General features: G+C 43.2%; 9 protein-coding genes across 14 annotated transcripts; 5 read left to right on the plus strand and 4 right to left on the minus strand.

The window, feature by feature from the left end:
* The first annotated feature begins 2,632 nt into the window (after positions 1-2,632).
* On the plus strand, positions 2,633-19,172 carry LOC143326710 (uncharacterized). 3 transcript variants are annotated; one of them, XM_076740521.1, is made up of 3 exons: positions 2,633-3,107; positions 15,417-17,170; positions 17,434-19,172. In XM_076740521.1, the coding sequence occupies exons 2-3, from the start codon at positions 15,575-15,577 to the stop codon at positions 17,899-17,901; spliced, it is 2,064 nt and encodes a 687-aa protein (XP_076596636.1). In that variant the 5' UTR covers positions 2,633-3,107; positions 15,417-15,574; the 3' UTR covers positions 17,902-19,172. The 3 variants fall into 3 exon arrangements, with proteins under 3 accessions (XP_076596636.1, XP_076596637.1, XP_076596638.1); XM_076740522.1 differs by lacking the exon at positions 2,633-3,107 and adding an exon at positions 12,077-12,508; XM_076740523.1 differs by lacking the exon at positions 2,633-3,107 and adding an exon at positions 12,527-14,698.
* A 135-nt stretch (positions 19,173-19,307) lies between these two features.
* irf10 (interferon regulatory factor 10) lies at positions 19,308-25,366 on the minus strand. The gene is made up of 8 exons (XM_076740524.1): positions 24,967-25,366; positions 23,328-23,523; positions 23,004-23,080; positions 22,293-22,350; positions 21,566-21,670; positions 21,075-21,461; positions 20,703-20,821; positions 19,308-19,703 (listed from the first exon to the last, which is right to left on the minus strand). The coding sequence occupies exons 1-8, from the start codon at positions 25,135-25,137 to the stop codon at positions 19,599-19,601; spliced, it is 1,218 nt and encodes a 405-aa protein (XP_076596639.1). The 5' UTR covers positions 25,138-25,366; the 3' UTR covers positions 19,308-19,598.
* Positions 25,367-27,476: 2,110 nt separating this feature from the next.
* On the minus strand, positions 27,477-51,028 carry bmp7b (bone morphogenetic protein 7b). The gene is made up of 7 exons (XM_076741473.1): positions 50,356-51,028; positions 35,068-35,260; positions 32,669-32,817; positions 30,910-31,113; positions 29,686-29,762; positions 28,788-28,898; positions 27,477-28,484 (listed from the first exon to the last, which is right to left on the minus strand). Exons 1-7 carry the CDS (start codon positions 50,753-50,755, stop codon positions 28,335-28,337), a joined length of 1,284 nt encoding a protein of 427 aa, XP_076597588.1. The 5' UTR covers positions 50,756-51,028; the 3' UTR covers positions 27,477-28,334.
* A 6,058-nt stretch (positions 51,029-57,086) lies between these two features.
* spo11 (SPO11 initiator of meiotic double stranded breaks) lies at positions 57,087-64,427 on the plus strand. The gene is made up of 13 exons (XM_076741474.1): positions 57,087-57,202; positions 59,016-59,129; positions 59,933-60,021; positions 60,405-60,471; positions 60,598-60,706; positions 61,052-61,138; positions 61,679-61,715; positions 61,813-61,922; positions 62,280-62,379; positions 62,766-62,803; positions 63,174-63,250; positions 63,640-63,751; positions 64,308-64,427. Exons 1-13 carry the CDS (start codon positions 57,087-57,089, stop codon positions 64,425-64,427), a joined length of 1,176 nt encoding a protein of 391 aa, XP_076597589.1.
* A 1,007-nt stretch (positions 64,428-65,434) lies between these two features.
* On the plus strand, positions 65,435-70,237 carry LOC143327228 (5-aminolevulinate synthase, non-specific, mitochondrial-like). 2 transcript variants are annotated; one of them, XM_076741471.1, is made up of 11 exons: positions 65,435-65,488; positions 66,446-66,636; positions 66,761-66,937; positions 67,092-67,199; positions 67,285-67,504; positions 67,641-67,825; positions 67,945-68,124; positions 68,392-68,556; positions 68,649-68,917; positions 69,137-69,299; positions 69,668-70,237. In XM_076741471.1, exons 2-11 carry the CDS (start codon positions 66,462-66,464, stop codon positions 69,823-69,825), a joined length of 1,800 nt encoding a protein of 599 aa, XP_076597586.1. In that variant the 5' UTR covers positions 65,435-65,488; positions 66,446-66,461; the 3' UTR covers positions 69,826-70,237. The 2 variants fall into 2 exon arrangements, with proteins under 2 accessions (XP_076597586.1, XP_076597585.1); XM_076741470.1 differs by having other exon boundaries at positions 65,466-65,525.
* Positions 70,238-73,651: 3,414 nt separating this feature from the next.
* Positions 73,652-78,119, plus strand: LOC143327654 (dual specificity protein phosphatase 7-like). The gene is made up of 3 exons (XM_076742115.1): positions 73,652-74,376; positions 75,087-75,515; positions 76,434-78,119. Exons 1-3 carry the CDS (start codon positions 74,007-74,009, stop codon positions 76,742-76,744), a joined length of 1,110 nt encoding a protein of 369 aa, XP_076598230.1. The 5' UTR covers positions 73,652-74,006; the 3' UTR covers positions 76,745-78,119.
* A 9,610-nt stretch (positions 78,120-87,729) lies between these two features.
* On the minus strand, positions 87,730-109,759 carry tnnc1a (troponin C type 1a (slow)). 2 transcript variants are annotated; one of them, XM_076740081.1, is made up of 7 exons: positions 109,309-109,759; positions 91,702-92,279; positions 90,388-90,418; positions 90,059-90,205; positions 89,279-89,393; positions 88,615-88,751; positions 87,730-88,415 (listed from the first exon to the last, which is right to left on the minus strand). In XM_076740081.1, exons 2-7 carry the CDS (start codon positions 91,723-91,725, stop codon positions 88,384-88,386), a joined length of 486 nt encoding a protein of 161 aa, XP_076596196.1. In that variant the 5' UTR covers positions 91,726-92,279; positions 109,309-109,759; the 3' UTR covers positions 87,730-88,383. The 2 variants fall into 2 exon arrangements, with proteins under 2 accessions (XP_076596196.1, XP_076596195.1); XM_076740080.1 differs by lacking the exons at positions 90,388-90,418; positions 91,702-92,279; positions 109,309-109,759 and having other exon boundaries at positions 90,059-90,366.
* Positions 109,760-110,200: 441 nt separating this feature from the next.
* On the plus strand, positions 110,201-119,587 carry slc6a1a (solute carrier family 6 member 1a). The gene is made up of 15 exons (XM_076740078.1): positions 110,201-110,523; positions 111,589-111,972; positions 112,220-112,351; positions 112,542-112,642; positions 112,833-112,942; positions 113,089-113,221; positions 113,912-114,046; positions 114,145-114,248; positions 114,893-115,017; positions 115,183-115,295; positions 115,988-116,119; positions 116,339-116,441; positions 116,758-116,858; positions 117,022-117,189; positions 117,291-119,587. Exons 2-15 carry the CDS (start codon positions 111,741-111,743, stop codon positions 117,738-117,740), a joined length of 2,139 nt encoding a protein of 712 aa, XP_076596193.1. The 5' UTR covers positions 110,201-110,523; positions 111,589-111,740; the 3' UTR covers positions 117,741-119,587.
* A 12,653-nt stretch (positions 119,588-132,240) lies between these two features.
* On the minus strand, positions 132,241-139,545 carry vgll4a (vestigial-like family member 4a). 2 transcript variants are annotated; one of them, XM_076740451.1, is made up of 6 exons: positions 139,451-139,545; positions 138,709-138,863; positions 137,668-137,830; positions 136,368-136,593; positions 135,740-135,854; positions 132,241-134,587 (listed from the first exon to the last, which is right to left on the minus strand). In XM_076740451.1, the coding sequence occupies exons 2-6, from the start codon at positions 138,788-138,790 to the stop codon at positions 134,388-134,390; spliced, it is 786 nt and encodes a 261-aa protein (XP_076596566.1). In that variant the 5' UTR covers positions 138,791-138,863; positions 139,451-139,545; the 3' UTR covers positions 132,241-134,387. The 2 variants fall into 2 exon arrangements, with proteins under 2 accessions (XP_076596566.1, XP_076596564.1); XM_076740449.1 differs by having other exon boundaries at positions 139,380-139,531.
* Positions 139,546-141,828: the final 2,283 nt, after the last annotated feature.

A 141,828-nucleotide genomic window follows, 5' to 3' on the forward strand; every position in this document is an offset into this window, starting at 1 on the left:
TATCATGTCTGCCACTTAGATGCTTCGGGCTCATTTCACTCAGTTAGAAACCTTCCTAAGCAAGGAAGACTATTCGACCGTAGCTTGTGACTTTTACACCCAACGCCCAGGCTCTCCACACTTGACTTGACCCGATTGACTGTACATCACTGGTACTGACACACCTCAGCACATAATAGCTTTTGTTGATTTTGTTAACATGTAATGACCAGTAAATGTTCTGCTGTCATTCTGGGTCAGTTTCTCCTGCTGACAGGGGCGTGACCTGCGCTGATCTTATCGTCTGAGTTTGAGAGTATCGCCTGAGTTTGTCGTAATGTGATTTGTCATTACGTCCTCGCTGAGTCAGCAGTATCGTCAATGAGCGGAGGGAACGCAAACTTCTAAAACGCACAATCCCAATTTCATTTCACTCTCGTTTTTGATAATTACCATGTACGGAGTGATGTTTTCTCCCAGTTCTATTTACATCAGAGTTTATAGGATGTTGTAGTGTGAATGCAGAAGTGAGAATGGGAGAGAGAGAAGGAGAGAGGAAATGATACTAAGACGTTTGGCCTGTGCAGTGCCTAATGATCACAAGAGCAAAAGATACATACACGCATATGAACACACACACACACACACACACACCATGTGATCTCTCGATAAGTGCTGTAGTCACCCCCTCCCACTCTCCTTGGTTGTTTGATCACAATCTCCCTCCTACTCCTGGGCTCCAGTCAAACAGAAACTTTCAGAAGATAAGACTTGCTTGACATGAAATCACTGATGACCTTTGACGAAGTAACTTAGATTTTTATTTTTTTGTGACCTAGCAATAAGGAGTCAAACACATCCATCTTTACATCTGTTAAAAAAAAAAAAAGGTTTTGAAGCATCTATAGATAATCTAGATGATTTAAGGCTTGTGTGTGTAGATGACTCAAAATCTAAAGGTGGATGTACAATAATAGCTTTCAATAGCTCCGACTCTTACTAGGCTCAGAGAGAATGTGATCTATGAAGGTTACAAGACAGTGATGCAGCTGTAATCACGGCTTCAGCACTTTTGTTTGGGTTTAATGGCTCATCTTTACTTTTACAGCGACCACACTGAGCTTGTTGATGCCTGAAAGAACGAAAGTAATGAAGTACAAATTTGAGAAAAATATAAGGGATTTTAAACCGTGTTACTGCGAGCTGGGTGTAACTTTTTAGAGGTCCTTGGTGGAATTTTCTTTAAAGGCCCACAATGAGCTAAAACCTTTGGTCCATTAAGTATTTACCCTCTGTGTGTTGTACTCAAAGCGCTGCAATTTCCTTACTGTTTGTGCTTGTGACAGGTTGTGTGGAAGCCTTCAGTATCCACATTTGAATGGGGCTTGGTCTCCCATAAATTGGTGATATTGATCTATGGTCAACAGCATAACATACCCAATGGACTCATCACTTAATTCATTATTTTCACTCTAAAAATCGTTACATGTATGAGTTTGTATGAGTGTACTTATCTTGCACTGATCAATTATTTATTTATCCCATGCCCAGGATTCCAAGGTTATGATTAACACGACTAAAAGGACGATAAAACAAATGGAAATTATTATTTTGATAGTAAAAAAGTGATTATGGCTCGATCCAGCAGGGTGATTATGGGAAAAAGTCTCCCTTCACTTTCAAGTCAGCAGGTGCAGCTTGTAGATTCCACCTCCCATAGACGTTGTCCTGTAGAGAGATCCTTGCCATGTAAGCTGCTCACGTGACCTGGCCTGGTCTGACACTTCCAGCTCCTGACCTGAGTCACATGATTTGCCCATGATGACAAAACCGAAAAGATAGTGGAAGCGCTCGCTCAGTAGCAGTTTAAGGCAACAAAGTAAATGTTTGTGAGTGAGTTATAAAATTGAGATTATAAGAGTGCAGAGTCAGTTCAGGCAAGACAGATTTGCCTCTAATAAATCCTTTTATACAGCACAACACTAATAATTTAATCAAATAGAAAGCTGAAATTGTTCAAAATGTAATGACAGTTTGTTTTTCTGCAACTTTCATTTCTCCAAATCGGCCGGTGTTTATCCTACGCAGTCTTCTGAGTGAGATAAAGGAAGCTTCCCTCGAGGGTGTATGCCAGGTCATATGTGATGGGAACTGGGGCACGCAGTACAGTGAAGAGAGCATATGACTTATTGCTACATTACACAGGACATTCCCATACCTCGCAGTGGTTTCACAATAAGATGTGTGAGTGGTCCTTTGTGGTTTCATGCTTGAAAGAAAAGCACATGATGCCACTGCACGCAGATCATGACCAAGTGATTAAGCTAAAAGAGAACTGGGTCCTTATGACTGATGAAACCACTATGTCAGATTCAGCCAGCTGGTATTACACTTCACCTGGCGTAACATGTCACTGCTTAGTGATTAAATGTTTAGCTCTCTCACCTACAGCACCGTGTGCCCGGCAAGCACACCTTTACCATCATCGCCGCGGGCTGCGATTGGCTGAGGGGCTAAGAGGCTGAGGTGTTGCAGCAAATAGCACGAGCCGTGGGCTGGTCCATTCTGCGGCTCGAGGGAGGTTAATGAGTGAAGCCGCTGGGCTATCAGCCAAACATGAGCAGCAATGCTAAGGCTCCCACAATGAGCCTGACTGTATTACCACTGAGCTCTGTCTAATTATACACTCCCAGAGAGGGAGCAAGAGAGAGGGAGAGGCAGAGCATATTAGGCAGGGGAAAGAAAAAGTTATCAAGTGGCACTGTGTGTCAGAGAGACTTACTAAGAGGGATGAGTGTAGACTGAAGTTGTAAGGGTGAGATAGAAGGTGTGTGTCATTTAGAGCGAAGGGGGAGAGAGACAGAGGGAGGGGGTTGGAGAGATCAAGCAAGCCGGAGAGAGAGAAAGAGAGCGCACTCACAGGGAGATAGAGAGCGAGAGAGAGCAAAGAGGCGTTTAGAGAGTGAGAAGGAGGAGAGGCAGGAATAGGATGAAGGGAGGGGAGGCTGAGCAGTAGAGAGGAGGAAGAGACTCGCAGTCTCAAAACTGGATATTCCTACGTGCCTGCTCTGCCGCCTGATCCAATGAGTAAACTCTCTGCTACCTGCTACGCAAAGGCACCCGGCGAGGTATGTGACCACACCGCTTCCTCCTCTGAGTGTGTGTGTGTCTGTGTGTGTGTGCGTGTAGGAGAGAGGGAGCGCAGGTGTGTTAGCAACTTTGAATGAAGGGATAAACAGACTGTGCCGTGTGTTATGAATGCTCTGAGGAAACAGGTTTAGGAGTTACTGTAGGTACATGTCATCCTGAGTACGAGCTGGGTTAATTATAGAGAGAAAATATGTCTGAAATGTGTGTGTGTGTGTGTGTGTGTGTGTGTGTGTGTGTGTGTGTGTGTGTGTGTGTGTGTGTGTGAATGAGCATGTGGTATACACTCATGTAAGTCGGCACCTGTGTGTGGGGGTGTTTGTGCGCGTGGAGGATAAGAGAGAGAGTGTGAACAAGAAGGAGAGTGTGACTGATCCAGAGACAAGGAGCATGTGAGGAAGACAGAGACAGACAGACAGACAGACAGAGACCAGACAGACAGACAGAGAAGTGGAGGTCCATCACTCAGCCTGACGGCAGATCAGGGTTTTCAGAATTAGAGCAGTGGGCTTAAATAGCCCTGGTCCAGAGATAGCCAGGGGCCCTGGAGGAACCCGCTTAAACTGGGAGGGACGGATATGAGATTGGTGAGGGTGGGGTTAGTCAAGTCTGGGAAATTTTGGAAAGTGACAGAATGAGGGAGGAGGAGGAAGAGAGAGAAAATAGGAGGTGCAGATGTTGGGGGCAAGTCTGGGAAAGATCTCAAGCAATCAAAGGGAGGACGCGCAGGTGTGCAGGTGCGTCAGGCATCTGTAATCTAACTTCTTATTCAACCAGAGTGCAGGACACATGAGGCAACATGCACTGGAAGAATTTTCAATGTCATGTTAAATTTTTAATTTTCCAACTTCACAGCACTACTTGGTCAAGGACTTTGAATGTGTCTGTTTCTGCATCCCTCTGTTGGATACACAGGGCTACGTTTGGGGTTCAGTTACTGACTCCACGCAGATCCCTCCTCATTTCTCGCCTTTCTCCGTGGAGAAATACTACGCCAGTGTGCACGATTATGATTTCTGTATGTCTATTTCTGCTACAGCAGGCGCTGTCCTTCTGCTGCAGTGATATCCCATATGCTGCATATAGGAACATTTCACGGGTTCACACAGTTCTCAAGCTATAGATGTCTTTCAAGCGAGACGTACAACATTTGTCCCTGCTGACTTAATTCACTTATTTCAATTATAAGGACGGTCTGCTGGCGTGCACAGGAAGTCTTATGTCACTGCGAGATTGCTCCTAGAAATGATCGCACAATTACAAAGTGCCTCATATGCTAGGAGCAGTTCTTGGTCGTTTCTAGTGTTGGATCTGTCACTGTCATGTTGAAGCAAGGGTTTGTGCCAAGGTGGGGCTCGAGCTGTTGTCAGGTGGCTTCAAAACCCAGATCTGCTGTGTTTAATATGTGTTTTTTATAGTAACTTACAAACATAAAACCTGGAGCTTTATTTTATGACTCTGGCTGTGTACCAGAGAAGTGCCTTCATGAATGATGTAAAGATGGCAAACAGAAGCTGAATGTAGGTATGTTTCTATACCTTTAGGGACACAGAACTACAACTTGTCTCTGTGGGCTGAATGAGAAATACAGCATGTTCACCCATCCCATGTTTCTTAGAGTGCTGTCACCCTGAAGAGCAGAGCGGGCCTCTTGTGGGAGAAGGTTGAGTAGCTGCTGGCCCTTTAAGAGGTCTATTTTTACAGGGGCACACTCATGCATGGAGCGAGGCTCGCAGAGGAGGCAGTGGCACACGGAGACTCTATCTGCTCTGCCTCACTTCTGTGACTCCACACAACACATCCTGTAGGACCACAACCTCATGACTGAGCGGCCGACAGAGAGGCTTAAAACTTGGGTTCTTTCAACGCAAGCTCAAACACGAAAACCATCAAAAACTGGAAGTTGCGAGGTTTGCACCCGACAAGGAGAATCAGCCCTTTTCAAGTGGATCTCTCTGAAGTGTAGAAGTGATAATGAGTGGGAGCTTGCAATAAAGACACCCTTGTGCACACTGTACAGAAATGTGCCAACATTCCCACATACTTGTTTTGATATGCAGATAGCTATGAAAGAAATCTGAAAACATTCATGCCCCCTTCTTACAAACACATAATACACTTTAGTTTACTTACACCCCCACACTCCTCGAAAGAAACCACAAAAATGAGCACATTTCAGAGCATTTTTACACAAACACTTAGGGGTGCGCATAGTGCTGAACACCTACGTAAAAAAAAATTCCTATACATCCTCAATATCTGGACCTAAAATAATCTACTCCTTATGCAAGCTGCATGTTATATAATGCATGGCCTGTCATTATCACAGCGCTCCTTCACGCCCTGCTGTGCCTCTCCACCTACAGCACCACACAGACAGGCAGACACACACACACACACACCCTGCACCTTGTGTTGACAGTCATATACTCTACTCTAGCACTCTCACCCACGTTGAATGTGTGCTCTCAAACAGATGAGTGAGAGGGAAAGACAGAGAGGAAGACCAAGAGTAGGTGGGGTGGGGGGACTGAAAGTGAAAGAGACAGAGAGGGAAAACTTAGACAGTGAAGTGTATATTCATGCAGACTATGCATTTGCATGATTATATGTATACATGTGCTTTTTTTTCGGGCTCTATGTTACATGTTCGCTCTGAGAAAATTACCGTCTTCCACCCACTGAAACAGTTTGTGGGCGCAGCAGTTTAGAGGGCATCTGAGGCTACATAACCCCACGTAACCTTATTTATGTGTTCCCTTTTTTTTTTTCACCAACGCTCATCAGTTCATTGCAGGATGTGTGATGGATAATCGCTCTCACCGTCACTCGCAGTCACAGCGATGACACAGACTTGCATGTCTTTGCATGTCTCGCATGTCGTCGGCCTGCCATACAGAAAGGGTTGCTAACCCCTGTCCTTCTTGCTGTTCGCCAATGCCCTAACATTAGCTCGAACTGCACCTCGTTTAATTCAAAATGTGTGTGAGAAGTGTGACTCACGTAGTTTTTATTTAATTATCCTAAAGTGAACAGACAGACAATATGGCCTCCACATTCACTATTAACTCTTGTCACTGCAATTTATTTAGGAAACAGTAAGCACAAAATGGTGTCGCACAGATTTCTTCTAAGGTATCTTCTGATAGTGAATTTGTTCTGCGTTTATGCCATTTTTGAATCAGTCGTGGAGCCCTCCATTGCCACTGTTCGCCGATGAGCACTCTCACAGTTGGAAGGGTATGGAATTGGCTTGGGAACTCAGCCGGGGAACCAGGAGTGTGATAAATAATCCCAAACAGAGGCAGGTGTTTGAATACAGTTGACAGCGTGCCAGACTACTTTAAGGTGACAGACACACCTGTCGGTCGGGGTGTACCATGAGAGGAAGGTGCAGGAAGTGATATTTCATCTAGATTCACGTCCACTGACATGTGAAGGGGAGTGTGTATGTACCGAAATGTGCGTGCGCGCGTATGCAAAGATGCATATATAAGCTGTCAGTTATCTGAGTCTTTTCTTTGCTCTTTGTGTTCGTGCACATCGTTTTCTTTGGCCCTGACTTGCTAACCCTTGTGTATGATCAAGCAGTAAGTTCTCCTCCTCCTCCACACTTCATCTACAATAGGGGTCAATGACCTTTCAACCCTGCCACCCACCACTTACACCCACAGCCAGGCCTGCCTCTTTGCCTGCTGGAGCCCATGCAAGTAAATCTGCTCCCTCGTACAGACAGACCCAGTGTGCACAAACACAGCATATTGCACTGTATCGGTTTTGGTATCACTGGACAGATAGTGTAACATCTGAGACATCCTGTAGCCTATAGCGTCAGACGTGTCCTGAAACCCTGTCCTGAAGCTGAATTAGTCTTGCACTGCTTCCCTAGTCATTGTACTTCTTTTTTTATCCCGCGCAACATTAAAATCACTCAGCTAAACATCTGTCTCTAATTTAATTTGACATCTCTTTTGTAATTATTAGCAGAGATTATCAAGCAGCTGAGTGATAAAAGGTTCTCTCTCAAGTGGGACTCTCCCTATTTTCATTTTGAAAACCAGCATTAAACCCACTCAAATCTATTTCAATATAATTTGCAGCACCCTTTTCTAACAAACAGCATAAGCCGTGTGTTGAGTAAATGGCTGTGACCGTGTGTGGCTGGGCAGCAGATTTGATGTGGGAGGGGTTGTAGAGCTATAGCAATAATGGCAGTGTATAGCAACGTTGCCTTGAATACCAGCAGCGATAAAGGTATTCCAGACAGTATCTATGAAGCCAGTCTAGACAGTCTCTCTGAAAATGAATGGCACTTGAGCTACCAACGGAGCCCTGGCCATGCTCTCTCCATGGAGATGTCATCACTATGCTTACAGCTTGCTGACATTTTGCTGCTTAACTAGAGAACCAAAAGAAACCCAGTTTGACTGGCAGTCGCCAGGGGACAGTGCCAAAAACAACAAATCTTTGGAATGAAAAGTAATCCCCCTATTCTTTCACACACGCACTCTTGTCCTCTCTCTTTCAAGCTGTTTCTACCCCATCAGACTTTGTTTCGGTCGCTGAGTCTCTCTCTCTCTCTCTTTCCCCTCTCCTCCACCCTCAACCCCCCCGTAAGCTACTGATCTCATAGCGTGAGAGTACTACTCGCATCAAGGGCTCTGAGTTGGGATAATCATGTCACAAACTAGTGAGAGGGGCTGCTACCTGTGAGCCAGTGAAGCTGAGTATGTAAAAAGTTGGAAAACTAATTTGGGGGGGGAAAAAAGTGAACTGCCACGATGGAAATACAACAGCATGACTGTGCATCAGCAGCATGTGACATCACTGCAGTTGCATAAGAGTTGCTGTCACCTAACTAATGGTGTCGCATTTGTTTGTTTCATGTTTTTGAACGTGTTTGTGATGCATACGATGCCTACGAATTGAAACCAAAGTCATCTCTTTGTGGTTGAAGAAACTTGGTGCAGATGCCGCACAAGAGGTGTATTATCAGATTAAGGCAGTGGAAAAGTACAAAAATGAAACTGCCATCAGTCGAAACTTAAATGTCAATGAATGACAACAACATAACACCCGCCTTAGAAAATGTCAGCCACGAGGTTTGCGGAATGCTTGTTAAGTGTTCCACTTGTTCCCTGCTGACCTCTGTGTGCACACTCGTATGTGCACTATATGTCAGTGTGTGCATATCATGTGTGTATTTACAGGGACACTGCGGCAGTCTGCCATGGTCAGAGCAGGAGCAGAATGTGGTGGAGGAGTTTTTGCTTCTGCTGACTGGCTGACCTGCATGTAATTAGTCAAGTCATATTTTTAACTGATATTGCGTAAAAGCCAGCTTAAGGAGCCATAGCTGCCCTATTTATACCCTAGGGGCTAATGGCCTGTACCACTACACAGGGGGATTTCCTCCCAGAACTATACTAAGCCTGCCTTAGGCTGTACCAGTTAGGATTCACAGGGATTAACCCAGCAATACGTTACAGGCGTCACCCTCTAGTCTGCATCACTCATCCACTCTCTTCCTATCAACTCTTTTCTTGCATTGTTTAGCATACTCACATAACAGCTCTGCTTTTTAGAGGGTGGTACGTTCTCTTTATTTTGCCACACTTGGGGCACACACTGTTGATCTTATTCCTCCGCAAAAACAGCAGACACCGTCAGCAATTTGTGCCACAGGAAGGTGTGCAGGTCTGTCACGAGGGAGCACAATCAATCTTGGAAAGGCTCTTTGTATGCATGTGTATGCTTCTGTGTACATGCAGCATGCCCTGTGTGTGTGTGTGTGTGTGTGTGTGTATGTGTGAGTGCGTGGGTGTTAATAGTAACTCCTGAGCCATAAGCCCATCCTCATTGTGGTTGAGCCTGCTGCGGGCAGGGCTGCTGGCTCATCCTGTTGAAGAATGGGTCAGGGCCCTGAAGGCTGACCTGGCCCTTTGCCCAATAAGCTATCGCTCGTATCACCCTGTCCTTTTATCGGCTTAGCCCGGCTCCCTGTGGAGTAAGCCGCCACACAAGGCTAGTAGTACTGCCCTCCTCCCCTCACCCACCCCCCCCCCCCACCTATCTGTCTATCCATCCATCCATCTATCTATCTGCTGTGTCCTCTACCCCCCCTCCCCTCCACTCTCCTCTACTCCCCCCCCCCCCCCCCCCCGTTCAGATCTGTTACATTCAGCAACAAATTTCTGCTGCATCAGACATCCATCATAGATCCCCCACTCAGCCTGAAACGTGATCAGACACCCCATACGAGGCTACGCATGAGGAAGGGGGGGGGGCAAAATGGCGTTCTGATTAAAAAAATTGACCAGAGGCAAAGACAGTAAAGTCTCCTGAGGAGTGGAGTGAAACCGCTCTCTAAAGTCTCACCTGTGGAAGTCTCCTTTTGCTGCTTTACACTTGCACCACTATATTTTATTGGGTGTCGTCTGACTCATCTGACCTTTCTTGTCTCGGCCTGACCCTGTGTGTGTTCACCCGTGTGTGTGTGCGGGTTTGTGATGGACAGATTGAATAGTGCAAAGCCAGAGAGAGAGAGAGACAGACGGAAACAGCGAGCGGGAGACGGGGAAAGAGTGCGCCAAATGTCTCGAAGGTGCCATTAATGATTGACAGCACAGTGTGACTCCGCTGTGTGTTTGCTCGTGTTGATGTTTGTTCAAGTATGTAAATATCAAAGTGTGGATGCATAAGTAGAGACCAACAGTCATTTCTATATCTCTCTATTGTCGTAAATACCCTTTGATGAGCCCAGTTTGAGCTCTGTTTCTTTCTCTTTCACTCTGACTGGACTATTACATCTGAGTTTTTATCAGACGAATGCGATATGATTTATGATTACAATTACAAAGGTGTCAGTGATATTTAGAAGAAGGCAATTTGAATATTTACTTCCCTACATTTTATTTATTTCCTGCTTGTTTACTTTCTAAGTCTTAATATACAAAGTATGATTTCTCACTAACTTCTAACCTTTAGTTTTAGTTATATTAGTGAAAAACATGTTATTTATGTGCAAAGTTATCTTATGTAATTATGTTTATAATTTAAATTGCTGTGTCAACTCTGACACCTCATGGGCACTGGGTTGCTATGTGTAATATAATCATAGAAACATGGTTATAAAAACAACTTTATTTTTACATTGTGCATTCAAATTATATTTAAGGATTTTTAAAACTAATTATAGTAGAATAAACAATTTCCTGTTTGTAGCCTCGCTTTCATGAAGTAATAAACCTACAATTCTTGGCCTATTGATCTCCTTTATTGAATATGATGCATTTATGAACATCTGAATTCTCCTTTATTTCATATCATCTTTAAGGTGGCTTTCTAATTTATTTATAGCCTAACAATTAGGTATTATTGTTAACTTTTGTTTGCTGAGCCTGAATATTGATTACATTTCTGTGTCACGTGCTACAGTGTGGCCTTACAATCCAAAAACTCTCCCAGTATTGTGTTGTCTTAATCCAGAATGCTCCAAAATGTAAAAAAAAAATGTGTCTTTACTCTCTGTTAATTGTGATACAGAGCAGACAGCCCTGGTGCCCACACAATCTGAGTGCACATCATCTTCAAACAGCAGTCACTTTTGAAAAATAAAAGCAATCTTCTCCTAAATTGCAGAGCAGACTTTCTTGGCGATTGTCGCCTCACTGTGAGAATATTTTAATGTGGCCTTCAAGCTGATGTGTCTGCACACACCAACAAGTCTGATTAACTTTCCATTCCATTGAGGTTGAGAAGTTAGACAAGGTTAACCTCCGCTGTGATGCCGGTGGATGCGAGTCTGTTTGAAAGGTTGCTTTAATTGCTCTTAGAAATATGGCAGAACATATGGATTGCTTTTTACAATTAACCACCAATAATGATTTGATTGCTTCATTAAATCCCATTTCCTTCTGATCTACGTTCGCGTTCCTGTACTGCGTTTCTGCTTCTGGTAATTTACATAAGCTTGTTTGAACTGAGGTTTGGCCCTATTTCTTTGACGAGGAGCAGAGTGGGTTATTTGCATAGCCTTGTATTTTCAACCTTGGGCCTATTTATTATTTTGTAAAAGGTTTCTATACTGACGGGTTTCTAATTTCTTGCCGTGAATGAACCACACTGCTCCCACGAATTCAGTCCTAATAAGCCATACCAGCCATACCAACACACTTCACTTGCACTGACTGAATCACTGAAGCAAATCATTCAGAGCTCTCCTGCAGTGCTCCTGTTAGCGTATGAGCCTGCGTGAGCGTGTGTTTTTATGTGTGTGTGTGTTTTGGTGTACACCCATATGTATTCAAATTAAATTTAGTCATAGAAGCGCTTTTAACAACAGGTTTGTCACAAAGTGCTTTGATGAGAACAAAGGACACAAATTCAGATGAAAACTACATATAAACAAAAAAGAACAAGTGCACTGTGTGTGTGTCTGTGTGCGTGCACGAGTGTGTGCTTGATGGATGTGAGGTTTAGTTTTGAGTCAGAGGCAGCAGCAAATGCCTAAGTCTGAGAGTGTGTGTAGGATGAGCCTCCTACCACGTCCCTCCCTGTCTCTCATCAACTGTCTCTCTGCCTCCCCTCCATCCTTCCCTCTCTTTTATGTGCCAACATGTCATCTGAAAAGTGTTCCTCGCAAATATAGTAGAATGATGTGATTACTGATTAATTGACTGATAAGTGACGTTTCATGTTGAAAGACACATTCAACTGGTGAGGCGTGTGTGGAAAGCATACATCAGAAAGCACAAAGGCAGCATATAGTCAGCATATACCACCCAATATATAATCTGTATGCGCTGCATCCTTGACTGTTTGAGTGTGCATATATATATATAAATATATATAGATATATATGTGTGTGTGTTTGTGTGTGAGTGTGTGTGTGTGTATGCATGTTTGTATCACTCACAGTGATTAAAGCAAGTGGGCGGCAGCAGCAACTGGTCTGCCTGTGTGGCTCTGCATAGCAGACATGTTTCTCACTGCTAGATATTACTCATTTCCTCAGCCCTTTGCACACACAAGCACACACACACACACACACACACACACACACACACACACACACACACACACACACAAACTCACACTCTTGACATACGCACACTCACATACACAACAGACACAGAGACGGATAGCAGGCTCTCGGTTCTTTCCCTCAGTTTGGTGGGCTCGCTGGTGTTATTTCATGCGTACAGAGATCAGAGGCAGTGTGTAGCTGGAGGCTGCTGATATCTGCGGGTGTTGTAACTGCCGGTGGTGCTGTGGAGGAGCAGTGTAGCACAGTGAGGAGCTGAGGAGTGGGTTGACCCTCTTGGAGGACTGGAATATGAATGACTGCCAACACTGGGACGTCTGCTCAGCCCGCACTAAGGTCAGTCTCACATCACATCACAACAACTACTAACTCCATCAACCTGTCTGCCTGCTCCCACATTCTCTAACTGCTCTTTTGGATTAAAAGAGCTGCTGTTGACTCCTTTTGTGTTGCAATTAGAACTGCCGGACTATCGATTGATTTTTCTTTTGGTAGAAAAATAGGCCAAACTGGAGACGGGTATTCTGTAGTTCTGTTTTTCTGAGGTTTGCAGTCATGAGTAGAGAGGTATCTCCTAAGAAATGTGCGTGAAGAAAAGGCGGGATGAGGTGGAGCGGTGCAAATAGATGTGTCAAATTTGACAGTTAGTTCAGAGCACGATGAAGCATTTTGCATTTTAATGCACAAACAGTTTTTATTTTAATTTTTTTTTTTTTTAGCAGTTTTAAGCAAAAAGAGAAAAGCATATAACTTTTTCAATGAATTGCTTTTATGCCTGCAGGTCAGGTCAAAAGTCTTGGGGAGTTTCTGTTGGAAGGAATGTGTGATATCGTTATGCCTGCGATCTGTCATTTTTCATAAATTTGAATGCTACGACCACAGTAGCTCCGGCTGAACTCCAGCTCTGTGTGCATGTCTGCACAGTGTAGGAGTATTCTGTTAGAAGACATTTCTCTGCAAACTCCTCCACATGCACAATTGTGTTCTTTGTTTTGCTGTACTTTTTTGGCAAGTTTATATTAGGTCTATTTTGACAACCTTTTTTCATGAGGGATGTCAAAATGATGAGGGTGTCAGAGTCATTTGAGGACAAAAACTGAAACCAGATTTTTTTTTTCTTTTTTTTTTTTTTCAATTTACGAAACCAGGACTCTAGTTCAATGTCTTGTGCAGCCCAAGTAGATTTCTTAAGTAAAAAACTATGTAATGCGTTTGGCAGATTCAGACCTTTTGAACACTGTGTTTGACTTGCAAATGTATTTCCGTGTTGGATTTTTTATTTTTTATTTATCGTATTGCTTTTTGTTGGCCAAATTAAGTTGTATTTTTTTCTTTGTTAAGTCAATCAATTGCGTAGTTCTGCGGGCAGCGATGCTGCATTACTCTAATGATAATAACTGGTTGTCACATTTAATAGATTGATAACGCAATTATATAATTAATTAGATAAACAGAGGTTATTCTCGGAAAAATATGGACAGAAAACTGTAAATGAATATATTACATAATGAATGATTTGTAGTTGTAGCTGCCATCTGAAGTCTTTGTATCTCAGATACATCAGTTTTCATGAATCCCAGAGGTCAGTGGGTTTTTTCAGCCCACAGAAGGCCGTGTTATCTTTCAGCTGAACTGAAAATATATCACTGCAGATGCACTCGCAAGGTTTTACATCATAACAGCAGCATGTTCTTTGACCTGACAGTTGACCAGCATAAACATTTCCCACGTTCTACTCCGTCACACCCGCCCTGTCAGTGTCTGGGACAATGAATCCCCCTCCTCTCACCGCCCCGTTTTCAGTTTTCCACTCAGATGCACAAACAGCTTGCTCCACTCTAACACTTCTTCTGTTTTTGGACCGAGTCACTTGATGAGCAACAGTTTACCCGCCTCTCCGTGGAGTATCCCCATCTAACCTCTGAAACCGACTGGATGTGTGTGTGGACACAGTTGCCATGGTGACAGTGGGGTGGATGGTGAGACGGCAGGGAGTTGGGAGGCTGTTGAGACAGACATGCGGGTGAGTGCGGGGCTGAGTGGCAGCTTGGTGCTGTGGAGTTGTGGTGGTGGCGGGAGCGGCGATGGCGGTGGCGGCGGCGGCGGCGGAGGGAACAGCTGGCGCGGCAACCATCACTTCAAAAGAGCACATTTAATACGTTTGGAGAAGAATTAGTAGAGCTCCCCCGCACTTCTCACTGAATGAAACAAGGCTGCAAAATCTCTGACACATTCGAGGAGTCAAACACAAACACACACGCACACAAAGACCTAAACAAATAAACACGCATTCACACATTTCTCCCAGGAAAAAATAAAAAATAAAAAAAACTTGCTCATGCACACAGACATGGCGTACATGCATGCCCACACACAAACAGTCACACATTCCCCACACCCCTGCTGCGACACATAATTAATATGCAAAGACACATATCCTGCATCCACAACAACTGGTGGTAATATCAACAGTGTTTCTGTCAGCTTTCGGGTGGGTGGTGACCAGCTTTGCCTATCACTGGGGGAGTAAGTACAGCCGCCTGAGGGAGTATTTGTGTGTCTGTTGCTGTCCATGTGTGTCTGAAAGAGAAGGGGTGGGGGGTGGGGGGGTGGGGGGGGTGCTCGTAGTAAGCTGATATAGAATACAGAGAACACCCGGGGGTGTCGTGGGGGTGGTTCATGAAAGTGGTACAAAAACATATCTACATATTCCAATCATCCCCTGGGAGTCAGAGATGAAAACTCTCCTGCTGTGAGTGTTCTGTGTGTGTGTGTGTGTGTGTGTGTGTGTGTGTGTGTGTTTTTACACACACACGCACCGCTCTGCCTCTGAACTTCATTGGCTGCAAATTGTATTTTTAGCCCACATGTGGGAGTAATGTGTTTGAATGAAACGAGTAAGTTGGGTAGTTTCAGTCCCACCGCAGTGCACATAGGTAATGACTAATTAGTGACAGCTATCAGAAAGCGAAGAGTTTCTAACCTTTTTAAAGTCGTTTATCCGAGGGAGTCGCTGGCTGCTTTCTCTCCATCTGTCTGATGCAGCTGAATGTTTGTTTGCATGTCTGGCCAGACTGACAGCTAAGTCTTAGCAACAACTGATGGCAGGGCCTGACAGACTGTCCTTTTTCTATGTTCACACTTAATCTCTCTTACTTCTCTTTCTCTCTCTCTCTCTCTCTGTCGTCTCCCTCCTTTTCACTCACCTTATCTCTGTTTCCGTCCTTGTTCATCTTCTCTCTAGGTGAGTGGTGCTTCAGTACGAAAGAATCAGCAGTGATCTGACAGTGATGCTGTGTAGCAGCCTTCCCCTCTGTCTGCGCCCCCCGTTCTCCCGTGAGGCCCATGTGACCTAGCCTACACCCACACACAGGGGGCCCCCACTGCCGCAGGAGCCCACCCATGAATCCCAGCCCCGACCGCGGCAAAGAGTGCCTCCCTCCCAAGAAGAGGGAGTCTCGGCAAGGATCGACAGAACAACACGTCCCTCTGGATGAGTTTAAACCCCCCGTGCCGCTCCGGATTCGGCCCAGCGCAGGGGGAGGGGAGGGAGGCAGGGAGGCCAGTGACAGGGACCGAGCTCTGATTAACCCAAACCCCCATCTCCTACATACTCCTCCTGCCCTTCCTGCCCCAGCACCAGGCCTCCCCCTGCCCTTGCCATGGCACCTGAGCTACTCTCCCTCTGTCTCTCTGCCCCTTTTCCCAGGGCAGGTCGGCGAGAGGAGGGGCTCGGGCTCTCCTGCCTGGAGAGATGATCCTCTCTCCTCACCCCTGACCCACCACTCCAGGTGGCTTAGAGGGGAAGGCCCCCTCTCATTGCCACCTTCCCCATCTTCCTCCTCTGCTTCCTCCTTCAAGACTCCCTTCCCAGCCGATTCGAGAGAGATGTGGTCTTACATTAACAGCAGCCGGCGGGACAACAGCTCCTCTCTCTTCTCCCCGTCATATTTGTTCAGCCACCACTCTCTCTACCCTCAAGATCCAAGCTTAGTTGAAGCCAGACACAGGTACCTGAGCAAGAGGCCAAACGGCCTGGATGGGCCAGGCAGCAGGACTGCCTCATCCTCCAGGCCTCTGCTCACAGCAGAATATGGGAATGATAGCAGCAGAACCAGGCTGGACATCAGTCCACACAGCTCCCATACCAACGGTGGACGGAGACAGCAGGAAGATCTAACATCCCGTGTCCACTCTGGAGGGCCATTTTTGTCAGACTCTCAAGCTCAGGAGGGCCCTGAGCCACATTCCTCGCTGCAGGACAGACATCCGCATGGGATAGTTAAGACCAGCTCCAATTTACTCTCCACCAGTCCCCATCCCCTGGGACTAGTCCCCAGGGCAGGTAGAGGGGGACTATTGGACCCTCTAGGGGCCACACCAGCTGAAGCCCAGATATACTACTCCTTGGGATCAGTGTGCCACCCCAGCCCCCAGGCCCAGGCCTACCCCCCCTACAGCCCCTCAGGAACACCTCTGTACAACCTGCACAGGGAGCCAGGCCCCAGGCAGCACAATCTAAGGAACTCACCGCACTCACCCCTGGGTCTGCCTAACAGCCATGACAGGTCGCAAAGAGACAGGGACAGAGACCAAGAAAGAGACAAAGTCCTACAAAGGGACAGGGAGCGAGGTAAAGACAAAGAGAAGCACCTACAACATGACAAAGACCAAGACAGAGACGGCGAGCGCGAGAGACGACGGGACAGAGAAAGAGACAGAGGGAGAGAGTCCTCTCCTTCCCATCTTCACACCTCACCCCCGGCCCTTCACCCATCTCCCCCGGCGCTCCTACCTCACTTCACCAAGGGTTCTCTGATCGAGCTGGCCAGCGGGCGGTTGAAGCGGGTGGAGGAGCTGCGCACCGAGGACTTCCTGAGGAGTGCAGACACCTCTCCAGAGTTCCACCTCAGCACCTGCACTGTGCTGCTGATTTCTCCCAGCAGTGCGCAGGGCTTCAGCCACCTGCAGGTCCACCTCACAGACCTCAACACTCAGGTCAGCTTTCTCTTTAGATACACGCCTCAGCGCACACAGATGTCCACATTACAGCATCACCAATTTGAATGAATAACTGCATGACAGGATGAGTGTTGATGCAAATCATTCACAGTTTAGGCTGTAGTCGCCTTGATGTTTCAGATGAAAACAGTTCAGATCAGTGTAATTCCTGACACGTGTTGTTACACATCAAAGTCAGATTGTGACAGACATGTGAGACCTCTTGGTTGAGTGTATAACAATGTTGTGGTTTTGTGTAGGAGTTACTGAAGGTCTTGGTGGAGTATCCGTTCTTTGTGCAGGACCGAGGCTGGTCTTCTTGCTGTCCCCAGAGAACCTCACAGCTGTACGGCCTGCCCTGCCGCCAGCTCACGGAGGGGGATGTCTGCCTGGCTCTTACCCCCACACCCACCCAATCCCACCGGACACACACGCGTACCGGCTCCAGGGCCCATCGCGCCCACCTCCCCTCAAGGCCTGCAGGAGAGTCCAGCAGCTCGCACAGGGAGGAGATGCCACCTCCACCTCCTCCTCCGCCTCTTCCTCACCACCCGCCCCCCACAGCGCCGGCCCCTCCACGTGCTCTGGCTGCAGAGCCTCCCGTTCAGGAGCAGCCGCGTCCACGCAAACGACGCTGGTCTGCCCCAGACGCCCTTCCTTCAACTGGAACCGATGCTCCTGGCCTCCTGGATTTACCTCATGGCTCCAAGCTAATGAAATGGCAGTAGAAACTTGGAAATGCATACATACACATGCATACTTACACACACAAGCACATACACACCCTCCTTGTCTCTGTTGCACCCACCAAGACAAACAATGGAGAGACCTCAAGGCAGGGTTGCAGGGAAGGAATAAAAAACAATAGAAAAACGCAATTTACGGGTGTCCAAACTGCTGCCCAAAATATTAACCCTGTCCACCCTAGTCTTGCCCTTGTTGCACCCTTTCCTTTCCTTTCCTTTCCTTTCCTTTCCTTTCCTTTCCTTTCCTCAACCTTACCTACTCACAGTCGAGCAGGAGCAGCAGCTGAAGGATCTCTGGATGGCTCCTTACAGACACACTGAAGACATTTAGTGAGACAATCAAGCACTTGTCTGTGTTCACTCTGTTTTTGTAATGGTTGTCCCACACACCTACTTACTGACAGTGTTTTCTGCAGGGTATCGACTTTCAATCAGTGTTATGAAAGTAACGGCTATTGAGGAAGTGCAGATATACAGTATACGAACAAAGGTTGACTATATATATTACATTACAGATGTTATATACAGTAAATATGCTAAACAGATTTAATGCAATCTCTCTGTCAATTTTGCAATGCATTTTCGTTTTGTTTGTTTTTTGTTTTTTTCTTGCTTCTGAGCCGATGTCTACGTGTCGGCCTGGGCAGGCAAGGTGAATGTATGAGCAACTCTTCGCCTTTTTTATTCTCATCACCGGGAGTCATTTGAAACAATTGTTCATCAAGGCATTACCCTCCAATATGTTCTTAACATTATCTCTGAGAAAGGGAGAACACTAATGAAAACTGCGTAAGAGACAATCCCACCCACACAGACAGGTCTGTGCCACATCGCCTCGACACTCATGGTGTTTTTCCATTAAAAACTGAATGATGGAAAGAGTAAAAAGTGCAGTACAGCTGAAGAGTAATGGTGCTAATAACACGTTGGAACATGATGCTTTGTGAATACTCTTGACCCCTGTGTACTGTACGCTTCTGTTCCCATCTCATTTTTTACGTACTGTATATGTTTGAAAGCAGGGAAAATGATGAAAGTATTTTAAACTCAGATACGGGTATATCTTCTCTGATTCAGCACACTCTCTCACTTTAGTTTTTGTGTTTTCTTTTTTTTTTATTTTCAAAAAGAAAACCTTACTTGTTGATTTTTCTTTTTAAATGTTATAGCTACAAAAATGTATATTTTTAAAAATTGTGAATCTGTTCAATGATGTTCGCTAGAAATAAAGGAAAAAAGCTTTATAGATTTAATTTAAGGTGTCAATTTATTATCTTTCATCTGCATGTGTTGTAAAATACTATATACTTAAATTATCATTTAATGCATATGCAGAATATGGCTTAACAAAGATTGTTTTTTACATTCAAAATATGTTATCAGCATGTTTTATTCGGTTAAGCAAAATATTTGCTTTAATAGCAACTGATAACTCTGACCAGTCCGGCTGCATGGTGGACGGGAAAAAAATCAATATAAGGCAAAATAAAGGAAATGATTTGCTTTATAAATTGCAACTAGACATACACTCCGTTGTTTCTTCATCATATATACATCTCCACTGTTTTTGCTCTGCTCTTAGGATGTTCATGATAATGGCAGGCAAGGAACAAAGCTTCAGTAATCCACTTGTAAATTGTTCATGGCTACCGTGACGCAGGATAGCTTCCTCAGTCTTCCTACATCGTCTCTTCTTCTGTGTTGGAGGTGGGAGTCGGCCGCTTCTCCTCCGTCTCTCCCAAGTTGAACCTCTGCAGCAGTTCCACTGCAAACAAGGGCACCACCTGGCCAGCAGAAGACAGTGTAGTACACAAATCAGTATGCTTCTGAGGACCTCTACTGGTGATCGAAAATGTTGCCTCTACGCTCAGACTGACAGGGAGCAGTCACACAGGAATTAGTGTATCAGGGTCTGCCTGGATTGTAAAACATCAAAGAATTGATATACTGTTCAACATGTTTTAAAAAGCGCAGAAGTTTGTAAGTCCAAGCTTGTTTGGCACTTGAGGAATTTAAATGTCTGATCAGTCCTTTGACAGCACTGTTTACATCACTCCAGGGCTGTGCAAAGTGGGGCCCGCAGGCCAGAAATGGTCCACCTTAAGGTTCAGTTTGGACCACCATGTGTTTCTAGCAAAAAAAAAAAAAAAAACCTGAAAATTATTTTGAAAAAATTCTAATGTAGATCACTGTTTATGCTGTTTTATGTTTTCTGAGGTAAAAATGTATTTTTAAATATGTTGGATCCCTAATTATTTATTTTTCATAGTCTAAGCACAGCAGGCGTGTGAGTGACACTGCACAGGAAGTCAGTCTGCTCAGAGAACTTGGGATCCTTGTACCATTTTGCATCTTAACAAAACAAAACAATACAATAGGTCTTTGCTTTTGGCCTGAGGCCCACCATTAAATTTCAATTTTGGGCCGCCAAGGGAAAGAGATTGGGCACCACATCTCAAGTCTGAGTGTAACTCTGGTTTCTCTCACTTCATAGAAAAAAAAGACAATTTAAATTGAGAAAAGTCCAAAAAACTCTAATTGTGATTTCATCCTCCCGAGACAGACGGGACTCAGTAACTGATAAAAAAGCCAATTTGTAAATTCTCTAATAATAATAAAACAGTAGAAAATCTAAAGGGAGCGTTTAACAGTGTTGAGAGTCCTTGTGAGGTAAAAATTTTAATGTGAAAAAGCATTTCTGAACTGCATCCCTGACTTACAGGGCAGATATAAAATCAAATCACGTGCATCCAGGGTACAATCTTAGCCCGTTTTCCACCCACCTGCGCCATGATCAGCTTCCTGGTTTTAAGTATGCTGGGGTCTGGAAACTCCTCTCCGAAGCAGAGCTCAATCTCATAAGAAGGTGCCGGCCCCTTCCCCTGTAAACAGCTCTGGAGCTCTGTACACAAACATTTCATATTGGAAAATTCAAATGTGAGAATATAAACATATTGCCTCTTTCCATCGAGCAATAATGTGACATTTTTTATCCTTTTTACTCCCAAACAACCTGCCTCTCTTTGAATAAATCATATTCTGTTCCAGATAGAGTTATATGACTTACTGGTTGCTAATGAGTTCAAACTACTTTCTGGTAGCTGTTGTTGCATATTTATTTTTTGTTCTGTTCAGATATGCACGCACTGCCTCACCGTTGAGAAATGCAGGTATATCGAGCAGTTTGCAGGTCTTCTCTCGCTCCAGCTTGTTGGGCCGGTCAGTGTGCTGGGCCATGGGACCGCTCCAGTACACCCTGCCCTGGCAGAACCGTTTGATGAACACCCCATCTGGGGCCACCCATAATAGCACACCCTTCTCCAGATGACAAAGAAGGCGGTTCATTGCTTCAGCCATGCATGACGGCAGGGATACGGAGCCCGGGGAAGGGAAGGAGAGCTGCTGGGCGGTGCAGGGCCCGTAGATACGTTCGTTTCCCAAGGGGACGCAACCCTGAATGATGAAGCACCCGTCTGGACTCCTGGTGGTTGCTTTCATCACCCTCTGGCCGTGGTACAACAACGTCACCTCCATACGAAAGTCTGCGCACACAAAATGCAATTTGTGTGCCAGGTCATGCAGTGCAAAGGCCAGTGCCACGTTCAGTCGGCTCTGTTTCTGTGCATATTCCCACAAGCTTTCTTACCTGATATAGAGAGTGCAGGGCTGATGAAGGTCATCGGAGAAGGGCTCTGATTTTGAGGTTTTTGTCCTGTGGGCTCACAGTACATGTGCTCCCTCATCAGATTCTCTAAAGGACAGAGACATTACAAAGTCACTACTTTCTCAATCCTATATGTATACAAGCAGATTAGATTAGAAGATTGTTGAATTCCACCACCATGGGCCTGTGGGCCCGACATGGGGTCGTGATGAGGCTGCGTTTGGGTCCTATTTGAGCAAACCGAATGGTTTCAATTAGATCCATATAGGCCCCAAATACGTCTGCCCATGTGGGCCAAAGATGGGGCAAAGGTGGGGCCCTTGAAGGCAAACATTCAAGTCCCATCCCACATGGTACACTTACTTAAACCCATGATTGGGACAAGGCCAACTACAAGAAGTGATCCATATTGGACAAAAGAGAGTCTTCTTAGCCTATAGCCACACTTTTACTAGCTTTTTTTTATCAGTCGCCCCTGCAATGATATCATGCCATAGGAGTTTCAGTTGTGGTGACAAGACATTTGTTTTCTTGTTTGTGACAATCCCAATGCCAGGCTAAAGCAGTACTATGCCAACATGAATATTTTGACCAGGATAAAAAGTTCAATGTTAAATCCATGAGGGAGGTTTGCCTTTCTGGCATTTATGTGCATGTTCCTCAACAACCAGTCAATAAAACTGGACCAGTTTGCATGTGTAAGCCTTACCAGTCAGTGGTTTTCCTTCCTCTTTGCTTGCTTGAAATGATGCGTTTTGATTCTGAATCTGCAAGAACAGAAACTCAAATTAGGTGCACATAGCATGAGGTTTATAGCTAAGACTTTTTTTGAAGGAAAAGATGAATTTTTATGAAATCTGACTTTCCCCCAAACCCCAAAAGCTGAGTTTCCTGCTCCTGCTGAAGGCACTGTTGTTCACCACAGTGTAAAGTCCTCAGTTGTGGACAGCTCAGAAAAATGTTTCCACGAACGCAAGTCCCCCAAAGCAATTACATAAACAATACATGGTTAAACCCCCCCTGTGCGTGGGATTTTAACAGTTTGGACTTTAATGATTCATGGCAGTAAAAAAAAAAAAAAAAAGACAAAAGAAAGACCTGCAGAGAATGGTTTCACCTAAACTTTTTACTGGAATCATCTCATTTTTCTAGAAACAAAATTTAGGCCATTCAAGTCTGATTTTCATCTCTGACTTGTTTAAAGACTGGACAGATGTACATATTTTGTTTATTTTCTTGCATGAGAAGGCAGATTCCCTGGTAATAATAATAATAATAATAATAATAATACAAGGGGAATAAAAAGCCCTATTTTTCTATTTATTAAGAAACTGACTGCACTCACACAATGTTCTTAGCATGAAGTTCGGAGTTACATTTTGCCAGTTTGCAGCTCATTGGCTGGATGCTTTTAGTTTACCTGTCTGTCTGGAAAGGCAGGGCTCCGTGCGGACCTCTTAGCCTGGATGATGGCTTGATCCTTTGTCTGGGGCGGCTCTGAGGAGCAACGAGCAGGAACAAAAATGAGACTCAAAAATGACTTTTTATATTGGTGCAAAAGCAGACGCAAGGATTGCAAAAAGGTCAGAAACCGTAAAAAGCCTTTCATTCCTTGTTTTGTTTGCTTTGATTTACCTTTTTTCTCTCATTTTTTGCAGTTTCTGTATTACCAGGACACAGCTGCTCAACAGCTCAGATATGATCAATAAGATGAAAGGAAAGGAGCAGTTTTCTTTGTTTTCACCTGCTGGCCTGGCTGGCCCATTGTCCTGCTGAATAAGGTAGACTTTATAGGGTTCAGTGATGTCCAGCTGGTTGCGTTCAGGGACCTCCTGGAAGTCTGTGCTCTTGTTGAGTGCACAGCGGAGACGGGTCTTCCACATGGTGGGGTCAGCTTTATCTCTCCCCTCCTTGAACTTGCCCTTGTACACAGCCCAGGCCTGGAATGAGAGGACTGAGGCATTAGATGCTTATGCATAAACAAATATTTGAAGAAGAAAAAAAAAAAAGATTTGATGAAAAAGAAACTGTTTGGAGAAGTTGTGAACACCTGGTTGAACGCACTGTATTTCAACAAATACACAAATGCAGTGTTATTCTGTTTATAGGGAATCCCTGAAATCTATGTTGTTCTGTTAATTATCTTTAACTAAATCCATAGAAAGCATTGTGGAAGCAGCTAAATGAATGTGCACTGTAAGAAAATCCTTATTTCATTTTTCAGAGTTTATCAAACTGTTGCTGAATAATGTGTGCTGGTTGTTCATTACGTAAAGGAGAAGAAGTCTCCCTGATTGAACTTGAGTGAACTTGAAAAAATGAGTTCAGTAGATATCAAGATATGGAGTTCAGCCAGTAATTGTTAAGTTAATTTGTTGGAGTGGCTTTCTGTTTAGTTCCGCACATACCGCACAGTCTACGCTTTCAGATCAGTGATGTTAGTGAGGAGCCTTGGTTTTTCATCTGTTGCCATGGTGCCTTACAAATTAAAAGTGGTGGAATTGGATGTCTGTCTTCAGCTTGGCATTGCTCTACATCTTCTCCTTAAGTAGTGAAATGGTTCTGATTGTATCAAAAGTAACAAACCTGTTACTTAAATTCATGATAAGATGCAAAATTCGATCAATAAGATTTCTCTTGGTAGGACCACAGGTAAAAAATCTGTTATTCTTGGACCAGTGTCCAACCTTTACACAACACAGTCTTGCAACAAAACACTGCAAGACAGCAGAAGAGGCAACTTCTTACGAAAGTTTACTCAGTCTATCTACGACGGCACCTGAACGCATCATTCCGGCACACTTCCGAAACTAACCCACAGCTCAACCCTACAGTATAATCAGATATTTTTAAAAATAGGATAAAAATAATAATAATAAAAAATAAATAGATAAATAAAATAAAATAATAATAAATGTATTGATATTTTTGAATGCAGGCGAATCCATTTTGTGTGAGAACTTTTGGCTCTTGTCTATTTGAAACTGCTGACACTTTGGCAACGTGATAACTGACCAGGATTAAAAGGACATTTTAGAACACGAGCCATTCCTAGTAAATATTTTAAAATAGTTTGGCAATTAACAACAAACTAGCTAGACTGTACTATCCTTAACTTAGTCTACAACTAATTATAAACCTGTCTCCTAAGTTAGTAGCTCAACATGGCCCAATGTGAGAGGAAAACTGTTTTATTTTGCATCATAAAGTCTTTAAACATAAATGAATACATTGGGCCAAAAGTGATCATTTGATCTTATCAGAGAGTCGACGTGGATCAGTTTCATTCTCATAAGAAATTCCAAACCGACTAAAACTGACCATAACTCCCAGCTGAGGTCACAAAAATCCACACATGATGTTTTAGATTAGAAAGTGTCGACCTTGAAGAGAGCTGCATCCGCCGTCTGTCTGTAGTCCTTCTTGGCTGCGTGCTTCCACGGGATCCTGAACATGGTTTTGTCCTCATCTTCCCAGCACAGTCCTTCATATTCCCCGCTCTCTATCTGGGCTATCAGCCACTCTTTCATGTGCATCTTGGCCCCTGTCCCCATCTTCGGCTCAGACTGTCTCACAGGAACCGAACTTCACCCTCAGATGTCAGATACATGTGCAGTGTCGCCCGAGCCGTTTAATCACGTCCCCACCTTGCAGACGGAAAAAAAATCACTATTTGTGCTGAAGCTTCACAGATGACTTTAATCACAGGAGTATCATGATATAACACAACAATTAAATGAAGTTTATAAAAGTTTAAGACAAGCAGTCGTCGCGTAAACTTTAACGCAGAAGTCCTACCTAACATTAAGTGCGCTCTTCGGAGCGAAAGCGAAAGTTTGAAGCTGCTTTCATACTTTCGGTTTCCCCCGCTTTGTAACTTGCAGAGAAAGTTTAATCATTTCCAACTAAGGTGTAAGAGGGAGGGTGATAAACGAGAAGGCCACTGGATCACAGATCGGTTAGGGACTGTCTGCATGTGAACAGAGTTCATACACAAGCGCATACACATGTCAATTTTCTGTTGCCAGAAGGCAAAATAAAGCGTGACTTTCCGCTTTGTTATGTGACCACAAAACTCACCTCCTAAATACCGAAGACTCCTTACAGTGTTAGAGAAGATTAAAGCAATTAAAGCAGATAAAGAGAACAACAATGTAAAGGCAAATAACCTTTGTACTCCACGACAGTGCTTGAAAGAATTAAGTTGTTTTCTTAATTGGGAGATTCATTTTCCATTTACCCCCGCAGGAATCAGCACGTGGGCAACAGCACCAGTGTGCATTAATCACATAGAGCAGTGTGAAGCATCCAGAACCGCACTCACACGCTCACACACACACACACAGTCACACACTCACACACACACTCACAGGCAGATATGCTGCTAAGACTCAGAACGAAACATCCATGTGAAAATGAAAGTATGTGGGCGTAAAGGATTTTTTTTTTCTCTCATGGACTCCGACGCCTCCATGCAGCGTTTATGATGCTGAAGAAGTGGCAATTTCTCCACATCAGGTAATGATACTGAGCTGGCGGACAATAAAAATCCAAAGTTCAGACTGATAAGAAAGAGTGACATAACCATGTGCAGGCAAACCGGCTGCGTGCTTGTTTTTTCCCCAGCAGGGGGCAGTGTACATCTGTGAGTGACCCGTTCGCTTTTTAATGAAACAGCAACTGTGAATATGACATGCATTTAAAATTACAATGTCAAATTAAAGTTTTATTTGTGCCATTGTCAGAGGAACAGTTCAATTAGCTGGCTTGTCAGTCACTGGTACTCTTTACTGGTCAGGCTGGTCTGGGATATGAGGCTACTGGAACATAGGATGCCGAAAGTCTGCCTCATGATGTCTCATAACAGCTTGCAGGTGGTGATGGGTGCTGTTAACTGAACCAGGCAAGCAGACATCCCAGATCAAACCCAGTGCAGCAGACTTGTAATAAACACTTGGAGAAATGAATTACTTTTAGTTGTTGACACGCAGTCAGAGAGGTGTTGATTTCCTTTCATTTTAAAGGTTTTATGTAATTTCCTTCAGTATGCTGCATTCTTGCTCCTCTGTATATCAGGTGAGAAAAATATTAGAAATGTATTTCGGTGTATCAACTCCAATACAACACCACAAGCAGCCTAAAATAATGACTGTAGAATTTAATTAGCAGCTCTCTTATGCAGTGCCGCCGATTAAAAATGCAAAGATGAATGGATAACTGGCACAGGACTGTTGTACTGAGCTCCTCCACAGCTCCAGTCTGTGTGCAGTGTGCTGTTCTTACCACATAATGTCAAATACATATAGCAAATCTCACGTAAGCTCAATGTGCTTTACATTAAAATGCATGTGCAAACACCCACCCACACAAAGGCAGAAAAAACCCACATCCACCACACACACAAAAACCACAGGCACACACTCACACACACATTCACACACACTCACACACACACGTGAACTCATCACAAGCCTGAGAAAACAGAAAAGTTTTTTCAGTTTGCTTTTGAACGGGGAAACGCTTCTCAGACAGATCTCAGGTCAGCAGGTAAAGGATGTAGCTGCAATCCGAGCAAATATTAGTGTGGGAAGGCGTAACAACACCGGCATGTGGCCTCCATCAACTTGGCAATTTAATCCTGCTTTTCATCCAGATTAAACAGCACACGTCAAGGTGATTCTGTTGCTTTTCTCCCAGTTTATTGTTGTACCAGTTCAGCAGTAAAACATGGTTGAGACACCGGAGCACACTGTAGAACATCTTAGGCAGCTCTCAATAAATAGACCTTTTAAATATGACAGATTGTATTACAGCAGAGGAATGTAAAAAACCTGAAAATGTCTAGCACACAGAACAAGATGCAAAACAAAGCCCCCCCCCCCCCCACTCCCACCCCGACAGTTCAGCTGATTGTTGCGATAAAAATGTGCGTCAGGTGTGTGTAACAGCTTCGACTGATGAAACGTGTGTATTCCTGCAGATCCGGGCTGTCATGAATTGCCTCCCACCATCAACGTGTAGCGTCCGTGTACACGTGAGGCTCAGAGAGAGTCGAGTTTGAACTCAACGCTCACGTCAGAGTAGTTTTCTGTCAGATCGGTTTTCATTCCCTCAGAGTTTGCGTGTGAAAGGAAACTGGCAGCACATTACACACAGGAGAAAACACAAACCCAAGTGACATTCCAGGAAATAAATACACTTCTTGTTCTGTTTGAAAAAATTATTTACACAGTATTGTACATGGAAGAAATTCAGAACATCCATCCAGGTCTCTCAGTCATAAAAATATATATATATATATATATATATAATAAAATCTACAGTAAGAGAATGAACTACAATAACAATTATTGAAATAAACAAAAGATTGTTGACTGTGAATGAATATACAGTACAATCACTGCTTTAATGTCTTGTATACACAGTAGAATGCACAAACGTGTGTGTGTGTGTGTGTTTGTGTGTGTGTGTGTGTGTGTGCGCACCAAGGGTCTAACCTTGGCCACTTGGCATCGTGTCTACTTGAGGACATCCTTGAAAACATATCGGCGCTCCACAGTTGGAACTCTCAGATGTGTGTGTATCCTAGATTTCCTCATTTTTTTCCAGCTTTTTCAACGGCAAGACGAAGCCCTCTATACTCGTGTGTGTGTATGTGTGTGTGTGTGTGTGTGTGTGTGTGTGTGTGTGTGTGTGTGTGTGTGTGTGTGCATACTGCATGTGTGTGTCTCTGTGTGAAGATGCTGACAGTCTAGTGGCAGCCACAAGCTCTGACCACCATGTTGCGGTATTTCTTGAGGATGACGTTGGAGCTGTCATCAAAGTAGAGCACTGAGATGGCGTGGAGCTGTGTGGGGGCACAACAGGGCTTGGGAACCGTCTCCGGGTTAATAAAATGAACCTGGGAAGAGCCGGGGGTGGAGGCGGGGGTTAAATGTTAAATTCACCATTACGGCGTGAATGGATATTGACAAACGGTTGTATCGTACAGGATCATACACTGGAAAAAGTACTGTGGTGGGAGAAGAAGTCTTAAAAGTGTTGGCTTTGTCTGACACTTTACTCTAAAATACAATCTGCAAGCATTTTGGATCATTAAATACACTACTTCCAACAGCGGCTGCATTGTCTTGACAGCTGATGAGATAATTAGACTCTTAACATGACTTCTGGGTTTTTGTTCCCTGCTTTCATGGTTACTCACAAGGGTTTGCACAATGGCGTGGTTTGTGGCGTTCATGTAGGAGTTCAGCGGGAAGGCACACTCTCCCTCGCAATAGTACGCTGCATATCCCTCTGGAGCGATGATCCAGTCCTGAGAGGGAGCGGGGAGGGAGAAGATTTAGGTTAGAGAGCTGGGAAAAATGGTACAGTGTGCTGAAAATACAGGTTTGAGAGAATAGAGAGTGTGTACAAGTATATAAGTGTGAGAGTACATGCAGCAGTATGAGGTGTGTTTGTGCAGAATTTGAGATGGATCTGGCCTACATACGGCTGCGCATGTGTAGATGTGAATACGATTTGCCGGCGCAAACTTTGGCTAAATATTAGCTCCTGTTAGCAGCACATGAGCCAGATTAGGGCCAGTGGTGGGCCACGGAAACATGGGACATCTGCACCCCCACCACCCCCCATCATCACCTCGAAAAATGTGCCGAACCAGCAGTCGAAAACCCAAATATATTCAACCTACATACTAAGAAGCGGGACTTGATTTTTTTTTAGCCCTGAGTAGTGTCTGCAGGTCTCCCTCTTAGATCCACACAGTCTGATCCAGCTAATCAAAGGGTCGGGGCAGCCTGCATGTAGCTTGAAAGGCAAAGAATCTTAAACTTATTGCTTCAGTGTGCATCTTGTGTGGCAGCTGGACAGTAAGAGGACACAGTTCAGAGAGATTTCAGTGATGAAACTGTGCGGTGGACTTGCCCCCCCCCCCCCCCCCCTCGTGGAAATTACACCCTTGGGCTTAAGTATTACGTGGGCTGATTCTAGCATGTCATTTATCAGGATTCTGGGATAAGACCAGCAACCGGGAGTGTCTGAGTTGGGCCTCTGTTGGGCCAAGCAGTTCTGGCTACCTGGGAGAGGAATGCTTTCCGTACCTGCCACCCCAAGTCTCTGAAGCTGACGTAGAGCTCATGCTTCTTACACGCCTGCTTCTGATCAGTGCTGCTGTTTTCTGAGGAAGAGGACAGACAGACAGAGAAAGACAAAGAGAGATTATACTCCAATACACGCGCTATTATCCCATTCAGCTACAAGAGTAACTATTTACTGCAGGCAGGCCCCAATTAGGCCGAGATGATAAAGAACAGACCTAAACACAGCCAGTATCCTCATACAAAACATTAACATTTAAACAATGGCAGAAGGAAATCACCTCCAGATACAGCAGCAGTTTGGTAATTGTTTCAAATGAATGGGCCACCCTGCTCAGAGGTCACTCTGCTGGGCTTTGAGTTTCCACTGGATGAAACAGATGTGCACACAGTGTAGGCTCGCCTCTCTTTATTTATTCTCTCCTTTCTCTTCACTCATTTCAACATTTCTTTTCCTCTTCACCCCTTCTGTGTGTGAAAAAAAAAGAATTGTCTGTTTTCTATCTAATGGCATCTCTCTCTCTCTCTCTCTCTCTCTCTCTCTCTCTCTCTCTCTCTCTCTCTCTTCTTCTGGTGATTTCTGGGGCTCTGTGGTACATTAGTTCCTGAGAGTGGTTAACATTGGAAATGATCATGAGCAACTGGTTCTCATCATCCAGTTAAAGACCACTGCTATCCAAAGTTCCAAACAGGCCCATTTGGCCCATGTGTTGTGGCCCCGGTTGCCCCACAGCACACCGCAGATGTGTTCTGCCATAAAAGCCTGCGCTGCCTTACCTCCATGCAGGGAACTTGGCCCCAACTGCTCTGTAATGCTTATGTAAATAAACAAAGACAGCAGAGGGATATTTGAAGCTCAGGCATTACAGTCTAATGTTTCAGCGCTTCACATAAACACAGTCCTCTCACACCTCTAAAACAAAGGCCCTGAGTATGCATCGCATGTTTTGTCGTGCAAGAATCACAGCGGTTCTAATGGCATGCTTTTGTTGGTTCTGGATATATTTTAGATCCGTCGATGCTTGCGAGAGTTTGCATGTCACAGAGTGTTCATGAGTCCGTTGGCCCTCGCTGTAAAAATGTAGAGAATTCTCTCATGGGTCGAGCAGCTATCCCATGGATCCCTCACATGGCGAATAAAAGCCAGATTAAAACAGATGTCGGCTCAGCACAACAGCATAAATCAGCACTGACTGTATATCCAACACATACACTCTGCGTGTTTACCTGCAATATTGGCCACTCTGAGCGCCTCTTGGCTCTTTGCCCCTTTGGAACGGTTGGGGTTACGCTGTTTGGCCCCCCCTGGAGCCGAGCGGATGCTTCGCAGGTGCACCTCAGTGGCTTTGAAGAAGGCCACCATGAAGGGCTGTTTGTTCTGAGGCCCACTGCGACCAATCAGCCCTGCCACACGAGGGTTGATACTCTCTCCTGCAGGGGGAGACAGAAAGAACGGTACAACAGGTGTCATAGAAATGTAGAGTTTATTCATCCAGGGCGATGTATACAGAGAAAGGGAATGCCTTTGAAATCAAATAAACGTGTGTTGACTCTATTTTGGCCGTGTGCGTTCCTCTCTTCGCTGACAGATTCAGCGACGCTGCATTCAGTTCCACAAATGCGATTTTCCTCTGTGAATTCCTTTCTCTTTTTCTCATCCATTCTCAACCTCTGAAATGTCGAGAACAAACGTAGCACTGAACATCAAAGCCTCTCTACTCGTGTTTTTGTGCTCATAATGTGTGGGTGTGTTTATGCTTGCACACGCATGTGCACTCCAGCAGCGTCTATCTAGTTCTCACACAAGAATGTGTGTCTGATCACCGTCTGGTGGTAAATCAAGGCTTCTGGTCCCCGCCGGCGACGGTACGTCCCGTGTGCCTGTCTGTACATGCTCACCCATAACCCTTCATACCCGATCCAACACACACGCATGGACACAGCCTCTCCAGCACTCCACTCCCATAACATGAAAGCAATACAGTGTCTGCTTTCCTCAGCTAACATGTAACATCCTGCCGTCCCGCGACAGATAATGTTCTCAAACGCGCTCTTGTACTTCACACTGCTTGTGCATAAAGTTTTCCACTGACTAACATCCAAGCCTTGTGATGGCAAACTCCTGCTGAGATGTTATCTTTATGATAACGCAGTGTATTTTCTGCATGCCTTCTAATGATGCTGAGGGTATGACGGATGAAGACAGGGATGAATGACTGATGATGAACGATGGGAAGCAGGGTTTGATTTATCTTTGCTGCAAACACAAAGAATGACTCAACGGACGTTTTAGAGCACAGCCATCATGCAGGCTTATATTATAGTGCAGACCTTCATTTGTTTGCTTGTTAGACATCCAGCATTATCAACTCCACATTACAGTGTTACATAGAGTTAATTTGGGTCTGTTTGAAGACTGTGTTTATATGATGGTTGTGAGGTATTACAGCACACTTTTTCATGGTTTCTGTATGGTTTACCTCAAGGAAGGAGGCCACAAATTACATTTGCTTCTGTTGCTTCTGCAAGTAAGTTTTCATAATACAAGTCAAAATCAAGCGATCAGCTACATAAATCTAGCGTTACCTTTTACACTTTATTTTGCATTTTTTGCACTTAAAATCTAGTTTGAGCTTGATCGGCGTCAAACACATTTTAAGTTTGACCTTTTGGAAATTGCTGGTAACTACTGAAATTGAACAAGCCACTTTAATTCACACTTATAATTAAGGTAGCTACCACTATGTGCACCTGTACAATCTAAAGCACAGGTGTGCAACAACCCTGTAATAATTAATATCTCTTCGAAGCTTATAATTTTTGTTTACACAGTGAGAGGGGTGCTGAGTCATCTCTATCGGCGTTTCTCTGCATCTTTGTGTGTTTTTATGTATTTTCTTCACCTTCAGCCGTCTGTCTTTGTGCAGAACACGCATCACACAGCTAAGATGGACACCTGCGACACACTGATCTAAGTGACGCTCACCATTTGTGCTCTCCAGGGCTAGCTGAAGGCCCAGGTTCCTGCCAGGGTTCAGGACCCAGTGGTTACTGGTGGCTGTCACGTCAAACACCAACCAGCCCTCCTCTGCTGCCCAGATCACCCGTGAGTCCAGCAGGAACAGGTCTGACTCCCTGGAGGAGGACACAGAAGACAATAAACGCTCACACTTAGAGTCAGAGATGAACATCAACGGGGACTGTGTGCACAATTAGAACAGACAGGTTGAAACCATGTGACAGGGTGTAAACTTAACTGACCGAAGCTCAAAGCAAAGTAATGGAGTGGAGAGAGGGAGTGTGACGGAGTGAAACAGACAGAGAAAGAGATGGAGCAAGAAAGAGAGTGAGGGAGAGAGGTGGGGAGGAAGGGAGGGCTCCAGATGGTGAGGCCCAGGGGAACACTTCATTTTCTTAATTGACAATAATGGCTTTATAAACGACCAGTCCTTTCACACACTACACACAGTCCATCACTGGCTGGAATTTTGTGGGAGAGCCAGAAAGCCAAAGAGAGAGAGAGAGAGAGAAAAAAGCACAGCTGCGAGAGTGGAAAAAACTGTGTGAAAAGTAGCAAGTGAAATAGTGCATGTCCGAGTCAGTCCTATTGTCCAACGCTGAACTCAGGATTTTCTACTCTTTCACCATCAGAGACTAAAATCCCTTGTTCTTCATGTGGCCATTCATGTATCCTGACCTATTTTCTGACTGGGCAGATAGTGTGTCACAGAGCTCTGCTTCATTCATGTACCCAGGCCCGTCTCTGGCAAAGGAATAAATGACTGTGTTGTTCCCTCTGGACAACAGAAACCTTTAGGAGGGGTCGAAGAGAGCAGGACATGGGCCATTCCCGAGTTACATACACCTTCTGGACGGCTGAGATTAGCCACATGGAGAAGGTGGGGCTAAGACCTGTTCTGATTAGCTTCCAGATAAGGACTGCAATATCTGCTTCTTTTCATTATTGATGAGAATGTTGATTTTTGGAACAAATAAATTAACAATCAACGTCTATAAAATGTAAGGAAATAACAATAAAAGATGCAAATTCCCAGATCCCAAGGTCATGAACTAGAAACATCTGTCCAAAACCCCAAAATATTCAATTAGCAATAGGCCGTCTTAACAAAGACAGCTAAATGGAAGTCAGCCATCAGTAATTTCAGCATTTACATCTGTGCTTTTCCTATAACAAGCCAAAATGTCTGCCGTGAGAAATTCCTGTGATACAAAACAGAGAAAAGTCACAATTCCTCACATTTAAGAAAATAGAACCGGTGGATTTCTTTTTCATGAACAACTTTAAGCTTGAAAGTCTCCGCTCGCGGCTCTGTGAGGTAAGATAAGATACGATAAACTTTATTGATCCCACGCTAGGGAAATTTACAGACAGCAAGAATAAAAAGGAGATGTAGAAATGAAACAATTAGAGAATAAAAAAAGGATATAAAAATCAGACTATATATATGAACATTGTTTGCAAACAGAGCATAAGTCTGTATTGAACATGAGTAAGATATGGATAGTAAAATACTGTGTTTGCACTATTGCATGGTAGGAAATATATAACATGATAAAAAAAAATATAGAAGTAAAGTATATAAAAGTAGTAAAAAAAATGTAATGGAGCACATGATAGCTGCACAGATGTAACTGGATATCAGCAAATGTTAACATAAATAACGTAGTGGTGCAAAAAGAAGGTTTATGATGTTGTGATGTGAAGACATGTGAACACAGTGCTACATTAAATGATGCTGGAGTTTAACAGTCTGACAGCAGCTTTGAGCTAAATGCTAGCATCAGCAAGCTAACATGCTCACAGTGACAATGCTGATGTTTACAGTAGATATAGCCATCTTAGTTTAGCTTGTAACATTTCCAATTAATAGTGAATAGAAAGTACAGTTCAGGCTGATGGGGATATATTAGCTTTTCAGGTAATCGGTTATGAACCAGATTATTGGGCATGTCGGAGTACCAAACTCCATGACAATCCATCCAACAGCTGTTGAGACATTTCACTAAAAAAACATGGATTGTCAACTTTATGATGCAGCTAGAGGAAAAGTAAGAGGATCAGCACATTTAGTAGGATGCTACACTTGTGAAACATGAATGGCTGCACAGAATTTTCCAGCAATCCGCCCAATAGATCTGAACCAAACTGGTGGGACAACCAAATGGCTGACAATGCCAACCCTGGAAACCCACTGCCAACATGGCTAAAAATGTTTGTCAGCAAGTTTTAATTGACTTTTTCATCAATAAATTTCAGTGCTACTGCAGAAAAAAACATGGCAACATGAAACAATTCTACTTGGTGTATAATATTGAACTACATATTATTGATGCACAAACACATAAATATATACCCCTGCTCACCTATCAGTGTGTTCCTCCAGCACCTGGTAGACGCTGATGCGGAAGGTCTCATTATCGTATCGTTCGTGGATGAAGTCTTTGTATATCCGAAACTCAGCAGCGGTCACCGCCTCACCCTCTGGGATCCGTGATAGGTCGAATCTGAACTCTCGGTGGTGCCGCCGCACTGGTAAGAATTCCTTATCATGTTCCACTACGAAGAAAAGAAGAAGAAAAAAACATGAAAATGAAATTTATGTATCAGCAGTCAGACTGTTTTGCATCCCCTATTTATCTGCAGGGATACAATGCGCACAGAGATAATGTGGCTTCCTATGAAACGAACAGAGCTGTACCTTACACAGAAACAAAACATAGCCTCTGCAAAAGAGGAGGAAAACAAATGTCTTTTCCTCCAAGATTTTCATTTAATCTTCCTCTGCGGTCCATCAGCCTCGGCTGTTAGCGAGGGGCTGACGCTGCTTGTCAGACTCTGGGTTAGTCCCAGATTAAAAGCACCTATAGATATTCAGTACACATGTTAGCTTATGACTAAAACTTTCATGAGTACTAGCACTAGCATTGCATCTGGTGTACACTGCGCCAGTGATAGAGAGATGCAGGCGGACTCTGACAGCTTTATGAGTCCCTTTCTTCTCCCTCTCTTCCTCTCGGAGCCCCAGAGAGTCATCCAGTCTGCCCTTCATCTGGTTTTCATGAGTTGGTTCTCCATGTTTGGTGTACCCCATCCTCATCCCCTCCTCTCTCTCTCATCCCCTCATCCCAGCTTTCCAACCCCCAACATGTGGCCCCCCTGACCCTGCTCCACTAATGTCCCAGCAGGATACCCAGGGGTCAGCGCCTTGTCTCTCATCATCTCCTGGCTCACCCTCCACCTCCCTCCTCAGCAACTGTCAGACAGACCCCCCACACCTACATGCATTCACATGTATACACATAGATAAACGTTTGGTTCAGAGTTCATCAATTTCTTTCCAAGGAAAAATAAATTATAGCAAATTATAATATAGCAAACTGAATATCTTATGGATTAGGCCCCAAAATGTATGTATCGAAAGGATTAACTGATTAACTGAAACAAGAGTCCATGAGGCTGCATGGTGGTGCTTGAAGTCAAATGCTAATGTCAGCATGCTAACATACTGACATTTAACAGGTATACCATTTGCTAACATGCTAACATTTGTTAATTGGCAGAAAACACAAAGTAAAGCTGAGACTGATGGGGGAGTGTTGTTAGATTTGCAGGAATTTGGTCATAAATCAAAGTACTGGACAAATTTGAGATTTGGCCTGATGATGAAGCTACATAGGGGAGAATTATTATAGTTATTGATCCTGAGTGGGTCATTACATTTCCAATAGCTGTAATACTAATAATAATAATAATAATAAACTTTATTTGTATAGCACCTTTCATTGCAGCTCAAAGTGCTTTGCAGCAATGAACTAGAGGAGAAGTCAGGGGATCCTGTCATCCTCTGGAGACCATTAACATATGTACAGAATTTCATAGCAATCCATCCAATAATAGTCAAGATATTTCAGTTTGGACCAAAGTGATGTACTGACTGACAGAGATCTCCACTGAGCTGTGCCGCTAGGGTGGCTAAAAATAATTAACAAGAGATTAATGAATAATGAAAATAATGGTTTTCACTCCTAATACAGTTAAATATCAACCACATGCTCCTGCAGGGCTGAGTCACAGCTGGGTGACAGAGGAGAACCCCCTCCAGCAGCCCCCTCCTTCAGCAGCCATCCATCAACCGTCTATTGCTACTCACCAATTTTTATCAGAGTCGACCGCCTCTGAACTCTGCACAACTTTTGGCAGGAAAAAAGTCCCAGGGTGTTTGCCAAGTTATCATCGCACTGGACACACACAAATGTCAAAATTGAAAAGAATTTTGACGACAGCACACTGTACTCGTTCCACACCAGCTGTCAGTAATATAAGTGTGCAATGATGGAAATGTTTTGCATGTTTCACTACCCAGCGTGGTGTCATTTCTTTCACTGCACACCTGCCTCTTTGTCTTCCTCGGCCCTGTTTCCCCTCTTCCCTCATTCGCAATTTTCCCCGTGGACTCTCTCCTCTGCGTGCCCTTTCATTTATGTCTCTATTAAACCCAGTTGCTGAAGGACATTATACAAAGGCAGCACTGTGAGATGATTGGCCAGAGCAGGAGTAAAGAAAGGATCTAATTACTCTTCAATGAGGGACAGCTCTGCTCTCTGTTGGCGATTCCATGGCTCTGCTTTACGCTCCCAGCATTGTCTTCCATCTGTTATAGTCACACATTGGACTACTTTAAAAAGCTGTTTGACTTTTCCTGAAAACAATGCAGCTCAAGGTTGTGTGAACTTCACCGCAGACCTTAATTAATCCAGCATCACTCCCAAGACACCCCGACTTCTTCATGATCTCTTTTCATTCTACCAGCCCACAGTCCTGCACAGTGAGCCACTCCATCAGTCACCCTTTACAACATGAGAGTGTTGACGATGCATACGTTCAACTGCTGAAAAAGTCTCCAGCTCATGGGAGTCATCAGCATGGTTCACCACTCACTCACACACTACTACACACTGTATAGTAGCCCAGTGGCTCCCGATCGTTTTCCTCGTGACCCCTTAAAACAAAGGCCCGTCCTCTAAGCTTATGGCCTTATGCATCAGCTGTGAAGAATTCAACCCGACAGTGTCTTTTTTTCCAGACTTAACTTTACACCTGAAGAGGTAAAAGTCGAACAGAGAAAAGTCAGGAAAAATAAACACAGTCATGTTGTGGAGATGGGATGATTGATTGATTCAAAGCAAATTGTACTTAAAGGTGGGGTGAGTCATTGTGGAGAAGGACTGTTGATATTGGCATCTCTCCTTCCTCACAAACTGATTGCACGTTAGCGTGCCAGGTCCGCCATCCCTCTCGCTCCCCCTCCATCTCCCCCTCCCCCGTGCCCCTGTCCTGCGCACGAGCACGAACGCCACCTGCTGCTGATTGGCTGGAAGAGTGTTGTGTCGCTCGGTCCAAGCCACTTTGTTTGTTTCCCATTAACCGAGCCAGGGCTGTGTATAAAAAACAGGGTTTTTTTAGGGGCACACACAGAGCAGACAGCTAGTGGACAGTGAGGAGACATCAACAACCTTCCTCCAGAATGACTCACCCGACCTTAAAACTAACAAAAAGACTTATTTTCTTTGACGAGACAGTAGAACACAGTTCATTGTACATAACACCAGTTAGGTTATTTTCTAAATGACTTTCATATATTTACAGTAGTCGTCATACGTATTAAAATCAGACTAATGTTCTTACTCATTTCATAATATTGATTTCAACCATATTGCTCAGAATTACTACAAGCACACGTCAACAATAGGACAATACTTGATGTTTTTGGTACCCTTTCACACCTTCTCCTTTATACCTCTCTGCTCCAGGGCCTGCTTATTCTTCAACAACACCAGGGACCTCTCCCTCCCTCTCTAACCCGGTGCAGGTGCACTCCCCCTGGAGGGAAAGCCAGACCTGCTGTTTAGCCTCCGGAGCAGCCACCCGCCCCTTCACTGTAAAAGCTCTTTATCATCGCTTGTGAGAACAGCTGGATGCTGCTGTGAAACTCCCACACTAACTATTTCTCTCGCATCGCTTTCCATTTCCACTCTTCAATGCATGAATTTCATCTGTGCTGTCTGAGAGAGGATGAGAGCAGCCAACAGTGTTGCGTTAGCCTCTGCCATGATTCTGCTTTGTCTCTCACTTTCTTTCTCTTCTCTTACAGGCCATTACAGCAGTATGGCAGTCATTAGATGAGGGGAAGAGGCACAGTCAAAGCCAAGCGGGTGCATTTATGACTTCCTCTGGGAGGAAGTAAGTAGCCATCGCCCCACCTGTGTCGCAAACACACATACACCACAAACATGGCGAACACACCCTCTCATGCCACATGAGCCCTTCATTCAGAGTAGCCGGCATCTGGATCGGTTGCTGCTCCTCGCACACACACAGGCAGACGCACGCACGCGCACGTGCACACACACACACAAACAACTATCACAAAGTATTTCCTGTGCAGCGAACGGCCTTGTGCGTCACAGCACGGTAACACAATCATTATGGGTTCCTGTAATCCATAATTAGAGATGCAACAACGCACACATGCAAAGAGACAAACACACACACGAGCATACACATATACACAGTGAGCTGCTTTTATCATTTGGCCTGACATCTGATTTGCTTTTTATACAAACTGCTGATGATGCACAGTTATCCCACATCCTTTGACTTGTGCAGGCCACACACGTGCGCAGCAGCACACATCAGAGATGTCGGGATGGTGATGACCTCTGCATCCTCCAAACCTTCACTGCACCCGGCAGCCAGAGAGTTACTACCGTATGAACACTTTGTTCGCATCTTTCTAGATTTATGCCTCCCCATGGGGCTTACAGCTTCCTTATCATGTTCTCCGTCTGTGCCTGCTAACAGTCACAACCTCAGATCCCTTTTCTGGAAAAAAAAACAGTGATTAGTTATTTGTGATTCACTACTGTACAACTTTAGTATAAATAGGAAGTTTTGTCTAAAAGGCTCCAAATCCATCATAACATTTCTCTTCTTTGTCTACAGTGAAGCTTTCACTGTCTTTAAAAGATAAGACTCCTCTTGCCAAAATCTATCCAGTGCCACACTGTTAGACTGGTGTCATGTCTCTTCATTACCATGAACATGGCCACTGTAGTTTATTGTGAGTCGATCCCATACGCTGTACACTGTGCTGCTTCTGTAAATACTCTCTGGTGCACCAAATCTGCAGCTGAAAATAGTCCCCAAGAAGTACACTATTTAATCCAGTTTGAGTAACATTTGCTACAAACTTAAGTTCTCAGTTGTTTTAGGAGCTTTTTTTTAAATTACATCATATATTTTTAAGACCAATTTTTAAGGATTTTTCATCTTCAGTCACAGCAAATGGGCTTGAAGCTGAGAGCCAAAGACAAGCTGGCGAAATCACAAACTCAAAGACAGACAAACGCACAGTTTGTTTTGTTTTTAGCGTGGGACTCGTAGACAATAACAAAAACGACAGAATATAATTATCGTTTAACTAAGATTTCTCTCTTCTTGAATGTCCCTCTCTTCCCTTTTCCCTCTGCTCTCCCTCCCCCCGCCCTTCTCCTGCCGGGCCTGTAGACCTAAGACACTTCTCCGACACCTCAGGCTCCGGAGCAGCAGCGGATAAATCTGACGGCTCGCATTAGCCCAAGTGTCTGTTCGCCACCCTCACACCCCTCAATCCCGCCTTGCACACTTCCGCTGCGCTGCGGGGGGTGGGGGGGATCTCACCCCTGGCACCACTCTCACTTCTCTCAACCGCCAGCTTAAGCTCCTTCCCCTCCCGTCCCTCCTTCAGTTCTCTTGAGACGACTGTGCCACCATTATCTGCACCTCGTTCTGCATCCCCTGTAGAGCCCATTAACTTTAACAGCACACCTGAACCCAAAACCAGGAACCAGGACAGCAAGCAGTCAATCAAGAGCTGAGCCGTACCATGCAGCGGAAACACGGGTACAGAGTCACGCATTTGATTGATGCACCATAATGATCTGTCTCTTCGTTTCTTTCTGTTGCTCCTATTCCAACAATGTTTCAAGTGCAGCACTCGGAACAAGTCAGTCATAGTTTCCGTAAGCTAAAAGGAGAGAGAGGAAGAAAAACGAGTGCAAGGAAGGGGCAGATTGCTCAAGATGTTTATCCTATAAAGAGTAAAGAGGGTTTGATCTCTTGGGTACCGGGTGACTACCCACAGTAGGGCGATTACCACGTTAGGAAACATCCTGCCCACTGGCGAGTACTGATGACATCATGCCTGTGTGATGTATTTGTACTGCTGTAGGGCCTGACAGCACAGGCTCCCTGGGAAAGGGTCAGCAGAGTTTCATGCTATAACTTACTCACACTTAACGATCATTAACTCACCGCAGCGTGTGTGTGTGTGTGTGTGTGTGTGCGCGCGTGCACAATCTCGTTTTTCCTTGGAGCCTGTGTGCAAGTAGGGGCAGTAACCGCAGGAAGAAGAGTCTTTACATTTAAGACTTGTGGTCAAACCAAACCTTTCTCAGTTTTCTAGCCTGAAGGCAACCGAGAGGTTTCAGATTATACTCATGGCAGCTTTGTTGACCTCTCTGTCTCCCTCTCACTGAGGCCATCAAACATGCTTGCCCTCTGCACCCGTGAACTGTAGTGCTGGCTTCCACCTCATGCTTCGCTGGGCATCATGGACCAGAGATTTATACTGGATATGCAGCAGCCTGGAACTCACAGGAATGTATCTGACTGTAAAGCCTCTCTGAGTCCCTGCACAGCAGCTGTGTTTAAGAGTGGGTTCATTCAAACTGCAGTCAGTTTATCAAACTTTTTACATAACTCACTGGTTTAAATTATTTTAAAGCTGAATGCATTATTATAGGTGCAGCTACTTTGAGTGACAGCTAGGTTTCAGCAACCAGGCTTCATTTGGCCCACCTCAGCTAAACCTGTTCTCCTCCTTTTTGCCAATTTTTGGATTAGCCAGGAGTTTGGTGGAGTAACACACTGCCAAGATGGCGACAGCCGGAGTCACTGTCATTGAGCTTCACAATGGCTATTTAGAAACCTAAAGATGAGGTCCTGGTCGTACGTGTATTTCAGTCTATGAACAGAACTGTAGAGTATTTCTTCAATGAAAGAAGAGCAAAGAAGAGCACTGAAGGCTTTTCTCAATGGAAAAGATGTTTCACTTGTCTCTTGACTGAATTTGGAAAGTGTTTGATTTACCAGCTGGCTCCGCTGCTAGCACTCTCCAACTACGTCATATGGTTTGTTGATCTGATTGGTTGAAGGTAGCCCATGACAGACGGTGATAGACAGATTGTTCATCCAATCATCTGCCAAGTAGTTTTTGAAAGTGTCTGCCCTTTTCCATGAATCTGTGTAACAAACCATCTGGCAGGTCAGGTTAGGTGACTAACAGAGTGCGTTGGTTGTTTGATAAATTGATGAATTGCAGCCCTTCACCAGATCACATTAGCAACTGATCAAACTCTGTGTATCTAAGAATCCTTGAATCAGACTAAATTATGTGATGTTGTATCAAACAGCGTGATGTTCTTGAGTTAATTGGCCTTGCTGACGTTGCACAATCCTGGAATGTGACTATTGCAAATGTGCACATTGTGACATCGATGCTGAAACAATATATTGCACAGCGCTCGTAACAAAATCCCCCTTTCAGCACCTCCAAAGCTCACTTAACACAGTACATTAGAGTTGAAGTGTAAAACATGTAAATTCGCATTGGGCCTATTGGCCAAACTATTTCCTGGATGCAAGCAGTTGCCAGGCAACCAGTGCAGACTCCAGCTCGTTACTGCCCCCAGGCAACCCCTCGTAACATCACCCCCCGTAAAGCCCCTAAACCCTCTAAACTGTTGTTTGTACACTTCAGTTATGGATTACACAAATGAAATATAACATGTTGAGTTTTAGTTTTAGTTAGATTAGCAGTCAATTCATGGTTTTTTTGTGCTCAGCTAAGTAAACTGGCTGTACCTTTATATTTCATGGACACACATTAGAGTGGTATAAATCTTCTTATCTAACTCCATGTCTGTCTCTGAGACAAAAGAGGTGGATGAAATTTTGTGTGTGGGGTTCACAGCATTAAAAATGACAAAACTTCACAAACGTCTCTTCAAACAATCAGTCTTACTCGAGGTAATACACACTGTCAAGAATCATTTCTTCCATATAATTAGTGGTAAGTTTGAAAGTGTATAATTGTATATATCTATTCTTTTATGTTTACAATTACAATCTTTTATGTTTGTCTTTATAATTTTGATGAACCTCTCCTTTACTGTAAGCCAAAGTGGTGAATCTGAAGAGCCCAAACTACAGTGAGTGCCGGACAAATTGAGTCATCTCGAATATTGGAACTTAGACATCATCATGTTCCCTCAGAGGTCTGTCAAAAGAGAGACTGTCTATTAGTGAAAGGCCGTGGCGAGAACAAAGAAACCACATCCTAAATGTTCGGCCTTCATTGTTCTGCGGTGTGATATAATGTGTTGAGGGACAGGGATGAAGGGGTGTGGAGAGATCTGTGTCAAGCAGTGAGACATCTCTCTGTGTTAATACCACTGGAACCATCTGCACTTCCTCTTAACTGCAGGATAAAACAAGTCAGAAACGTGGAACCACAGCCATTCAGTTTCCCCCACTCACGCTTCCCCTCATCCCCTCGCTTTTATGTTCTTTAATTTTGTGGCCGCAGGGGCCACACCCTCGTCGACCAGCCAAGCCGCCTCTTATTATAGACCTCAGGAAAATTCACATACAATACGCACATTGGCACAAAGAGACGCACAGATGTGTCTACACGGTGTCTACATAAAACTTTTTATAATTTCCTCCTGCGTCCCAGAGCGGCATCTTACGTGCACATGACGGGCACATTGGCACCCTGATTTTAACAGCTTGTTGTTTATTTTGTTTAATTGCAGCCCACTGCTTTTTTAAAATAAACAAAATAGCTGCGGAGGAAACACGGGGGAAACACAGCTGCACGCTCGCCTAAATAAATAGAAATGTGCCACATGCAGTTCATATTCCATGCTGCAGAATTTCGTCACATATCATAAAAACACTTGCGTAGAGTTGTTGCTCGGCTTTTACAAGCTTTGATTTGGCTGCTGGAACCTGGTGAGGAATCCGGCCAGTATTACGGGCTTCCGCTAACGCAATCTTCCGCTAGGAGAACTAACACACAGTGCAGCTGGTGACTGGGCAGGGTAGGTGGCTCTAAAATAGTGTTTTATTATGCACAAACACATATAACTGCCCTAACACGAATGCTGTAAAGCACATTATGTTCCCACAAGAAAAAGGAATAAAGCAAGAAATGCTTCCCTTCGTGATCTCCTCTCTTGTTCTTGTGCCTTGCCTTTTCCTTTCCTCTCCTGTCTCCTTTCCTTCTCCTCTCACCTCCTTCCCCCTCTCCCCTCCGGCCTGTCAGTGCCCCAGTACCAAGCAAAGAGTGCTGTATTTGTTTTTGCAGAAGCGGAGCTGTTGGTCCCAGGATCTCTGGCTGTGCTCTGGCCCACATCTGCTCTCTCGACTTCGCTGCTTGGTACCCACCTTCATAGAAGTGCAGGGGAGTCTTATGTGCTGCCGGCCACTGATAAGGCAAGGCCAAAGTAACCAGGATGAAAGAGAAGTGGCTAAACGGGTGGAAATATAATTCATTCCGTTATCATTCATCCTGCACTTTTCACAATCTCACAGATCACATTAAGGTATCAATTATTCCTCTTTCTATGTTCTATATGTTCACATATTGTCTACAGGGCAAATTCACCACTACGTTGGAGCTACTTTCAGAGCGACAGAATGAAGAAAAAGGAGAAAGCCAGAGCATGACAGTGAAATGATTAGAAAAACTAAAATGAGCCCAGCATTCCTGGCAGTGAAGGAGGTCCGTCCATCACTGAAGCAAAGTTAGAACGCCCGCTGCTTAGTACATCTGGGCCTTTTGACCACTCGCCACATTGTCAATTCCCACCCACAGAGTGTTTCATCATTTCTCCCAGCAAGTGCCTCAGCCTGGCCAAGAGCACAGAGGCTCTGCTATGTACATCCAGATGTCATTCTGGACTCCTGGGTTCAACAGGTGAATTTGAGAGATAATAAATGAAAAAAAAAAGCATGATTTTCCTGGACCTCTGCGGCTGTGGACTTTGTGAGGCTGCCTGAAGCTTATGAGAGGAGCGATTCTCTGTCTCCATTTGTGGTATTTATTTACACACCAGATCTCGCCATAATACATCAAATTGCGGAGAACATTGAGAGAAATTACCTGACAAGAAGGCAGCGCTATCTGTACCAACTGTTACATTCCTCTGCTTCTGCTCACTCCCTGTCCAGCAGAAGGCAATAAAGCATGCACTCAATAACACTAATTAGCTCCAGAAACATTCCTTTTGGGAAAAAAGAAAAAAAAAAGTGCACGTTTCTCTCCACTCATAAGCAAAAGCACATATGAATGCTTGTGCTTTTAGTCCACTGGGAGTGTATACAGAAGTGATTGCATAAATCTACGGGAGGGAGAAAGGCGTACCAACAGTGTCAAGGACAGGCTGCACACACAGAGGAATAACTGGCCTTCAGCACATACTTGTGTTTTAATTTTCTGGCCCTGATGTGATGAGAAGCCTCCTCCAACACGTTTAGGGAAGCAGCTTCCGGTGTGAGACGGAGAGACCGGCACAGACAGATTCATCAAATAACAAAAACCGAACGATGGAGTTGTGTGTGTTTATGACAGGGAGAAGGGGTGAGAAATGAAGTAGAGAGAGAGGGAAAGCTGTGGTTTGGGTTCAGAGAAAGTGTGTGTATGTGTGTGTGTGTATGTATGAGAAAGAGGTGGAGAGTGGAAAAACACACAAAAGAACTTGAGAAAGTGTTGACATGTTTTATGTCTGGAAGCACGGGAGGTTTAAACCCCTGGAGGTGACGGCCAGAGCAGGAGGTTGGAGACTAAACACCACACAACACCACTGGGACTGTATGATAACTAACTAATTAAAACTAGGAGGCCAGGGCTGATAATCAATACTGCTGGTTCAGGAGGGTAGGGAGCGAAATTTGGTATCAGATGGTCCTGCATGTGGGACAAATTGAAGACAGGGCCAGACATGATGGTGGAGGTCGAGATGAGGGGACTTGTTGGACTCTGAAAAGATAAAGTTTCTCTGCACAGCTGCTTTGGCCTGCAGACAGAGGGAAACATCTGTATTAACCTCAGCACCACGGGCAGCCCACTGTGGAGAGGAATGCAAGGAGCAATAAAGAGAAGGGCGGGGAGAGAGTGAGCGGGGCGATATGAGCATGTTCTTTCTAAAAAAAAAAAAAAGAGAGAAATATTGGAGCTATTCATTTGACATTACAAGTGCGGACCTCTCCGCTGCTCTGCTATCAGCTGTAAAACTAGATCTGCGTGCCTCTCGCGTGACTGCAGAGTGACACGACTGCTTCCGAGCACACAGCCGTGAGTGTGTGAGCTGGTGACACAGCGCTGTCTGAAAGCCAAAGCCTCTAATAAATCCAAACTAATTTAACAGTTAGACATTTCTTCCCCTCTCTGCTCTCCATTACCGCCCTTTTAACACGTTCTACAAAGCAGAGAGAACTGGCGGACACTGTGTGGCAGCTCCTATGGGAGCAGACCGAGTGCCATGAATGGTGGGGGGGACCAGGTGGTGCCCTGTCAGGTCACCAAGGTAATGCAGAGGATAATTACCTGCTAGCGCGCTGACGCACACCACCAAGCCTGTGTGATACGTCTTCCCCTCTCAGATCACAGCCTCAACTCACTAGTTAAATATAGGCGAAGCTTCAACATGAAGCAATATGACTAAAACTGATTGGCAACATCACGGCTTGAATAGGGTGAGGTCACGACTGTCCACATGTTGCACATGAGATGAGATGATGAGACAAAGACAGCAGCGGGGCTCTGTTTGTTTACTGCTTTTCAGCTCTGTTTAGTGAAATCTGTCGCATCTGGTGCAGATTAACAGCAGCATAACACTGAGCAATTAAATGCACCCTGGTAGCGCATTTTTGGCTTCATATTTGTCCAATTTTTAAGATGCTTTACTTTAAAACAGGACCCCCCTCTGAGTGTTCAGACATAGAGGCTGACTTACAGCAGTTACTGGAAAAGCTCCAGAATCTACATCTACACAGAACACATAGATGTAAAGGGAAGTAAAATATGAACTGAACCCAAATATGAGTAGTGTATTCTAGTATAAGTACATACAAGTCTGATAATATTCTGTATCATTGTTTGAAATGAAACTAGGAGATAATAATATATGTAACATACATTGTTTAACTCGTTTAACAATAAAACAATAAGACCATATCATCACAATATTAACCTGCTGAACATCTGCTGTATTGGATTACAGGCTAGCGATGATGAGCAAACACACAAACATGGATTGAAGAGCTGCCTCTTTTCCTCACACTGGCCTAAGGCTACATTAATCCAGACAGGACTCCATGACAACAGAGAAAATAAGGAAGCTGTGACTAATCTACCTCATGATAACATTTTACAGTAAACTCAAACCTCCCTCCCACACAAACACAGGTAATGAGCTCGCTACTGTTTCAGTCATCCAGGATGCAAATAGCAGACGTCCAAGTCACAGCCCTTTCCTGTGGTCTGAGAGGAGTAAATGGGCATTTAAGTTTGGCCATTGTGAGTGTCTGCGCGTGTGCCTGGATGGCTGCGTACGTCTGGCCTGTGCGAGAGTTTAACATGAACTGAACTGAACCGTAGCTCTGCACAGGCCAAAAGAAGCGGCCAAAAGGCCTGGAAGCTGTGGTCTGTTAAGGAGGAAATGCCTTAATTCACGGTGGCTGGGGCTAATGCTCCCAGAGACCACTGTAAGTACATTAAATAACAAAATTACATGAAGGATGTGTGTGTGTGTATGGTATGTGTGTGTGTGGACAGACACACAGATAGATGCAATTTTTTCTAAATGTTGCCAAGTAATACATTAAAATGCACCTTTTGTTTTATTTGCCTTCTTTTCTGCTGCCACCTTGACAGACATGTGCATGCTAGCTTGCTATCATGGCAGGTCCGGCACACACCCAGCGCCCGGGTGACCTGTGTTTCGTGCAGCGGCGTACATTCTGAATGTATGCTGTAAGCCATTTACACAGCTGGGCTTTTAAACTGAAGTGACTCAGTGAGAGGACGTCCCTGGCCTGGGGTCTGTCCCAAAGCCTGCACCCGCCCCAGCTGGCTGCACTGGAGTCTGCAACACTCACACATGCTGACAACAAAGTGTATCAGCTCCCCTGAGTGGCGATCAGGAAGAAAGAGGAAGAGTTAGTCAAATATTTTTTTAATATCAAGGCATCGTGTGGCTTAGGAGTATGCTCTGTGACTCAGATGGGGTGCTTTGCTTTGTATCACTGTCGCTCTATGGTGCACCCATAGTGAAATCAGATACATTCATCATGTCATAGTATTTTGCCTTAAATAAAAATACAAACCAGTGCATGAAAGCAAGGCCTCTCAGGAAGCAGAAACCAGTGTGTACAGTCTGACTAATGTACCTTGGCACGGTAGTTATGGAGACACGCAGAGTTTTGAGGGACAGTTTTTAAATAAAAGCCACACTCATTTTGCTCTCAGACAACCTAAATAAGAAAACAAACCCACAACGAGCAAATGTGGAGAGGAAGGAATTTGGAAAGGAAATAGTCAATCCATTTGATATCCATCACTTACTTCTCTGTGTCCTTCCCTGTCTCACATGAAGGGTAATGATAATAATCTGCTGTTTTGAATCAAGCCGCCTGGACACACATTTGATGTTATTACGTGAGACTCAGAGAGGACAAGGAAACCCTACTGACAGATGCAACACGTGGCAGACAGCGCACACAATGCAATGACAAATGCCCACTTTATATCCAGATGAGCGACACATACGGAAACACTGATCATGTGCCACGAGGAAGACTCAACCTGGGCAGACGCCATCAGTAATTACATTAGCCACAAGGCTTCATGAAGGCTGTGTGACTTTCTTTCCATGATCCTCTAATATATTGAATAAAAATGTTCTCTCTAGCTGATGTGACCCATCTTTGTTTAGATTTCCTGTCTGCTTTAAGCATCACCCTTGCAGAAGAAATGGAGCGAGTCCCAACCATCTCTCGTCTTTCTTTCTCTCTCTCTCTCAAAAGCTCCCTTCTTTCTTGTCAGCTCACTGTAGCCTCGGCCTTCGACTTTGCGAGGCCCTTGACTTTGCGAGTCTCTGTGGTCAAATCCATCTGTGTCACAGCCTGTCGAAAATAGTCACAATGCAGCAGCTCCCACAGTAATTACACAGTGCAGTGGAGGAACCAGTGTCACCTCCCTCTCTCTTGCCAAGACGCTCCAACAATGATCTTTCCAGGATTGAATGTAAACTTCCAACTCCTTGCACAATTTCACTAAAAGTCTGGCGGTTTGAAAACATTGCCTGCTCGGAATTGCATTTACCGGTTTTGCACGCCCTGCGCCAAATCATGGTAAAAGGTTAACACACTAAAACAAAACACACCCACTCATCTGGAACGCAAGTGGGGTAGCTGCCGTGACTGCATAATTTGTTGTGCAAATTGAATGATAACGATCTGTTTATCTAGCCACAAATCTGACACCGCCTGCTAATGTTGTGACTATTTGTACTTAACAACCTCTGACTGTTGCTGACAGCAATAAAGTAGTCCAAGACTGTTTGATTTCAGTAAACATTGTGATTAGATAAGCACAGTGGACCAGGCCGAGCAACACTTAACAACCAAGAGCTAAACAAAACTATTCTGCTGGAGTGAAATGCATCCTGCAACATAATGACTCACTGAGTGATCAACTGAATCTAAGCTCTGGCTTTATTTTGCTGTCTGAGTGTCTGTCTCCTGATAAGACTGAAGGGAGGACCCAGTGCACTTTGAGCCCAGTCTGCTGTTGACTTACTCATTCTTTAGATAACACATGGTTGACATATTAGCTGCTGGCTGGTCCATCATCCTCAGCTCCAGCACCTGAACATTAGCTGGTTGCACAGCTGTTTAACGGAGAGGGTCCCTGGAATGTGACACTCCTGGTATTAGCTGCAAAACTGCACCTAATTCTATGTAAACATGGTTATTGCGCTGGCATCCTGCATGTGCATGCAGGTGTAACATCAGAAACATGCATGTGCTGCTCCCTGAGCTGAAGTAAGGAGCAGCCAAAGCAGGCTGTCACCTTTGACTCGCGGATATTCTTATATCGGATATACTCACGATGGGTCCCAAAAAACAGCAGTGTGATGCAAAAAATGCAGGAAAATACTTTTCATTCAAATTCTGATCAGAAACTGCAAACTAAAGTGCGTGAAAACAGTGCGTGTGTGTCGTGAAATCATTTATATTTCTTTTTAATGGAGCTGGGTGCTGATTTGTATTACTAACGTATTGTTATTAAAGTTTGAAGCTTGGGAGACTCACGAGTGACTGAACTGAGTCGTGGTGGACAATAATGACTTTAGTGGCCTCAATCTTTGCCATCATTGCAACATGCCCCTGTGGCTTGTTTTGCTGTATTGAACTCTTTTAAAGCTGTAGTCTGTTTTCAACAGTTTTAGCTCATACAACCGGTGAGAAAATAAAGAGCCTACCTAAATTGACAAAGCTCATGACCATGTCTGCATCGTTCAAGAAGTTGTTGTCTTGCAGGCTGGCTATCGGGGGGCCCTGGGTGGTGAAGACGGGCTTGTAGGGGTAGGAGTATCTGTCCTCGTCCCCCTCTGTGGACATCGCGTTGTACAAGTCCAACATAAACATCGGGGCAGCGTTGTGCTTTCCGTGCAGGTGGGGTCGCGGCCGGTGCGGCAGCCCCAGGATCGACAGGATCTCCCGCTGCATCTCTCTGCGCTCCTGGCTCTTCAGCCTACGGTGGATGAAACTGGAATGGAACTCGTTGTCCAAAGTAAAGTTCGTAAAAGTTGTATCCGCCAGGACGCAGTAGCTCCAAACCAAGAGCAAAGCGGGTGCACGTCTATCCAAAATCGGTGCCATGGTACTCGCCGTGCGTAATTGCGCCCAGTTCTGTTCGCCGAAACTCTGGAAAATGGATATTGAACTTTTAGCAACAACCAGCCAGCCTGTGTTCAATATCCAAAGTCAAGTACGGTCCCTCATGTTGAGGGAAGTGCTCCCAAATGAAACATCAACTTAACTTCAAAGTCCTTTTATTGATTGCGTTTCGGGGCAGATTGCGATCGCGCGGACCTCTGTCCTCATCCACAACCTGCGGCCAACAGCTACCTAAATGTGGTGCAGCCTGTAAGCGCAGAGTGGAGGCTGCAAGCGGACACGAACAAGTTCTGAGGAGGCGCTGTGTGCTGGGAGGAGCAGGAGAGAGAGAGAGAGCGAGAGAGAGAGAGAGAGAGAGAGAGAGAAAGAGAGAGAGAGAGTGTTGTGGTTTTCTAATGGAGATAGAGCGAAGTTGGTCTTTGTTACCAGTTGGAGAAGAAGGGCTTGAGGCTACATGTGCAAATACAAAACGGATTAGGACGGGATTTGTATCATGATGCTTCAGTTTATGATAAAGCACATTTCGTCATTCCTTTCCCACAATTCCTGGTGCGTGTGAGCTTGTGTGGATTCAATAATGACAGACGTGCAGACAATGACAATAGGCCTTCCAGTGTTAAGGTGCTTACGGAAAATAACAGACTTCATATCAGAGAGTAATTATTTGCCTGTGTGGGTGAATACTTCACTGCTGGGGTGAGGCTGCAGCATGCAGTTGTTATGCTGCCACTGTAATACTCAGTGATCTGCAGGTGCACTCTGTGAATACCTTGGCTCTGGTGGTTGTGAGACTTTTGATCAGTTGTCTTTTGATGTCGAGGAGGCGGAATTACAGCCTCACAACTGCCATTTCATGCTGCATTTTTGAAGATATCCAAGCTTTCTATCCCCACTGCTGGAGCAGGAAGTTTGTGACAAAGGCAGCAGTGCACAGACAGAGCGCAGACTGAGAAGGAGGGGTGCAGATGTTTGGCAGCTGTTTCATCCCTCCATCTGCCCCCCTGGCCCCAGCACCTCTTAAACACCACACTTTAATGGAACGCTCCTGACCCTCTTGTGCGCTCTGCTCTCGCTGACACAGGCACAGAGATTTCAGATGGCCCTTGCACCACGAACGACTACTTTTTCTAGACAAGACCTCCTAAAACCTTTTCACGGCGCAGAGAGTGGAGTTTTAAAGGCTCTGCAGTTGAGATGTTTTAGGGCTACAGCTTGCCAGGTGATTTTTATGACAATAAAATTAGACTTCAATGGCACAGCAAGAGAGGCTGCCAGACGGCTTAAGCTATGATTGCAAACAGAGGAAGGGAGGAAAGGAGGCAGAGCGTGTCTTGGGGTCTTCTACACTTAGCTCACCTTCCTGCCCATTTAATGTGCTTGTTCTAGTCTTCAAAGGCGTTCCACTCCTCTTTTTCCAAAGACAATTCAACATGGCTTAAAGCTTGAAAGCTTGCATAGCCTGCCACTACTCATTCTGTATATCTAATCCTCTATTTGCTTTTAAATGGCCTTTCAGTAGTAGCCTGTAACATATAAACATTTCTATCCGGTGCCTCAGATAGAATCAGCTAATGGCCGCAGGTGTTTACATTACAGCAGTTTCCGACAGGGGACTTGAAAGGGCCTCGGTTCCAGTTCTAACTATACGTCTTCCTCTCTTTCTGTCGCTCACTTTCTTTTCCCTCTCTCTCATTGTCTTACACTCATTCCCTTGCTGTAAGGTTGGGGAGGTCAAACACCCCGGTGCTCCTCCAGCAACCCCCCAGCCCTTGGCTCAGTTTGTGCCCAGAGAGGGGCTGACAATCCTGGGCAGGACAATAGGAACAGACCCCCCTTTGTTTGGGCCTCCATGGGACTGATGACAGTCACAGTAAACAGTGGGCACAGGCTGAGGCCAGGCTGGGTGAGCTGCACTGAGGGGCCTTTGACAAGGAGAACTAAAGCAGAAAAGCAGAACAGTGTTTGAATCTTCCGCCAACGACACACACGGAAAAACATCGATCGAAGTATTTTAAATTAAACTTAATATTTTGTCTAAGATGTACACAACCACTTAGATATTTCAACAACCAGTGATACACATTGTCAAGATTTGCACCATTACATTTCAGATCGTTGAATAGAAAATAAAACACACTGATAATGCCTGCCTGGCTGATGATGAGCATGAACAAACTTCTGACCACAGGGCCAGTATACCTGAGGACAGCTATGCATCCCTGACTATGAAAGGGTTACAACAGGTGAGATCTTTACATATTCTAAATTTCATTTAGAGCACCCAAAATTCAGCATTTGGCCTGGAGCATTATGAGTGCAAACACATACACTTTTCCCACTATTATCTAAGACAATCTGCGCAAATACACACCTCCACAAGTTGGAGCATGATACGAAGCTCCAAAAAAGACCACACAGCAGTGCAGTGAAACATCCCTGGAAAGTCTCTCACACCCCAACACACACAAACACTCTTTTCATTCACTTAATATTGTTCTCTCTTTCTCTTCCTTTTTATCTCTGGTCAGAGTCGGTGCTTTTTCCATCTGCCCGGTTATCTCTGTTTAGGAGCTCAAAGCATGCGGTCAGAGGTCAGATTAATATTTATTTCATGTGTTGCCTCGGAGAGCAGCAGGCAGCCATCCTTTGAAGGCCTGTGTACGCGGGGAGGCGCATGAGCTTCGGTGGAGGGGGGTCTGATCAAGCAGACCCACAGACGATACAGTAAAACTTTTTCCAGCGTAAACTGACCCTCAAATGAAGCAGTGTGGGGTCGGGGTGCAAGGACAGGAGAGAGTGGAGGCATATTTTTTTCCTCTCGCCCCCCCACCCCGTCTGCCTGTCCTGTTCGCCCTCGTCTAAGTTTTTGGCGTTACCCCACTGTGTGCACTGCTCAAAGCCAGCGGCCTGTTAAAACAGCCTAACCAGGTGGAGCTGAGCTATTGCAAATGTTCCCCTTCTGGTGTCTCACACTTCCAGGGGCCTCATGAACATATGAGACACAGCTGTGAGACAAGCAGAGGAAAGAGAGGGGGTGGGAATACGAAACAGCTTTGAAATACTTCACTTTACATCCCATTTAGGTTTTGAGTTTGATAGCATTTTTAGAAATCTGGATCCAATATTAAATTACATACGGAATCCAAGTGCTATCAAATGCCTTGTCATCTGTGCAAAACAAAACTACAAATCTTTGCATCACTTAATTTTTAAAAGCTAAAACTTCAGGCAGATAGATTACATATTTAACTATATTAGAATTTTGCTCACACTCAATACTCAATTTCTAAATTATTAGTTTGGCACTGTTTCATAACAGCATCATGTGTCCAATTTTGCCCATTTCTGCAGAGAAACACATGATTGTCTTATCTGAAACACTGCACCTTGCAATCCTCACTGCTATCACTCTGTACCTACTTTCGCCTGTATCCTTTATCCGTCTGTCTGCAGCCGATATGGCACCTGGAAACACCAGAGTAGCTTGGATCTGATTCATAGCTCTCAGCAGTCCAGCCAGACCCATCAGTTATAGCTGGTGTCACTGACAGTCAGAGATACCGTTTTAGTTAAGCTTTTGATAATGCCTGGCTTAGGAGAGCTTATCCATTGCAGGATGTTATCACTCAGGCACTCTGTCACTTGTGTCATCGGCACAGAGTCCGGGCTTGACACTGAGCTGGTCTCTTCGCCCAGCCGCATGCTTATCAGCATCCATTACTGAGGTGTGAGGGCCTGATAAAGGTCTACCCAGTTCCATGCAGCTCTAGACAGAGGTCCCATTTAGATTGTTGTCTATGCAGTGAGAGGCCTTGCCCCTTTGACTCTTGCTCTCATCACTTCATAAGACTGTGTTGGTGTGTCAATCAGAGAGGACCCTGGGTGATCAGTCAGCTCCTCTTTAGGGGATGCTGGTCTGAGGAGCCATTAGAGAGGAGGCAGCATAGCCAGACTGGCCCAGGCCAAGAGCTGATGAGAAACAGAGGAGCGAGAGAGCCTGAGGTGGAAAATGGGGGGGCAGAGGAGCAGGAGGTGGATGTGCTGAACTATGTGGATTGTGAGGGGAGGGCAGCTCTGTTTTCTATTTGTGAGGATTAGGCTGACAGATCTGTATTTAGTTTCTTTGGGCCTCTAGCTGCAGCTAATCCCCCTCACCTGCAGCGAGTGCCCCCGCTCTTTTTCCTCTGACCCTGCAGCCCCCTACTTCCCCCATGTTCCCCCCTCCTGCCCAGCACAAACACTCATCCCGAGACAAGCACATGACTCGTTGCACTCTGTCTCCTCAGGTTAGGGCCTCACACTCGACACAAATCTCTCCCGGGCCAAAGGAACAGCAGGGGTCTCAGCCTTTCTGGAACAGAAGAAAAAGGACCCCCACAACCTGTGGTCTCCCACATGTTAAGATTTTTTCAGCTTGGGTGAGGGGTTGTCCCTCATCACTTAGAGATAGCAATTACTCAGAAATTAAGAGCCATTACTACGGAAGCAGCTTGTCACAGCCACTCAGGGGAGAGGGGGACCTTTGGTAAAGCTGCACATTAGGAAATATTCAGGGTCAGGTCAGGGGCACGGACCTCTTCTCTTTAGATCCTGGCTCCCACACACTCTGACCAGGCCTTCACACTGTGAAAGAAAGACTGCAGTGCCTCCGCAAACACACACAGCATGCCTGCCAGCAGTTCTTGAAGGTGGGGACTCAGGATGACCTAATAGTTTTAGAATCTAAGCACATTCCTGTGTTTTAACAATAAAGTGACATGACTTCGAGATGATGCAACAAACAGACTGAAACGCGTTTTGAAGGGTTGTTGATGAAGTAACGTGGGATTTCCTCAGGGCGTCGTACTTATTTCATGTTGTTCTAATGTTTGGCACTTAAAACAGCTGTAATTAGTCAATAACTGTCTTATACATGGAACTGAACTGCCAAAACATTTATAGCCTCTTGTGCCCTAAATCATATGTTGGCCAACATTATCGTTACACTCAATCATTATCAAAATTATATTTAAAAATCACATCCAAATGCCTGACAGATACAACATATATTCAGTTTCTCTGGGACTCTTGCTACAGCACACGATCCTACTGAATCCACCACACACACACACACACACACACACACATACAGTAGACACACCTTTGGACAAGTAACAGCAAGCTCACATAAAGGGTCTCATTACCGAGTGCCACAGAGGGTGCTAATAGGGATTTTTCTAAACACCACCAGCATAGGCCTACTAGCTTACAGCAATGAGGTGCTAACTGGCCCACACACATTGCTGGATCTTATTAAAGGACAAAGCCTGCAAATGTGCACTGGCTTTTAGCTTGAAGATGAAGACTGGTAGCTTCTTGCAGTCGTCTCCAGGCTGCTACGTGCCTGCAAGGACACACGCACTTATTGTTGGTAATTTAGTGAGGAATTTTTGCATTCTCCACCAACGTGACTGCACAAATACAGAAAGGAGAAGATTGCACAAGTCAAGAAGTAAATCACAAGAGGCTGTTTGAAGAACTGGTTTCATAAGGATGTGGCTGCATTTTATAAATGCAGAATGATTGTTTGCAGAAAGTGCACAATTGTTAAGTAAAAGCAGCAATGCCACACTGTAAAAATTCTCCAATATGATTAAAAGTCCTGTGCCGAAAAATTCAAAAAGTAATTAAGGAAAAATGCGCAAGTATTAGCAAGAAAATATATTTAAAGCCCCTTTCAGGGTGCTATACGGTTGCTATAAATTATTTGATTGGAATAAATTATTGAAATTGAGTTTTGTATACTGTATATACTGTTGGATAGTGTAATATGTCACAATGCATCATATCTGTGAATATGGTTATTGACTGACCAGTGTTAAAAATGCAAAGTTATATGGGTAAATAAGTGAAAACAACATGTTGCAGGACTTTTCTAAGAATTAAGTAGGCTACTGAAAAACGTAGTTTCTCAAGTAAAATATACCTCAAATTGTAGTGCAGTACTTAAAATTAAAAATAAAAATCAAATATATTTAATTACTTTCACCTCTTCATATATGAGAGGCACAAACTAGACTGTAATATTGATTTTTCCACTTAAATCCTTTTCAGAAATATTGAAAACGCCATATAATTGACTTGAGGAAATCATATCATTGTTTAGTTTCTGTGTTTTTGGATATCTATGATCCAGAACATTACGGCAAGGGGAACGCTTCCTGCTGGAAATTCTGTCAGCTGCGCAAAACACGCGAGACTTCATCTAATTCCTGACGCGGGAAAATCGTGTATGTAATTTCTTTGCGTACAGTCTAGCTTAATGCAATAATACATGATGGGTTCCCGTGTAGCAGACCTGTTTTCTGAAATTGACAAACTCCGAGTTCAACAGCTGCACAGTGTCGAAGTCATGGCAGACTGCCAGCGTGTTGAGGGAGAAATCAGCCAGTAAGTTCACGGTCAGGTGCTAGGTTAGCTGTGATTAGCAATCTTAGCTAGCACGTCGTTATGGTGTCCAGTGTAGTGCAACAGGTACTATAGGGCTCTCCATAAGCTAAATGACAGGTCAATGCAATGGGCAGTTAGCTTACCCTAGAATGCAGCTAGGTATAGTTATTAATTGCATTATTGCTAGGATTTACATATTTAGTTAATGTTCGTTAGCTGTGTGTCCTGCATAAGACAGCGTTAGCTAAGTCAACATGGGCCTTATGCTAGCATTGTCATGCTAATAGCATTGTATTATTGTGCTCTTTATAATGAAATATCAATTAAGGTCTATGTCTAACAACTTGTGTACAGTTCATTGATTTAATTACCGCGAGATATAATTACTTTCTCTCATAAACCTTATTGGAAAAAGTCTAATAACGTAATATAACGTTACACTGAGCTTTCTGTAAGTGACGTGTGTATAGTACTTGTACACTAATACGCGTCTGGGAGCTGGATAAAACGAAAAGATGGAGAAAAAAAAATAAATTAAAGGAAACACCTGAATAAATCAGTGGAGAAATATAATGAATGCAGATGCTTCCACACAAATGCACTGCTTGGTACAAATTAAGCAATGAACATCCATCCAATCATGCTTGGTGACATGTGTAAAACTGCTGGACTCTAACATTTACGCTGCAAAAGATATGTGGTCACATGTGTCCCAGACCACCTCAGCAAGTGGTTTGAGTGATTGGCTTACAATGGGCCCTGGTGGTTGTTTATACTTGTATTTAGTGCTGTTCACTTGTGATTGGATCACCCAAGACGCATGTTAATGCCAGGTGTAAATGGCCTCAAAGTGACTTTTGAAAGAGGGCTCATTGTTGGGGCACGTTTGGCAGGAGCTTCAGTTGCAAAAACAGCTCAACTGGCTCGTGTTTCGGTAGGAGCAATGACCAAAGTGACATCTGTGTTTAGATCTGTGGGAAAGACATCAGTCAATTGGGTCAGAAATTGTGGTCAACAGCATGTGTTTGATGGTGGTGATGCTTGTGCATCAGTGCGATATGTCAGGAAAAACAGAAGAGCAGCTCTTGCTCAGGCCACCAGGCGTGAGTGTTCATCGCTCCAGCAAGAGTCCCAGAGACTCGCAGAATCAATGCCAAGTCACATTGACCTCACAAAGACACTTGATATTGTTTTTTCCTTTACCATCCATCTTAATGTGTTTACATCTAGCTCATACATTTGATTTATGAGCATGAAATTTGATCAAAATAACAATTAGATTAAACAGGGAACACTGAGAGTGAGAATTCCCCCCATATTCAGTGTATCCAAAACAATATAATGTTTTCAAAGTGAGGTAAATTAAAGGTAGATACGATCAGCAATAAATCTTGACACTTAACTCCACAGTTGTTTTGTATACAGACCAAAGCAAACGCACCACTGCTGAGGCAAGATGAATTTGCCCACCATCAAACTTTTTGCAGGCTGTGTGTACGGTGGAACAGTAGCTATCCCTGTCATACCTCTGAGAATATAACTCCATTATGTGTTTTATAGCAATACTGGAAGTGCCTATGTTTGTCACATATTTAATTGCATCAGTCAGAAATAAACGTCCCTGTCTGATTGTTTTATCCATAAAAAGTTTCTCAGATGTTCCAGAAATGTGCACTGTTTTCACAATCGCTATCTGCGTTCACAGCCTAAATTACTGTCTGTTTTTATTGGGGTTGCTTTGTAACTTGGCTGACTTCTGCATTATTCATGCTTTTCATATGTTGTCGTCCCCACTGTCCTTCCTCATTTCCAGCAGGGAAATTTTGACCCGCATTGAAAACGTAATCCTCGGAATAGTGACCAGCCTGTCCAAAGATGAGGCCCCCGTCCTTGCGCTGCCCAACAGATCCAGCTGGGCCAATGTCAGGTAACTTGAGTTAAACACACTGTAGTATGAAAAGTTTTCCTCCCCACCCTGAACACTGCAGTTATTTCACACACCGACTGTGTGGGATCCGTGTAAGCTGCCTGACCTTTAAAAGATAAACACAAGCGGTCATGTTGTGTAAAGAAATAAATCAACATTTACCTACATAAGTTTTTTTGTGGGAGGTCAGGCCACACAGGATGATCAGATTGCTGTTTAATTTCCTTTACGGAGGAAGTACACACTTCAGCTCCGACTGAATTTGTACAGGGGCTGTTTTAAGCAGACTGCACAGGCAACCAGGTGGTAGGAAAAAAAATGTAACTTTCAACTTTGGCTCAGAGAGATTGAAGTTAAAATAACTTCCTGCTGCTTAAAAGATGACAGAGTAACATATGAGGAATTGAAAAGCCCTGGCCTACACACACACACACACACAACACACACACACACACAAACAAACACAAATTTACAAAAGGCTTTAATGTGACTTGACGGCGGAGACCTTATGCTCAGAGCAGAGCAGACTGTCTGGTCTTGTCTGGATCAAACCTCGCCGCGGCTTAGAGTGCATTCTGGCTCAGCCCTTTCAAATGTGAGAATCCCACAGATTGAACGGCGAAGGTTTCAGGACGCTGAGGTACGTGGGAGGCCTTCTCGCAGGTAGCCCTCGGGGTGTGGGGAATTTTAGATGGCTTACAGGTGGGGGAGCTGAGATTCAAAGCTTAAAAAAAAAATGTAGCACACACAATCTGTAGATTTCTTTGATGGCCTCTTTTTTCTTTCGTTACTTCCCACTTTAGTTTTGACAGTGCCATCGGGCTTCACATGAGTTCAGGAAGCTCTGTCATCACCGTCAGGAGCGACTGCGCTTCGTCTGTCACTAAATTTGGTGAGAAGATGCCCACACCTCTGTTCTTCTTTCTCTAATTTTCTCCCTTTTGTTTTGTCCTTCTTGACATCCAACATTCCTTTTGGTCAAAAAACCTCTGCAGATGTACTATACTTCATGTGGTTTTCATTTGTATTCATTGTGAACATATGCATAAACTGCACAAATGGCAGTAAAAGTCAGACTCAGTTTTAGGTGATAAATTGGCAGAGACAGAATATGTTGAAAGAGGCTTTTAGGGATCGGTTTACCACATGGATATCTTAATTAAGAACAGAATATGTTTTCCTCCCTTCCAGTCCTTTTAAAGAAGTGATAAAACACTTATAATATTTGACGTTCACAAAAAGATGATGATTTTTATTTTGTTTCTCCGTTTAAAGCACAAATTCTCAAGATTCTCTCGGTCATCTACAGACTGGTGCAGAGCAACTCATACTCTACAAAAAGGTCATTTCTTATTAATTGAGTGATCATTAAGGCTGGATAAAATTCATGCTCTGTAAACTTTTGTTTGTGTTTTGCTTGTTTATTGCTGAACGTCGTCTCACAAGGGTTTGTATTTTGTTTCCACAGAGACATCTATTATAACAATACACAGCTGTTTGGTTCACAAAAAACCGTTGATAGTGTGGTGGATGATATCTCCTGCATGCTCAAGGTTCCTCGCAGATCTTTACACGTGGTAAGCATGCATGTCCATTTTAATGTGAGCGACAGTGCACGTGAAAATGCACGCCTCAGACGCTGGACCTTTGCAGCACAGTTCCTTTGGACATGTTTTGTTATTAAGAGTCCCGGTCCCACGCATGAAGTCTGTTAGTTAAGTACCGTATCTAAAGCAGTGTGTTCCGCTTCATGTCTGAGGAGACACCTGTTTGGAAAAAAAAAAAAGGTTTTCTGATCAAACAGAAATTGAATGAATGTAGAATTCAAAGAGGCGCTGGCAGTACGTGCACATATCTGTGTGTTAGTATGAGCATGCATTAACTTCATTGTGTGCGTGTGTGTGTTACTTCTACGCCACCAGTTGGCCACGTCCAAGGGATTAATCTCAGGTGATCTGTGTTATATGGAGGAGGACGGCACAAGGATTGACTGCCATCCCAGCTGTGCTGTAAGTTCCATCAACAGCCTCAACCCAATGCAACGTCGACTGAAACAGCCGTCATGATACTACACTCACTACATTTACATTCACATGCACAGTATTACTATAATTACATTTTCTTTTCGCCATAACATGGCCTGTATCCATGTTGAATACTCCTCCCTTCTAAAACATTGTCAGTGCCTTTTGTCAGTGTTTGAAAACTACGTTGTCGCAGCTTGAGGGCTCCTTCTCCTTTTATAACCACATTGTCACCATTTATGGCACATTACTGACACCAACTTACCACCATCTGCAGTTGGCACATATTTGTACCATGTCACTCTGAAATGTGTGGCTGGTGTGTGATTATACAAACAATATGCCAGCGTTGCTCTGCAGCACCATGAGGTGTCAAGAGGCCCACGGGGGACCTTGTGTTTCCTGCCAAATCAACGATAGCACTACAAAGCTTCTAACACAAAGGAATGCATTTGAGTGGTGGACATCTTTTTAGTATCTGAACTGATTTTTTTTTTTTTATTTTTAATGGCTGTTTTGTTTTAGGCTGTTGCAGTTTCATCAAACATTGCTGGGATTAGAAGTATCCTTTGTGATAAGTTGAGGTTATATGTATTTCTCTCTGTGTGGACAGGATGCTGTAAGGTTGCAGGATGTGTGTTTTCTTTGATCATGTACGGATATTGTATCATCTGCGAAATTTGTCCTGATAGTTGAGAAGGATGCAACGTTTCAGAGACTACTGGATGACGACTTCTGCACAAAGCTCTCGCCTTGCATCATTATCACAGTGCGTTTCCTCTCTGTGCCAATACTTTCCTGGGGGCATTTTTTAAATGTAACTTTGAATCATAGACCTCCTTTATGCCTTGAAAGATTATAACCGGATAGAGCATGACCACATGAAAGTACAGGTGTAAAAGCACACAAGTCCTGGATGCAATGTTAACAAAGCTGGACAGAGCGATTGGCTTTCAGTGTGGTCACTGGAGACATATTTAGTATCAGGTGTAAATGTAATCAGGTTGAATCATGTCTTTATACAATCTGGGTATGATGCAAACTGATATTCATGTGAATATTGTCTCCTCTCAGAAAGGGCAGAACACCGCTCCGTATACATAACAGGTGTGTTTGTGTGAATCAGGGTAAAGGCGTGCCAGATGTGAACAGCAGGTTGATGGTGAGAAAGCTCTGGGACGCGCTGCACATCCCCGTCTTCGCTCTGGTGGACGCTGACCCTCACGGTACACGTCATCAGTCTGAAAAGCAGTTTGACCTCTCACACGTGCGTCACACATTTCCACTCGTTTAACAACACTTGACTCTCTCTTCATTCCCGCATGCACGCACGCACACGCACACACGCGCACGTCCCACTGAGCCAGCAGATGTTAGCACCTGTCCGGTACGTCATGCTGCCTAGTCTGGCTGTTATTTCCGCTGGCGTGATCTCGTCCAGGCGGGATGCCTCAGTTTCCGTCCCTCCATACCTCTAACCCTTTTCCCATCGCATGGCGAGACACATGTGTAATGCTTTACTTTGTTCTAAGCTCCGTTACACATCTCGGAGGGTAATTGCTCTGGTATGCCAGTGATTGCAGCGTGTCTCTGTCTCTCCTGATTTTCCCAGGGATTGAGATCATGTGTATCTACAAGTACGGATCAGTGGTGAGTCTCGCCATGCCAGTTATTCCTGTACTGTATATTATCCAATGTGGCCTGTTCAGTGTCTCTCTGTTAGCAATGTGTAATTATGCCCCTCTTTGAGGAAGTAAAAAAAAAGTTGGGCCAATCATCCATCTCAGGATATTTAAACTGACGTTTTATGGAGTGAAAATGTTGAGTGATTGAGTGTGCGGCAGATGCCTTTGTTGATCTTGCGTAAGCATCCTCGTGTTCATTAACTTCATTGTGAACATGTGTCGGGCATAGCCGCGTTATGGTAGTTCCAGCGCTGATTATCTGTGTGTTTATTTGAGATGCACTCTGTGTGACTGGGCGTGTGTGTATGTTTGTGTGCGCGCTGGTTTTTCCACAGGCCATGTCGTTTGAGGCCCACAGCCTGACCGTCCCCAGTGTTATGTGGCTGGGCCTCCTCCCCTCTGACCTCCAGAGGTTTGGACTCAACATTCGCTACTTCCTACTTCCTCCTCCTGCCTCTAATTGGGATTATATTCTGGGGACATTTAGATTGTTTGTTTTGGTTTCTGTTGCTGTCGCCCTCACTTTTTTTTTTTTCCTCCAACGGACTGCGTCTGAGAGAGTATTGAGCTTTAAGTATATATCCCCATGAACAAATTTAGGCCAAAAGGGCTTTTTGACATACATTTAATTGTAGTCTGTACAGTTTTTCCTCCTAAATGTACACACAGTCGCTCCTCAATGTTAGTCTGTTGAGAATGGGAGGAAACACACTGGAGGGAAGACATCCATCAACAGAACTGGCTGCTGTCATTCCCAAGAAATTAACTTAGTTATGTGTAGTAAAATCAATATTTCTTCAGGTTGCGGGTTCCAGAGGATGCCCTGATCCCCCTCACCAAGAGAGATGAAAGCAAACTGAGCAGCCTCCTCAGAAGGCCGTACATGACCGGCCAACCAGACTGGCAGAAAGAGGTGAGAGAAGAGAAAGAGGAGGGTGCTTTAAGGTAGAGCGGAGGAAGTATGAGCTAGAGACAGTGCAAGAGTGAGGGAAAATACCTGAAATGTAACACTTCAAGTAACCAAGTCATCAATAATTCATGACTGATTTTATCTCCATAAATTTTATCGGCTTGCTCTCCTATTTAGATTTTGGTTCGTTAAGATTCATCAAAGTCTCACCTCGTGTGAGATTCATGTGACTTTGTTCTCTTAAAGCAGAAACGCTTGATCCTGTTGGATGAATGTGAGTTTCAGCCTTTACCGTGTCATTTGTTTAATAGTAAATGCCGCCACACTCAGCTCCTGCGAGTGGAATGGTGTTCTGAAGAGGTGTTCTTCCGTAGAGGCTTACAGTTTAGAGATTTTGCTCATGTGACACATGGCGTAGGAATGTGTGTGAGCGGACTGTTGGCTCGCTGTTACTGATAGTATAGAGGAAAAAAAAAACAAACAAACACCTGATGATTTATCCTTGTTTGCACGACTTCCTCTTCCGCGCTCTTTTAAATTGTGTATTTTCCGCTTGCAGATGGAGCTGATGCAGCGGAGTAAAGTCAAGGCTGAAATACAGTCCCTGGCAGCCATTGCTCCTGATTTCCTCACCGGCATCTACCTGCCCAATAAGCTGCGTTATGGAGGCTGGGTATGAGCGCAATGCTGCCACTTAGTGGAATAACAAGTGAACTGCCAAAGCTGGTTGCAAAACTTAAGGCGCTCTGAACAACTGACCTTGTAAATTTATATGTGTTAATTTCAGAAATGTCTCATCCTGTCATTAAAATCGTTTGATCCCACTGACAAGTCAGAGCATGCTTTTGGTCTGTATATTCTTGCTGACCGTGTTTATATTCCCCAAATGTTTGGACCTGCTCCTGCAAGGTCGACAAACACACAGTGCTGATCAGTTTCATTCATGGAGTTAATTATTTTACAGTTGTTTGCAGCGTTGTGTTGCATGCTTTATGACCTCTCAACATCACTATGCATACTAGTTCAAAGACTCCAAAAGGGCAGATGAGGAGGATGATTTAGTGGTTTGGAGTTGGAGTGTCTGTGAGGCTGTTCAGTCAGTAATGAACAACATGTACAGGCTGATGCGGCTGTTCTTCATGTAGTCTGTTGTCCAGCAGGTGGCGACAGTGTTGCTTAAATAGGAGAATGGGGCAATTTCACAGAGACCCCACAGTGTCATATGTCATTTGAGACACATTTTGATGCCGTTAGTTGATCAAAACGGAACTATTTTTGTATTTTTATGTGCTTTTGCCTGGTTAAATCTATAGCAACATTTTTTTCCAGACTCAGACTTTTTACCCAGTTCATACTGTCAGAAGTGGCTTATAACCAGCTGTGAAATATTTACCCCAGAGCCGAAGTCGCACGACAATTAACAAATAATACCTTGAGAGCTAAAGGGAGAGGGGAGGGAAATCTAATTTTAAGACCAGACCAGACCAAGATCTTGTTATTGTACTTTTAAAGAACTTGTTTAGAAGAAGTTTGTGTCCATACCAATGGACGTAGAGTGCTTCCTGTTTGGAATAGACGATCTTTGGCTGGCCCCGGTGGGCGTGGCCATATGTTTGCGCAACATAGTGCTGCTACGTCACCCCTGTGACCGAAGTGATGTAATTTCAGCGGCTGTAGGTTCCTCTGAAAAGTGCCGAGAAGCGCGAGACTGAGCACCGTCTTATTGAGAGAATAAACCAGGTGAGTTCATGGAGGAGCTGAAGAGGGAATATAGCAGGTAAAGACCACGTGTGGTTCAGTCTCATGTGCAGCTGGTGGAAGATGAGCGACTAATTTCTAAATATTTATAAATAAATCTCGGAGTGATGACCTTAAACTAATCGAAACCTGTTTAAAAAAAAAAAAAAAAAATCTTTAGTTCCAGGGTTACTTTCTTGATCCGTAGCGTGAAGATATATCTGTAGACTGTCAATCTTTACTGAAAGTCTTAAGAGAAGTTATGCAGCTCCTGATGTATGAATGCTCTTTCTATGTCTAAGCTTTCACCTTTAATTAGCATGATTTAATTGATCAGATTGTTTCAGTGTGGTAACAGTCTAATGAAACGTGTCCTTTCACGGGTTATAAGATGAAATATAAGTCATAGTAAAAGACAGGGGTTTTTTTTTTGTAACACTGCAAAATGACACCTGCTATGTAATATACATTCTGTGGTGGAGGAGGTTCAGTCTCTTGCACTTTACGTATCAGTTTCATCTGAGGAGCCTCCTGATGGCTCGCCTCCTCTGTGTTGGGTAAGACTGTACTTGAGAGGCCTTCCCTTTCCGCTTGTCAAGGACAGCTGACTGCAGAGCAGAGTGAATGAAAGTAGTCTCTTGGGCTTTTAGCTTAACATGGTCTCTGGTCTCACTGGTCATAGATTAGTGTGGAGTCAGTCATGTTTCGGAAGACCTTTTTCATCTGTTACATGAAGGTGGACTGGGATGTGTTCAGGTAAAAGAAAGTGACTGTATGGCATCAGGAGAGCTGAGAGAAAGGAAGATAAAGGAAGGAACATTATTTAATAATGTTAGTCTAAAGTAGCAAAGAGCAGGGTGTAGTCAAACATCTGACCTTTATGGAAAACACTGTATTTAAAGGATTCTGCTTTCCTTGACACATTTCAAAATCTCCCTCTTTTTCCTCCTCTTCATTTAGGTCAAGAGTATCTCAAATGGACGCAGTGATCCGCCGCTGCCCCTTCCTCACTGTTGTGCCCAGCGTTTGCCTGCAATTGGCTGGGAAGTCCTCGCTGGTGAGATATGCTCAGAAGTGTCCCGTGATGATGGACCTGGCCTCCAGAACTGTGTCCTCCTCAGCCTCTGCGTCCAAAGGCACTCCAACAAGTGGTCAGTAGATTACAAAGCATCCTATCATATACCATTAACAGTTAGATTAATTAAATGCAATCATGATTTATTTTCTATTTTGCACACTGATCATAATTTAAACATTTCCTCCTGTGCTCTGTAGGTCAAAAGAATGAAGTCAGGTTGCCCCCAGGCCACGTCACGCCACCTGCTGGCCAGGCTGTAGGCTCTAAATGTCCTTTCCTGGCTGCAGAGATGGTGCAGAAAAACAACAGGGTAGTAAGAGAGGCCAGCATGGAGCTGCAAGAGGACGTCCAGGCGGTGCACTCTGTCCACACAGGTAAGGTACAGCCACACCTGTAACTGGATACCCATGCAGAAAGTCAGTTGTGAAAGGTCACTGTTTGGGGCACGCACACACTAGTGACATTTAAAGTGTATAACAAATGAATGCATCGATTGAGAGATCAACAATGTGTGTGTTTCTCGAGCAGGGAAAACAGATGTAGATTTATCGGTTGTGGATCTTATCGAGGCAGACAACCTTTACAAACCCATATCTTCCAAAGTGTCTCACCTGCTGAAGGATAATCTGCCTAATGGTAAGAAAGTCAAATTGTTCTTAATGAATAATAATTCTCAAAAAGTATGAGTTTTTTTTAACCCATTTTTTTTCCCCTCCATCAGCTGTCACCTTCCAGTACGACACGTTTTTTGAAGAGAAGATTGAAAGCAAGAAGATGGATCACACGTACAGGGTTTTTAAAACGGTGAACCGGCGTGCCCTGTCCTTCCCCATGGCAGACGACTTCTCGCAGTCTTTTCACCGAAAGAGAGACGTGTCCGTGTGGTGCAGCAACGACTATCTCGGCATGAGCCGTCACCCCAAAGTCACCCAGGCTGTCATGTGAGTGGGCTCACTGATCAGAGCTCAGCCAAAACCCTGATTAGTGTCATCAAACAGAAATCATATGAGGATGGTGATTATAACAGAGTTAGTTCTTGTGAAAAATGAGATTTTAACTCTTTATTCTTTCTTCAAGGGAGACGTTACGGAAGCACGGTGCTGGTGCAGGAGGCACACGAAACATTTCAGGAACAAGCAAGTTCCACGTGGAACTTGAATATGAGCTAGCTGACCTGCACGGCAAGGATGCTGCACTGCTGTTCACTTCCTGCTTTGTAGCCAATGACTCCACATTGTTTACTTTGGCAAAAATGCTGCCAGGTACGCTAAATTAAGCTTTGCTTTGATTCAAAATTGATCGCTTTTTTTCGTGATTCAAACTTGAATCCATAGTAGGGAGCTGAAGAGTGAGCTTTTCCTCCTTTTGTTCCCTCCTCTAGGTTGTGAAATCTACTCTGACGCTGGCAACCACGCCTCAATGATCCAGGGCATAAGAAACAGCGGAGTCAAGAAGTTTATCTTCCGTCACAATGACGTCAGCCACCTTCAAGAGCTGCTGGAGAAGTCAGACCCTTCCACTCCAAAGATTGTTGCCTTTGAGACGGTGCACTCAATGGATGGTGAGAACACAGCCCTTCCAGACAGCCTTGTTCAGCAGGGAATTTAAAGATTTCATCATTTATTTCTTCCTAATTTATGTATTGTTAGTATGAGGAAATGAGGTAAAACAGGATTTAAAGCATTCAGTGTTATACAAAAAAATGCGTATGAAACCACAAAAATTTAAATAAGAGTAATATTAAGCATAATTTGACATGAATAGACAAAAAAGTTTGCTCGTTTTTATGATAACAAAAACAGCGTAATGAACACTGTCCTCTCTGCAGGGGCTGTGTGCCCACTGGAAGAGATGTGTGATATTGCCCATAAGTTCGGTGCCATTACCTTTGTGGACGAGGTTCATGCTGTGGGCCTGTACGGGCCCAGAGGAGGAGGCATCGGGGACAGAGACAGAGTCATGCACAAGATGGACATCATCTCTGGTACCCTCGGTAAGTAGAACTGCTAATGAGGGGAAACTTCTCATAACACCCTCACCAGTTACATATGTGCCTCCCTGACTTGTTATGGGTTTTGTTTCCAGGCAAGGCATTTGGCTGCGTGGGCGGCTACATCGCCAGCACCAGCGCCCTGGTGGACACGGTTCGCTCCTACGCCGCGGGCTTCATCTTCACCACGTCCCTGCCCCCCATGCTGCTGGCAGGGGCGAAGGAGTCCATCAAGGTCCTGAAAAGCGAGGAAGGCCGGGTGCTCAGGAGGAAACATCAGAGGAGCGTCAAGCTGCTCCGACAGATGCTGATGGACTCGGGCCTCCCTGTGGTTCACTGCCCGAGCCACATTATTCCTGTCCGGGTAAGAAAGTTTACAATTTATCCATTTATCTGGTGCTGATGCAGGGATTCACTGACAGGACAGTCTCCCGAACCACCAGGCAACCCTGCCGCTATACATTTACTCATTTGATGCCAGTTTTACTGCTACAGCTGAATGCATAAGTGTTTTCTTAAGGTCTAAATGAATTTTCAAACGGTTTAAAATGTGAATAGGACGCATGATGTTTCTGTGTGGCAGGTGGCAGACGCAGAGAAGAACACTGAGATCTGTGACATCATGATGTCTCGTTACAACATCTACGTCCAGGCAATCAACTACCCCACTGTGGCTAGAGGAGAGGAGCTGCTGCGCATCGCCCCCACGCCGCACCACACCCCTCAAATGATGGTCTACTTCGTTGGTATGCAGACTATAGATTATGTCTCGTCTCATAAATCACAATTTTACACATATAGTTCATTTTTGGGACCCTCCTAAAAGTTTCTTGTTGGGTTGAGCAGTATAAAATAAATGAAGAAATAACCAAATTCGATTTTTATACTCAAGAATTAACCTCGTCATTTGCAAAGATGATGAAAGGAAAATGTTTTGATCAGTGAGCTGAACTCTGAAGTCCAGAAGCTGCGTTGGGATAGTGAGACAAGTCATTTATTTCAAACCGCAGCACTGTTTGGATTATTCTGACACTGTTTACGCTTTTAGATATATCTACTATTCATGATTAATGTCGAAGCTGTTTGTGTCCTCAGCTGTTCGTTCTCTCCACAGACCGGCTGGTGAAGACGTGGAAGGAGGCGGGTTTGGAGCTGAGGCCGCACTCCTCAGCAGAGTGTGACTTTTGCCAGCAGCCTCTTCACTTCGAGCTGATGAGCGAGAGGGAGAAGTCGTACTTCACAGGCCTCAGTCACGTGATATCAGCAGCCTGATATCACATAAAACTAGATCCCAGTGAGCCCAAACTCCTAGTATACAAGCTATTTATTGCATTTAATGTTGAACATAAATGACTGTGTCTATGTTCCGTGTCAGCCGTAAATGTGTGGTGTTCATGTACTCTTGTGTGCTCATTTTTAAATGTCTTAATTATGACTTACACATGACTGGATTTTTACATATGTGTGAAAATGTGGTTTTCAAGAACAACGCAACTTCATAAATATATGAATCACTGAACCAACACTTGTTCTTGGTACATTGTGAGCAAAAATTAAACATTATTTGCCTCATAAAAGTTATGAATACAGCCACATGTGATAACAGCCATTTATCGCCTGTGGCTGTATTCATGAATCGGTCAGCTCATCAGTCAGCAGTTAGACTATTTCAGAGGCTAAACATCTGTAAATACATACATTTGTACTGATGTTTGTCGCGTACATAATTTATATCAGTAAGTTGTGTAGGATACCTCTTTTAGAAAACAAATGCACAAACCAGATTTCTGAGCAAATAAGGGTTTGGGGCTTGTAGCGAAGAGCAGCAGAGACAGTCATGTAAGATTTATTGTGTTCTCTTTTCTCCTTTTTCCATCGCAATACAAAGACAATATTACCAGGTGGGCTGTCTTACAGATTTGCTGCAAATGTACATAAAATGTGTTACTCGATCTAATCTGTATAATCTATCTGACAATTTCATGCTCGAATAATCTTCAAGTATAAAGTGAATGAGATAGCAGATGGGGTGAAATATCACCCACTCGCTCCAAGCCAGTTTATACAGTGAGCACACAGTCGGCTCTCTCAAATCACTTATATGGTGCAGCCGTGTCTTTTGTGCTCCTAGGCTTTTAATCCTTTAACACATAATATGACACCAGGGACATTTGCTGCACATAAATGCACTGTATGTTAAACTATTTCATTAGATTCCTGACAGAAAAATGATCTCTCATATCAGTTATAGCATGTTATGGGATGTGACAGCCCTCTGCAGATATGTCCCTCAAAAGACCATTACCTGGTGATGGAGAAGCATGTGGTGTAGGTCTTGGGTGGTGTAGGATATATATTTACTTTACTACAAAAATAAATATAGTAGTTAAGATACATTTTATTGTATACGGCTACATAAATTCCACAATAACTCTTTTTATAATGTTTTTCTTTTGGAAAACCTGCAGGTTTAGCAATAAGGCACAGATGTATCAAACAGTGGTGTTCGTGTATAATAAGCTTAAGGCCTGTTTTGTGGTCATCTGGTCATTCATTCATGAAAAGCATTTGATGGCATTCTTGGTTTCGCCACGTGGAGGCACAGTGGATCTCCTCCTTGCAGCTGTGAGGCTGTGATGTCAGACACCTCCCTCCTTTGCAGATGACTCATAGCTGGTGCAGCAGCTTTCATGATGAGCCACTAGATGGTATCAGTGGAGAACAGGATATTGTGTTTCCCATCTAGATAACATGGGAGATCATATTGGTCGTAATAAAATACAGCAGAATATACTTCAATGTACCTCACAGCATGTGTCTGTGTAGCATGCAAAATCAGAAATTACAGAGCATTTTAGATGAATTGTCAGGCTTATCTGCCCTTAATGTCGCAGCCTGGCTATTTTAGTTTTCATATTAAGTAGAGTTAACATTTTTATTGGCTTTATACATTTTCTATCCTGCCACAGATCTTCATCATGTTTAGATAAGACTAGTGCAATAAAAAGCCCTTTACTCCCACATGCAGAGAAACATCAATGGAGAGGAAGCTCTCCTCCCATCTGTCTCATCTCTGAATGCATCCCACTGTACATCTGCACGTGACAGGAGTGTGTTTGCGTGCCCGTCGGATACATGCGTGACAGCCCTCAAAGCAGCACTTGACATGAAAAAAAAAAAAAAAACGGGCATTCTGTCAACCAAAGACTAAAGTCAAACCTAAGTTTCCTCTTTCCTCTGAGAGAATTACCATCAGCTCACGTTTGGAGCGTGTTATGTAACAAAAGTGTTGGTGGAAGTGGAGCAGTCAGGTGACCACCACCATCATGCAAGTCCAGCCCGCTCAGAACATGCATCTTAGATATATGTATTTTCTGGTATTTTAATTCAATAATCTAGTTATGTCTTGTTGATTCATTGGATTTTGATTTAGAAATTTGAGACACATTGATTAAATAGAGGGTCATTGATTATAAACAAGGTCATCCTCCACCCCAAACTATCTCTTGCTTCATAAGCAGTGAAACTAGGAAGTCCACTGTTGCTTGCAGCAAATGCCATACATTGACCTCATTGTCACACATTATTTCTCTCAACCATCACTGTCTTTTGTAGATGCAGGCTGTGGAGGCGGCTCACTTCCTTATTTCAGAAAGTCTTAGAGTGGGTCCAGCACCCCTATCCTTCCTGGGGGAGAGTTCAACTGGAACAGCAATCATGTGGGCATGTGGGTGTGTGTGTGTGTGTGTGTGTGTGTGTGTGTGTGTGTGTGTTGGTTTTCAAACTCCTGCTATTATATGGTGGTTGGCTGTTGGAAGCAGGTGCTGAAATGGTGGGTGGTGTGGTATAGTGTGGCGATGATATGGTGCCTGTTGTGTGTCTTATCAGTCTATGGTTGAGAGCATTTGTGTGTGTGTGTGTGTGTGTGTGCAGGTTTAGCTCTATTCCTCATTCTGTGTTAATCCCGATGCTCTGCACATCTGTGCCCCCCCCCCCCCCCCCCCCACACACACTCACGTGCACAGACAGATGAGCTATGGCTGGATTCCCACTGCACGCATCCCTCTCTCCTCCCTCTCTCTTATTCCTACACATTCACCATTCGCTTGCATCATCATACACAGCAGTAGTGAACCATGGGAACGTTGGTGGTTGCACTCTCAGAAAAGACACTCATGCACGGCAACATGCCTGTGAATTTCCTATTGTGGTGACCGTGTCATATAGCTTGGGAAGATACACTTCACCTCAGATATAAAATTAAAATTGAGGAAGAGAGCGGTTTCAGGGGTGCGTCCAATCTTATAATGAATACTATCATGATGAAAGATAATGACATACTTCCGTAGTGAAATGCTGTGCTGCTCTTCTGCAGGAAAAAAAAGTACTGCAGAATGTGTAAAGGACAGTGGAGCTTGTTGATGGATTCAGCCCATTTGTTACTTTGTGTTCTACATGGAGGGTGTGATTTCACTGTAAATACTGCACTTGAAATCCTGCACAATAAACTAGTGGTTGTTATAAGTAGTATCGTTATGTGAAGTTACATGCTATACTGTGGGTATACAACTATGTATAGTATCTGGTGCCAGTTCAAATCTTCTGTTTTGAAAGGGTGTCATGAGAGCACTCCAGCAAACTGCTGCATCATAGGTCAGGGCCATTTAGTTGCATATCATGTGCAATAATGAAATCCTACCTCATTTGTCACATTTATCAAGAATGTACGGCCTCAAAAAACAAGCATGCAAGTTTGCAGCGATGCAAATATTCTGCAAGATTATTGTGACACTGAGTCAGACACACCTTGAGGTCCCCCCATGGGAACATTTAAGTGATTCAGTAATAAAAGTTACACAGTGTCATTATAAGCTTATTTGGTAGCCTAGAACAGAACCTAGGGGAAATGTGTGGATCATATTTACTGATTGTTAACAATCGCCTTAAAACAAATCATTGCAGTGACTGACAAAACTGTAAAAATGCTTCCATTGAAACCTGCTGGTACCAAACTTTGTGATTTCCCTGCTATGACTTTAAATCATAAGGAATAAACCCCTCCCTCTTGAGTTGCTCTACTGTCAACTAAAAAAAAAAAAAAAACCTCCCATGCATCGGAATGGTAAGACGAGAATGTGCATGGAGGACCCTGGTACGACGTGGAGTAGAAGTTGATGAAGAGATCACTGGCTCTAAAAAAAACACACACTCACATTTAAACTTGTGTGTCGAGTAAACAGAGCTCCATTAGCCGTGGGCCAGCTCGGGACTCACTGCCTGATGGAAACAGAGAGGAGGAAAAAGGGGAAATCTTCGCTCAAACACAGAAGCGCCATGCACTTGCGAGGCAGCATTTAACGCGTCTTCTTCTCGGCTGAAATGTAGTTGATCGCCGCTCGGTGGACCATGTAGTAAGTGTTCGCGCTTGCATGTAGTATGATATTGAGTCCGATATGTCTAATGTGACGCCGAGTAAAAGCGTGGAATGGCTGCAACTCGAGTTAGAGTCCGGGGGTACTTCTCTGCTCCTGCTGGACTGCCGCTCACATGAGCTCTATGAATCATCCCACATAGAGACCGCCATCAACCTGGCCATACCGGGGCTGATGCTCCGGAGGTTCAAAAAGGGCAACATACCCATCCGGACTATCATCCCCAACCACGAGGATAAAGAGAAGTTCATACGACGGTGCAAGACGGACACGGTCGTCCTGTACGATGAGTGCACGGTGAACTGGCAGGACTGTGGAGCTCCGGCGTCGGTTTTGGGTTTACTTCTTCAGAAACTATGGGAAGACGGCTGTAAAGCGTTTTACCTGGAGGGTAAGTGGTTTCGCCGTCGAATTAACACACTGAACAATGAAATTAAACATTAATGTAAAATATAGGCAACGTTAGCTGGTTGTTGTGTGTCTGCGGTGGAGTTAACGTCGGGTAACTGACGCCGCTTTAACGTTACAGTTCGATAGCTAAAGTGTAATTAAAGGCGAATATTTAAGCTAGTTTTGGCGCAACGTTAGCAAACGTAGCATCTTTAGAAACTAACGTAACGAAGAGTTAACGTGACTTTCTGTTAGAGTCGTTGCCAAATGAAGCAGGCGAGGTTTTAAACTTTCACCGTCTTTTAAATTTCATGAGGGAGGCTTGTAACGTTCGTGTCGACTGTCGTTGTCTTGTAATGTTCCAGACGTTAACGTTACTTGTGCGCTAAAGTTCGCGCTGTGTTGTGGGTTCGCGGTCTGCGTGCTGTGCAAAAGTTTGTGTGTTGTGTGTCACTGAGATTCTCAATTAAAATTCCAAAATGGCTGCGCCATGTTTTGCTCTAGCAGGAACAGGCATGCATTTCATGAATGGTCTTCTTTTGGGGGGGAACTCGAGCTACTTCTTTCCAGCTCTGCTTCAATTCCCAACAGCCTTTCTGCCGTTTAAAGTATGATTAAAATAAACAGTTTATGCCAGATGTCGCTTTTATTTAGAAACAATCCACCCTTATTGATGTGACTTTGTTCATTTGTGTTTTGGCTCTTGTCCAGGTGGATTTGTAAAGTTCCACACAGAGTACCCAGAGCACTGTGAGACCCTCCTGGACAGCTCCTGTCCCAGCTCCTCTCCTCCGCTGTCGGTCCTGGGTTTTGGAAATCTCCGGATCAGCTCAGATTGCTCTGACGGGGAATCCGATCGAGAGCCGAGCAGTGCCACGGAGTCTGAGGAGAGCCCCATCCCCAGCAACCAGCCTGCCTTCCCCGTCCAGATCCTACCCTACCTTTACCTGGGCTGCGCCAAAGACTCCACTAACCTCGACGTGCTGGGCCAGTACAACATCAAGTACATCCTGAACGTCACACCCAATCTCCCCAACATGTTTGAGCACGATGGCCACTTCAGGTACAAACAGATTCCCATTTCGGACCACTGGAGTCAGAACCTGTCCCAGTTCTTCCCAGAGGCCATATCATTTATAGGTGAGTAAGTCCAAACTTAAAACCTGCAGTCGCACTTCTCAGAAAATGAATGTGTTGTTAGTGTGTGTACAGTGTGTGATTAGTTGTTTGTTTTGCCTCAAGAAGTATAGTAACCCTGTGTGGGCTGGGCACCTTTTAGTATATGAGACACAAACCAAAGTATTAGTTAAGTAAATTAGTGTGTGAATGTGTTTGTGGGACAGGTGGGTGTTTTTGTGTTACTTTCATAAGCAAATTGTGGTTTATACTGCGATATGTAATGGACGCTCCCTTCCTGACCACTTTTATAGGCTGTTATCAGCTGTCGTACAATGGTATCGCTGAATTTGATACACAGTGACAGCACATTCATCTTGAAAATAAACATATATTTTCCTGTTTTGGTGGCACACAGCGTACTGTTTCAATTTCCCTTTTGATTTGTAGTCTATCACCACTACTGCACCTGAAACCACAGCTTCTGACTTGTTTGTTTGGTGGTTGTAAGGCTGTGTATCATGAACAAGTTTTCAATGGGGTTTGAGGTAGAATGAGGAAGGAAATGTTGTTTCCACTCTCTGGGGCTGTGTTTGATTGCAGGGTCACAAGTTAGTCGTCGTGTTGTTTAGTTGGCAGTTGTTTGCTGATGTCTGTAGCTAACGGGATGTTAAGTAAACGGTTTTCTAGGTCAGCTGAAATGTTTGAACAAGAATTGAGCCTCTCATTCAACAGCAGCAGCTTATTGTGCCATCAACGGGGTTACTTCTAACTAAGAGCCAGAATAACATTAATTACCATAAAAGCCCCTAGAAATTGTAGCACGGAAAAGTATTAACCAATGAAAATATTATTTCAGGTAATCTGGAGACTGCAATATTTGCTGTACTTGAATAGTCCTCATAGCTTTCTGCTGACCACAGTTTTCCCTTCCTCTCACAGATGAAGCTCGGTCGAAGCAGTGTGGCATCCTGGTCCACTGCCTGGCCGGCATCAGTCGCTCAGTCACAGTCACCGTGGCCTACCTGATGCAGAGACTCAACCTCTCCCTGAACGACGCTTACGACTTTGTCAAGAGGAAGAAGTCCAACATTTCCCCCAACTTCAACTTCATGGGTCAGCTCCTGGACTTTGAGAGGACGCTGGGGCTGCACAGTCCCTGTGACAACCGTTCCACCAGCAAGGAGCAGCTCTTCTTCACCACACCAACCAATCACAACGTCTTCCAGCTGGACACACTGGAGTCAACATGAGGATTGATTGAGCAGCCTTTTGGTTGGTTCCTGCAGTGTCTTTGAGGTTTTCTGAGCTTGCCAGATGCCTGACTAGCTGACACAAGCAGTAAGTCAGTTACAGTATTTCTGCACCAAAAGGAACTACATTGATCTTTTAAAGGAACAGAGCGTGTATGCAGACTCTGTTAAATCCAGTCTCAATGCCTTAATACCTAACACAGGGGTGAATTTTGCTACCCACCATACATGGCATTAATCAATGGTCATCTACAGCCATAACAGCAGGACATTTCATAACTTTTCTATTAAATCTATGATTGTTGTTAGACTGTTACATGTTATTCACCAGCTGTAAAGTGGATGTTTGTGTATTACTTTGTATCGGTTATGATTATTGCCTTGTTGGTCTAAAAGGAGTCTTTGGCCAAGCAGAATGTGTTCTGGGTGGGGACCAATCTGAGATGTATTGATGGTACTCTAGCTGAGGGAAATAAGCTACTACAATGATCCGGCCTTGAATTATTGTCCAGTTTCTCTTCTGATGACTGTTGGCAGCTCTCATGCAGCAGAATGGACTTACCACAGAAAGCATTTTTTTCCTCATGCTTTCACTCCTAATACCTTCCACAATGGTGAGCACCATGATGTTAAGATCAAGTGGCCCCTTTGGTGAAATATCAAAGTTAAAATATTATTCAGAAACACTCCTGTACATTCTGTTGCTTATAACTGCATTATTTGCATGTGATTGTGCTCTACCAAGGACCTTGTTTTGTAACCTCTAGGTCATATTGCCTGTTGTTTTGTTGAGGCCTTGACCATACCTTAACATGTAATTGAACTGTTTGTCAGTTACCAGGTCGCGGTATAGTGTATAGGACTGGCTTTTATCATGATTGAAAGGAACAAATGTGTAAGGTATCAGTGTATAAAAGAATGGATGGTCACCTTATTTTTTACTAAGACAGTCTTCAGTCTGCAGCTACTCCTTCTGTGGCACAATAATGTTAAGGGAAACATGATGTATAATTAGCTGTTCTCTATTGCCAGTCTCGTCTCAGAACAAGCGAGTGAGTTTGATGTATGAGAGGGAATGAGTGGAAACAAGTTTGACAAAATGTATTCTTACCTCACAGAGAGACATTTTCAGGGATTTTTATACAAGGCATCTGTATCTCGTCATGGCCTCTTAAAGTGCATCCAAGGGCTGTTTTGTTTGGTATGTTTGTAAAGATGTACATAAAATGTGGTTGTTATGGGGGACATTTTCTCAAAATCATGAAGGATGCGAATGTCACCCTATTTTGACCCTTATGTATAGTATATGTAAAGGTAAATGTCCAAGACATTCTGTACAAGTTTATACAACAAATATATTGTATATTTTTACTTGAATATCTTTTGTTTGTCTTTGTTCAGACTTTGATAGCACGCTTCCATAAAACGAAAGTGGTTGTGTGGTTAAGTCAGGACCTAAGATTGCACTGAGAAGTCAAAGACATGAGAGCAGTGGCTCTGTGCTGTCCAGCCCCAAGGCTCTAGGTGTGGTCAGATGTCCGCTTTCTGTCTACGCTTAATGCCTGGCTTCCTGTCTCCCACAGGCTTTTTGACACAAAGACAAGTGACAGGGCCAGATCTGTCAATACCACAGTGCAGACACACCCACAACCAGTCACTCAAGCAACGCTTAAAGGAAGAGGAAGATGACACAGCATGTTCTCTACCACAGATACAAGACTTCCGACCGCTCTTCTCTGCAACTTGGGGAGTGATAAAATTCAATGACAGTGTTGCGCAATAGATGTGTGCTAACCTTGGTTAAACATGTTTTTAGTTGTTGAATATGATTTTAACATTTATTAGCAAAAGTGTAAGATCCTGTAAAGTCATAAATGCATTGTTTAAAAAAAGAAGACTATCTTCTATCATGCATGAGTATCTTCACACTCATCCTGCCATTTAGAGAGAAACTACTTTGACCATTTTCATTATACAATTTTAAAAAGTATTTACATCAAAGTTTATATTAATGTATCACTATATTCAGTTTCCCTGAGTCTTAAGAAGCAGTGAGTAATGTTCATGATTTCAGGCAAAACAAGGTTCAGGTGTTCATAAGGTGAATCAGAATTGGTAGACGCATCTGTTATCACTCATGGCAGAAATCAGGCAGTGAGGTTTAGATTACTCAAAGTATGAACGTTTCCAAATTTAGGCGTAAAGTTGCTGGAAGCACTATGTGTTATGTTAGATTTATGCTTCGTTAGAGCTCCCTGAATGCTCCATTGGTTTCTTATTGTTTCTACCTTGTCTGAGAGATTTATTCATATGTTCTTCACTACATGACAGAAAGATGATGTGGTGAATTCCCTTCCCTGAAGAAATTACTTCATGGACTGAAGCCAAGCTCTCTAAGTCAGGAAAAAAATGGGTGGGGGAAATGTTATGTTGATCTGTGCAGCAGTTCATGGTCCAATAACTGTCACTCTGTGGGATTTAATGACTTAAATACTGCACTAAAACAGGTTTAGTTCCAGCTTCAGGGGCTGAAATGACTTGAGAATATTGCAACAGGCAAAAAGTAAAATCTTCAACTTTCACAGCAGCAATGCAGCACATGAAGAGACTTGCCTAGCAACACCTCGCATTTGTGATAATAAAAGCTGTTGAGTGATAGGTTTTCCAGCATGACTGAACCCGGCTGGCCACATACCTGCAAGGCAAAACCTGTGATTAGGTCTGAAAAGACACCCACGATAAGGCAGAGGGAATGGGTAGCTGCAGTCCATGAAAGAGGAGTGCGCTGCCTGGGGATGACGGGCGTAAGAGCCATTAATTAGACAGGTCCTGTCTGTAACTGGCACTGTACATTTACAGTATATGGGCCGTATTGTAGTAAGTAATGATTAGTGAGTAATGATTTATACAACCCTGATTCCAAAAAGGTTGGGACGCTGTGTAAAACATAAACAGAACAGAATGTGATCATTCACTAATCCTTTTTGACATATACTCAAAAGAAAACAATACAAAGACAATATATTTAATGTTTTACCTCATCAGTTTCAGTGTTTTTTTCAAATAACAAACTGGGTCAGGAGCAACAGACTGGGAAAGTTGTGGAATGCTCCAAAAACACCTTTGTGGAAGATTTCACAGGTAAACAGGGTCATTGGTAACAGGTGATAGTGTCATGTCATGATTGGGTATGAAAGAGGCATCCTGGAAAGGCTCAAAATATGCGACCTGCGAGACCATTTGACAAAACAAAACAAAACAAAACAAAACAAAACAAAAAACAAAACAAAACAAAACAAAACAAAACAAAACAAAACAAAACAAAACAAAACAAAACAAAACAAAACCACCCCGCAATAGTAGTATATTAAAACATTCTTCTGGGGGGTCCCTGAATGCAACACGTACGTAGCGGTTATGTTTCATGATGACGCGCATCATGGCGACTGACAGGAAAAGGACAGTTGATAGAGAATGTCGCACTTTACAAGAGAAATGGACAAACAATTCTTCGTTTTTGGAAGTAAAAGGCAAGCCAGTGGGCCTACTTTGCGGGGACGCGCTGGCACTGATGAAAGAGGCTTTTCTTGAGCGCCATTACGACTACAAACAAGCTAAACTAGATGAAGTGCGTAAACGAACTTGGCAAAGCTAACTGCTCTTCGGTGGAGTTTGAGTGACCAACAAGCAGCTTTCGCAGCGCCACATTCTGACAGAGACAATGTTGTGCAAGCAGGTTTTATGTTGAGTAAGCTAATAGCCAAGAAGCTGAACCCACATTCAGGAGAATTTGTTAAGGAGAGCCTTGTTGCTCCTGTGGAGCTGCTAGCTAGCTAGCTGCTAGCTAGCCAGCTGCTAGCTCCAACCTATGTAAGGTTATTCCAAAGAGTCAGTTTGTCTGGAATAATTCATGGAGATGAAGGGACACCCGACGTGTAAACACAGTGATAGCAAGTGTCAGTGTGATTTGGCCTTCATGTTGGACATTACCAAGAACCTCTCAGAGCTGAACCTGAAGCTGCAGCAGCTTCTCTGCTCTCTGCTTTCAGGAGGAAATACTGTGCATGTTCCTACTCTGCAAGAACAAAAGCCTGCTATGACATCTGCATATGCTGGTGATTGTGAAAACTCCTTCAGGCATTTGGTGAGAGGTTTCAGGACATGAAAAGTCAACAAAAGGAGCTGAACGTATTTGCCATGCTGTTTAATGTGGAACCAGCTGATGTGCCTGACAACCTACAACAGGAAATCATGGAGCTGCAAAGCAATAACAAGATCAAAGCTACAACAACCTCCCTCTGCTCGAGGTTTATGAACCGTATGTACGTCCTGAGGATTCTCCCACCCTGAGGAGACATGCGCTGAGGTTTGCATCTCTGCTTGGGACAATCTACAGCAGTTCTATTGAAATCTGACTCAGACTTGTCATCATCACTACCATCTGACATCAGACGCCTTGCCAAAGAGAAGCAGTTCCAGCTATTGCATGAGAGGTTAGTGTGGTAATATGTGTTCAATAACTAAGTATAGCCCTTGAAGGAGGTTATAAAAATGAAAAAGGCCCTTAATAGGAGAAAGGTTCCCCACCTGGTGTAAAGGGGATCACTACATGGGCTTGTTGTCATTAAACAGAGTCCATTTGCAAGTGATTACGCTTGTTTTACACAGCTTCCCAACTTGTTGCAATTGGGTTTGTAAATAGACACACGCACCCTCAAATACCAATTTTTATTTCTGTTGTACAGCAGATCATCAAATATAACGTACAAGAGCTGTTCATGTGTGGGATTGCCTTCAAGCTACTTTCAGTATTTTTTGGCACCAGCTATCCCGTGCCGAGTGTCTCACCTGAGAGTTAAACATAGCCTTTTGCATTCTGTAATTATAAATCATTTGGTGTGCTGCTGCCAGCTTCAAAGCGAGGTGTGGGGTCTTAACAGCTCCTGTTATTCCCCAGTCCCAAGTTACTCAAGAAAATCAGTAGGAAACTCACGCCTGCTCATGTAAATAGAAATTACAGAGCTTATTGTGAACTGACAGAACTTTTTAAGAAAAGCCTTTGAAGAGAAATTATACTTTCCATATATAGAAAAGGGGATGACTGTGTGTGTAATTCACAAGCTTTTTTTGTGTGTGCTCTCACAGTATGTTTTGTGTGACAGATAAGTGGAGTATTTTTTGTCTTGTTATGATCACCCCATGAGGGGAAGCAGAGGCTAATGCCGTGCTTACTCAGCAGTAGTTGCTGGGGAAGCAGATGTGCACGAGACTGACAGGATTTTAGCTCAGGGTGGGGGCGAGAAGGGCATGTGTCTGTTTGTAAGCATGGTGTGTGTGTGTGTGTGTGTGTGTGTGTGTGTGTGTGTGTGTGTGTGTGTGTGTGTGTGTTGTGGAGGCTGAGCAGAAGCCAGTCAGAGCTGGTTCACACCTGCTGTGGTTATAAGAACATACTTAGCATACTGCATGACTGACAATAATTTCACAGCTGCTTCTGCGTCTGATGCACAGTAACCAGGATAGTTCATCTATTCAGCTCAACCTCGCTGCGTAGAGAAACTCGTTTTTAGATGAGGAACAGTAGAATTGATTGGTGTTTTTTTTTTTACAGCAGGTCCAACAGTTCTGATTTCTGAAATGGTCACTATCCTATTACAGATACATGTTCAGCATCCTGTAGCAGCCAGTCTCGTCTGAATGACTGCCATCTTTACTGCAGGGATTTTTGCTCCCCTGGTCTCACTCTGTTTGTGTACAGCAGATGTTCAGGGCAGAGGAGAATAATCCTAATCTCAGTATTTTGCCCAATGCTGTCTCTGACATCATGTCACTGAAGAGGGGATGACATCATGGATGCTGTCCTCTGAGCCATGCTGTCCTTATTTTTGAGTTAGCATTTAGACAGAGCCGCTGGTGGGGTACAGTTGACACTTGTTACCAGCAATGATGGTGAACATGAGAATTTTAATTATTTCTAGGTTGGCATGGTCACATTGAATCGCATAAAAATACCCTTTAGTCACGGTTTCATATAACTGTAGCCTGTTGGAATGGCATGTATTCATCTCGTGTCGTTGGGGAGTGCCATTTCTCAGAATCCTTGAATCATATTGAAGCCATTTGCATTGCTTCCCACTTCCCCATATTTGTAATGGAATAAGCATAGATCCAAAGTTAGACGCGCTCTCTCAGCCATAGAGAGGAAGGACACATTTACAAGCTGAACAAGGCTCAACTGTGGTTTGTCGCCATACTGTAAAATTTAACAACATTACCACAGCTAATAATCATAATCATAAAAAGAAATACTTCAAATCGTATGCTGATCTTATTTGCAATGCTGTCACCCATGAAGATTCAGATGGCTGCTCTTAGGAAATCCATCAGGTCATGCTAGACTTTCCGGCCATCTAACAGGAAGTATCTTATCTTTCCAAGAAGCCACTACTGATAGACTATCTTTTCAAAACAGCGCTCACAGCCCTCCTTACTGACTCTAGTGAAACAAATCTTTTCTGAGAGACATGTATGTCCTCTGAGGAGGAAGAAAAGTGTTAGTTTTGGCAAGGAGAATATTGGGTCATGTGTAAAGCAGAGCCACATGGAATACTAGTGGCAGAGCTAGGCAGCCATCTGTTAATACCAGAAGTCTCTCATTTCGTGGCCAATTTCACCATCCGGCGATGTACGGTAGCCTGCGCTCACCAAGCACCAAGAACAAAGTGATATTTGTTTGCAGTTTAATCTGTGGCAGAGTGAATGAAAGGGAACATTCCTTGCATCTTGCTAGACCCAACACAAAGTAAAGGTCATCTGTCTATCATGTGTTCTTGCCTGGGATCTACAGAGGAGGCCGTGCTGGGAACTGTCTTGCTGTCTGGTATGCCATTCACACAAGGCCATATGTTGCTCACAGTACAGAAATGCTGAGTGAGCCAAAGAGCATGTCTGTGCCTCGGGATGTTCTTCTACAACATTGGTGACCAAAATAATGATGTCATAGCTCAGAGGAGAGGAATTTCCAATTGTCTGTCACTTGAAACAAACACGCAATGGGCCTGCCAGAGGGAGAATTTTTGTTGAAATGTCTAAGTTTTCCAGCTAAACATGCAGTTTTATACTATAGTGAAACATAACAAAGTGCATTCAGCCCAGAATGGACAAACCAAACACAGCTTTTGCGTTTTGCATGAGGTTCGAGGTCACCGCAGAAGTGAGGGGTATTAAGTTGGTTGCAGTCTACAACCTCACCGTTAGATGCCACTAGATCCTACACACTGGTCCTTTAAGTAGTCCATTATCAATATTTTTATACTAACAATGAATCACATTGTTGTATGTAAGAGAGTTAGCGCATGACTCCACAGTTCCTCTCAGCTCTACAAAGCTTTACAGCAGCTCATTTGGGTGTTTTTCTGCCCTCAACTGTACTGTGTTTGGTTCATGGCACAGCGCTCATGGCAGTTGTTTTCACCTGCAGCAGACGAAGCTCTGAAACACTGTACACTACCAGAACCAGATGGCAGACAGACAAAATTAGGGACTAGCTGATGAACATTAGCTAAGGAGCCAGCTATTTTTCTGAGTTAGTGGAAACCAAAACAAGCTAAGCACGACTCCTAATGAATGCTAATATTGTTCTACAGACTGTAATGTTGAAGTATTTTTCAATTTTGTGGTACTCTGCTTAAGTACGTTCCGGAGTAAAACTTCAGATCATATTTTTAATACACAACTTGCAGTGGAGTGTTTTAACATTGCTGCTTAGATATACAATCTGAATACTTCTTCCACCATTTTACACACATGCAAGTTTCCTTTCTGAGTGGTAAAAATAGATAAACCCTCAAGCGGTGCATTAAAACAAAAACAATCGCTGTTATTCATTTGAATGAATGGACAGTTATTGTGGAATTTGAGAATTCTGTGTCTTGTAGTCTTGCTGTTCTATGGGCCTTTATGGCCGGGCAGTCCAGAAACAGTACTTCAGTGTTCTCAGCACCAGAAGTGGGATGGAGCATCATGATACAATATTCTGTCTGTTCAAGTTTGATTTGCAGTCCTTCCACTCACTCTTTGTCTAAAGCGTTCCACTTCCTCATTGTGTATTTATGGCAACAAAAACAACCTACCGAAAGAACAGGCAATCGTCTAAGTTTCTGTATGTATCCACAATGAAGATCATTTAGAGCAAATCCAAGGTTTCCTTTTGTTTTTGGAGAGGATGATGTGGCTCATAGATGGCAGCATAAAATCATTCTTTTACCCCAGCCAGACTATAAACAGCACCAAATATAAGAAAATCCTTATCACATAACTAAAGAGAGAACATTAGCAAACTATTAAAGAGATTTTGGGACCATACGTGTGTATTTTTATGCCACTGTGAATGATGGCATGAAAAGTTTCCAGATATTAGGCTGTGATATTCAGCACTGGACAACTTCCAAGACCATGTGATGCAGAGAAGCAAGAAAAACAGGAATCCTCTAAACCCAAAAGCCTGCTGGATTGAAAACCAGGTCTTGGTGTGTGGGCGGCAGAGAGATGGTATGAGTAGTTAACGCCTTCCAAGCTCTAAAACATGTCCGGGGTATTCCTCGTTCTTCCGGGGATTTTATACATCTATAAATCACACTGAGCTGGGAAAGGCTATGAAAACATCACACTGTTGGTGTAGCTTAATACTGTAGTTTTGGAACAATTTCGTGGTGGATTCTGACTCTTAAGTGATCTAATGGTTGAATGGATGATTTATAAATCAATACAACTGTGCAGCCGTGTGTGGGGATGTTGTGGGGACATAAATCTGTTTACACAGCCGCATTGTGGGGACTTGCCGTCCTTCCCCGTAACGTAAATCATTAGACTTTAGGGTGAAGACTTGGGTTAAGGTTATTGTTAAGGTTCGGGTTAGGGTTAGGCAAACTGTGGTTATGGTTTGGGTAAGCCTCCCGGAAATGAATGTAAGTCAGTGTAATGTCCTCTGAAGTAATGAAAACATGACTGTGTGTGTCGGTGTGTGTGTACTATATACAGCTCCACATCCGCCTGACTCACTCTTAGCCAATGGAATAACCTGTTTTACCCCACACACACACACTGGTAGAATAAAGCTGAATGAAGTTGGTTACATAATATTGATCGCCTCCTGTTACCTATGCAAATCCCCTCAATCTCAGTCACTTTTGAAGGTCAGTGTAACAGAGGTGTGTGTGCGCCTTACGCACTGTAAGGAAACAGGTCTTACGGTGGCTTATGTGTCCCCGAAATCCACATTACCATAGGTGGCTCATAACCGCAGTGTGTGTTAATAACAGCAGGCATGAGTCATCAGGCCTGTCTTGTGCAACTGCGTCACTTCTCCACCCAACTTGCTGCTAGTGCGCCACACCCCAGATTCATTCACACACTCTGCTCTGCTGCTGCCCAGCCTCTCATTGATGGCAGGGAGAGCACTACTCATCCTGTTCCATGCTGCAGACGGCAGCTTATAGAGCTTATAATGGACTTTGGCAGCAGCGCAGTGCAATCTGTGTGAGAAAAAAATAGCACATCAAATTTTAGCATCTTTTCACCCCAAATTATTGCTTGGTATTAATGCAGCGTTTTTGGTTGGAACAGCTGGACTGGAGATAGCTGTAGCTGGTGCAGTTGATGTAGTGTGTTGTATTTGTCAGTCTGTTTGGTCTGGCGGAGCAGCACCGCTGATTGGGGTTTAAAATCCCACAAGTATAACAGACCATTAGGACTGAATGGAGCTAACAGGACCCTCGGGGAGCGAGAGATGGAGGGAGGTGGGGAGGCCTTTGGACGCTGTCATCAGTCAGGCCACTGACGTCACCTGCTCACACAAAACACAGCCAGCCTCTTTCCACACAACAAAACTGCAGAAGGGATCAGTTTGGTGATTTAAAAACGATGGGTGCTTTCGTAAAAGGATAAACGTGATGGACATCAACTCCCATCATTCGGTCTGGAAATCAGAATGGATTTCGATCTTATTCAAATACTGTAGTGAATTAAAGGCGCATTCGTGGTCATCTTCAAAGATTATGTTGACCACTTTGAACATGAGCATATTGTCCGTATTATACTTAAAATCCTCGATCCCTATTCATTCTGACTTGATGTATCTATGTGTTGTCAGGGCAGCTATCCAATGAAATCTCCTCGTTCTCTGATTCCCTTAACTGAGCCAAACAAGCAGATAAGATTGTGTTTTCCTGCTGACATCAAGTGGCCACAGTGCTAACTGCATGACTCCTTAGCTGCTAAATCTGCAGCCTGTTTACCACTACAATCCAAAAAACACTGCCAGAGAAATTATACATATGATTAATCTAGAATTACATGCCTGTTAGTGTGAAATGAATGTGTATTCAAGTCATCCGTATACAGTATTTCAATACACTAACACGTATGTCAAAATTAAAGCTGTTTTAACAATAGAACTGTTATCGCTTTGTAGAAGAATAGCATTCTTTATATGGACACAGGCATCTGATTGTCAACTGGTGTCGCTCAATCCAGATCCCCTAACATGGGCACTAACATGATTAGACATAAATAGCTCCTGTCTCAATAGACTGTGTAACTAGATACTTACACGGAAACCACGTGAATAGTCCGCATGCCGCAGACAAGAGCCACTATAGAGCACAAATTACACAGATAAATCAAAATGTAGGGCAGACAGCACACTTTCACACAAATCTTGGTAGTAATATTGCAGACCTGCAGGACAGAGAGGCAAGCATGTGGTCAGCTTGTAAAATCCAAAGACCAGCATCAAGAATGAGGTAATAAAAGAAGTTTTTGCTTCTCAATAACAATGATTTAGAGTCCAAGTTATAAAGTATTAAGATACACTGATGTGACTCTGCAGTGTTTACACTAATAATAATTAAAAAAAACTCATCAAGTGATTATTATGGCAAAATTGAAATGGGATTATGCAGACAAAATAAAAAACTGACAACCGCTCTGACAAATTCACCTTGTTTATTACATGGGTGCATATTCCAAGCAGACTTTTCGTGTAGAAATATGCAGGCGTTCCAGGAGCGTGAGAGAGGAATAAAAAGTCCTGAGGGTATGTTAAACGTACAGAAATGTGTACAATGTGCACATCAGAACATACAGCATAGAGACTGGATCCAGTACATTGCTTTTGAAGAATGATTAGTCTACCAGAGCCTGTTGTAAAACTATGTTGACTCATGCTTATGTTCTGCTTTGTGCACACATACATTTTCTGCCCAGCTAAACAATATCAGCCTCTCAGTAAGAAGATTTGTAAACTTGCTGTGTTTCAGAGATGAGATTTAGTCGGAAAACAGGCACAAAGTTTCAAGCAGCCAAACTGGTATACTATGTGGCCTCTATAGAAAATATAAGTAATTTGGATACATTTACACAAATTTAGCACACATGGGGACCAAAAGTAGTTACAAACTGTATTTACAACAATGCAAGAGATGGTAGAAAAATACAGAAATGTTCAGCCACAGTGTTCGACTGAATCTTGCAAAGTCGTTCCAATGTTTCTATCAACGGCATCCAAGTCGGCTTCCAGTTTTCCACAGGTGACCATGGAGTCGCAGAGAAATACAAAAATAATGCTCTTCTCTCCCTCAGGATTACTCCACTCCTTTCATGAACTCCAAGAACTCTGTAAAATCAAGGATGACATTGTAAATAGCAACCAAGCCCAAAACAAACTATGAAACTGTAAGATGCCATTATCAAGCAAACGTCTTATTTGAGTGTATTTTTAAGGAATGAATAGAAAATGCACATGTTTCCCTCTACAATCATTACACCGTGTCTCTACTGTCAGGTGCCTCTTTAACACCGTTCAGACTCCTCACCATCATAGTCAATCCTGCCGTCGTTGTTCTTGTCCCCGTCTTTCATCAGCTCCTCGATGTCGTCCTCAGTTATTGCCTCTCCTGTAGATTCCAGCATCGTTTTCAGCTCATCCAGGTCAATGTAACCATCTGCGTTCCTGCACAATCGAAGGAGTAGCGTGCACATTAATGCACATGACGAGGGGAGGTTAGGCTTCACAGATGGCAGTGGAGGAGGTGGAGTGTTTGTGTGTGACATGTGACTGATCACATCCTTCATTTAAGTATTTGAGCAACATCACTGTGAGAAAGAAAAAGTATGGCAAGTTTGTTCTTTGATGCTCAGACGAGGTGTCTGGCTTACATGGAGTGGGTGTTTGAAATATTCTGTGCTGTCAGAAAGGATTATGGAGCAAACTGCATGCTGTACTCTGCAGAGCGGCTTGGCATTTTGTCAGTACACATAAATGCACGCGGGGAGCGTACTTTGCAGGAGCCACACTGAGAAGCGCAATTTGATTACTAGTCGGTATTGATTTACAGATGAAAGCAGCCTCCTGTTGATATTATGTCAGATTTGGTATCTTTTTTTGTTAGAAGGTTGTGCCAGTGGTCTGCTCTCAGGGCATTAATTCTTATAGTTCAATGGGACAAACTAGCAACAGGGTTTAAACGTGATACTCACTTGTCAAACATGCGAAACAGCTCTGCCAGTTCTTCCTCTGACTTGCCTTTGCTGTCGTCCTTCATGCACCGCACCATCATGACCAGGAACTCGTCAAAGTCCACCGTGCCACTCCCTGCACACACACAATGCACTTCATAACATCCTCACCCTTTCTACGGATTTTTTGTGCTCTGACCTGCTGAGGGAATGCAGATGCCAATTCACTTGTAGCTCTAATCTAGTATAGTGCATCAAATGGTCAAACGGTCCACCAGTCAGCCAATCTATGAACATAATGTATCAGCATAAACAGAATTGGCAACACAGTATTGAAACTGCAGTGACTCATAAATTGATTGAAAGGTCTTTAAATACAAAGACCAAAGACATAACTGTATAATATATACCTGAAAATACAAATTAGGCCTTTAAAGGTTTCCTTATGTAGCCTTAAAATCCCCACTATTTGACAACATGACATATACACTGATGCTTTAGCAAACAAATCCAAGAGGCTGTTTTTGCTTTATGTTCCATCATTCATCTCATGGAAGATTCGAGATGACTTGTGCATCATCTGATACGCATTTCGCTTTAATTCAGCCTGACACATCTTGTTGTACGTAAGATCCTTGACTATCATTTGACATTAAGTTCAGAGGGTTTGAACTGCACTCATCTCACAAGATGACTGAGCAGCGATGGACCTGCCAGCTGGCCCGTGCAGACCAAGAGGTCAACAACAATCAACCGATCATTTGGTTTTTTGTACTGTAGCGCAGCAGTGTTTTGATTTACCGTCTTCATCCACCTCATCAATCATCTCCTGCAGCTCCTCTGGTGTGGGGTTCTGGCCCAGCATCCTCATCACCTTCCCCAGCTCCTTGGTGCTGATGCAGCCATCTTCCGCATCTTGTACGAAGATGTCAAAGGCGGCCTTGAACTCTGCAACGCCACCGCAGCACAGAGGGACACAACTATATATCACTGACAAATGTGGTATGTTTTGCAGCAGCCGTGCAACATCGTGCATCACGTGCAGATAATAATTTAATTCATTGATATTTGATCCACACTGAAAGAGAATGATGACGTGTACAGTGTAGAAGACTTTGTAGTTCACGTACCATTTTTCTGTTCGTCTGTCAGCTGCTCAACCTGCAAGAAGTAAAAAGTTTAAGTAGTAAATTCTTTGGTTATCTGATTGTACCGCGCGATTCACTTTGGGAAATCAGTGTATTCAGTTCCAGTGCTCCAAAAAGCTGCATTTGATCCGGAAAAGATATATTTCTATCTGGTTTGATGACTTTTAAGTCAGGTAATGAGGTAATATTTTGGTCCCACACACTGGGCCATCCTTGACAAAACACTGAACCTATACATCATACGTGAGAGCCAGTAAGAGGAAGAGTTAAAAATAAACAGACAGGAGGATCAGGAACCACAGATAAAGCACACAATACACAGTGCTTTAAATTAGCATAGCTGTGGATCTGGCCCAACAATGGAACAGTAATCCTGGAAAAGCTACCACGAATGAGAGAGGGAGACAGCTGCTTATGTAAGAGTTATTGTCTGTCGTCCACTGTAAATTAAACACACACACACGCAGACGCGCGCATGCACACGCCTCTGGTGATGATATATGAAAAAATCTGTCTAAACAAACACATGCGATGTGCATTCCTGTGTGTTTTTACTGTCCCAGCTGCACTGCTCGCTTGGGTTGTGAGTGGACGGGACAGCCGGCTGACCCTCCGGGCGGAGGTGGACAGGCAGCCACACGGCTCTCAGGCTCACAGATAATGCTGGAATTCAGTCGTGGGGGGTTTATCTAAACCTGAAGCCTTTCTCTGGCACCAGAGAACCACGGATGCAGCAGCTGGCCAAAATTAGCCATGTGAAGTGGGACTGCTCCATTTGAAGTCATGGATGAAGCAGCGGAGAGCGGGCCAGGGACCTGTCCTGTCAGTGACCCCCTGAGTGGCTCCTATCAGCGCTGATAGAGCTGAAGGAGGAGAACATCTAGAGGCGTATATGGTGTCAAGGCTCTTTTGACATCAGCTGGTGATGGAGGCAATGTGCTGTGCAAGCCGCTACATCAGGGATTTGTCAACCGTTCAAGTAATGTCAGATGTCAGATGAGCAAACTGGGGGGGGGGGGGGGGTTTATACAACAAATGAAGACACAAGTGCCAGAATATTCCATATAACTTAAACAGGAGGGAATACATTTATAGCCTTCATTGTAAATCTCTGCTCATATGTTACAAACTAATAATAAATGTTAGGGATTACGGTTTGCGATTCAAAACAACATCACTCTCATACCAGACTGAGTCCACACACAGATTTTTGGTCAGCATCCAACAAACTAAAATCACTTCATCAGGGGAAGCCGACTGCACACTTTGAGCTGTATGAGTGGGGAGAGGACGTACCGCTGCCTTGTAGATGTCGTTCATGTTGGAGACTCGTCTGCTGCCTGTCCTGACGGCGTCCTGGCACAGAGGGAGGAGGTACTGTCCAGCTCAGGGCAGGACACTGGCCTCATCCCGGCAGGGTTTTATAGCTGGAGCCTGGTGATGTCTGGTCCCTCCCTGGGCCGACCGGCCTCCCCCTCTGTTTGTGCCTCAGCGTGTGTCCACGAATGTGTATGTGTGTCATTTGGCCAATCTGTCACAATCACCGGGCTCAGATAAAAATGCGGCAGCTCTTAGGGGGCATACTTTGGAATGGAATGAAGTGGTGCGGGGGGGCATGCATGGTGAAGCCTAATCTCCAGGGAGGGGGCTATAGAGACACTCAACATTCCTCTAGACCTGGACCAGAGACACAGAGGGCTCAGGAGGTGTGTGTGTGTGTGTGTGTGTGTGTGTGTGTGTGTGTGTGTGTCTGTGTGTCTGTGTGTCTGTGTCTGTGTCTGTCTGACTGTCTGTCTGTCTGTAGGGCGGGGGTGGTAGAGAAGGTAAGAGGGAGACGCAGACTGCAGCCAGCAGACCATGAATGGAGGAGAGCTCTGTGGAGTCAGACCAGAGGAAGGTGTCAGGGGTGTGACTGTGGTTCAGACCTGACCGTGACGACAGGTATGTGCCTGGGTCTATGTGCAGTGTTTTTCATGGCAGACATTTTGACTTGCGATAGTAGTAAAAGCACAGGAGTAAGTAATGACGTTAATGATGGTTCCACTACATTTAAAATCAGTAAACCATGCCAGTGCACAACACCTGGACCTGGACGTGGACCTCGAGCATCTAAATGGAATGCAGCCATTAATGTGATTTAGTGAAACCTGTGCTTTTACTGCAATGACATGTTTAACTGTCTGCTGTGGAAATTGCCTGTTAGAGCACTCACACGTTGTTATCTGTATAGAAAGAGGCAAAATTAAAGGATCCATCAATCCAAATGATGAAAAATCATAGCCTCACTTCACTTCCAGAGCAAAAAAACACTAGAAACCTCCATTTCCAGAAATAATGCCCCTGATTGGATAATGCACAGACATCATTATGGACACTTTCAACTCGACCTTTTTCTGCTGAAGAAATAGTTCCTATGAAAACCGTTGACAGTGTGGTGTGTGGATTATCCAGAGTAATGGCAACACACTGTTTCTGGAAGAAGGTCTTGATGTGCACATTTTTATTCCCGAATTAATATTGTCTCCACATATATAACCACACAGAATATACTGGCATTTATTTTAATCGTGATACTTCAATCATACACATCAGATTGAAGAACACAACTCAGGCAATTCCCACTCTGCATGATTCATGGGGATGTTAATTCTGAAAGCCTTCATGTGCGACACAGATTTAGTCAGCAGAGGGTGCTGTTCACTATATATCCACTAAATTAAATTGTTGCGCAAGGCTGATCAACAGTGGGGAAGGTGAGAAATCTGGGTCAAACAAACCAAACACTTGCAGACACATTTAAATTGAATTGTACACAGCGCAAGACTTTGCAGCATTTTTCCCCATGTTCTTTTGAAACAAGGCCATCTCAATCACTTGACTGTGTGATTCACACACATTCACACACGTGCTCTCACCCAAGCGCGCACACACACACACACAGCATGCTGTGGCAGGCATTCTAAGTGACGAGTGATCATGCTGGTTTATAATAGGATGCTAATGGGGACTGGCACAGCCTACAAGCATCATACAGCCACTCAGAGAGAGGAGGGGGTGGGTGGGGGGGTCACACTGAACAACATACATGTCCAACTCTTGCACAGATATAGACACGGATCTCCTGACAAAGACCTCACATCAGTGCACATCAGTCACATGCAGAGGTGACTGGTGGCTCCATTCCTCCGTGGAAATAGACAGGTGGGGAGGGGGGAGAGGATTTCGTGCTGGTTTTCCTCGTGTGTTCCCTCAGCCATTCGTCCAAATTTCATAATCAAAACACACGGCGCTGCATTGTTCACTGCTGTTGGAATTCAGAACAGAAATGAATCGTCATCAGTGGCACCGACTCCATCAGCTGAAACCCAAAGCATACTGATGAGTCTACATGGTCAGCCAGACAGATTCATTTGGAGAGCTGAGTGCAGTCTGGTTGGTGCCAACAGTGACAAGCAGCTCTGCAGGGGGCACTAGATTCTAATGTAAAGCTTTCTTGAACGTGTGCACGCATGTCCCCCCCCCCAAAACACACACACACACACACACACACACGCTGTAGTACCAAAGACTGGCACACACATCAAAGAAAGCATATGGAGTGCTGTTTCATTGGAGCTCTCCACCAATTTCCTCTTACAGAGGAAGGCTGACGAAAGAGCCAGCCATCTCTTCCACACAGCGCAATCAGACAGCGCATCTCAAATCCACAATTCACCGCACACCGCTTTTTGAGGGGTTGCCATAGAAACTCTGCTGGGTAGAAGCGGGCAGAAAATGAGAGGAGATGAGCGGGGCTATTTCCCCCTCCACCTCCCTCTCTGCCTCCCTGCCACCACATTTTGTCCTCAGAGTGACTGTATTATTTTCTATTCTTTGCCTCCTCCACACATACATGAACACATCAAAACTGCATACAGATATGGGGTCACAATTAGGGTTATGATGGTTATTTGTGCTCCAGAAGCATTCATGCAAATTAACTAAATCCACAAGTCCAAATGATTTCATTTCATGTCTCAGGCCGAATGCTGGAATACACTGCCTTCAATTCTGTTATACTTGCATCAAACCAGGTTATGAGAAATGTTCTGAAGTTGCACATGCATGCACACTGCACTTGCGAACATGACATGATAATAGTCGTCTGACTGACTTGTTATTTGAAGGGCTGAATTTCCATCATCAACCAAAATCTTTATAGATTCCGAGTGTGCAATATGTCAAAATGCCCGAGGCGTAGCGTCTCATGCCGGCAGTACTGAATCAGCTGGACCACATTTGTGAAGAGCTACTACTATACACAGAATACATCATGTCAATTTAAATACTCGTGTGATATAATGATTGGGTTGACGTGCAGCTGAGCTTGAAGCATAGGTCCTACGCTCTCTCTCCTCCTCCTCCCCTCTGTGTCCTCACCTCCTTGATTGCTGAGGGGAGGAGGGGAGCTGAGCCTGTCAGCCTTTCTTTCTTTCTTTCCCTCTCTCTCTCTCTCTCTCTCTCTCTCTCTCTCTCTATTCTTTCCTGTCCTCCTCTCTCTCTCCATTTCTCTGCCTCCTTTCATTGATGACCAACCTGGCTGTCAGCAGCTCCTGTTGTGGCAGGCTGTGAGTGCTCTGCATGTGACTGAATGATACACAGTGTTTTTCACCATGAAAGCATCTCTTCCTGTCCAGTGAGTGCTTTATTAGAGACGCCCAATCTCTGATCAGTGACAATGTCTAACCCAAATTGAGGGATTTGTCTTCAGAGATGAGGGAGAGGGTAGTCTTCAGTTTGCTTCACTGCATTCAGTGGTTCCTTTCTGGAACTCTTTGCGCTGAGGCACTTGGCGTTACGCAGTGTTCCTTACATCAGAGCTCTAATGAGGCAGTGGCCACATTAGCTCCAGCGCTGATAGAGCCACGCACTAACTCTCTGCCAGGGGGCAGCGTTTTCCAGTCCACTGGACCACCAAGTCGCCTACCACCCTTTCTACCCGAACCCACCTCCCCCCTCCCATCCAACCTCTATAATAGTGTACGAGACACCCAGAAAAGATTTCCTCTGAGATATATGGCAAATGAAGTTCCCTTCAAGCAAGAGAGAAAATGCGTTTCTCCTATGTGGCTGCAGAATGAGCGGCCAAGATTCTGTCTCAAGACTGATCATCAAACAAGCTCTGCAATGGCAACATTGAAAAAATAAATAGTGGTGAAGTGAATTAAGAGTAATTCCTTGAAACTTTCTCTGTTTTGGCTTAGTAATATATACTGTGCAAGTTGCTGCTAACTATTCATCTGGACGTGTGTGCGGTGTTTTATCTTTATTAAATAATATGAGCACACGCATCAGAGGTCACATTTTCTTTGCCAGAACGCATGCGTGCATGTAAGTCTCCCTGCATTTTTCTACATACAGAGTCAGAACAGCGACGGCCAGATCAGAGCATCCATGTCCTAAAGTTGTATTAATGCGGCTGCTTACAAAATCCTCACACAATCACACAATGCAACAGCATACATACAGGCCATGAGCAAAGATGCCTCCACTGTACAGTGCCGTCAGTGAAGATGGAGAACTGTGCACTTTACCAATGTTCTTATTTTTGCAGGACTGAGATATTTTTTTCTACTTGATAAAAACATGTTTCAAGTGCAGACAAAATATAAATGTTTGAATTTACAGCAAGGACAGAGAGGAGATGGAAAAATAGATTGGTGAGGGGATTCACAATACAGTGTGTGCTGATATACTGTTTGTATGTGGCTATCCTCTGTGTCGCCTCTCGCAGCTCCTCTACAGAAGTGTTGAACAAATAAAGGTTGAAAAATCGGAAAATTTTGCAATTATTGTTATTATTTTGGGGGGGAAAGAACAGCCAATGTCAATAAAGGTTTAAAGGTATGCAGCAATTACGATCATTGAATACAATAATATGCATTTTTAAGCCCTTATAAATGTCGCCTGTGACAAGAGTTGCCATCTTAGTAAAAATTCTCCCCGCGTGCACGCACCCATTTTGGATTTGTCAGTGTCTCTGCCTTCTCCTCTTCCCCTCACATAGCAGCTCTCTGAAATGGAATCTGTGGGCCCCCAGGGTTTCTGACAATTTTTCAGACATTCCTAAGTCAAATGAAGAGCGGTATAACTTCAGCACTATTACATTTAAAAAGTTAGCTGTATTGAGAGTGTATTGAGAGAAAGCGGGTCATAACTTTCACTCTTCCAACCTCTATCATCCCGTTTTTGGAGTGCCAGTCGCTTTTCTGAGCTAAATCCAAGTTGAAGTGTCACTTTTCAGCACTGAGATTTGGAAACGAAAAACCTTAGCTTTCATCTAACAGAAGTAGCACGTTAGATAGCAAAATCTGAATATCTTAATATGTCCTTTACCATTAAATATTAAAACCACTAGCATCCTTATCCAAATGTGTGAAAATAATTCGTTCAAATATATGAAAATCATCATTGGTGCATCCACAGGTATGAAGGCCTCTATTTGAGAATGCAAATGTCACCATAAGGATGGAGAGTCTCAACAATGTGACTGTGTAAACAGATTTATGTCCCCACAACGTGAGGACATAAATTAAAAGATAAATAGACCTACCAATCACAACACAACAGAGTGGTACTTTGTTACAAAGCTTCCATACTTGATTCTTTAAGTACTCAAAAAGACTTCAACATCAGGCTACATACAAAAGAAAACACAATGCACATTCAAAAATATAGTATTGAAATGAAGTACCACCAAAATACAAAATATTCTACCGACAAAACCTCAAATCTGTAATACAGATCTCTCTTTCAAATCTAGAAATGTTCTATGGTGACTGCCTCTTTTCTACCAAATACCTGCAAAACTAATAACATTCCCCCAGCCTCAACTGTTGTATGTATTTAGTGCTAATTAGCAAACGTTAGCGTGCTACAATGCAAATGTAACATGGTAACATTATACCAGCTCAGCATCACCATGTGAGCATTACCATTGTGAGCTTAGTATGATGACTTTAGCCGTTAGCTCAATGCATCACTGTGCTAAGCCTCACAGAGCAGCTAGCATGACTGCAGACTCTTGTTCTCATAAGCTAGGTGCTGTATTCCTGTCCTGGTGTTCGGTATTGGCCAGTGCTGATCCGTCCTCTGTGTGCTGTGTCCAAGAGAAAGTGTTTTGAAATGGCTCTGTAACTGGGATACTGCCTGAGCCTTGAACAGACTGTCAGCATTAAAGCTGCACCAGGCGAGATTCTGTGTCACAATACACCAATGTAATCAGCCTACACCATGGAAGGGGAACACAAAAGAGGAAAGCGTCCTCTCCCAGTGAAATGATCAATTCTATTTTGGTTTTGGCTATTTTGTCACCTTTGCTGGAAGAGGAAATTAAAATAAAGCTACCCTGTTTATTGGTTTTACAGGCAAAACCGCCATCTAGCAGCCTTGGTAGCAGGTAGAGGCATGTCAGACTGTGAGACCTGCTCTCTATACAAAGACGTGATAAAGCGTAATGGACTCCAGCAGAACCTTGAAATGTGTCTAATTTTATCATTTCATGCATTGATTGTTTAATCTCACAAGTCAAAGAGCTTGAGAAGAATACCCTCTGATTGCAGCTGTGGATAATTCCTGTTTTGCCCTTTGTGACGTGGGTCCGCAATTACAGTTTTATTTGTTATACAATTCATTGGACTGTCTGGGGATGAATGCCCTCCAGAGGTTCATTCACAAGATAAATTAGCCTGAAATTCATTGGTCCTGCAGACAGTCTGTGTCTCCTGTTGTATGCCTCACTCCCGCTCCTGCTCTTATATGCAAACACACACACACACAAACAGTCACAAACATGCACTAACATACACACACGTCCCCTAATGCCCTCGTGTTCTTCCATGTTATTCGGGGTTGCAGTACACTCAGGCTAGAAGAGGGAAAAAAACACCTTTGCATCTGTCTGTGTAGCTGAAGTCCAGCCTAGGGCCTACGAGGCTTCAGTGAAGTGTGCTGTGATTTGACAAGGCCAGTGACAGGAGGCACTGTAAATATCCGGCTGTCATGTGACTCACTTTGTGGCCTCAAGGAACCAACGAAAGGTCAATGTTTCCTGATGCCATTGCCAACAACTAAATTAAGTGACTTCATCTCTCGCTCATGCATGTCCCATTTTAGGAGATAGATACATTAGAGGTGTTGCTGCACTCTGCTCATACATTGCAACGATCATTCACATATCTACCGGAACACACACACACACACACACACACACACACACACACACACACACACACACACACACACACACACACACACTGGGTTTGCTATACAAGCTCATCTGCCATCTCTAGATGTGGATATACGTATACCAACACACACGCCACCAGTCATGCGGCACAACCTCTGGGTTTATCTTAATGCATGTCATGTCTGACAGTGACAGCGGTATTAACACGTCTCCACAGCTTCTCTAATAAAACAAATTGTGATCCATGTTGTTGCAAAAGGTTAAATAGCATCATTTAGCTCCGTTGAATGAAAAGGGCAGTTTTTGGTACAACTGCAGCTCTTCTGTGTCTCTTTCTGTTAAAATGACTCTGGGGTCTTGCATTTTTCCTGCATACTTTAATTTTTCCACCTTTTAGTGCTAATGCATTTCTACTTATGTGCAAAGGCACTAGAACGTCTCTGCTCTAATGGAGGTCGCAAAAATGTTATGCATAAGGAGACAGAAAACAATCCTGTTGAACAAAACAAGGTTTACACATTAAGAAGCACAGAACCTGAAGGATGTTCAAAAATAGATGGAGAACAGTCTTGTGTAAGGTAAACTGAAGGACAGGCAAAGCTAGGAAAGGAAGCTTTAACTAATGGGTGTCAAAAAAAACAAAGAGGAAACAGGTGAGAAATGTCCAGAAGCCCTGAAACTCCATGACCCCCTTAACTCCAAGTCACACATCTGCACATGTACTAAAACACTCATCACACTCATTAACTGGGCAACTTTAAATCAATTTTCCAGCCCACCACTGGTCTATGCCCATGAAATCCAAAGCAGTCTAAATAAATTATGGTTTATTTTGTACAGTTTACTGCACTATGGGGGGGACATGAAAGATCATGGAGGAAATAAGTTAGCGAGAACCAGCAGCCAAAGCACACTAAGCAGCAGTAAGTCATGGGCGTGGACGCTGAGCGGTGATAAATCTGGCTGGTTTGGGATTTGTATTGAAAGGTTATGGCACTCCGTTATATGAAATTGACAAATAAGCAGCCAGCATCTTTGGTGAGAGACTGGAATTACACCCACAGGTTCAATCATGAACGTTGTGACCAAAAGAAGACGCAACAAGTGTGTTCACCTTTTTGTTTCTCCTGAAGTGTTTCAAACTCGACAGCTGTCTCTTATAAGCTGCTGACTGTTGCTCCAGTGCTGCGTCAGTGATAGGTGGCTTCCTCTTGAGGGTGCTTATTTCAAATTCTATTTATTTTCTACTTTTATTTTTTTGTCCATTTTATCATTAGAAGCAAATCCAAACACGGGAAGTTTTAATAATCGTACTTGAAGATCTAATCAAAGCCACTTGTTTGCTGCGAGCGACCACCCAAGGCCCTCACTGATTCAACTTACAAAACAATGCCAATTTGCTCACAAGCACTGATTGTTTCTTCATATTTTCGCTGGTCTATTTTCTCAGCTTCAAAATGTACCTATGAACAAACCAGTCCATACAATTTTGAAGAAATATGCCAGTATATTTAACCACTGCCGGTGTCAGTTTACATAATTCTCCATTTCAGGTACAGTGTATTTCCAGCAGCCTCATGGTCATGGATGGATTACTGAATTTGATTACTTCAGGCCGTGCAACTATTGCCATTATCCTTTCAGCAGGTCGGTCTGAGTCTCAATGAATCTATTAAGCCATGTTGGTCCTGCAGGTGAGACTGCTGTGAACTTTGTGAAAACCTCTGCATGTTTGTCGGCCCACAAGCACATGGACGTCTCTCTCTCTCTCTCACCCTCTTCTCCCTCCCTGGTTGTCGGTGCCTCTCTCCAGATATTTTTGGGTCTGGATCTTCGTCCTCCAGGAGAGCCTCACTACTCGTCTCTTCCTCTGTGTGTTTGTTTCCTGTCTATCCTTCCTCTCTGTGAGGCTGCCTGTCTGTCCTCTTTCCTGGTCTCCACGGTGGAGAGGAGGTTGTGTGGCTCAGCTCTTATCTGTTTGGTGGCACACAGAAGTTGCTCAACATCCTCCCGCATCCATTTTCTTCATATATGTTTACAATCTATGTGTAATTTTTCATCCTGATTTCCCCTTGCTGTGTTTTACTGTTACATCTATTGTATGTCTGTCCATCCTGGGATCCCTCCACTGTTGCTCTCCCTGAGGTTTCCTCCATTTTGGGGGGAATTTTTCTCAACCAATGCAGGATAAATATAGGGCAGGTTTCCTTTGCACCGTATTTTGTCTGTTATTTGTGGAGAGAACTGCCATTGTGGGTATGTTGTGGCAGCTTTGGAAATTATTTCGACAGCCTCTCTGCATCTCCACAATAAAATACTGAAATTCAGTATTCAGGATTATAAATTCAAGAATGGCAGTTCCGGTTCAGCAATCCACCATTTTAGTCCAGACAGAAAAATCTCAACCACTATAGAAAGGACTGCCATGAAATTTTGTATTATTCATGGTCCCCAAAGGGTTAATCCTAACAGCATTGGTTATTCCATGACTCTTCACCTACACTGCCACCAGCAGCTCAAAGCTTTCACTTATACTGTGAAATATCTCAACATTCACACAGATAATGAATCCCAGTGACTTCGGTGATCCCCTGATTTTTCTCGTAGCGCCACCATGAGGGGCACAATTGTGGTTTTGAATGAAATATCGCAAAAACTGTTCAGTAGATTGCCATGAAATTTGAATGAATTGATAGTAATGAAGTAATAGCCTTGCTTCTTCATTTAGCTATGCCAATGTCATTTTTTATTTTCCCAATACTTTGTTTTATGACCAAGTCCTGCAAAACAAACGTTTCCATCAGCCTTTTTGCTCAAGGCTAACTAACAAATGTTAGCATGCACACTAAACTATAGGTTTGTGTCATGCTAGCATAGTGACATTAGCCTACAGAGCTGAAAACTTTGTCTTGTTAAACAGCAGCACACATAAAGAGCACAAGAAAACCACAAAGGTTTTTCAAAGCTGAATCGATAAAATAAAAATGCACATTCCATTGTGTGGCTCAAAAGAAAAGAAAAAAAAGAATTTGCCCAAAATCTGTTTTTTAAAAATGTTTTAGTTGGCCAAACACGTCCGACCAGATGTTATTTTCTCCACTGAGACAGAATGAACACAGCATGTCTCAACAACTGCAAATGAGTTGGTCCTAAAACACCCTCATAAATGTTAAAATAGTGTTGATTGTTGCACTGCTAGATGTGAATTTGTAAGAATAAATGACTTATGAATCATTTATCAGGGGCATAATTTATTTATTTCGTAGTTGACTGTTTGCAGATGTGTTACACAAATGTCAGTTGATTTTGGGAAAGTAACGAAATAGACAAAAATATTACTTTACAAATATGTTTTTCTTGTTAAGATAACAAACATATTCCATGCTCATGTCTCTTGATGAAGCAGTGGGTTTATTGTCACATGATGTTGACGAGTCCAAGAAAAAAAAAAAAAGCCTTTTATATACAGTAAGACTCTTGACAGTGTTTGGGATCACGTCTATCTATCACGTCTAAGTTATGCCAACGAAAAGTAAATACTAATTTTTCACTTACATCAGCGCTTATTTCTTGCTCTGAAATGAGATTATTATGATAGATGCAGGGTTAAAACCTGTGATAATCAATCATTTTAAGAATTAGAAATACGTTGGACAAGCTGCACTCCAGTGATCAGTGTCAGTTGAATCCCCGACAAAATAAGCAGTTTGGTGACTGTACTTGGGGCTGGATTAACTTGGCATCATTTCTAAAAGAAAATTATTATTGTTTTTAACCTTGTCCGACAAGGCGATTGATTGATTGATCAAAAACGAATTAATAATAACACAGTAGGTAGGTATTTCAGTGCAGAGGAACATGCAGTTTAGCTCTACTCGGCACTCGATGTGCGTCAGCTTTGGGACAAAAACTCACCCAGGCAGGTAATTCAGATCCCGACCATGCTTTTGCTTTTTTATGAAAAGATATAAGATGACAGCAACAAGCCAAATAAATGTGGGTGAGATTAAGATGTTACCCTGGTTTATTTCATGAGGCTGGAACATCTCGAGATGCTCGTAGCACAGGCTTCATTTTCACTTGCCCACGCTTACTTTGTGTTTACCTGTGGGCTCCGTTCTCCGGCTGGTTCCGGCTTAAATCAGGCTATCACTGTTAGCGCTGACCAGGCTGATGGTGCAAGTGATCACAAGCAGCTTTCTCGTGTAATTAGCAATTACTGAACCTCTTCTCCAAGATGTTGAGGAGGTTGAAGAAGCGGTTTGAGATGGATTAAAACTGACGTCAATGGCAAATGCAAATTTGCTTCTCCAAGCTTTATGTAAAAGCTCTGAATTGGGAGCTTAGCTGGGGAATTTTGTCCACATGCTCTAACCCATTCTTGTCAGTGCTGGAAGGATTGCGTGGTCTCACTGATGGGTTGGACGACCAGCTCCCTCAGCTTTGAAGCTGATAAACCTTTTAAAACCATGACAAATATTCTCCTGCAATTTTGCCAGAGGAAAGGCAAAGAAATGAAATAGGTAGCAGGCTCAGGAATATGAAAATTTGCTCCATCCCTCAAACTCCCCACCATGCAGCCAAGTTTTTCTTTCAAAGGCTTGAAGTGCTTACTGTTGCAGAGCTTTGAGCTCACACCACAGTGGTTGTCTCTTCTGGAGCCGTTTTCCAGCTCTTAAAACACGTAATGGTCCTGCATCAATATGGCAGCCAATAACAGCCAATAAAGTCGCAGCATGGAGACATGTGGCATGTAGTGATCAGGCAGCATTTAACTGCACAACCTCCATGTCAGTGGCGGATATGGCTGGATGGCACAAGTTCGGCAGCAAGGGTGAGACATCCAGTCAGTTTCCATAGTGATGAGGGTGAATGGAGGGGATTAGCAGGGGCAGTGTGGTGGGAAAGGATTGCAGGCTTCTGTCAAAGCTTGCATTTAAAGAGCTCCATGTCGTGGCTCCCTCCTATTCGGCGATGCTGATGATGGACCCCTCATCTCCCGTCACTCCCCACATTTTCCCTGACATGTTTTTATGTGCGCTGAAACGGCTGCCTCCTTCTCTGCGGCGGCTTCTCAGGTGTGCAATATTTGATGAGCCAGTCGTTCACAGTAACATATGACCCCAGTGCAAACCCTGCTGCCAGGATGAACTTGTTTTTGAATCATAACCAAGCCAGACGTTCGGAGTTCATGCCATAGAAGTGTAAACGCGTTGTGTGACACACAACTTTTCTGTAGTGCAACTTTCACAACTGTGGTGGTGGAGGCTGTTCTCTCAGCACACACTGAAAACCTCCAGATGATACTGTGTGCTTTAAATATGCAGAATATGAAGTTAAACATGGATTTTCTTGTCAGTTCCCGCACACTAATGTAAAGAATGTAATCCTTACAACTTTGGCTAATCATTATGTCAAGTTGGTGTTGTGTTTCCCCTTCAAACAGTAATATGATAATTAATCAACTCCCCCCAGATGATCAGCATTCTGATTATTGTGGGTTTGCCATTCATTTGTATCAAATTGCTTTAATCCTGTTGTTTGTATTTTCTCTCTGTAGCCATGGTAGTCTCACAGAACAAAGAATTATGAGAGTGCAATCAATACTGTATCTGTGATGTGCTACAATTTACTGGTAACACTTTATATTAAGGTACATATATTCACCGTTAACTAGTTGCTTATTAGCATGCTTATTTCTAGAATATTGGCTATTTATTAGTCATTTTAAAGCACTTCTTAACACTTTATTCTGGGTTAGAGTTTTGAGGGTAGGGTGAGCTTATTAGGACTGTAATTCATGTACAACGACTTCCTTACTTATTATCAATAAGCATCAATTAGAAGGTTATTGAGGGGAAACTCTTATTTAATGGCCTAGTAGTTGTAGAATATGGTTGTGCAGAATAAGGCATTAATACACACTTAATAATGGCTAACAAAGAGCCAATTGTGGCTAATTAGCATGCTAATACACAACTACTATGTGTATCCTGATTTGAAGTGTTACAGATTTATCGATTGAGGTTTTTATAATAAAAAAATATTCAGTTAATCTCAAATATTTGTGTTAACTCATGTCGGCAGATGTGTAAAGCAATTCAAACTGAAGGTCTTTTAATAAACTTTTTTAAAATGCTGTCATCTATTATTCTTTCAGAAATACTAAACACAGTAACCAGCCACATTGAAGGACAAGCTTTAGCTCCACACTTATCATCGTCGAAAGCTCTTCTGCAGTTTTTTTTTTTAACATGATTTCCTAAAAAATAAAAAAGTAATTTATTCTATAAGATAAGAAAATATCATGAGACAAAAAGGGTCGCAGTCCCAGTTCTCAGGTCCCATTTTCACCGAGGTCAACCTCAATCCTGGAGGTTGACCTCGGTGAAAATGGGATTATTTCCAGGAATTCGGAATTTCCAACATGTGAAGAAAGTGTTGTGCAATTCAACAAACACTACATGATTTTCTTCCATCTTAGTACATAATAGTACTCATGATAATTTGCTAAATATAATTACACACATCATACTGATATCAGAGTGTGTACTGTTGTTTCAGTGATTTAGGGAGGGTAGATGTATACAGTATGTCCTTAATGCATGTCTGAAAGAATTCGCTGTAGGCAGTGATACAGAATTAAGAAATGAAATGAAATAAAACACTAAGAATTTTGTGTATGGATGTGGCTGTTAAAGGGTAAAACTGGGAGAAGCTAAAGAAATGTTTCATGATGAATTTGAATCCAATTAAGCCCTAAACTGATAGTAAAGGTTAAGGTAGGTAACCGCCACTTATTCTAATGAGAGTGAGCTCCTTTCTTTCATTCAGCTCATTGTACATGACATTTATCTCCAGCAACTTTTGTGGTACACTTTCTATATATTGATACGTTGCATGAACAATTTACAAGATGCAACATATTACAAGATAAATAATACAGGTGAAGTAAAATGTAATTGATTAGTCTGCTTTTCCATATGACTGAAAACATTTTTGCACTACGTAGTTTGGGTTTTTTTTTACATTGTTGTGGTCAGGAAATATTAAATATAAGGTCAGTGTGTATTCGGTGTAAAAGGAGGTGCTACAATTGTGTGTGTTGTTTGCACACATACAAACATTATAAATCCAGACTCTCAGTGTGTGACAGCACTGTGTCAGCACACTGTCCTTTCTAACAGCATTTATTGTACCAGCCCTTGTAATTGTATTAAACTGCTTGCTCATTTTGAGAATCAATCATAACAGATTATCTCTGTAAATGAGTTTGTCTGCAATGGAACCAGTATGTCCAATTGGCCACATAACCTCTTTTGTATTGATAATATTGTTTATAACAGTCGTTTAAGCTGTTATTGCTGGAGTACAGCCAGATGTGTGGTTCTAGGATCATTCATTTCAAAGAGCCTTTTAATCTTTGACATGCATTCGTATGTTGGTGGATATTTCTGCGTAGCCTGTGTGCTTTTTAACCCTCTGAAGCTTAATCTGCACCATTAATGGACTTTTTGTAGAAGTTAATTAACCATTTTCAATGATAGCAGCACAGCAATCCCAGTAGAGAGCCATATAAGGAGGGAGAGACGGAGACCGATTATGCTGTTGCCTAGCAACACATGTACAAAATTTCAAGCGATTTAGTGCCCCCATACTGGTTATCATGGAGGTCATATGTTTACTAAATCCACACCGTGTGCTGGCTGTCACACAGGGCTGTCAGCAGATCAGCAGTAGTACCTGTCCCCGTCCTGCTTGTTGCACGCTGACATGTTGATGCCAAACATGTTAAACCTGCACCTGGCTGAACGTCTCCTGAATCACGGCTGTCTAATTCCACGGATTTGTGGAAATGTTATTTCTTTTGAATGAGTTGCAAATGCTGCACCAGAATCCCAACAGAGGAAAAAAAGGCTTGTCTTTTGCAGCTGTGGGATTTAACTTCTTTGCATAGTTGATCCCTTCAGGAAGGTAAAATCAGGAAAAAAAAAAAAAAAAAACACACAGAGGAGAGAAACAGAGCATGCTCCACAAATTTGGTTGATGATTCACTCACTATTCCTGAAATATCATTGGCCAGCCCACCTCTCTGATTCCTGCATCCCACAATACTTCACTACGCATGTAAATAATATCTGGCAAAAGCTGTTTGTTATTAAAAAAAACTGTCCTCTCAGCTTGTTTTGCCTGTTTGTAAATTGTGTGTGTGTGCACGAGAGAGAGAGAGAGAAAAGGAAGCATACAAAGAGACGGAGAGAGAGAGAGAGAGACGTAGGGAGGGAGAAAGACAGAGGCGAGACAGAGCTGCTGAGGCACTCACTTCACAGCAATTTAGGTCATGCTAAACAAATGCTATACCAAAGAAGCACAGACATTAAATAAGAGCATCTTGCCTTGAAGTGATTTCAGCATCTTTGGCGGCTCTACACTGTGGAGATTACACTGTAGAGCCGCTGCATACATGCGGGGAATATCTCAGGTGTCTCTGCGCAGCATGTGCAGGTGAGGGGTAAATTTCATCAATCATCCCAGGGAGGGCAGCCCACATTCTATTTATGCTTTATATAGAAATATTGAGTGCGCTGTTATTTGTTTATGCGTTGCTTCCCTGGTGAAATGCATGTATGCCCGTCTCTGTATCATCAAGACGCAAGTGCTAAACACACACACACACACACACACACACACACACACACACACACACAGTGGTATTGTACGCTCTACACTCTCACAGTGCTTACAGGTCAAGAAAAATGTACAGGCTGATGAAAAACAAAGAGCAGACAGCAACAGAAAAGAGGCTGCACATCCAGGCTTCTGACAGTGCGACTCCTTGTGGGATTACCTAATGAGACATATTTATATTTTAAACACCCTGTTGAAGGATGCCTCGCTGTCAAAGCAAGGTTTTTGTAAATATATAGTGTTGAATTTCTTTGCTTTTGAATTGTATTTTGCAGATTTAGTTTTTATGGTGCACCGCTTCAGCAGTCAGATATAACACATATGTGGACAATCATCATTCATTATAATCCTGATCTTTGTGATTAGTATCAGTGTGTGTACAAATGGTGACATTATGTTAAGATGCACTATATGTAAAAAAAAAAAAAAAAAAAAAAGCAGTCCCCAGTTTGACTTGCATGTTTACAATAAGAATAAAAAGTGGGATGTGTACACAATTTCAGCAGAAGGAGAAAAACAAGTCTGCGACAATATGAATAAAATATGTGAATTGCTTATGATTAGCATACTAATGACTAATCATCATGCTAATCAGTTCATTTTGTGGCCTCAAATCGCAGGCTGGTGTTGAGAAGTAGGAGTGCATGAAAAAGCATGCTACAAACTGAGAAACGCTCAGAGAACTGCACAGAGATTACCGAGCAGCCAAAGCAGTCGTCTCAAGGTATGGCGACTAAAAAAAAAAAGTAGAGACGTCAAGGGAGAAAATGGAGGGCGGATTCAGACAGTGGCCTGTCGTCATCCTCAGGAGGACATCTCAGTGCTACGTTTGACTCCAGCTTGTATTTAAAAAGCAAACTCAAACACTTAAGCACTGGATCTATTTCCTGTTTTATCTTTGATTGAATGCTTTGTGCTTTCATGTTGATGCTTTTTGATTTTTCTCAGTGAGAATTGGGCAATGCCCTTATTGTTTGTTGTGACTGCTGCTGCAGTGTCAAGGAGCCAAAACCAAAGATTTTTACTCCCTCTTGTAGAAGTAAAAATAAAGAAATCTTGAATTACATTTGGAAATAATACATTAAAGAAATATCTGCATCTGAAATGTTTAGCGGCCTTTTTTAAAACAGCAATCAGAATTGCATCCACAACCCCCCCAAGAAATGACAATAAACCAAGAAGGGAATCTTCAGTCTTAATACCTCCCCATCATTAAGATGATTTTACAGCCACTGGGCCAGTAAAGAGGGGCCACCCAAGCCTCAATCTCAGTCACATATTCTAAAAGCCATTACAAGAAAGGACAAGTAATCCCAGCCTAATGGAGCACGCGCAGCAGCCAAATACAAGCTTCCAACCGAAATTAAGAGACTGTGGGCTGCCGGTGAAAAGGGCAGTGAGCTGAATCAAACCAAAGCTGCGGGGTTAGGAGGTCAGCTGGCTGCGCGTACATGTCACCAGCCCATTGGACATGCCTGTGTGCTCCTTCAGCAGGTGTGTAAATATGTGTCATGTTTCACACTCCATGTCCGCGGGGACGGCAACCCAGATGGGATTTTAAATGCTGCATTTCATGTGGTATCATTTAGTAGGTTAGTTCACCCCTCATTGGTTTGCCATCTGGTGCCCTCTCAGCCTGTGAGCGCTCTCACTGGAGTCTAAACGCTCCTGATCTCCCTGCCAGAGCCTTTCCAGAAGTTTACACCGCGGTCAGCGCGCACTCGCTCGACCTCGGTGGTATTTTAAATAAAAAGCGCATCTCCACATCCAGCCGGCGCACGTGGAGTTTGACAGCAAAACTACAAGCATGGAGGCGAAGTGCAAAAGCCTCCAGTTTGGGGTGAAGTTGGTGGAAGGACAGACAGGGAGAAGCCGACGTGACATCACTGTGCACGCAAGAAAAACAGCTGAGCTGAAGCAAAACTTGCGCTAAATATTCAAGCAAATCAAACAAGTGGGCCTGCTTATGCAGGCTGCGAGTCACTTACCGTTGCACTTAAAATGACGAATTGCTCCTTAAAGACATGTTTTGACGCTGTCTTTCACTTTCCGGATGGATTCTTTAGAAAAAGAGGGGGAAAATCCGCCACTGGATCCACTCTTCGCTGATTTGCTGCCCATGTGAACGTTTTTTTCCCCGCACCAACCCCGCGGCGGGCTCTTTCCTCCCACCTGAATCTGAACATATTCAATGATCTTTTTTCTTTTCTTTTTCTTTTTTTTTTTAAATGATCATCTCACAGTCCACGAGTTTATTCTTCGCATGTCATCCCCTCATTTGTGGAAGACGTCGGGCTTTGGACGATTACAGGCTGAGTTAGACAACCAGCCAGTGTTCCCTCCCTTTATTGACGGGCTCCCTTTATCACAATTTGCAGACAGCCGCTGACTGGCCTCACCTTCCTGATAATGCTGCTTATATTACCCTCCATATGTTTCCATTTTGCACCTCGACCATACATTTTATCACTGGAGGGGAGGAGGGGGGTGTTCTTTTTTGGAGAGGGAGGAGGGGGGGGGGGGCATGCATTTACATTTCTAAACAGTTGAATCCTGAAAGTGTTTGTGGGGAAAAACAAGCTGAATTAAAGAGTAAAATAAAAGCCCGAAAGCTGAGCAATATTGGCTTTATAGTGTTGACCGTCTCCATTTTCAGTCACTTTGTATGAATTATAAAACTTGCTTGCCTATTTATGAAGGACGTGGCAAAAAAAATGTGAATATCTCATTATTGGTGTTTAAAATGGAGGTTAAGAGTCAAACAAATTGAATTATTAAAAAACAAACAGGCTGCAAGTGCGATGTTAGTGCAGCCTATGGATGAGGATGGGGGGGGGGGGGGGGGGCGACTTTGAGATGACATTGAGGCTGTGTAGATGGGAGTTGAGTCTCTGGTTGTTGATGTTAGACAGTCGCACAAGGCGAAGCGGCTGCTGCCCGTGTTGATTCAGCCTCCTCCTCCTCCTCCTCTTCCTCCTCTTCCTCCTCCTGGTCTTCAGCACTGCTCCCCGCTGGACAGCTCCTGCTTGGACACCTCTAACGCTGCACGGTCCCTTTAAGTCTTTTAATGGAAGTAAAATCTATTTATGTTGCAAGAAATATTGGGAGTTTACAACTTTATCCACGGGAGGAATCTACGGATACCTCGTTTCGAGATTCGTGGCAGGCAGCGTATCCTCGGCGGCACAGATCCCACATTCATTGTGAGTAAACTGGGAGCTGAATTCTCGCGTCTGCCTGTGCGTGTGTGTGCGTGTTTGAACCCTTAAACAAACGAGTGTGGCTAGCGCATGATTCGTGTTTTTTTTTTTTTTTTCCCTTTTGTCTTTGCAGCGACTGCGAGTGTGATTAAATTGTGAATGAGACTGTCAATATGTTGCTGGGGTCAATGTAACGACTGCATGATGCGCTGTGCACCTACATGCTATAGGCAATTAAATGCAGAATTGATTGCTGTTTGCTAGTCTGCTGAATGGCGCAAGTGTGGAGACGCATTCTCGTGCGTTTATTAACGCGTTTGGTTCTTAATTAACCGGATAGAATGGGTTGGCTGTTTGTGCAGCCTGATGCGTAAAGCTTTTACGCATTGGACATCCCTTTGTCTCCACTGTGCGTTTTGTGTTCCAGTTTGTTTGAGACCTCTCTGTGTCCCTGCTGCTTGCAATTCTGTATGTGGATAACTGTTAGGAGAATCTGCAGGTGGCAATTGGTGGACTTCATTATGCTTAATTCTCATAGGATATTTGCTATTGCTACGGTGCGTCTTGCGCTTGAAGAGCATGTTTTGGATCCTGTAATTTGTCTTAAAGTTTTCGTTTCTCGTTGGTGTTAGTCATAGAAATTTGCCGTTTTCTTTTCTTTTCTTGTCTTTTTTTTGGCTTATTTAATTGCACACTTTGTTTAGCCTATTGCGTGTGCTGATTTGGATTTGGCTGCTGTTAATTTACGCGCAATCTGTCGAGTGTGTTTTAGTTATGGGAGTCCAACAACAACATGACTTTGCCATCGATGGCTTTTGGTGTTTGTTGAGTCGGATATGAATGAAAATATTTGTCAGGCAGCCAAATGTTCATGAGATGCTCTAGTCTGCGTTTTGAACGCATATTTCAGTAAAACAGTGTGCATTTTAATTTCATTGATGTTGTTTTATTGCACCTGCTGAGGAGTAAATGAGCGTAATTCAAAGATTTGTCCATATTTGCTTCACAAGTAACCACATTTTCAGCGCCTCCTGAAAAACCGACCAAATGCTCTATTCACGATTCCAGGTTAACGGAGACTGACGAGCCGTGTGTGCACAGGCTTCATCTCCAGACATTTGGTCCAAAGGTTAGGTCTAAAAACCGCGAAGCTGCTGTCTACGTGGACTGGTGCTGAAGCCTCCCGTCCGACTGCCAGGACCTCTGCCAAATCCAGAGACATGGCGACGAACGGCACCAAAACGGATGGACAAGTCACAGAACTGAACGAGGTGGCCACTAATAATGACAAGCCCAAGTCACTGGACGTGAAACCCGAAAAGCAGAAAAAGGAATTGCCTGATAGAGAAACATGGGGGGGAAAATTTGATTTTCTCCTGTCGTGTGTGGGTTATGCAATTGGACTGGGGAACGTATGGAGATTTCCCTATCTCTGTGGAAAAAACGGTGGAGGTAAACAATATTTTCACAGCTAATTTAAGCAAACTGCACGGCCCATTCAGCTCCACGATGCACATAGTCGAGCTCGTCTAATTGACCGTGTCCATTACATGACCAGAATGAATATCACCCACATTTGCAACCCTAATTAATTGGCGTTGTGCTTTGGTTTTTGAGTAATGCGTCAGTGCAGTTTTAGCCTAAGATGGGTCCTTTTTTAAAAAAAAATGTGTAACTTGATCTACTTTTGTTCATCCAGGAGCCTTCTTGATTCCCTATTTTTTGACCCTCATATTTGCTGGAGTCCCCTTGTTTCTACTGGAATGCTCCCTTGGTCAATACACCTCAATTGGAGGGCTTGGTGTGTGGAAACTGGCTCCTATGTTTAAAGGTACACCTCACTCCAACTACATATTTCTGGACAGTTGTGTCTTGATAGCAGGCCTGTGTGAAGTGAAAATATTTGTGGTGTTGGGTGCTTTCACAGAAATGATTTTGACTATCAGGATTTATGGAGGCCAGAAAATACACATATATAATGATAGTTTTACTACACTGCCTAATTCATTTCTGTATGATAGGTGTGGGCCTTGCAGCAGCTGTCCTGTCCTTCTGGCTTAACATTTACTACATTGTAATCATTGCTTGGGCCATTTACTACCTGTACAACTCCTTCACCACTGTAAGTATCACGCAGTGTACTCACGTGTTTCATAAAAAGCCAAAACCAGCATAGGGTCAAGGTTGTTATATCAGTTCAGGAGGAATTGTAGCCTGTGCTACCTGTAAGAAATTTAAAATCCATAAATGTGTCAAGGAGGAGAGGGGGAAAAAAGCACCGTAATTTTTATTTTATTTTTATTTTTTTACAGGAACTTCCATGGAGCTCATGTAACAATCCATGGAACACAGAGAAATGTTATACAAACCACTCAATTGCAGATACCACCAATCTCACCAGTGCAGTGGTGGAGTTTTGGGAGTAAGATATTGACTGCCTTTTGCTTTCAACAGCAGAGCTTTAAAGTATCCTGCATGCATCCCCAAGATACATAAAAGACAGCCTCCCCTCCATGCTTATTTCTCTGTGTGTATAATAGTCTTGTTGTTACTCGCTCTGACTTACAGGCGCAACATGCATGAAATGACCGAAGGCTTGGAAAAACCAGGCCAGATTCGAGTGCCACTGGCAATTACATTGGCCATCGCCTGGGTCCTTGTGTACTTCTGTATCTGGAAAGGGGTTAGCTGGACAGGGAAGGTAAGATGTTTGCCAGATTTGGGTATCCATTCCTTTCATGCTGTGCTGGGTACCAATAAGGAGTAGTGTGTGACAGCTATGCAGTATTTATCAGTGTAATATCACCTCATCAATCATTTAGATGACAGTCAGCATTGTCCAGATTTAGAATAAGAGAGGACACATCAAACACTCATGTTCACTAATCCTACTCTGCCTCATGGTGGCTCCTCTAATTCCAATTCTCCTGACACAGTGTCTACACTGAGTGTGGATTCATGATAGGAGGAGCAACAAACAGCCATACGCTACAATCTGGTTTTGTCCTCTCCCTTCACTTGGAGCAGTTTTCCCTCCCTTGTGGTGCCACATTTCGAAAGTCTAGTGCATCACGTGAGCGTGGCAAATAAAATTTGTTTTGGTTACAAAATACCCCACCCCCCTGCACATTTTGCCCACAAATTGCTTGCACAGTGTCATGAATGCACACAGACATTCAAAGTGAAGCTGCAGTGATTCCTTTGCTGAATATTTGGTCTCTTTATGTGTTTTTTTTTTTTTTTTCTTGTCCGGAAGAGACAGAAGAAAATAAATCTAGAAAGTCTTTGCATGTGCATTCCAAATTTACTGTGTGCAATTATCTGTATGCAGCATGAATTTACTTAAGAAGCATCGGTGTCTCCCTGCTGATAACTGTCTCACATTTTATAGGTCGTTTACTTCTCTGCTACATATCCCTACTTCATGCTGTTCATTCTCTTCATCCGTGGGGTGACTCTACCTGGAGCTAAAGAGGGAATTCTGTTCTATATCACCCCTGACTTTGAAAAACTCAAAGAATCAGAGGTAATGGCACCTTATTGTGTGACTCAAACCTATGCACTGCACGGCTGAGTGAGCAGAGCTCGACCTCACGCAGCTAAATGTTTCTGTTCCTTTGTCAGGTATGGCTGGATGCAGCTACCCAGATATTTTTCTCTTATGGATTGGGATTGGGGTCACTTATAGCTCTGGGCAGCTATAACCCTTTCAATAACAATGTTTACAGGTAAGACCAGTGATAACTCATGAATAGAGGTAGTCTACGAGACAGACACAGAATGCTGCTGAATGTAATATGTCAGAGAAAATTGTAATAGCTGAAAATGGCATGATGAAATTGCTGCTATTTTGCTGTGTTATACGCCCATATTAAAGACATTATTCAAGGATGCTTGAAGAGCCCTTAAAGGATCTTATTAATGCGAGTTGCTACACAATAACAGTCTAAGGAGAAGGATGTTTCTTGCTGTCGGTGTGTGCTGGGGTAAAAAAAACAACTATGATTGCAAAGCCTGAGTGTTTTCTCCAGCAGCCCCATAGTTCTGGGTCACATAAACAATCAGTTACATAAAAACAGTTGCATTCATTTTGTGTCCTTGTTTCAAATGGATCCACCGTTCTACATCTGTATCTGTACGAAAGATGGAAGAATTTTTAGCGTTTGTCATGAATTCTTCAATGAAATGAGTTCAAGTCTTTTCTAAACAAAAAATAAATACGATCAAACGGAATTAATAGCAGTGATGCATGCTCTCAGCTACTCTTTCAGATCTCAGTGTCTTCTGTTTGGAGGGAAGCTTAATACAGAAAAAGAAAACGAGTCAACTTCAATCTTTGACAACAGGCCTATTTTATATTTCCTCTCCCCAGAGACTCTGTCATTGTGTGCTGCATCAACTCATGTACCAGCATGTTTGCTGGCTTTGTAATCTTCTCTATTGTCGGCTTCATGGCACACGTGACGAAGAAAGACATTGCCGACGTAGCAGCTTCAGGTAACTACGGATTGCATATATGCCTTCTTCTGTAATAGTACAAAAAAAAAGCTGCACTGTCATTGAGACTGACTGCTAAACATAGCTTTTGTCATCACTTCTATGTGAATATGTGCGCTATGAGAATAACCCTGATGAAATATGATTTTTCTATTTACTATCCAGGTCCTGGCTTAGCTTTCCTGGCCTACCCAGAGGCTGTAACCCAGTTGCCTGTGTCTCCTCTCTGGGCCATTCTGTTCTTCTCCATGCTGCTCATGCTGGGGATAGACAGCCAGGTAAGGGGCTTGGAGATGATCTGCTCATGGGCTGACCTAAATATTTAAATTGCAGGTACATATCATGCAGCTCACCCCTGCTCTCTGCATGATAAGCATGCAATTTGCTTCTTGTGGACAGATATAGCTGAGCTTTGACATCAGCTGTCAAGTCTTTTTAATGCAACTTTATCACCTCTATGTGCCCGCAGGTTTCACTGTCTGGGTTTCTTTCTTTTGCATGTATTTGGGTTCAAATAAGGCCACAGCGACTAGAAAAAAGATGTATACATGCAGCTATACACAGGTTATGACCACCAGCTCTTCAAAGTAAAAAAAATATAAATTATAACTTTACTCTAAATGTCATAGCAATTGAGCTTTTGCATAACAGAGCTATTACCAAAATGGCCTCCAAGAAGTGGATGCTTGGTCATTCAGAAGATTACGTTAGTGTTTTTGTCCCATGGTTTGGTGCACACTGCAATTCTTTGTCATTTCTCATCATCAGTCAGCCTAACTACTAAAATAAAACTTCTTTGCTGAAGAACACATTCAGCAAAACATTCACAGTCCTCCACATGCCACAAAAAAAAGGATAAATGCACTGTCCATATTAAAAACGCATTTGTGTCAAAGAAGACACAGCAGATGCAAATGACGCACAAATTCACACTTAAGCTTAATGCTGTTTCTACGATTCTGTCCTTCAGTTCTGCACCGTTGAAGGCTTCATCACCGCTCTGGTGGATGAATTTCCCAGAACTCTTCGGGGCAGACGAGAGCTCTTCATTGCAGTCGTCTGTATGGTGTCCTATGTGATCGGACTTTCAAACATCACACAGGTACAGCGGGGCGGCAGTGGCACAAGATTAGACAAATGAGTAATAGCACTGAAAGATGTCATTAAAAGATTAAAAGTAAAATCCATGCATGTAGTGGGCGAGAGGCAATTTAAATTTTGATTGGTTCTCCTAATGGCATCAAATACAGTACCAGAGTATATTATTCTGCATCTGCACAAGGAGTCTTTTAATAACACTTCTCATTTTTTCTGCAACCAGGGTGGACTCTATGTGTTCAAGCTGTTTGACTACTACTCTGCCAGTGGGATGTGTCTGCTGTTCTTGGTCTTCTTTGAATGCATCTCTATATCCTGGTGCTACGGTGTGTATCATCAGTGCTTCATGCAATATTTCAAAATGGAGCCAAATCATCATGCGAAATGTGTATTTTTCCTCCCAATTAAACAAATGAAGGTAGTGAAATATCACATGTATGAAAGGTGGGAGTAAATCTGAAGGTTAGGAAACGGCACACCTATCCAGAGATACTCGCGCAGCTTGAAACGCCGTTCAGCCTCAAGGTCATGAGCGCTCGTGTGTTCCGCCTCACCCTGCTCATCACCATGCATGGCAGACCAGCAGCAAATTGAAATAAATTGGATATGAATATTTTGATCATAGATTCATTTGTCTCGCAGGTGTGAACAAGTTCTACGACAACATCCAGGAAATGATTGGCTACAAGCCCTGTATATGGTGGAAGATGTGCTGGGTCGTGTTCACCCCTCTCATTGTTGCCGTGAGTACTCCCAACTAATACAACAGTACATCTAAAGTCATGACATGAAAAATGAAACAATAAATAAAGTCAATATTATCTGCCTGCAGCCATGTCAGGCTGAGACAGTGCTGCCTGTAGTCAGTGGTGTCAGGATGCATAAAGCGTCTCATGTCTCCCACAGGGGGTGTTCTTGTTCAGCGCTGTACAAATGGTTCCCCTCAAAATGGGAGACTATGTGTTCCCAGGCTGGGGTCAGGGAGTGGGCTGGCTCATGGCGCTGTCCTCCATGGTTCTCATACCAGGATACATGATCTATATGTATCTGGGACTCAAGGGCACTTACAAAGAGGTAAGTAGTGAATTGCCTGTTGCGCCAGATGACGTGTTTCTGTCTGGAACCGACACTCCTCTTCTCTTATGAAATTCATTTGTGTTGTGTTTCTCTCGCAGCGACTTCGGATAATGCTTCAGCCTCCTGCGGTTGTCAGGCGACCTCAGGAGAATGGACCCGAGCAGCAGGCGGAAACCAACACCGCCAACCTCTCCAGCCCTGCCAATCCAGCCAATCCGGCTAGCCCTGCCAACCCAGCTCCAGCAAACCCCTCCAGCCCCACCAGTCCGGCTCCTGTCAACTCAACCAGCCCCGTGACCCCCGCTAACCCGGCCCCTCCGCCAGCAAATCCAGCCACCGCCGCTAGCCCGGTGAACCCAGCGACTAGTCCCACCCCCACCGTCACCACCACCACCACCACCACCACGGCCAGTCCGGCAAACCCCACCACCACAACTGTTAGCCCAACCAGCCCACCGCCCAACCCAGCAAGCCCAACGGAGCCCGTTAACCCCCCGAACCCAACAAGCCCGACCTCTAACCTGACCAATGCCGAGGCCAACGTGTAGACAACAAAGAAACCCTCATGGAGCATGTACATGTAGACAAAAGAGAACATTACAAAGGACTTCCAAGATTTTAATTGATTCACCTACCTCCAGGGGCAATATGTGATCAAAACCGATTTTCAAACCATGTTTAGTTTTTCTGCATTTGTAAAACCAAGCCAATGATGTCTTATTGTTGGTTTGCATTCTGAAAACAATATCAAAGACTGTTAGTGTTCGCAAATACAACCATAAATCTGAATAAAAAAAATGTAAACATACTGTGTAATACTGTGAGAAAAGAAAAAAACATAGAGATCTAGATTAGAGATTTGTTTAATATCTTCATGAATCAAGTAAATACCGTGTGAATATAGTAGATGAAGTAGTGAACAAAATTGACATCATTGAAGAGTGCAAGGGATGGCGTCAATTTTATTGTGGATGTTTACTAAACCTCACACAGTTGTCTCTTTTCCAAATGTTGCACTCTGTGAGGTAAACTACAGGCCACAAGGCAAACGAGGAGCTCTGAGTAAGCACAATGCCAATAAGAAGTTCATGTTTAGGAGCTCTGGAGCAAACCAGTATTTGTTGCAAAAGATTTTGTGTGTGAGAGAGACTGTTATTTTTCCTTCCTTTTTTTTTCATTAAAAAAAAAAAGGGAAAACTTTTATGTGATCGAAACATTTTTAGAATTATTTTTAGGATGTTTTATACTATATGTGTTGTGATGGAGGACCAAAATCAATAGGCAGACACAAGCAAAAACTATGCCATTTAGTGTTCGGTTGGCAAAGCACAGGGTACAAAGACGTACGAAAAAAAAAAAAAAGCACAGGGTTAGAAAAGTGATCCACGAACATCGACTATCCCTCAATGCTGACAGTCAATCCTGTTTACGTTTTGCATGCTTTCCTCAGGAACATCAGTGAAAAATTTCTGAAATGTCTCCTGACAAACAAGAAAAAAAAAAAAAAAGAAGAAGAAGAAGAAGAACAGAGACGGCCTTAAGCCAGTACACCAATTTCAACTAAGCCATAGTCTGTTTACATGACTGGGCAGAACTACAAAATACAACTCTGTATGCTAGCACAACAACCTGGACCAACTCTGTGTTAAACTGCAGTCATGACTTTTTCTTTATGTGTAATGATCAATTATAGTTTGATCAATATGTATTCAGCAATACATATGTAGATGTATAAGTGCAGGCCAGTCAGCAAGTGGTCTGTTTCTCTTTTTGTTTATGTTGTCTTTGCTTTACTAGTGAAAAGCACAAAGCTTTAATTTCCCCAGACTTTTGCCATGGCGTGTTAGGACAATGTTAGTTTGCTTCTATGGCAGCTACTGTGAAAGGCATCTGGACGAACAGAACATGTTTACTTTGAAAAGCAAAACAACTGAGCGAAAACGTGAAATGGCTACAGTTCATGTCCTGTGAATTTTGTATAAAGTTACTCTACCACAGTTTTCTCTGGAACTTTGTTGTAAAACTGTACTGTGTAAAACATGTAACTGTGAATGTCTGTATTACATTGGAAGTTATTGTCTAAATGTTGAAAAAATGGAGTTGCTGTTTTCTGCAATAATATTTTGATCACAGAAGCTAAAGCACATATCTTACAGAAATATACGAAATGACGATGACAATGAAGATACTGACGATTATATTAAAAATAGAAACTATGTCTAGTAAAACAATATTGTTTTGTATATTTTTAACTGTCTCACTGCCTAATGTAAAACATAATATAAACATGATATGTATCTAAATGGTGTCACATGATAAAGCACGATTGTTATGTTATACAAACAGAAAAAGACTGAAAAAATAAAGAATTATAGAAAATATAAATACAATACAAGCCTGGCATATGTCCCTTATAGCATGTGTGTTTAGAGCAGCAGCGCCGTGCTTTTCGACACTGTTATCAGGAAATTAGGTCAACCCCACTATCCTATCAAAAGATGTATGCTGCTGCTGAATCCTCCTGTAGTAATTGGCTACTGTTCCCTCTCTTGCAGATAATCCCTCTTGTTGTCTGTGGAGTATTTCTAGTCAATAGATATAGAGAAATGTGAGACCAATGAAAAATACAAGCAGGGATTACGTGGAAAAGAAGCACAAAGTGTTGTGTGGAAGGATTCGTGTTTTTGTTTAGTTAGAATGAGGCCAGGTGGGACATGGAAAATTACACAGAACCACTCTTCAGTAGTTCTGGGCGAAGATGGCATCCAGCTTAACGCTACCAAGGGGGTTAAAAAAAAAAAAAAAAAAAAAAAGAACTAAACATTATTATTAAAAAAAAAAAAAAGAAAAGAAAACATCAAAAGAGAATGAGAGAAAAGCGTCTGAAGCCTTTCCTTGTGGTTTATTGAGTGTCAGAAACACAAGCTGATAGAGAGGCCTCGGCAAGAAAAACATCACCACAGAACAGCTCTTGCCCCGGGGCCTGGCGTGCCCACCCGCCCCATCTCCCCAACCTCTTATGGCTGTGTGTGTGTGTGTGTGTGTGTGTGTGTGTGTGTGCGCTTGCATCCTCTCCCCCCACCTCCTGCAGTTGCTGCTTCCATTAGGTTCCAGTGTGATAAAAGAGACGGCACCAGCTGACACCACCACAATGACTCACCATGGATAAAAGAATGAGATGTCCCCTGTAGTAGCTCGTGGCGAACTGTGTGTGTGTGTGTGTGTGTGTGTGTGTGTGTGTGTGTGTGAGTGAGAGAGAGAGAGAGAGAGAGAGAGAGAGAGAGAGAGAGAGAGAGAGAGAGAGAGAGAGAGAGAAAGAGAGAGAGAGGTTGGGGACAGAAAGCTGTGTGTCTGAGTGGACTGGGGTTTGAATAATGCCCCTAATGGCGGCCCGTATAAACTAGCCCCTGATGGATGACTCGCTGGCCTCCTTTATTCCCAGTGGTGTAATTTAGCATCATTACCTATGAAAACCAGTCACCACCGAGACAACCCAAACTGATGTCTTACATCCACGAGAGCCATAGATCATCATTTTCGGCAGGGGAGGACAGGAGGGGGAAGCTCTTGATTAGTTGGGAGCAATCTAGCAGAACACAATTAGTCTTCGGTTAGGGCCAGTTTTCAGCAGCCTCAGCAGTGACGGATTGAACCTTAAAATAATTTTATTATCTATACTTTTACAGAGAAAAAAAATGCACCTTTTTCTGAGGACATACAAATATTTGACCCATTCTTGAACTTCCTGCTTTCTTCCCACCTCGACCAACACTAGCTGACATCCCAGTTCTCTGTAACCCATCGATAGGCGGAGGGATATCAGCTGTACTGCTCGCTCCAGATGTTCTTATCACAGTCACCTAAAATAGTGCCTCCTCACACAAATTTTTAAAGCTGTGACGGCAGAAGCTGGTGGTCAGGCGAGTGCAGGTTCCCTTCACCTGCAAATGTTTGGTCAGTCCATCAACCTTTTTCCTAAAACTGACCCTCCAGCATCACTAAATCTGACGGGTCACAGATTTCAGTGTAACAGTCATTCCTATCATGACCCTCCTGACAGAAATGGCCAAGTGAGTGTTTAAGTCCAAAGAGCTGGGATCAATCTTACTGCTTTTTATTACACTATTTTCATTTTGTCAGAGGGCATCCTCTTATTTCGTCATAACGAGCAACTAAAGGGAACACCTCAAAGTCTGGGCAGTGTCAGTTCTTGTGTCCTAATGTGGATGATGGGAAGCCTGTAAGTGGCTCTGTAACTGTGATAAAGGGGTGTATAAATAAACCTGACCATAAGCTGACACTGTGCGTTAGGTGTGTATATGTGTCAGCGCACACATGAATTGATATAGATGGCATTAATTAATGGGATTTTTTTTTTTTTTTTCCATGCAAACTCTCTGGGCTCATCAGCTCCATTTTGTGGCCAGGATCTGAGCAAGGGGACATTGTTTGGTGTTTAGCATTTCTTGGCACTCTCTGTTGCGAGCCTATTTTTAAAGTTAAAAAGTGCTCGCAGTGTGGCCGCGAGAGAGGACACTGAAGAAGCAAACTGGTGATCCATGATGCTTTTATGAAAGGATGACAGAACGCTACAGCTTATAAACTCACACAGGCTGCAATGATTAATCCTCACAGCCCACTTAGAGCAAGAAAAACTAATTCTGCTGTGAAGATGAAAAGGCTGATAATTATGTTTATACTTTCTCTGTTTTTAACCCCAGCGCCAAAGGATTTTCTTAATCGTAACGCCCTATTGGGTTTATGTTGTTGTGGGTCACCGAACCTGCATATTTTTGATGTGGATTTTGTGTGATCACTTGTGACATTTTTCCTCTGATGCGTTCGGTTTGCCCCAGACTTGTGTCTGAGGTACACTCACCCGAGAATTCAAAGCAAATACATTAATGAATAACTAATCTTTGCAGATGCATGAATCTACATATCAATGTAATCAGAGGATGTTGTGTGCATGGCTATTTCCAGCAGAGGGGCTGAGAGGATGTCAAGCATGCAAAGCCTCTCTGCATATATGCTAATTGGGCTCCATTTTCCAATCTGAATATGAACCTTGCTGAAATGAACTTGTTTACCGGTTCACTTTTAAGGGACCCAAGTGTCTTTTTGCGCATGCACACAAGCTGCACTGCTGCTTACATATCAAGCTTACGTTTGTGCTGTGCAGCTGGGTGAGATCTGAGATTAATGGGTGCACGCTGGGACATGAGAAATGGTGGATTCCCGATGATTTTGCCGTTTCAGAATGTGTTCTCGTGACACAGCAAATATTGCAATAATTTCTGGCAGCGGAGCTCGGAGGCAAGCAGGGCATACGATTTCTGCACAGATGCAAATATCAGATTCTGAAGCATATGCCAAAGAGGTTACCCTGTCACAAATCATAAGGGCTTATCACACTCGCTGCAAGAAAATCTCTGGGTTTGAATAAACAAATCCCCCTCTTCTGGAAATTATACAGACCCTTCAATTTACATTACGTTGCCCTCCCCCCACCGTGCCTCTTTTGGCAGCTTAAACCTACAGCATCATATGGAGAAGCCTGTACCTGTCTGTCCCATCTGGTCTCTAATGTAAATATTTTTCTGTTTGAACTTCCCTTCTGTATTTCTGCTCAGTTTTTCCCTGCTTGATACGAACGGGGACAGCATATTCGATCAAGGAATATTGCAAAAAAGCAAAATGAATCTCTGTAACTGAGAAGGAATTTAAAGTCACAATAAAAGGGACAATTTTAGCTAATCAGGAGAGTGTCCCCTGCTACTTTCAGTTCGCTGTAGCGCTTCTTGTCTTTTGTCACAGCTTATAACATCTCCCCAATGTGCCAGAGGCTTATGGGGGAGTCATTGTAGATTACCGCCTGGGTCAAACACTGAATGCAAATCAGGCCGAGGAACAGGCGAAGTGAAACACTGAAAAAAGAATCAGAGTGAAGGAAATATCAAGAGAGGAAACAAGCACATTTGTTCTTATTCTACACATTTGTCATATGCTCTAAATATCAAGTGTGTAAAATGTTATCTGAACCACTCTAAAATCAATCAGCTAATTTCAGCGAGGACAGAATAGCTCATGCCAAACATAAGCCAAGGGGGGATATTCCACATGGTGAACAAGACATGTTGCTCTGCCTGGATGTCACGCACAGTGGGTGCTCTGGATGATCTTGTGCCCTGATGTGAAGCTAGTGGGAGGAAGGGCTAGCTCTCCAGTGAAGCTCCTCTAATGGCTTCCTCCTGGATTCCCTGCCCAAAGGGTTTCAGGGCCTGTGCTCGACCCTGGGCCTCTTTAGGCTGTGGGACTTTGACAATAGCTGACAAATGAAAAACTCTGCTGACATCAAATGGAGTTATTTGTTTCCCTGCTTTTACACAGAAATGACAACAGACGAAATGTACTCTGCGTTCCACTGAATTTCATTATTCTGCAGCTAATCTCCTGGAACTTAACCCACCCTGACTGGCAGCACCTTCAACCACCTGTGTGTGTGTGTGTGTGTGTGTGTGTGTGTACTGTATGTTCATGCGTACAGTTGCGTTTGCACACACACGTGTATGTTTGCATGGATTTACTGTATGTGAATGTGCACAAATGCTCTCGCTAAGTGTCAAGACAGGACCAGGCAGCTGCTCCAGGCGCAGCTTTAGTAAAGACCTGCATTCTAAATAAGTTCTGTCAGATTACGCCAGCGCACGCTTAACACTTCACTCCTCGGGATGTTGGCTGAGTCTCCTCAGTTTATTTCAGCTGGGAACCGAAAGCGAGGTGGAAGGTGAGGAACAGGTGATTAAGAAAGTTCATGACCCTGAACGTTGAAGTAAATGTTGTATCGCTGATTTTTTTTTTCTTTTATTCTGACGTGACAAATTATGTGTTTGTATTGTAGGTGAGAATAACAGTATATTTGTCTATGCTTTTGTGTGTGCAGACAAAGGTTGATTTGATTATTTTTGGCACATCGTTATATGGAAATGTAACCGGGTGACCTTCACACGTGCTTTGCATGCATTATCCCCACTGTTGCATGACATTTTCACTCATGCAGTTATGCCCTTGACTGCACATTATGACTGTGCAGAATAAGACACAAATATTAATGCAACCTATATGCATAAACACCCACCTCCCTCAGAAACACGCTGAAAATTGAGACAAATACACGAGACACGTACAGTGCTACGCTGTGGGAGACATTCTGAAGGCATGTTAGGATGCAGTTTACTCTTTCTGACACGTAGAAAACACACGGGAAACTTTTATAGAAGCACTGTCGTATGCAAACAAGCTCATTCATTCGCTGTCTGTCTCACTCGCTTCCTTAAACAACACACACACACTCAGGCACACATGATGATTAAGAGGTCTGAGGGCCTTCAGGCCACACTTGGACTTGGGACTGCAGTGAATCATAGCTATGATGTGGTGCATGCTTTCTATTCTGATCTGTCAGAGAGGTTTGGGAGCCGTGCTTAGTGATGAGTGAGTCGGACCAGGCAGGGCCACAGCGGCCTGCCCAGTCTGTCCTCCCTCCTCCTCAGGCACCTCCACTCCGCTCTCTCCCTCCCCTGAGCTAAACAGTGACAGGTAAGATGCCCCGAGAGCAGCCTGCACACCGCAGGGCAGAGAGACACAGCAGGGGTCAATGAGGTCAAGACAGAACCAAACAGTGGAGCCTACAGACTGCAATCACTGGCGTTAGCTCACCAAGACACACATGAGCGACAGAACCGACTTCTACCCAGCAGCACGTGAAACACATGTTGACATTTGTTGACAGAAAGATTTTTAAAAATGCCTTCAACATCTGCATCATATAGTTAGAAAATTAAAAATCCATGAAAACAACGCTTTTATTCATATAAATAATTGTGCCGATGTGAATTATTTTTTGGATTTTGTTAACTTCCTCTATGAAGGACGAAGGACTTTACACTCAGTACGTACTAGTAGTAGATTCAGTGTGAGAGAACACATATTCACTCAGTAGACACTCAGCGTACCTGTATACAATCTTTTTTAAATTTCTGTTCTTTCAACTGCAGTTATGAAAACGCTCTTTTAGATGCAGCAGCTAATGTGCTGACATACAAGCTGTCACGCTAAAATCTGAAACTTTCACTGAAAAGTGAAAACCTGCATGTCTGAACATTAGCTCCTGCACCTTATTAAAAGCTTTATTCGTGCCGTGTGCCCCAGACTTCCTCTCCCTAATGTCTGATTGTCTGTCAAAGCACCGGGTCTTAGCTGTAAGTCAGCGGATGCTTGGAGATCTCCCAACTTTTCCCCACATATCATTTGTAACATGTGGATAGGACATAACATCCCAGATTCAAATGACGGATGAAGTGAAAGACATGACAATTACAGTAATTCACTGACCAATAAGTCAAACGATGCCAGACAGTTGAATAAGCATGTCAGCATTTTGGTTGCATGTTAAACCTCAAACATTCCTGATGTTATTTACTGACTGTACATCATTTACTGCACATGTTTCCTTTGGTTGTGCCAAAGATGGCAGTGAAGACGCAGAGAAAAAACCTCTATCTCTGCAGTTCTTTCCCAAATCGTGGCTAATCCTCATTGCACCTGCGTGCACAGTGCTGCACTTTTACTTGGCCCCCTAATAACTACCTGTGTTTAATCTAAAATGAAGGAGTTTTGTTTTTTAATACCCAAATCGCACCAAAGTCAAAAGTACTGGAACTGTTACTTATTAATCATGCAGTAGGAATAAGACAGTAAATGGCACATTTGATGAATAAAGGGTTATATTAATGTTAAAATAGCCTGAAAAACCAAGTTAATCAATGGCTGCCCTTTTTATCTTATTTTCCCATCATGTTCCTATAAACACAGGCCGAATCAAAGAGCGAATTCAACTCGATCTTCTTTAAATAAGACCCTAGTTGTGAGCTTGGAACCATCAAGTAGGTCTGACAATATGAGTGGAGGCAAAGCATTGTGTTGGAGTGAAGTTCCTGTGGTCTGTCAAACACATCCTCTGGCAGGGCCTAATGTGGTGTGTGACACGTCACACCCTATCACTCTGCCTTACAGATGACCAGCCGCTTACGTATGCCGCGTGCACCACTGGATCCCAAACCAGACACTGTCAGGTGTGATAACAGTTTGAGCGCCAAACCCACTCTGAAGCCTTGCCCTCTTCCATTCCCCCACAACTCATTTGATGCTGCAGCCGCACAGCTCACGATCTGCTATGCACTACTGCAAGCATGTGCTGTGCCCTAAAGACACTTTTATTCCTGGTTCACCTGCACATTCCCCCGAGGCTGAGGGCCAGAGATAACCCCGCCGCTCTGCTCCCTCAGACCAGTGAACCACTCTCCATCACTGGGGGGGTTTACGGAGATAAGGACTGCTGCTGATCCCAGCTCTTTGGAGGGAATCAAGCACTCCTGCATCAGCTGAGGTTCACTGTGGGGATATCTAGACGCTCAGAGACAATGGTGCATGTTATACCTACATGCACCAAATACAACGTCATCCCACTGGATTATTGCTCACCAGTGTACAACAGCTAAAGTTTTGTCCCTGCTTCAGAGGATATATTCTCTAAAAAAAATGCACACTAAAGGCTCAGCTTTTTTTTTTTCTGTTCTTTATTTTGTCATTTGTGCCCCTCAGTCCCAAAATGTACTGCCTACATTTGGCATTGGAGGTAAACGTTCCCCCAGCACACACTCATTATTTCAATCCTCACAAGGCTGCGGACAGGCCCGGCCACTCTGACAGCATTTGATGCTCTCTTGCTCTCTTTCTCTTTGTCTGTGTCACCATTTCTTCCACTTGATAGAGAGATAGTTTTGTCCTTTATAAAAAAAAAATCTCCTTTTTTGTTTTGCTTTGAGTATGAATTAGATTTCGCCAAGGCTACCTGGCTTTGTGTGAGCTGGACACATTTTGTCGCACTAGGTTACACATCCTGCTTGTTCACACATAGAAGTAAAAAGGGAATTCTGCAAAATGTTGAGAGGAAACCCGGCCACAATGATGATTTCATCATAATTGCATCAGTTTTTAAAGGGGTGTTTTTCCTAATGTAAAAGAGGCAGGCCCCCGTGGGTAGAATGTTAAAGCTGCACTGAATTCAATATTTTTGGAGCTTCTCCGTGAGGCGACACAATTTTCTTTTATTAAAATCAATCTCTGCCCGTCACCTTCTTCATATTATTTCTCTGACTGGGTTAAAGTTCCCTGCATATGCGTGCATTGGAGCAAGTAAATGAATGAGAGCACATCAAAAAAAGTGAGGTGTAAGATCTCTGTGCCTGAAGCATCTATCTGCTCTAACCTGGTTGGCTTCTTCTTCTCTTCTTTTCTTTTTTTTTTTTTTTTTTTTTTTTACAGTAAACCTCTGATCATTCCCCATTTGCTCTGTTTGGTTTTCAGCATGAAGAGGAATGCTGAAGCAGGTAATAACGCAGTCTACTGTACAGTCTCTGGGTACTGATAAAACAATGTGATGGTGGAAGAGAAGAAAAATCAGCAAGGAGCAATTTTTCTGTGCTGGATTGTTCTCTTTGATCTGGAGTGCAGTGAAAGGAGGACATTATGTAACGTCTTCAGCACACACATGGCCGACTGTGTGACTGCCAAACACACGGGGGGAGTGGTAGTGGTAGTGGTAGTGGTGGTGGTGGTGGTGGTGGTGGTGGGGTGCTGTGGCAAAGGGTGGGGGGGGGGGGCAGACAGACGAGAGGAAAGAGATAGGGCCATGGAAGACGGTAGTAGATGGACGTGAGAGGAGAAACATTGCCGCTCATATTGGTGTTGGGTCACTTTCCTTATTAAGGCTGCTCAGTCAAGCAGCTGTAATGTAGCCCCTAACAAGCCTCATAATGAGACATGAGAATGCCCTTTAGTGACGGTTCAAACATTTATCTGCTGCTCAGTGCCCAAAACGTAATGTCTCAATACACATCCTTTTCTGCCTGTTGTTAAGAGAGGAAATTTGGATAATTATATGGGGTCCTGATCTTGTAGGAAAAATATGGTCTGTCGCTAATAAGGATATTAGCCCATCATTTGTACGCCCTAATTGGAAGCAATTCATTATCTTGAAGGAACAACAACACGACAGCACAGTCATGCTATTGTGCAGCAGATGGCCCCTTAAATCAATCATTTACAAATCAATCAATAATATATAGGAGTATGGAACTGAAGCCAACTGTATCAGTAGGAAATCACTGGCTGTGTCAAGCACCATACGGCTGTACGGCGGGCCAAGCGCGCACCGCAAAACAGGTCAAAGATGGAGCTGAGGCAGCATGCAACATAGAGGGGATGTAAAGGAGAAATGTATTAATAGGAACCTGCCAAATCAATGTAACACGCACGCCACACAAGAGGGCCTTATCAAGACGGAGCTGTCTTCACTGATGGAAGGAGGAAGTGAGGAAAAGGCAAAGAGCGATTGGTAGAGTGTGTTGGTGGTGGTGTGCAGTTGAAAACTGATGTTGAGACGGCCTGACAGGGTCTGTTTCTGTTCATAGCAAGACTGTTATCCAGAGTGACCGTGTTGTCTTCCCTTCCCTCCACAAAGGTTATGCCATTGCCAGCAGTCTACATGACACAATGAATGAGCCACAACGGCTGAAGCCGGAGACGCTCATCAGGTCAGTCTGAAAGTGCGGACGAGCCTACGCTCGATCCATACTGCACTTAAGAGTCATTTATGGGTAAATCAGAGATGGATCTCACCATTTCCCCCCTTGTTTGCGACCTATAGTGAGGCTACGGCTGCATTTTAGAAATGACGTGCTTGGTAATCGGGTGTGTTGGGCTGTCAGCTCAGGGTGCATGATCTTGCCAGCATGACTCAAGTCTGCCCGTGAGCTGCTTGCTGTGCCTGTGCATCTACTCTAGTTGCTTGTATGATCTATTTTAGATTCTTTTGCCCAAGGATGTGTGTGCATCCTCACAGCAGAGAGCCAGAGAAATAAGAAAAAGAGGAGGGGGAATAGATAATGTTCAAATAATCTACAGGCAATCATGCAAATTCCCCAGACGTTGTGCACTCGGGGATGCTGTAGATAGGGGTGCAGCCCTGCATTCTACTCAGGCACAACAAATTTGGAATTATGCAAACGAAAGAACGAGATCTCTATCAGCTGTTTGTACAGCATAACATGTATGCAAAATGTGAACCGAAGTGTGTCACAAAGCAAGGGCCACTTTCCCAATTCAGTCTGTAGTAAAATCACGCATTTACTCAATTGGATTAATCAGAACTCCGGACCATGTCCAGAGTGCACCGTGTTAAACCGTTTCCATTGGGTCATTCCTTCAAGAGAGCAAAATGGAGAGGACAGTGTTCAACATATGTGCGTCGTGGCCGTGTCTGAAAGCAGCAGTCCATCCTGTTACAGCAATAACAGGAGGCAGCGACTGAGAGACCAGTCCTCCATTGCAGGCACAGATGTCATGCTCCTTGTGGCCTTCACACACTGAAGGAGCCAAGCCGAATTTGGCGTGACCCTGATGTGTCATCTTGATTTAGACACTGGTTTCATGCCGGCCACCAATGTGGCCCGATATCTGTGTGTGTGTGTGTGTATGTGTGTGTGTGTGTGGATCTGCGATTGGTTTTGCGCAAGCAGGAAAATGTGGATCTCCTCTCCATAATCCCACAAGAGCGGGCTTCCTTGGAAGGCATGGTGCAGCAGAAGCAGGGGCATTGTGGTTGGTGAATGCCTGGGTCTAATCTTGTGGAGGCAGTGGTCTGTTGGAGGGGCTTTTGAGCAGATTTGAGCCTGAGGGGTGAGAGCAACAACAACCAAAAAGACAAAAAAAAAAAAGAGAGAAAAAAAAAATCTCTCTTTTCTAGTTTAAAGATTTGCGTTACGAATGGCGCTCAGCAAATTCAAATTAGCCCAACTGGAGTGGAGGTATACTCATTTACATCTTCATTCAGCCTTTAAGGATTCTATTTATAGCTTAAATTTTAACTCTGGATATGCTAATCCCACACAGTGTTTCCTATACATAAATACATTTACAATGAAATCTTAAAAAAGACCCAGTGAAGCAAGAGTCTGGGATGTGGAGCCATGTTGGGCAACATCTGCAACACATTCTGCTCTCAGCATGCAACTCCTGTTACCTATAGACCCTTTTTTTTTTTTTTTTACATGCAAAGTATATTTTCACATCACTAACAGACACACTGAACAAATGCTGCATCCGTATCAATCATCCCAGAGTGATGACGCTCATGTCTTTGTTTGATCTCCAAGGACCGGAGAGTTTAAAAGGGGGCTTGTTGAGTGGTTTAACAGCGCCATCTGCTGGCTGGGAGCGCGGAGTCAGCCAATCTGATCCAGCTACAGCCTCCCAGTCGTTTTATCTCATTTCCATTATAACATAATAATGTGGAGGCTGCATGCTTTCTAGGTCAGCGCTTCAGTCTGAATCAAACAGTCCTCATCAGTGAGTCATGAATCACAATCTACACTCTCCTCACTTTAAAAGTAAAGGATTTTTCCAGCAGCAATTATCCAGTCTTTTGTTACCATGACACCAAATCAACCAAACAACAGCTACGGCCAGCTGAGTGCAAAGACGCCAGCTGCTTGACGAGAACACGATGACCACAGAATTTATCACACGGTGGAAATAGAAAGACATTAAACATACAGCTGTTTTCATTCTTCACTGGAAAATGAAATGTGTGAATCACGAGAACCTCCACAGACATGCAAGTGGGACAAAGACACGGAGACAAGAGAAGTGACTCACTATGCAGATATTGCAAATATTCCAGTAGTTAAAATTAAAAAGCAAACGCTTGTTTAGGCTGAAAACAAGAAACATCGGGCATTGCCCCACACGAAGAAAAATGATCTAGGAACGCGTTCACAGATACAGTGTAATCACACTTGACATCTGAGATCTGCTATAGAAGGACATTTGTTCAACGCTCGTCCCACTGAGCCAAAGAGGTCTTCTTAATTAGCTGATAAATCACTTAACTGTGTGGCTGTGGCGCCACTTAACCAATACAAACAGAGAACGAGCTACGACTCCTGATTGCTTGGTTCAGACAGGAGTGCTCTAATCAGTGTAACCACCTCATCACTGACTGTGTCTGAAACATCTAAAGGCAACAAAGATGCGACAACAGACCAAATACAGCAGTATTATCACACAGCTGCAGAGGGGAGCAACAGCTATTCCATTCAGAAATAACCTGTTTCACTCAGGCAGCCGAGCTCCCAAAGGGCCCTTCTTTGCCTTCAACTGCTGACTCTAACCCATGCATGTCATAAATACTGTCGGCAACACAAAACCTTTGTGCCTAAATCTGAATGACTCCTGTGCAGCAACATCTTAACACTGAAATCAATGCAGAACTGTCATCCCACTATCTGCCATCACTCCCTCTAATTTCCACATTCACCTACACTCCATGACTTTGTAGCTACACCTCAGTGAAAATGCAGGCTGTAAGACCTGTTTTTAACTGGAAAAAAAGACTTGTTGCCTTAATCTGTTCATATAAATCTCTACACATTGTAAAATTCACTGTGTATATTGTTTACTGCACCACCCGTCTTTGTATATATTACTTATTCTTCTACTACTACACTCATTGTTCAGTCTTTTTGTCTCGTTGAGCTGTTTTTCCTATACAAGTACATTGAGTGCAATGTTTAAACCAGAGCCAAATTCCTTGTATGTGCACACATGCTCGGCCGATAAAGCCGATTCTGAGTCAACGCAGTACGCTGAGTTTCACAGTCATCCCACCACCCTGCCATCACACCTGCTGATTTCCATTTCCACCTATACTAACCATGACTTTGCAGCTACGCTTCAACTAAAATGGAGGCCATTACACCGCATTTTTTTTTAAATGGAAAAGGAGTCTTAATGCTTTAAATCAGGGAATCCGAGCAAAAATGTAAAAAAAATTTAAACATAATATACTGTCTGGTGTTTGCTGTTATGACTGAAGTTTGTCACATTTTATTTAGTAAAAAAGGATGACAAGAAATATGCAAAAGGTAGGTATTTGTATGTTTATTTGGAAGTAATTACGTACAAAACAGTGGCATTTTCTTCCAGAGAAATAAGGATAAAAGTGAACAAGTGTTTCTTTTCTCTATGTGGATGACACCTGCAGCAGGTCCTCTCTGCAAACAGTCGTACGCACAGACGTACAGGTAGTCTAAATGTAGCAATTAAATAACAATGGACTAATACCCCAAACATATTACTGAAAAATCTACTTGTGTCAAACAAGCAGACTCCATGATAATCCCTAAATTCCACTACGGTACACACAGAAAGCTAAACAAACTCATTAAACTGTTAGTACAGAAGTCTTTCTGACGCTGCACCAAGAAAGTCTTTGACCGAAAGACTGTTTGTGTTCCTGCACTTATTCAACATCTGACAACTGTGGGAAAAATAATCAACTTCTCGAAAGATGAAAACAGCATGGTGAGAAGATAATGAGCATCCATGCTACATATGAGTACACTACTCTGAATAGAGGCAAAATATCTATGATCATTCCGCGCGGCGCAATGATAGTCGTATATGAGTAAAATAAAATATAAAGACAGGATAGTGTATGTAGCAATTTAAAAACTGTAGCATATTAATACAAATGTATATGTGTTCACAGACAGTTAATTGACATACAGAAAAGTCTTAATTTGCAGTATCATATCTTAATCAGTGTTGACAAACAGGTTATGTTACTATGACTAAAGAATTTCAGAGGGGTGAGAAATTAATTTAAAACTCAACTGCACAAAAACTGAGACCTTTTCTCCATAATAAAGGAAGATTTTCGCAGCTCACACCATGATTTGGCCCTGATCAAACGACACCGAACACGACCGAACTGATCGATACGTGTGGGGCGGTCATGGTGGAATGTTGATGCCTGCTCATGAATTAAGGACACCCATATTGCATGTGCATTAAAATCTTAGTTTAAAGGGAAATCAACCGCTTTGTCGTTGAAAGAATGGAGACGTTCTCTGTCCTCATCAGAAAGAAACAAATCAAAGTCAGAATTCTGCTGTCACTGTGTTTTAGCCAAACGTCAACATGAAACAATCGACATGTTCAGAATAAATAAAGCCACTGCGAACAGACTGTGCTACAGAAGGTCTGATTGAGCTGTATTCAGTCATGTATAAAGCTTTAGCATCCAGCTGCACAGAATAACAAAGCAATATCGCCTTTTTAACTGCATTCAGACAACCTTGCCAGAGGCTGATTTGTAGATGGATGCTAAGATATACACCTACATATAGTAATGAAAACCAGATACAAAAAATATATTGAGTACAACTGTACCAGCAGTGAGTATTTCTAAAATGTTACAGATAAAAAATAAATTCTGAGTAAATATATAGTATAGAATAAGGTGTGTAATAGAAACCAGCTATTTGAAACATGCTTTCTAGCTAGACACATCTACTATGATCGATATTAGTTTACTAAGTAATCAGCCAATAGACAGGAAACCAAAATTATTTAGTTAACCGTGGGTAAGTCCAGTTCAGGATCTAAAAAAAGACAACCTAATCTTATGTCTTCAGAAAGTGGAGGAGGGGGAGGGGGGGGCAGAGTCGTAACTGCATTATCACCCTTTCAAAACATAAGGCGCCTCCTCGAACTCATTCGTTCCAACAGAAACACGTAACTGCTACCTAAATGGCCAGAAATGTAATAGCTCAAATGAGACCTGGCTGTCCTTTTCAAGTAATATAGAAAAAAAAAGCAGTGTGGTTTTAGAGCGAAAACAATAAAGACCAGATCTATGGCTTATATGGGAAAGGCAAGAGAATTTCTTTGGCTGTCAAGGCGAGTGAAAGGCAGATAAAACAGAACATGAGCTCCTCACAGCCGAGCACTTTGTGAATCTCATTATCAACGCAAAACAAAACCTATGATTGTACAGCTGACGTTGTCAACCCCAACTATTTCTTTTGTCTTCTTCAAAAGAGAGACTTTGCGATTTTAGAGCACAAATCTGACCTTGAGGTTCACAAGGTAACAGTGTATGTGAGCACCATGCCTGACATTGTTCTTTGCTAAGGGAAGTTGATGCTTGGCAAGAGATGACAGTGGGTAAAATCCACTCTCGTATGCAAACACTAAGGAAGTGATTGTAATGTTTACTCCCCTCGGTTTCATGGATCTGCCTCTGGGGTCTGATGACCCCCACCCTTGGCCTTGATCTGGAGCCAGGCATCTCCCAGCGCCTTGGCAAAGTGGTCGTCCACTGAACCCGTGATGGACACCGAGTTGGACACAGGCTCTGCTTCTTTGTAGTTTCTTCCGAGGCTGCGACGGAAGTGCTCCTCAATGACAGGATCGCTTACTGTGTTGGCTAAAATAACACCACGTGTGGAGGAGGGAGACCAAACACCTGGTTATTACCTATTCTTTATTACCAAGCATGTAATATATGAAAAGAACATATCAATGATTACTCCATCAAGTCAATAAAAAGAATGTAGTTTAGGAATATTCCATCAAACTCTGGGCAATATAGTGTATTGGTGGAATATCTGAAAAGGTTTGGATGGCAACCATAATACACAATAAAAGTAGTGACGACTGAGAAATTGTATTTTCAGGTTTTCATGCTATTTGCCCATTCAGATGAAGTCAGCGACCCTCAGATAAACAGGTGTCACTTTGGTGGCGGCTGCGAGGTTAGCTAGTATGGTATTCATGCACAATTTGTTCAATAAAAGCATGTTTGAAATGATTGATAACCCTAACCCTAAAATAGAAGAAAATGCCTAATAAAAATATAATATAGACAAACAGAGTGCAGGAAGAAAAAACTAATGACAAAAGTCAGATGAAGCTGTTTAGAGTTCTAGACACTTGTCAGAAATCAACTTATTGTATTATTTTTATACCATCTCTGCCTTTTAGGCACCAAACCAGAGATACACTGTAGGTGTCAACATTACAGTTATTTCTCTGCATTTGTTATTTTTGCTCCACGGCAGAGCACATTTAGCATGTTTAGATTTGGCCAGTATACAGCCATCTCATCACATCTGAGAAATGAGATAACCTCATTTGTGTGTTCTGTTAGTAACTGCTTTAAAAAAAAAAAAAGAGTCTTGTTTTGGTCTCAAGAGCATAAACATAATTAAAGTGTAAATCTCACCAGTGTTGGCTTACATTGACTCTGAGTCCTTAAATACAAATCACACTGAGGACAGAATATGGGTGGAAAACCTCACTAACATGTTATGTATGAAAATGATTTTAATCAATGAGCATTACATTAAAAGATTTGTCACACAGATGCAACAGCTGCAATAAACCCAATTACACTTATTACACTTATTATGAGACAAAAACTATGACCATATGCCGATATCACATATTTTGTTCTCAAAAATATTACAAGCCTTTACTAATACCACATTATACTAAATGTAGTGCAGAGGGAAATATCATACCACTACATATAAATAGATTACACACTGTGTACTGTAATGATATTCTAAAGGCTTACCATTGGTCTTCCTCTGATCTGCAGGTGGACTGGGTGAGCAGCCATTCATGTGGCAGTGCGAGAGGTTACAATTGCGGTTGCTCGCAGGGGCACAGGTAATAACAGAGGGCCGATTCTACAGGTGGAAAAAGTGCATACAATCAGCTAAACACTAACATGGTGCTATGTAGGGGTCGGTACGCCTCTTATGGCTCTCCTCCAGAGGGACTTGGCACGTAAAAACCAATAGCACATTGCCTGTTTCATGTAAAATTAGAATTTGGTCATCTATGAATATAAATACGGAGCTGAACATCTCTTCAAGTGCTTGAGAAGTTTGGCACGCTTCTATTGCATAAAGCCCACGCAGTCCAAAGGCTGGGGCAGTAAGCGTGTGTTTACATAAAAGCCCTGGACCTTCACGCACATGGGCAGATTCATGAATGTACATCACGCAGTTTCTTTGAAGCCATGCTGATACAGCAAGCATGAATTGGACTTTCATTTATCAAATTGAATCTCAAACTAAAAAAAAAAAAAAATCCCTTAATAACTTGGCTGTACAACCTACAATTTAAAGTTTAGAGCTTTCATTCTAGTCACTGTGGACATCAGATTTTCCCTCCATAAGTGCTAGAAGTCGACGTACCTGCTGACGCTCTACAGTCCCACTCATGACAGACCTCTCTCTGCCCCCGACTCCAGTGTCGTGGCTGCTTTTGGTCAGAGCCAGCGGCTGGTCTACAGCATAGCCAGAAATGGAAGCATACAGGTGGTTCCCATGGAGACCGTTGGAGGAGAAAGTAATTTGCTCCACAGGAGTGTGACTGTGGCTCCAGTGCTCATTACGGTTGTCTCCAGCAGAGGGACGGGCCCTTGACAAAGAGAGAACAAATTAAAGATATACCACCAACAGTTTTACCTTTTCATAGAAAATTCACCCATTTGCTGTCACATCTCGCGTCTATAAAAAGATGACAGCACACTGCGGAGACGGAGATCGTGGTTTTGTCTTTCTCTGTGTGCAACCTCTTCATCATTGTAGGCATCTCTTAGAATCACTGAGAAGATTCGATGCATTATTTCTCACTCGAAGACTTTGCTGTGCTTTTAATCTACGTTGTCTCTTAAAACCACAACATTTAACAGCCTAGAGGTGCTATCTGCATTCCACCAGAGGTCATGTTTGGACTTTTACTGCATTTATTTGTTGAGAATTTCTCTTTTTTCAAACTGCTCTACAAAGTGTGCAATGACCTCTGTAACATAAGCTGTTATCTGTTTAGTGGTACTATTCCTTAATCTTTGTTTAGGGGAAAGCAATCAGTAAATACAGATGTGAAAACAAAACAGGACTCCATAGCAGGTCTCTCTAATAGTTAAACACATTACATCAAATACAACATTTGTATAATAACCTTCTGCTATCATAAGCTTTTCCATTTGTTGGCCATGTTACACCAACTCTAACTTTGAGATTTCATTCAAGCTCCTATGCTTTATGAATGTATAAACTGGAGTTCTGGTGTGTCCTTCACATTGTGATAAGGTATGCTACAGTAAAACCTTTCGCTGGTTTTGGATTAGATTATCTAATCTAGTGATATCAACTGTGGTAAAAAGGTGGCTTATTTTGGCAAACTCTATCAATACAACATGAACAATTAGTGAGATGATGTGCTGTACAAAACAAATGTAAAGGAAAGGTCTTGAACAAAGTTCAGACCCCTAATAATTTGACTTCTTTTGTACAATAAAGAGAAAAGCATCTGGTGAACTGTATGTAATTGCATCCATTTGCCACATGGATCAAAGATTAATGAATTTAGAAGACAAGATACTTTGTACGCTATTCTATTTGACCAATGAAATTCAAAGAGCCAAAGCGTCGACAACAGCAAAATTGATAGGGGATAATAAATCTGCTTTCATTTTTGAAAGGCACTTACAGCTGAGTGGCAAACAATCTGCTCATTTTGGTCATGTGGTCATCATCACAGTTGATTCGGTCGTCCATTTGTTCTTCGCCATACTTCCGTTTGCTTGGGCAGTGTGGAGGAGGCCCACTTATGTTGGCCATAGTCGTGGGCAGGGAGGGTGTCCTGGACTCATCTGTAAGAAAGAAATTGTCAGTATAAAACATCTAACAAATTTAAGACTACTACAAGTACATAAGTCCACGCTGAACATAAACTACTGCAGCTTAAAACAACTACATTTATTGCATCATGAGCATCTTGCAAAAGGTTCCTCTAAGCTGTGTGGTTGACATGTAAAATGGCTGGGTCACACATCCAAGCAATCACTGGTTAACCACTAAACTAATGGGCCTGTAATGGAAAAAACTACCAAACTATGGCCCAGATTACCCCGCTGACATCCAAAATATGGAGAGATGAGGACTTTGTTCAGTTTTCAGGGATCAAACAATGAACGAGGGAAAATCACTCGCTCAAACCTGACTAAATTCTGTATACAAAAACAAATACATACACTATTATAGCAAAGACATCTTCCTGTGTTTACTTTATTCTATGTATTTCTTGGGGTTATGGCCTCCCCACTGGCACAAACAGTGTAAACAGTCTTTAGGTCTTACCCTGCTACATCAAATACAGCAAGTGTACTGTCTACTTGATGTTACACAGCTAATGTCATTTATGGTCGTGCTTCCGGTATTAAACATGTTACATTGACCGCAAGAGATCTAGCGAACTTCACTAAGAAGTTAACACACACACACACACACACACACACACACACATATATAACAGTGTCACTCCATCCCCAGCTAACTTTAACAATTGAACCTTATCGCCCTATCTTGCGTCAGAATTGATGTAAAGTTGAGTGCTTGACTTCAACCATAGGACAGGTAAACGTCAGTCGCAAACCAAAACAAATGCGGTCATTAGTTGGTAACAAGAGAAACCGCAAGAATTAAGTTAAATACACAGAGCAGAGAAACACGCAGACGATGGCAAACTAACCTTCATAGTGCAGTCTCCCGATGTTATTGTTCATCTTGTCCAGGAACTGAGAGTTCAACAGGTCCATTCTAGTGAATAGCATTTACACGAACAAGCTAGTTGCTAACATCGATGTTAGCAAGATGTACCAGCGACGGTGACAAAAAATGTGTATCCTGAAGAAGACAAAAAATGGGCAATTCAGATAGTAGTCAGGAATGTAAACTTGAGATAAGTCTGACGCAGTTTAATGGAACTGGCTGGTGCTCTCTTGAAGTTAGCGTTTAGCAGGCTAACGATAGGGATCCTGAAGCTAACGTTAACGAAGCTAGCACTACCGCTAGCTAAACACGTAGGCGCAGCTAACCGCTACAATGTTGGGCTAGCGCTACCCAGTCAGCTTTTACTGCCACATAAGTCAGATAAAAACATCACATACGGTCGGACTGTGGTGATAGTTTTAATTACAAAAGCAGTTTTCATATGCTGTTACAACAGTTAGCTTCGCTGTTATCTTAGTTTCGGGAGCTAACAAACTCCCTAGCTAACTTTAGCTACTTTGTGTATGACACAAACCAAAGTTAGCCATTAACCGATAGTCCCCAACTTTGTAGTGAGCTAGTTTCAATGTTCCCGATTCAACCAGCAAATCCGAGCAAACATCAAACTACACTTAGTCAATGACAACTTACAGCTGGGCTACGTTCACCGTGTTTATGTCCAACAACACAAATCCAAAGCAGCGTAACGTGAAGTTACTCACTTCATCGACAAAATTAGCTTTACGGGTACAACATCACCATGGCTAGTCCTGCTTGCCTTTTCACTGCTTTCACGCACTTTCCCACCGCACGACTCACACAAAGAGAGGAGGGTGGCCCTAGCGGAGACGAGGCGAACTGGCACGAACTCACCGTGTGGGGCTCTGCTCGGCTAAAAGCCGCATTTATTCATGATAACTACTGTCATTAACTATTAACGGATTAACGGAGAGGCAAAGCATGTTTTATACTCCAAAATAAGGTGAGGAATTACAACTACAAACCCTTCTCCGAGAAGCCGTGAAACAGATGTTTAATTTGTCTGTTGGCCCCAGATGATGGCCTTCGTTGTGCTTTTGCATGTAAGTCTATTTCCATAAGGTAAATTAATTGTGCATGATTTTCAGAGGATACTATAGAGAAGGTCCACTGCAAAGCCAGCTGATCAACAACCTGACTGCAAAACAGACAAGGGGGGAGTTGGGGTCACCTGTCTGTTGGATGTGGGTTCAGACATCTAAATGAAAGGAGGTTGGTTCAGATGTTCAGTACATCACTGCCACCAGATGATGTCACCCTCACATCCAGGCATAAGATTCATTGCACAGTGCAGCTTTTCTCAAACTGACATACAAGTAGAATTACATGCTGTCCTTTTCACTGTCTCTCATGACAAAAAGACACATTGAGGTCTGGTTTCAGTGGGTATTTAGCAGATTGCACTTTATATAGAGTACAACACACATCATGCTTTGCCTTTACTTATATATCCCCACATCAGAAAATTTCCTCAGAGAGCTTTGCATCCTATGCAACATACAGCATCCTCTTCATCACATCCACGATTCAAATAAAGAAGAAATCATGCCCTTTGACAGGAAAAAAATACAACAGTTCTGCAGCAGATGTAAGACTATAAAGAGTAACCAGACATGGTGACAGTAAAATTACAACATGGAAAAACAGAATGACAATATTAAACAAAATGCAAACATGGAAGCTATAATTAAATTAAATTAGAGCTTGAGTTTGCCAGTGTCATGGTGGGCATCATTATCATGTGTATGCTCTGCTTTCACAAATGCTATTACTATTGTCATTATTTACATGATTTTTATTACCAATTTGCTCTTCTGTTCCTTTTGTTGGAAATGGTGGACTTGTTTCATGTACAATTTGTGATGTTACACAAATACAGAAAATTCACTGGATGACTTGAAAATATATAAATGTGTGCAACATTACGTCCAGAAATACGAACAGTAGAATAATACTGACAAACAAACTCAAACTTTGACTCCGGTTGCTCCACATTTGAAAGGACAAAATTTTGTAAATGATTCATCATCATCCATGTGGCCCAGCTATGGACCAAAAACTGAACAGGTCATTTCTTTAAGGGAATGACCAGGGCATACAAAATGCATTTTTTTTTTCTATGATGTTATGTTATGACTCTTTTTGTGCAAGAAGCCTCATGTTATATCTACAGTATTTTATCCAATTATATTATCCAAGTGCAGCACTGGAGCGTGGCCTCCCTGTGACTGTCAGTGCAGTTTAAATCTCCTGATGGCAGAGGGAGTGTGCCTAAAGATCAGCAGTTAACCAGCTGAGCAGATTTCATGAGCATGGTGACTCCAGTCTACTAGTAATTTTAGCTTCAGGGTTGTTTGGTAGAAAAATATTCACACTGAGAATTAAGGATTTCATTGCCTCAGCCATAAGACGTATAAAACCTTACATAATTGTTTATCAGAATCAAACTGTGCGGTCCCTTGAACAGATGTGTGGTGACCTCTGAGCATCACAAGCTATTGATTTATTGATCTGTTTCCTAAGCCATTTTCAAATTGTCCATCAGTTAGTTGTGTTGAAGACATGGTGGTCCGCAGTGGTTTCACCACAAAGCTTTCTATATTCTTTGCTTATAGACTAATTAAACATGATAGATCAGCCTACAATTGTATTACAAGGAGGTGTACCAGTTTCTGTTTTCATCAAATAATTTTTTCCCCCAAATAAGTAATGAGGTTGTTAGTGTGATCTTTTCAAATACATATGTTTTTCAGTGTGATTTATGTTAGCAGATATTTTAGTACAGAAAAATATTGTAAACTGTGTGTTTGTGCTGTCAGGTGCACATGAAAACGTAATTGCACATAATGGTAAACTGTGTTACCCATAATGGACATGTGCTGTTCAATTAAGTCTGATAAAGCATTGAGATAAAGCATGCCTTGCAGAAAATTGTAATAAGTATAATAAGTAGCTATATAAGGATTGATAAGTCAATTAAGAAAGAGGCATGCATCTGTGTCTCAAGGGACTGCTGCTGACGCTTGTCCTCTCATTCAGCATTGCCCACCAGTCCTAACAG

The sequence above is a fragment of the Chaetodon auriga genome, chromosome 10, assembly GCF_051107435.1.
Source record: "Chaetodon auriga isolate fChaAug3 chromosome 10, fChaAug3.hap1, whole genome shotgun sequence".
NCBI lineage: Eukaryota > Metazoa > Chordata > Actinopteri > Chaetodontiformes > Chaetodontidae > Chaetodon > Chaetodon auriga.

Coding starts and splice junctions, on each gene's coding strand:
- LOC143326710 (XM_076740521.1), top strand. CDS start 15,575: ATGAATCCCAGCCCCGACCGCGGCAAAGAGTGCCTCCCTCCCAAGAAG. Junction 17,171..17,433: donor TCACAGACCTCAACACTCAG/GTCAGCTTTCTC, acceptor GGTTTTGTGTAG/GAGTTACTGAAGGTCTTGGT.
- irf10 (XM_076740524.1), bottom strand. CDS start 25,137: ATGGGGACAGGGGCCAAGATGCACATGAAAGAGTGGCTGATAGCCCAG. Junction 23,081..23,327: donor TGGGCCAGCCAGGCCAGCAG/GTGAAAACAAAG, acceptor GTTGCTCCTCAG/AGCCGCCCCAGACAAAGGAT. Junction 20,822..21,074: donor TATACCTGCATTTCTCAACG/GTGAGGCAGTGC, acceptor GTTTGTGTACAG/AGCTCCAGAGCTGTTTACAG.
- bmp7b (XM_076741473.1), bottom strand. CDS start 50,755: ATGGCACCGATTTTGGATAGACGTGCACCCGCTTTGCTCTTGGTTTGG. Junction 35,261..50,355: donor CATGAGCTTTGTCAATTTAG/GTAGGCTCTTTA, acceptor TTTTCTTCGTAG/TGGAACATGATAAGGAATTC. Junction 31,114..32,668: donor AGCCCTGGAGAGCACAAATG/GTGAGCGTCACT, acceptor CTCCCCCTGCAG/GAGAGAGTATCAACCCTCGT.
- spo11 (XM_076741474.1), top strand. CDS start 57,087: ATGATGGGTTCCCGTGTAGCAGACCTGTTTTCTGAAATTGACAAACTC. Junction 61,139..61,678: donor ACTGCCATCCCAGCTGTGCT/GTAAGTTCCATC, acceptor GTTTTGTTTTAG/GCTGTTGCAGTTTCATCAAA. Junction 61,716..61,812: donor AAACATTGCTGGGATTAGAA/GTATCCTTTGTG, acceptor GATCATGTACGG/ATATTGTATCATCTGCGAAA.
- LOC143327228 (XM_076741470.1), top strand. CDS start 65,497: ATGGAGGAGCTGAAGAGGGAATATAGCAG. Junction 68,918..69,136: donor GCCACATTATTCCTGTCCGG/GTAAGAAAGTTT, acceptor TCTGTGTGGCAG/GTGGCAGACGCAGAGAAGAA. Junction 69,300..69,667: donor AATGATGGTCTACTTCGTTG/GTATGCAGACTA, acceptor TTCTCTCCACAG/ACCGGCTGGTGAAGACGTGG.
- LOC143327654 (XM_076742115.1), top strand. CDS start 74,007: ATGTCTAATGTGACGCCGAGTAAAAGCGTGGAATGGCTGCAACTCGAG. Junction 74,377..75,086: donor TAAAGCGTTTTACCTGGAGG/GTAAGTGGTTTC, acceptor GCTCTTGTCCAG/GTGGATTTGTAAAGTTCCAC. Junction 75,516..76,433: donor AGAGGCCATATCATTTATAG/GTGAGTAAGTCC, acceptor TTCCTCTCACAG/ATGAAGCTCGGTCGAAGCAG.
- tnnc1a (XM_076740080.1), bottom strand. CDS start 90,293: ATGCACGATGTTGCACGGCTGCTGCAAAACATACCACATTTGTCAGTG. Junction 88,752..89,278: donor CTGTTTCGCATGTTTGACAA/GTGAGTATCACG, acceptor TCGATTGTGCAG/GAACGCAGATGGTTACATTG. Junction 88,416..88,614: donor CGGCAGGATTGACTATGATG/GTGAGGAGTCTG, acceptor TTGATTTTACAG/AGTTCTTGGAGTTCATGAAA.
- slc6a1a (XM_076740078.1), top strand. CDS start 111,741: ATGGCGACGAACGGCACCAAAACGGATGGACAAGTCACAGAACTGAAC. Junction 112,643..112,832: donor TGTACAACTCCTTCACCACT/GTAAGTATCACG, acceptor ATTTTTTTACAG/GAACTTCCATGGAGCTCATG. Junction 113,222..113,911: donor GGGTTAGCTGGACAGGGAAG/GTAAGATGTTTG, acceptor CACATTTTATAG/GTCGTTTACTTCTCTGCTAC.
- vgll4a (XM_076740451.1), bottom strand. CDS start 138,790: ATGCTATTCACTAGAATGGACCTGTTGAACTCTCAGTTCCTGGACAAG. Junction 137,831..138,708: donor CGGGAGACTGCACTATGAAG/GTTAGTTTGCCA, acceptor TCTTTCTTACAG/ATGAGTCCAGGACACCCTCC. Junction 135,855..136,367: donor GGACTGTAGAGCGTCAGCAG/GTACGTCGACTT, acceptor TTCCACCTGTAG/AATCGGCCCTCTGTTATTAC.